Source organism: Bidens hawaiensis, unplaced genomic scaffold (genome assembly GCF_021521415.1).
Source record: "Bidens hawaiensis isolate Kalapana, Puna unplaced genomic scaffold, B.hawaiensis_p1.1 tig00027557_1, whole genome shotgun sequence".
In the NCBI taxonomy this organism is placed as follows: domain Eukaryota; kingdom Viridiplantae; phylum Streptophyta; class Magnoliopsida; order Asterales; family Asteraceae; genus Bidens; species Bidens hawaiensis.
The window spans coordinates 5,085-149,263 of record NW_027505099.1 but is presented as its reverse complement, the minus strand read 5'-3'; the positions used below and the strand labels follow the sequence as shown (position 1 = coordinate 149,263).

At 36.7% G+C, this 144,179-nt stretch overlaps 14 protein-coding genes, 2 non-coding genes and 4 pseudogenes across 18 annotated transcripts; 7 read left to right on the top strand and 13 right to left on the bottom strand.

Moving 5' to 3' along the window:
- Positions 1 to 8,253: 8,253 nt before the first annotated feature.
- On the bottom strand, positions 8,254 to 9,159 carry LOC143610706 (uncharacterized). Its single transcript, XM_077085108.1, has 3 exons — positions 8,664 to 9,159; positions 8,430 to 8,581; positions 8,254 to 8,364 (listed from the first exon to the last, which is right to left on the bottom strand). The coding sequence occupies exons 1-3, from the start codon at positions 9,157 to 9,159 to the stop codon at positions 8,254 to 8,256; spliced, it is 759 nt and encodes a 252-aa protein (XP_076941223.1).
- A 16,569-nt stretch (positions 9,160 to 25,728) lies between these two features.
- Positions 25,729 to 27,149, bottom strand: LOC143610701 (F-box/kelch-repeat protein At3g23880-like; annotated as a pseudogene).
- Positions 27,150 to 32,941: 5,792 nt separating this feature from the next.
- On the bottom strand, positions 32,942 to 36,182 carry LOC143610705 (uncharacterized). The gene is made up of 2 exons (XM_077085107.1): positions 35,649 to 36,182; positions 32,942 to 33,106 (listed from the first exon to the last, which is right to left on the bottom strand). Exons 1-2 carry the CDS (start codon positions 36,180 to 36,182, stop codon positions 32,942 to 32,944), a joined length of 699 nt encoding a protein of 232 aa, XP_076941222.1.
- Positions 36,183 to 38,736: 2,554 nt separating this feature from the next.
- On the bottom strand, positions 38,737 to 41,345 carry LOC143610683 (glutathione S-transferase DHAR2-like). The gene is made up of 6 exons (XM_077085090.1): positions 41,146 to 41,345; positions 40,975 to 41,065; positions 40,731 to 40,874; positions 39,248 to 39,365; positions 39,034 to 39,174; positions 38,737 to 38,951 (listed from the first exon to the last, which is right to left on the bottom strand). The coding sequence occupies exons 1-6, from the start codon at positions 41,201 to 41,203 to the stop codon at positions 38,859 to 38,861; spliced, it is 645 nt and encodes a 214-aa protein (XP_076941205.1). The 5' UTR covers positions 41,204 to 41,345; the 3' UTR covers positions 38,737 to 38,858.
- Positions 41,346 to 45,554: 4,209 nt separating this feature from the next.
- LOC143610690 (G-type lectin S-receptor-like serine/threonine-protein kinase At4g27290) lies at positions 45,555 to 48,615 on the bottom strand (annotated as a pseudogene). The gene is made up of 7 exons (XR_013149635.1): positions 47,308 to 48,615; positions 47,073 to 47,222; positions 46,825 to 46,979; positions 46,524 to 46,734; positions 46,203 to 46,437; positions 45,942 to 46,095; positions 45,555 to 45,858 (listed from the first exon to the last, which is right to left on the bottom strand). The product of XR_013149635.1 is annotated as a G-type lectin S-receptor-like serine/threonine-protein kinase At4g27290 (transcript).
- A 1,785-nt stretch (positions 48,616 to 50,400) lies between these two features.
- On the bottom strand, positions 50,401 to 51,186 carry LOC143610704 (uncharacterized). Its single transcript, XM_077085106.1, has one exon. It carries the CDS (start codon positions 51,184 to 51,186, stop codon positions 50,401 to 50,403), a length of 786 nt encoding a protein of 261 aa, XP_076941221.1.
- Positions 51,187 to 52,104: 918 nt separating this feature from the next.
- LOC143610703 (uncharacterized) lies at positions 52,105 to 52,890 on the bottom strand. Its single transcript, XM_077085105.1, has one exon. The coding sequence runs from the start codon at positions 52,888 to 52,890 to the stop codon at positions 52,105 to 52,107; it is 786 nt and encodes a 261-aa protein (XP_076941220.1).
- Positions 52,891 to 53,808: 918 nt separating this feature from the next.
- On the bottom strand, positions 53,809 to 54,702 carry LOC143610702 (uncharacterized). Its single transcript, XM_077085104.1, has one exon. It carries the CDS (start codon positions 54,700 to 54,702, stop codon positions 53,809 to 53,811), a length of 894 nt encoding a protein of 297 aa, XP_076941219.1.
- A 1,845-nt stretch (positions 54,703 to 56,547) lies between these two features.
- On the bottom strand, positions 56,548 to 60,637 carry LOC143610691 (G-type lectin S-receptor-like serine/threonine-protein kinase At4g27290; annotated as a pseudogene). Its single transcript, XR_013149636.1, has 7 exons — positions 59,398 to 60,637; positions 59,168 to 59,311; positions 58,920 to 59,074; positions 57,552 to 57,762; positions 57,228 to 57,465; positions 56,970 to 57,120; positions 56,548 to 56,892 (listed from the first exon to the last, which is right to left on the bottom strand). The product of XR_013149636.1 is annotated as a G-type lectin S-receptor-like serine/threonine-protein kinase At4g27290 (transcript).
- A 5,672-nt stretch (positions 60,638 to 66,309) lies between these two features.
- LOC143610689 (G-type lectin S-receptor-like serine/threonine-protein kinase At4g27290) lies at positions 66,310 to 69,489 on the bottom strand. Its single transcript, XM_077085096.1, has 7 exons — positions 68,205 to 69,489; positions 67,974 to 68,117; positions 67,730 to 67,884; positions 67,432 to 67,642; positions 67,115 to 67,352; positions 66,866 to 67,016; positions 66,310 to 66,784 (listed from the first exon to the last, which is right to left on the bottom strand). Exons 1-7 carry the CDS (start codon positions 69,487 to 69,489, stop codon positions 66,497 to 66,499), a joined length of 2,472 nt encoding a protein of 823 aa, XP_076941211.1. The 3' UTR covers positions 66,310 to 66,496.
- Positions 69,490 to 81,462: 11,973 nt separating this feature from the next.
- On the top strand, positions 81,463 to 84,902 carry LOC143610699 (G-type lectin S-receptor-like serine/threonine-protein kinase At4g27290). The gene is made up of 7 exons (XM_077085102.1): positions 81,463 to 82,926; positions 83,049 to 83,192; positions 83,264 to 83,418; positions 83,488 to 83,698; positions 83,784 to 84,021; positions 84,335 to 84,485; positions 84,571 to 84,902. Exons 1-7 carry the CDS (start codon positions 81,642 to 81,644, stop codon positions 84,859 to 84,861), a joined length of 2,475 nt encoding a protein of 824 aa, XP_076941217.1. The 5' UTR covers positions 81,463 to 81,641; the 3' UTR covers positions 84,862 to 84,902.
- A 145-nt stretch (positions 84,903 to 85,047) lies between these two features.
- LOC143610698 (actin-depolymerizing factor 1-like) lies at positions 85,048 to 87,304 on the bottom strand. Its single transcript, XM_077085101.1, has 3 exons — positions 87,186 to 87,304; positions 85,478 to 85,743; positions 85,048 to 85,385 (listed from the first exon to the last, which is right to left on the bottom strand). Exons 1-3 carry the CDS (start codon positions 87,186 to 87,188, stop codon positions 85,235 to 85,237), a joined length of 420 nt encoding a protein of 139 aa, XP_076941216.1. The 5' UTR covers positions 87,189 to 87,304; the 3' UTR covers positions 85,048 to 85,234.
- Positions 87,305 to 90,015: 2,711 nt separating this feature from the next.
- On the top strand, positions 90,016 to 90,087 carry TRNAC-GCA (transfer RNA cysteine (anticodon GCA)). Its single transcript has one exon. It is a non-coding gene; the product is annotated as a tRNA-Cys (tRNA).
- A 9,502-nt stretch (positions 90,088 to 99,589) lies between these two features.
- On the top strand, positions 99,590 to 100,241 carry LOC143610688 (uncharacterized; annotated as a pseudogene).
- Positions 100,242 to 102,254: 2,013 nt separating this feature from the next.
- LOC143610697 (histone H4) lies at positions 102,255 to 102,714 on the top strand. The gene is made up of 2 exons (XM_077085100.1): positions 102,255 to 102,634; positions 102,671 to 102,714. Exon 1 carries the CDS (start codon positions 102,301 to 102,303, stop codon positions 102,610 to 102,612), a length of 312 nt encoding a protein of 103 aa, XP_076941215.1. The 5' UTR covers positions 102,255 to 102,300; the 3' UTR covers positions 102,613 to 102,634; positions 102,671 to 102,714.
- Positions 102,715 to 111,941: 9,227 nt separating this feature from the next.
- Positions 111,942 to 112,549, top strand: LOC143610693 (histone H4). The gene has a single exon (XM_077085098.1). It carries the CDS (start codon positions 112,204 to 112,206, stop codon positions 112,513 to 112,515), a length of 312 nt encoding a protein of 103 aa, XP_076941213.1. The 5' UTR covers positions 111,942 to 112,203; the 3' UTR covers positions 112,516 to 112,549.
- Positions 112,550 to 118,446: 5,897 nt separating this feature from the next.
- On the top strand, positions 118,447 to 118,519 carry TRNAR-CCG (transfer RNA arginine (anticodon CCG)). The gene has a single exon. It is a non-coding gene; the product is annotated as a tRNA-Arg (tRNA).
- A 3,385-nt stretch (positions 118,520 to 121,904) lies between these two features.
- On the bottom strand, positions 121,905 to 125,355 carry LOC143610684 (ubiquitin-conjugating enzyme E2 7-like). The gene is made up of 6 exons (XM_077085092.1): positions 125,175 to 125,355; positions 124,980 to 125,082; positions 123,583 to 123,680; positions 123,379 to 123,479; positions 122,362 to 122,439; positions 121,905 to 122,151 (listed from the first exon to the last, which is right to left on the bottom strand). Exons 1-6 carry the CDS (start codon positions 125,221 to 125,223, stop codon positions 122,074 to 122,076), a joined length of 507 nt encoding a protein of 168 aa, XP_076941207.1. The 5' UTR covers positions 125,224 to 125,355; the 3' UTR covers positions 121,905 to 122,073.
- Positions 125,356 to 127,436: 2,081 nt separating this feature from the next.
- Positions 127,437 to 127,868, bottom strand: LOC143610694 (histone H4). Its single transcript, XM_077085099.1, has one exon. It carries the CDS (start codon positions 127,777 to 127,779, stop codon positions 127,468 to 127,470), a length of 312 nt encoding a protein of 103 aa, XP_076941214.1. The 5' UTR covers positions 127,780 to 127,868; the 3' UTR covers positions 127,437 to 127,467.
- Positions 127,869 to 129,818: 1,950 nt separating this feature from the next.
- On the top strand, positions 129,819 to 130,325 carry LOC143610692 (RING-H2 finger protein ATL52-like). The gene has a single exon (XM_077085097.1). The coding sequence runs from the start codon at positions 129,819 to 129,821 to the stop codon at positions 130,323 to 130,325; it is 507 nt and encodes a 168-aa protein (XP_076941212.1).
- The last annotated feature ends 13,854 nt before the right edge of the window (positions 130,326 to 144,179 follow it).

Sequence of the window (144,179 nt, the reverse complement as noted above, 5' to 3'; positions counted from 1 at the left end):
TAAAACCGATTTAATCATGGTATGTCGGCCCCCGATTGAGAGAGAGAGAGTTATCTTTCCACGTCGAAAGCCTTTTTTCGAACATCTTCACTACAACATTCCAATTGTTAATAATATTAGCATCATCATCATCATCGTACTCAGTATATCTCACCAATAGCAATGCTATGGTAGGGTCTGAGGAGGGTAAGATGTAGACAACCTTACCTCTACCCCATAGGGATAGAGAGGCTGCTTCCGATGAGACCCCCGGCTCGATAGTAGTTTTGCATCAAGCCTTGGACATAAGGCACATAGCACTCAATCATCGGGACACCGGCTGATTGGTGCATGTGCCCTTGTCTTTCGGCTATCAACGCCACCACATGATGCCTGAATAACCTTCCCCCACTTTTAACGTTATTTTCACGAGATTAGTAAAATAACGTCAAAATTAGTGCAATTTTACTTTTGCCCACCCGAGAGTTCACACATATATACATTATATGCGTGCACCGCCAGCAGGGCAATTGTTAATAATATTAGCGTCGAATGGAATTCCGAGATGGATGAAAGGAAAAGAACCATGATAACATCCTAATTCCTTAGCCATATCAGAGACCTCTGATCCTCGAACCCCACAACCGAAGAGGTTCGACTTGTTTAAATTTATTTTAAGCCCGGAACAAAGATGGAAGCATCTAAGGATTCTGGCCAAGTTTTTAAGACCGAAACCTGACCATTCACCGATTAGCTTAGCGTCGTCCGAATATAGGAGATTAGAGATCTTCAACCCTTTAGTAAGGCCTAACTCACACACTCTATTAATCATGTTAAAGAGAGCCTCCATCACAATTGAAAAGAGAAAAGGAGATAACGGATCTCCCTGTCTCATGCCTTTTGAACATTGAAACTCAAAGGTAAGGGACCCGTTAACCAAAACCGAGGACCTTGCCGACTCTAAAATACCCCGAACCCATTTGCGCCAAACGAAAGGAAAAACCATTTGATCTAAAACGGAGACCAAGAAATCCCAATTAACATTGTCGTCAGGCGCGACCAATAGGGTAGGCGGGGTGGGCAACAACCCAAGGCCCAATATCTTTTTGGGCCCATTAATATTTTTTACATCTTTTATATAAAATACAAACAAACCAATTTAAGTTTATAAACTGAATTTTGTTCAACAAGTTGGATGATTCTCTATCACATTGCCAGTTCAAGTTTGATGCTTCCATCTGGCGGGTTTTTTGAATTTATTTGTTGGGAAGCACAAGCCTCACTAAAATTTGGGGTCTTAATTATGAAGGCTTGATAGTTAATTTAATATGCCTCATTTTTATCAAGTCATTGTGTCTTATGTTTTGTTAATGTTTTTTTTATCATATTATTTTATTTTTTTGTAAAAAAAGACCAAAATGACTTTTCATATAAAATAAAAACCGTTAGAAGAGACTCACGATTTGTTTAAGTACACAAAATATAATTACGATAACTTTATTTTGTTAATTGTTATCATAATTATCGTTGCAATATTGACCATTTATATACTTATTAAGTTTTTCTTTTCAAACAAAAATGACTTTTCATTTAAAATAAAAAAAACGTTAAAAAGTTTCACGATTTGTTTAAGTATACAAGTTATAATTAGATCATCGTTACAATAACTTTATTTTGTTAATTTTATCATAATTATCGTTGTAATATTGACCTTCTATATACAAGTTACTAAGTTTTTATTTCCAGGGCCCATTTTTTCGTTTGCCCCGAGCTATTGAATTCTTAAGGATTTTCGGGAATAGCCCTGATTAAGCTTTCTCGAAATCAATATTTAAAAAGAAAGATTTAATGTTTTTCTTATTAGCCCAACCCAATAATTCGTTAACAATGAGGGCCCGTCGAGTATGTTATTGATTAATACCAATTGAGACTACAAGATATAGACCGACATATATATTTGTACTTGGGTCCTATGAAATTCAAACAACTAAAAATAGTGACCCCAGTATAAAAAAATTCCTAGATTCGTTATTTGTTCAAACCTATTACTTGTTCGATCTAGGTAAAAAATGACTATATATAATTATAACCGTATTTGGTGACTGGTCAATTTAGGTAAATACCGATCATAACTGTACTTGGCCAAACTACGTCAACACTCATCATTAAGTTAGTGACTAAACTAACAAAAACAGATTCTAGGAAAACAAATAGTTGGTTAAAACATTTGTCGTCTTCCTCTTGTGGTGTGAAAGGGAGATCTCTTTTTTGATTTAAAGCTTTGAAAAATGTCATAACTTGAGTGAGATGTAAATGTAGATCATCATTTTGGTCAAAATACCAAATCGACGTTTTCTATCATACGGTCTAGGTGTGGTCATCCACTATAGTTGTGGGTTTTTTCATCACAAAATTTATAAGACAAATTCACCTAAATTCATGACAAAATTTCAGATTCAAATAATACAAAATCATATTCATGACCAAAGTTGAGATTTAGATAACAAAAAAAAACCCGTTGAAGACAAAAGTGGAGTTCTGAAGACATTTTGTCTCAACAACCAAAAGCAAAACTAAGAAGACTTGGTTTTGAACAACTTCACAACCATCACTTTACCTTTCAGTTTTACACCTTTTTGTAGGATTCCCATTTATAACAACCACATCAGGAAGGAAGACATCTGTCAGCACCGTCTTTGAACTCAATGAATGCTTCAATATTTCCAAGCCTTACATCATTTGAAGACCGTTTCCAATACACATGTAAGTTATGAATATTGATATAAATGTCTCTAAAGACCTTTGGGTCTTTATTTGATGATATCAATCAAGCAAATAAAATTCTCTTTTATCACAAATTTATATAACTTTTAGGCTTAATTTCAACAAGAGCATTATGATTTTATATACCGTTACCTTTTCTGTAATAATTAACAAAAGTTTATTTTCTTAGAGATGCAAGTGACTTAAAACGTCCAAGTGAGTATGTGACACAAAACCACAACACATATTTTGGTAAACCACAATGGCACAACCAACGTAGACATCACACCATTGTAGACCCTAAATTGATGAAACTATTCTCAAGTTTCAACTCTATATAGAAAAGGGTCCTGGTTTTCATGCACTTTAAAGGAAAAAGAAAAAAAATTACTAGAAAATTGCCGTTTACTAATGTGTAAACCGTAGTTTATTGTAAAAAGAGGTTGCATGATTATTAATATTGTGTATGAAAAACGGACCGTATAGGAAAACACTTATACTAAATTAGGTCAAACGATGGATGATGATATTGAATAATAATTACCTCATTCAAGCCGACATCAACAACTTTCTCTTCTAACGAACCCAAATCCTTGATGTCGAACTTGCTGAGCAAAGTGATGTTAGAGATTAATGTAGACAAAGGTGACACCGACACGGCAAGGTCATCCATCACCACATACGTCACCAATCCCTTCACGAATCCTTGTTCCAATTTTGCATCCACTGAATGTTAATTTTACAACAAGGCACACACAACAGAAGTTAAAATCAAACGAATATGAATCGAAATTTGGACTTCTTCACATGCAAATAAGACTCGAACAAAGTTAATTACCTTTGGTGGTTTGTTGAGAATTCGACACTGAAGACTTCATATAGTATCTACTATCTAAAGTGTTCATTCGGTATATGTTACAAGTCGGACAAAGAGTATAATAAGGACCTAGAAGCAAGTTCACACAACGCTCGCATTTGTAAAGATTTCCTGGAGAGTACGTGGAAGGCGATGGCGATGGAGATGCTTGAATAGACAGCAGTAGGGTGTTATTAGACACGAACGGAGGTGAATATTTAGGGTTTAAAAGGACATCCTTATTCTGTTTAGGCAGTATGTAGTCAATGCTAAGATCTGAGAGACTTTTGTAAACCACAGACAAGCCACCTATCATATTGTCTTGTTTCTCTAAGAGTTTGATGACTCTGCTGACTGGTAAAGCCAGGAGACTAAACAGAAAATCAACGAAATCCTTACCGGCTTCTGCAAACAACACTCGTTGTCCCTTCTTGTCTATTAGAAGCTTCAAACTTAACTTCTTCGAGTCGTCAGCCATTCCAAAGAAGATTTAACAGATATATTGACGCAGCAGCGAACTAGGGTCTCGATATATAATGATATTGGGATTTATATAAGATGAGTCACCTCAATTATTAACCGGACGGGCCAAGAATGGGCCAACATGGGGCTTAAAAGGTAGTATTCGGACTACCCAGATTCTACAATCAACATGATGTTTCGTTAATTTGAAAGAAAGCAATCTTGGGCGGGGGGTATCCTATGAAATTGGTGTGGACGCATATGAGTGGCCTTTTGCTAATAGATGTACCTGATGATCGGGCTTTGTTAGTTACTTAAAGAAAAAAAAAAGGAAAATAGAAAATGAAAGCAATCTATTTTATTAGTCTAGTAGTCTGCCATTAATTTATAGACATTCTACGCTTATTAAAATAGTGTTCATTGGCCAGGGATGTGTATGAAATCGAACTCGAAGGATAAACTTGAAACATGAGATATTCGTTCAGGTAATGAGACAAGTATTTGGTATGGACTAGTTTTAAAAGTTCTCTTGAATATGTTATTAGGTGATATACAACCCGATTATTGTAAGAGTAATCAAAAGTTACGGGTATGGTACATGTACTCACACATGTATATACTTACACACACATGTAAACCTTCTTTTAATTTTTAACTTTTAGGGGGTGTTTGGGTAAGCTTATAAAACTTGCTTATTTACTTTTTGAAAAACAAAAACACTTTTGAAATCTTTAATTTGAAACTTCCGGAGGAGTTTGCCAAATACCTATTGCTTTTCAAAAAAACAAATAAGCAAATAAACAAATTTTAAAAGCTCGTCCAAACACCCTTTAATTTTTTCTTAATTAAACATTAATCAACTAGTTCCTTAATTGTTGTGTATTTGATATTCTTAGGGGTAATTAAATTATATAAACATTAAAATAGCAAGAAACGACAAGAAAATCTCTAACAGTTAGTTTTTAACAAATTAATGAGTATATCTAAGCTTGACAAACCTGTGGGGTCGACATATTCGAGTTAATATTGTTTTCGAACATAATAAGTGTGAACAATGGTGTTTTAAAGAAGGCATTATTTAGTATCCGGTTAAAAAGACATCCGACAAAAATGAAGTTAGTACAAAATAAGTAATTTTATAACAATAAAAGGGTACCAAAGTACGTTAACTTGTTATATTTATATGGTGGATAGTAACGGTAGTGGAGGTGGTGCTAACTAGGGGTGTGCATTGATCAAGTTTTGGCTCATAATGGAAATTTTATTTTTGAAAGTATTTGATTTGTACAGTTTTTTTTTTATTTTTTTATTGGGCCTAAAGTTTTGTGGGAAAGAAATTGGCTCAATTATATGAACTTGTGTCTAAAACTTAGTCTATATATATTTTTTAGTTAATAATTAATTATTTGTACAGATTACGATTTTGGAGAAATTACATTCTTACAAATTGAATTATTTAACAAGCAGTGTATAAGGGTAGTTTAATTAATTTGGAATTGAAAGTTAGAGTTTGTAATTGGTATCAAATTAGTAATCCTTTTACTAATTGTTGGACGTAATTTCCGTTGGGCTAACTCATTAAGCCTATGATGCGTTGATGTTTTGTTTATCAAGTTGAGCACGTAACTTGGTTTACATGAAATAAATTACTTGGTGAACAAGTCGAGCCAATGACTTGGACAACAAGGAATTTATTTATTAATTATTGTTTAAATATGTTTTTATTAATTAGTATTTGAGTATGATAAGGAGTTTGTATTCTAGTGTAATTATGTTTTCATGCTTAAACTAGTATATATACCCAAGCTGCTGGGTTATATCATTAACTTAAGAGAGTTTAAGTATTGTAATTTTCGAGCTAATAAGAATTACAAGATCGAGCTTATAATCTACACTTTCGTTTCATGCTTATCAATCCTGATCACCAAACTTCACTAATATAGTCAAAATAAGCATTTGAAGAGGCTGTTGTTGATTAAAACCAACTGAGACTACAACAAGTTAATATATGCTTAGATGAGCATATATTGTAGGGTCTTGTCTTGTTCCGAACTTATTCGAACCATTGAACAAAGCCATAATTTTTTATCTAGTTTTATGAAGTTTGAACATCTAAAACATAATGACACTAATGGAAAGAATTTCCAAGGTTCGTCATTATTAAAAAACTATTACTTGCTTGATCTAGGTAATAAAAATGACGATTTATAATTACAAGTTATAACCATGCTTGGTCAATTTAGGTCAATACCAATCACACTGAATTGATGGTCAACACTCATCAATCACAACGATATTGTCAAGTTAGTTCAATCATAACCGTACTTGTCAATCTAGGTCAACACTCGTCATTAAGTTGTTATAAGTGACTTAACTAACAAAAGCAAATTCTAGAAAAAAACAAGATTTGTTGTCTTCCACTTGTGTTGTAAAAGAGGGATTATTATTATTATTATTATTATTATTATTATTATTATTTAAAGGTTGGAAAAATGTCACAAGTGTTGTTATTATAAATTTGAATACCGTAAAGATATCAAGGTCATGAGTTAGATGTAAATGTAGTTAACGGTTAAACCTGTCATCATTATGGTCAAAATACCAAATAGTCATTTTCTATATATGGTCTAGTTGTGGTCAACCATTAGTTGTTTTTCTCACAAAATCTAGAAGACAAATTCACGTAAATTCATGACAAGTTTCAGATTCAAATAATACAAAATCATATTCTTGACCAAAGTTGAGAGTTAAATACAAAAAACCATTGAAGACAAAAGTGGAGTTCTGGATGAAAGTACATACCAAAAGTTGAATTCTGAAGATATTTTGTCTTCAAACAACCAAAAGCAAAACCCATAGGATATGGTTTTAAACAAGTTCACAACCATCCTTACCTTCACTTTTACACCTTTTTCTAGGATCCATATTTTTAACCACCACGCAGCCAAGGAAGACATCTGTTAGCACGGTCTTAGAACTCAGTGAATGCTTTAATAGTTCCAAGCCCTACATCATTTGAAGATCGTTTCCAATACACATGTAAGTTATATACGAGCAATTTATAACAATTTCTATATACAAGTTAGTATAATAATGAATCAGAGTTCTGATTATAAAGAGTAGAATGGAACATTTATATTTATTTTAAAAGAGATTTGGGTTTTTATTTAATGATTAAGATATGCTGTAATAAATGTCATTTGATGATATCAATCAAGCAAATAAAAATTTTCTTTTATCATATATCTTTATAACTTTTAGGGTTTAATTCACCAAGTATATTATGATTTTATCAACTGTTACTTTTTCTGTAATAATTAACAAAATTTTATTTTCTTAGGCATACGCCCTGCTTGCGGTGCGTGCATATAATGTATATATGTGTGAACCCTCGGGTGGGCAAAAGTAAAATTGCACTAATATTGACGTTATTTTACTAATCTCGTGAAAATAACGTTAAAAGTGGCGGAAGGTTAATCAGGCATCATGTGGTGGCGTTGATAGCCGAAAGACAAGGGCACATGCACCAATCAGCCGGTGTCCCGATGATTGAGTGCTATGCGCCTTATGTCCAAGGCTTGATGCAAAACTACTATCGAGCCGGGGGTCTCATCGGAAGCAGCCTTTCTATCCCTATGAGATAGAGGTAAGGCTGTTTACATCTTACCCTCCTCAGACCCTACCATAACATTGCTATTGGTGGGATATACTGAGTACGATGATGATTATTTTCTTAGGCATATATGCAAGTTACTTAAAACGTTCAAAGAGAACAGATGTTTTATGTGACCTATGTTCGATTCATGCTCCCATCATCTACTTTCGACGGCACCGGGCGATGATGGTAGACTAGGCGAGTAAGTGGCCTACGGGCAAGTGTCTACAAGCCTTATGTAAAGATTTTTTCCCAAATGAAAAGACGAGTGTATCCCTATGTGGTGAATTTATCCAATAGTCCATTTGAAAGATTCAACTGACAGTAAAAAAATAAAGTACGTGACACAACCACATCATATATTTTGGTAACCCGCAACCAAAGTAGACACCACACCCTTGTAAACCCGAAATTGATGAAAGTGTTTTCAAGTTTTAACACGACAAAGGAAAACACTCAAAGCAAGGAAAACTTATTCAAAATTTGCACCTTCTCATGATCTTTTTTTCTGATTCTCTCACACATTCATGATTCATCATTATTCAAAAGAATGTATTTTCATTTTGAGATATCCACAATCCCCAAGTGAGCCCTCTTGAGTCAGGTTTTGTATCCGTAACCATAAAGATCCAAGCCTCAAAAGAGTGTACTAATTGTGCATGTAATGTGGTTGAAATAGTAAACAAATGAACGATGATATCGAAACAAAATTACCTCATTCATGCCGATATGAACAACTTTCTCTTCTAATGAACCCAAATCCTTGATGTTGAACTTGTTGAGCAAAGTGATGTTAGAGATTGTAGACAAAGGTGATACGGCAAGGTCATCCATCACCATGTACGTCACCAATCCCTTCACGAACCCTTCTCTTGCATCCACGAAATCATGTTAAGTTTACAAGTGATAAACTTAAGCCACACACAAATATATAAGACTCAAAGTTACCTTTGGTGGGGTGTTGAGCATTCAACACTGAAGACTTCAAAACATATCTATCATCATGAGTGGTCATTGGAATTTTACAAGTCGGACAAAAAGTAGCATAAGAAGCTAGAAGTAAGATCGAGCAATGGCCACATCTGTAAAGCTTGGCTGGAGAGTGCGGGGTTGGCGTTGGTGATGAAGATGCTTGAGTAGACAGCAGAGGGGTTTGAATATTATTAGAGAAGTAAGGAAGTGAAGATTTAGGGTTTAAGAGAACATCCTTAGTCTTATTAGACTGTAAGTAGTCATTGTTGAGATCTGAGATGCTTTTGTAAACATTAGACAAACCACCTATCATGTCTTGTTTCTCTAAGAGTTTGATGACACTGCTGACTGGTAAAGCCAGGAGACTAAACAGAAAATCAACGAAATCCTTACCGGCTTCTGCAAACAACACTCGTTGTCCCTTCTTGTCTATTAGAAGCTTCAAACTTAACTTCTTCGAGTCGTCAGCCATTGATGTGTATCAAAACTAGTGATGGGAGTATGGAATGCTAGAGGCGAATTAATAAGATGATCAATGAGATGAATAAGACATTTGTTATAGGGTTTTCTGTTTGAATATTTATAATGAATATATCCTCAAATGATTTAAAATTTAAACATATATGTAGGTATTCGATCATAAATTAAGAAAAGATTATGCTGTTTTGAATAATAATAACAAAAAGAAGTTCCACGATTGAAATTATATATAAATCTTGACATTCTCAACAAAGATATTAAATATATGAACAATTTGTGAAGATTTACAAAAAATATTTTACATATTTATATTACTGTTTTTAAGATTTGGTCTATGTTAGGTGCATATATAGGAAGACAATAAATTTGGATGGCGATTTTAATCACATTATTAGATCAACTACGTATATATATGTTAACACATATAGTTGCCAACTTATGTTTTAAGAAAAAATAAAACTTGACATGACATTTCTAAATTTTTCCAAGTTACTCTTTAGAATTTTTTTGTCAATAACTAATAAAAAAAGGCAATGGTTATTCATACATCCTTTTTGGTTATTCACACACCCTTTTAACACACAACATATCTATATATACACCCTATAAAGGGTGTATGAATAACACATCCCTAAAAAACTGTTATTATCATTATTCTTTATTTATTACTAGGTTAGGAACCCGTGTATTACACAGGTTGGACAATGAAAACGGCATAATTGTTAAATCTTTAAACACGTTATATGATTAAAACTACGTATTACATATAATATTGAAAAATGAAAAGCTCATAAATCTCTAAATTACAAATAAGTTGCAAGTTTTATATATACAAATAAATTGCTACAGTTTTACCGAAATATTAACAAATCATACGTTGCATAGCAACAAAGCATATACAATTTTTTTATTTGAACTAATTGCTAGTTTCTTTAACCATTGATGAGACCATCTGATGTCCAATTATTGTTTCTACTATTACCTGCAATTCACAATAAAAAAATAACCAAACCAACCATGATTTAGTACCCAACACTTGTCTCATTCAATCAGTTTGATTTGTACATTCATAACCAGTAAATAGATCGAAAGAGAGAGAAAAAAAATGAAAGAAAGATTGGCTAAATTCATTTCAGCTCGATTTCAAAATAATAAGGCTTTTGTATTCATATGTGACACCCATATTGCTAATCAAAATAACGGATAAGGAGTGTTCCGGTTCCAACTGGTCCATATGAAATTAGTCACTTTGACCTTCTACCCAACCCACTTATGTTTTTGATCTTGTAAATAAGGTTTTTGGTCAAACTAACCTAGAATAATTTGATCAATTAGTTTCTAGCCAACTCGCTAATGTTTCTGATCATGTTTTTATCATAGTAACATCCAAATTTGTCATTGACAAATGGGATCCATTGCACGCAACTTGAAACTAAATATAAACCAAGAGTCAATATACTTCAAGTTTGCAATAAGAGTAATAAGTCATTTGGGCAATCATAATCAATAAAAGAGATGGTGCAATGAACATGATTTTGTAATATGAATCAAACTCTCTTAGTTGTAATCCATAATAAGGCTAGATAAGGAATGGATTGGATAATGATAAGGTTAAATAAAAAATGTTTTAAATCTTAATTAAATTTTAGTTTTAAATTAATAAATTTAATTAGAAATTATAGGTTAATACATGAGAGTGCCACTTGGCAAACTATTAGGCCAACTAAGGAGTTTGTGGTCTAACCAACATTTTTGTTTATTATAATAGTAGATTTTACATATTTTAGAGAGCATAGTTTTGAAGTTGAGTTAAATAAAACTCTAAGTGAAAAAAATGAACAAGTTTCTTTATAAAATGCTTATTAAACTTGGTGATAAATTCTGAACTACCTAAATTTTGATCTATAAATAGTGGGTTTCTTTTGTTTTTCTTAGACCGATGGATTATTTGTGTTTTTTAAGGCCAGTGCTCTCCTTAAATTTGGAGAGCCCTGTGACAACCCCAAATATAGGGCTAAATTTTTTTTTTATTGTTAGATACTGAACATAGTGCTGGTCAAAGCGAACCGTATGTCGATAGGCTTGGCCCAAAAAGAAAATGTAACGAACCGAAATTCGTTTAACACAAATGAACTCGAGTCCGATAACTCGAAAATTTTAAGAAACAATCCAACAATTATTTAATCTTACCGGGTATCCAAAACATAAAACTCAACCGACAAACACTTCTCAAATCAGCACTCGAACACCGAACTAAACAAGCAAAAACTGAAACATGAGATTTGAGACACATCATAAACTACCATGACCTATGTTGTTATAATAATAAAAACTCTTTTACTTTAACTAATTATATATATAAACAAAAAAATAATAATAATACATAACAAAATATAATATATCTTCAAAATTCTGATCAGACCTTTTGCACCAATGAAGACCCTGAACACCTTCTTCTTTGTCCTCCATTCACGTTTCCTCTGCAGCACCAATAAGAGTCATTGCATGGCTTCACAAACCAAGAAATCCTCTGCCCCAAATCTCTATCTCAGTCTTTATAATCAATATCAAACTTCACTTCTTGCAACCCCCATAACTCCCTGTTCTCTCTTTGACTCTCTGCTGAAGATTCTGAACGAGCCAAGCAGCATCCATAATCTGGTAATCCAGTGTTCTATTATTATTCTATCCCGATTCTGAACCCTATTCGATTGTTGCTAACATTCTGGTCGCTCACAGAAGCCATATTCTTCCGCGTGTCTCTCTGTCCTGCTCGTGGAACCAGTCCAAAAACAAGGAATCACGCTGCTCGTGAACCCCTAACGTACATCAGGTGCCACAGTCCACATTCGTTTTCTGTTCGCATATTATTCTAAGTTTTGGCTCCGTGTTAAACCCTGAACGAATAAGTAAATTTGCATAAGAATTATCTAAACATATTAATAAATCTGATTTAGAGCATTAGTAAACTAACTTTCTGAATAAATTCGAAATTGTACACAAAAACTAAGGTTTCAAACTAACAAACCGGGCCAAAAGCTGAACAGTAAAACCTCGTTTAAATAACCAGAATCCGCAGAACATAATACTGATATGGAACCTTAAAAATCACATGTCATGTAGTCCCAAAACCGTGGCTAAAATAATGGCCATTCGGTTATTCGTTTAATAGATAAACTAGTTTGAAAACCGCACCAACACGTGACCATTTTAACTTCTGAAATTTTAACATAATTTCCAGAAGTTTAAAAACAGTAAAAATAAGCCCAATAAGCTGCACAAGTTCAACCCCAAAAAGTAACATCAACCGTATATTAAAAACCGTTATAAAACCCGTATTTTATAACCCGTTTAACTTAGAAATAAGCCCGTAAACCTATATAAGATTATGACATTATTGTACAGCTTTAAAAATGATATTTTGAAAAATAATAAGCTGACCCAAAACTGTTTTCGCGAAAACTCGCATTAAAAACCGAACTAGAAGCCAAACGGACTGAAACCGAGTTCGTTAGCATTAATACAGCCAATAGTATGTTTTTAAAACCCATGGAATGTAAAAACAACTTATTTTTATGTAACATAACTGGTCTTAAGTGGTCTGGTGACCAAAATTGGGTTTTTGTTTAAAAAGGGTATTTTTGGAACAAGGTATCAAGTTAAACATTAACTTCCGAATATTATAAAACCGGACCTTTAAAACAGAAGCTTATATTTTTAAAAAGATAAATATAAGCTATGAAATGTTTAAGGGAAGTTGGATTTACAAAACAGGCCCGTTTACAAACTTTAAAGTGTTGTTTCGTTTAAAACCGAACGGGCAAATTTAAAAATACAAAGATATGAACATTCTGATTTTTTTTAACAGTAAGTATGTTTTAATAAAGTTATAATTTTAGCGTTACTTATTTTCCTAAAATTCAACCAAGTCTTAAACCCGGTTTTCACCAAAGCGAATGATAAACGAAAAATACGGGAACTAAGTCCTTACATCACCAAACTTTCTGAAATCTCAGATCTGAAAATAATATGTTTTCGTATACCTTAATATTCTGGAAATTTGGAATTTTAATTACAAGGGAATTTGTTTACGAAAACCATATTTTAAAGGCTTGTCGTTAAAAACCGACAACATCGATAACTACCTGTATTGTTAACTCTTGAAAACCCAAGGGCTGATGTTTCCAACCAGAAATGATCATGCTAATGATGTGAACAAATTATATAGTTCTTATGGTCATACGGTAACCCGCAACCGAACATAAGGCCCTATCTTTCTAAATATAGAAACTTTATTAAAACGTGGTCAAGTAAAACGAGGTTATTAACATAATTAGTAGTTGAACTAAATACTTAAACACACATCATCAACATTATAACTTATATAAGTGTAAACTTTCCATAAAAGGAAACTTTATCCACCGGGAACTTAACACTTGGGCCAACGCTTAGAATTAAATACTCGTTTCACCATTGGATCTTTATTGAGGTTAAAACTAGTTGAGTTAAGTATTTATAATTCGTTATTCATCATAGGAACCACTACTTTCGGGAAGTCAGTCGTTGATTTACTTGGAGCATTCGGTGAGTTTCGTGTTGCCCTTTTTACATAAACTTTTTGGGCTGGGTACATGCTGGTTTTACTTATGGTGTGATGTTTATCAAGAAGTGTTTTACTGCTAAATTTTGTCCCAACTTGTACACAATCATTAGCTCAAGGGAATGGGCCGGAGGCTTGTATGGGTAGTACTATTTGGGAGACCCCACGCACAGTGACCCTATGTTGGGTAAACCACACTGAGATCTGCGGATCGTTGCGGCATATAACCTACGTGTTTGATTATTGCTTTAGCAGGGCAATAGTCTGGGACGGTATAACTTCTAGTATGAGTTGGGGGATACTTATGCTAGTTGCAGGTTTGATTGTGGACTTGATATGTGATATACCATGATGTGTCAACTTTATTATTATGTGTCTTAAACTCACGAGCTCACCAACATTTTGTTGACGTATTTTAGTATGTACTTTTCAGGTAACTTAGCCATTGGGGAAGGGAATGAGGTTATGCCTTAGTCGCCTTAGTGAACCGTAGAAGCCTTGGTTTTCAAGAATAAAATAATGTAGTCATGGAAGACTACTTGATAAATAAAGATGTAATCGTTAGATGACATCCTAGACTAATTAATGGTGCTATGCATCTAAGACAATTTATGGGTCATGGTTGACTCGTTTGCTGTAGTTGTATCTTTGAATTTGCAAACTCTTAGCATATTATGAATTTCCTTTTAAGTTTATTTATTTTCCGCTGCTCATGGTTGATACCAGTCGGTCACGACTAGCCCCCCTGGGTCGGGTGTGACAAGCCCCGTTGCCAAACTTTGGTCAGACTATATTATCTTAACCGGTTCACACTTGCTTTGAAGTTTTGCTTGGACGTTTCTACAGGAAACCATACCGCCCGCTGCCAACCTGCCACTTGGCAATGTTGAGCCACCACAAGAGCACAACTTTCTAACATAACATACGGTGAAATTAAACCTAGGTGGGATCAGGATTCAAACTGACAAATTTCCACAAGGCTTAGTTCAAAGTCTTCATTGCCACTATCAAAAGTGACATAAATAAGGGTCGAATTTGGGATCCAAACCTCTTACCACTAGGCTATAAGCAGTGGATAGTGGCTTTCTTTCTAAAAAATATGAACTTTCATATATTATTGTTTCAAACAAAATATGTAAAATTAGAACGTTGTTAATTTTATGATTTTGGTGACGGGAAACACTGGTGGCCGTTCGGAAATGGGTTGATTTGGGTTGGGTACTTGGGTGCAATCTCAAACGAGTGACATGAGTTAAGCTCAAACAACGGGTCAACTGCTAATTGGATAAAGAGTTTGATAAAAAGTCAAAACTTTTTTTCACTTCCTATGTTAAACATCCCCTACTTCTTTGAAATTCTTGTTTCCAATTCATCTGTGCTTTGATTTGTATCAATGTAAATTCTACACTAGATGCATCTAATTATGAAAGATAACCTCGAAAAGGTGTTCTAGAGTGGTTATTCAGTAAAGTTGTATTGTTTTCAACACAAAAGCTAAGATTCTGGTTTCAAGAAAGAAAAAGAATAACGAAAATAACCTGGAAAATGTGGCCATCCAATATAAGTTGAAATTTGTTCATCACAAGATATAGATAATTCAAACTCACATTCATGACAAACCTTTAGATTCAGATAAAACAAACTCATATTCATGACCAAAGTTGAGATTAAGATAAACCAAGAAAAAATCCATTAATGACAGTTAAATTCTGAAGACTGAAGATATAGTTGTCTTATAACAACCAAAAGCAAAACTCATAAAACTTGGTTTTAAACAACTTCACAACCATGATCAGTTACCTTCGGTTTTACACCTTTTTGTACGTAGGATTCTCATCTTGAACAACCACACCACAAAGGAATACATCCGTCAGCACAGTCTTCGAACTCAACGAATGCTTCAATATTTCCAAGGCCTACATACATCATTTAAATACAGTTTCAAACACTCATGAAAGTTATGGTGAATTAATTTATTTTCAGAGAGATTACGGTATTTTCCGATACTATATTATGTTTTACATATGATCATACGTCTTGATAAATTATCCGTTAACACATTTGGGTTCTTATTTTGGCCAAACAAACTTAATTCCCTTTTATTAAATCTTATTCTTAATGTACTATATATTTCACCAAGTGTAATATTATGATTATACATATTGTTACCTATTCTGTATTAACAAAATTTATTTTCTTAACCATGCGAGTGACCTAAAACGTCAACGCGCTTACCACACCCTAAACTGAGAAAAACATATTAATCCTAAACCCTAAATCTAGGCGTCATCTGACGAGCATTTAAGTAAGAAAACTAACAGCATTGATAATAAGAATGAACAAATTCAAGAACGGAAGACGTACTAACAACATCAAAACGGTGTACTAATATATATCTCGATGAAACATAAATGAAATGAATCGATATACCTCATTGGTGCCGATATGAACAACTTTCTCCCCCAACGAACCCAAATCCTTGATGTTGAACTTTTTAAGCAAAGTGATGTTAGAGACTGTAGACGTAGGCATAGGTGACCCAACAAGGTCATCCATGACCATGTAAGTCATCGGTCCCTTTACGAATCCTTCTCGGTTCTTCGCTAAAGACTTCAAATCATAGGGCTATTCAATAACATTCGCTGCACCAGAAAGCTGTTTACTACGCCTGGGGGAACGGCTGCTTTCGGCAACAACAACAACGGGCGATGGGGATGCAAATGCTTCTTTAGGCAGAGGGACTTTGCTAGAAAAGGGAAGTGAAGATTCGGGTTTTAAGAGGGCATCCTTAATCTTCTTAGTCTGTAAGTAGTCAATGTTGAGATTTGAGATGCTTTTGTAAAGCTTAGACAAACCACCTGTGGTTTCTCTATTGTCCAAGATTTGGAAGACAGTGGCGACTGGTAACACCAGGTGACAACATAGAAAATCAACGAAATCCTTACCGGCTTCGGCAAACAACAGTTGTCCATTCTTGTCCATTAACAGTTTCAAGCTTACCCTTGAAGAAGAAGCCATTGATGAGGAAAGAAGAATATGGTATGGAACCTTAGAGATGAATATTGATGAAATAGAGAGAAGCCATATACCATATGTAATCACCTTTTTTGTCTTTGTTTCCTTCATAACGGACCCAGTTTCCAATACATTTCTAAGTAGGGGTGAGATCGGGATCGTACCTAAATTCAGTAAATCTTGGTACCCATACCTGAATTTTATGGTACGAGTACGGATACATGTACTTTGGGTACATTACTCGTTTTGATGCCCTTTTGTTCATTTAAAAAAAAAGCTCCACTAAACTAGGTATCGGTATCCGTAGCAGTACGGCATCGCTAATCAATTATCTATAATACCAAAACTGTAATTCCACAACCAAAACTGTAATCCCGTACCTATAATCAGTAAATTTTGGTAATCCATACACGTACCCAATAGACACGTACGGGTACTGAACATGTACATGTATAGGTATTCGGGAAAAATCTCATCCCGATTTCTAAGGTCCATGGGTATACCTTAACGCTCAGAGCGTTAAAGCTGAGTTGACAAAGGTTAACGAGTGACATATCACTCCCTTCATGGGTTAAGAGGTGTTAAATGCAAGGTAAGTTAAAATGTTAACGGAATTTAAAATCTTCTATCACAATAGTTTAAGAATCAATTTACATTAAATAAAGAGAGGTGAAGGAAGGTTAAAACAATTTCCTTAAGGTGACATGGCCTGAAATGGGGTAAAGTATATGATGTGGTACCTACGTGTAGTTAGTGTGAATGCATACCCTATTGCCTAACCAAATCAAAATTGAGGGAATAGGGATTTTTAACCAAACACAAAATTCAAGAGATCAGCAAATGGATTTGCTGATTCATATAGATACCCACAGCCATCACATAACTGATCGGCCAGAATTACTCCTCGGCTAGCAAGGGCTTCTTTTGAGGCAATCCTATCTATATCCGCTCGCCAAACAAAATAATTCACTTTGAATGGTGCACAATTGTTCCATCGAAACTGTCACACGTCTAGTGTACCTCAACCATAACCATTTATCTTTCGAAATCATAAAATTATATTTACAATCTCAGTCGTAATTGATCCAACCTCTCTCCATTCTTAGTTCGTCCATAAGAAAATGATCAACCACACACATAGTCTATTACAAGAAGACATATAAATACAAGAACTGAAAGTTCATTCTAAGAAATATATTTAATTACAAATGTATGGAATGCTATAAGGTGAGAGACAATCACTCAAATGATTTTTACTCATTAATGTGTTGGACTTGATTTTTTCTCTTTGATCATCTCGAATTATTCGACCATATGATAAATCCAATATGCATGGATAAAAGTGGATGATTGCTGTATTTAAAAAAGTGAAGAAGTTGACAAAATTGAAAGATGTAAAGGGAGATGAAACAAAAGAAAATATATTGTGTTTTTTTAGAGGGTGAATGAAGCAGATGATAAAATATCAAAGGTAGAGTTAACCGAAAAATGATAGTTTGCAGTGATGATAAGATTGTAGGTTTTACAAAACTTAACTGATATAGACGGAGTAGTTGCGTTTGAAGAAATAACCATGTGTAATGATGACGTAGGTGGAGAATTTTTTTTTTTATTTTAGTTTTTTTAGAAGGCTGGAAAATTGATTGTGGTGGTGGTATTTGAAGGAGTAATATTGTAGTAGTAATGGATATTAGTGGAATGGAGAAAAAAGAATGGAGATTTTGTAAGGAATATTATTGGAATAATGACCTTTGGTAAAGCAATATTGACATTTACCAAAGAAGGGTCTGGATGTTGAAGTATGAATGGAGGAGAAGCCATTGCTAATATAGTAGACATGTTTAGGAGTGTTAGTCAAAGAAATAATGGTTGTGGGACTGAGTTTCTCGTTGAAGATAAGAGTTCTGATACCATATAAGAAAATAATCAACCACACTTGGTCTATTACAATAAGACATATAAATTTAAGAACTGAAGGCTAATTCTAAGAAATACAATTAATTACATATGCAAGCCTATAAGGTGGGACAATCGCTCAAACGGTTTTTGACTGATTAATGTGATGGACTTGATTTTCTCTCTTTGATCATCTTGCATTATACACTTTTCCTTACAACGTCCCAAAAAGCCTCCTTTATTTCTTTCAAGCTTATCGGTCATATCAACAACTTCACAACCATGATCACTTACCTTCGGTTTTACACCTTTTTGTAGGATTCTCATCTTTAACCACACCACGAAGGAAGACATCTGTCAGCACGGTCTTAGAGCTTAACGAATGCTTCAGTACTTCCAAGGCCTGCATCATTTGAAGATCATTTCAAACACCCAGGAAAGTTATAATCTAAAATAACAACATTCGGGTAAGAGTAATTAAGACATGGTGCATCTATAATAAGAGAGATTACAGAATTTATAACTCTACACAGTCTTGAATCTTTATCTTATGTGTTTTAAATATGATCTGTTTTAGTAAATTAACTTCTCCTTTATCACATATCTTTATTCTTTATGTACTATTTCACCAAGTGTAATATTATGATTATATATACGAATACATTTTCTGTATATTAACGAAATTTTATTTTCTTACCCATGCAGGTAACCTAAAATGTCAGCGCCACAAGACCAGAACATACAGTTTGTTAACCTACCGTAAAATGATAAAAGTAATTTTAATCCTAAACCCGAATTGCCATCCAATCAACACACATAAGCATAAGAAAACGCGCAAACAGGGGAAATCATCATACTTTAATTATACTTCTAAATTTAAACACTATGTACGCACTTTTATACAGTCAAGCTACAAGCCCTTTTGTTACACCTTATCTATTTTCACTCACAGTTATAATAAGGATGGACAAATTCAAGACAGTGTACTAGCTAATAGTATTGTGTGCATATATAACATATTTGAAATACCTATTAATGAATAGAAATACCTCATTTATGCCGATATGAACAGCTTTCTCCTCTACTGAATCCAAGTCCTTGATGTTAAACTTGTTGAACAAATTCATGTTAGCGACTGTAGACGTAGGCATCGGTGACACAGCAAGGTCATCCATCACCATGTACGTCGCAGGTGCCTTTACGAATCCTCCATTTGCATTCACTAATGGCTTCAAAGCATAGGGATTCTCCACAAAGCACGTTGGACCGCAACAAAATTTACAAACATCAGAACGAGTATAAAAAGTGTCATGCTTGCAACGCGTACACTTGTAGAGATCAACAGTTGGGTAAGGCGTGGCAGGGGATGCAAAATGCTTCAGAAGGCAGTATGGGACTTGAGGGGAGAAGCGTGGAAGCAATGATCTAGGTTGTAAGACGATATTCTTAACCTGATTAGACTGTAAGTAGTCATTATTGAGATCTGAGATGCTTTTGTAAAGCTGAGACAAACCGCCTATCATGTCTCGTTTCTCTAAGAGTCTCATGACAGTGCCGACAGGTAAAACCAACAGACTAAATAAAAAATCCACGAATTCCTTACTAGCTTCTGCAAACAGCAATCGTTGATCCTTTCTGTGGATTAAAAGTTTCAAAGTTACCTTCGAATCAGCCATTGATATGTTAACCTTTGAATCAGCCATTGAAGTACTGTATAACTTATCCAAATAAATAAATATAAACTTTAAACAACTGTCAATTATAAAAAGATTAAATATGCCACATATCTATCTATGACCACAATATGTAATAACAATAATAAGTTATACTATTAAAGTCATATAGCTTTAGATTTAAGTTGTATATATGTTTGACTTATATATGTATTACGTAGGGGTGTTGTTCAGGACTTCAGGTTGGTCGAGTTTCAGGTAGTTCGGGTTGGGTATGGGTTGGAATGGTAATGGACTTTGAACTGTAATGGGCCATTTAATAAAACAAGATTCATGCTAATTAGTTGCTAACTGATCAATATACAGTATTACCATTTTACATAACACAACACAATCATGATATGATAAATTATAACATCTAAGATATACAGGGCGGGGCCACTTCCTATGAGAAGTAAACGAAAAGGACATGAAACACACATAAAGTTAAACAAGCATACATGAATACATAGTTGGAAGTCTTAGATTTACTCATTGATTACATATATGAGTTCATGTCCGTTCGTTTAATTAAATGAACAAGATATTTTGTTCATGTTCATTTAATTTAAGTGAATCAACAGGTAGGTAGTATACATGCGGTTAATGATTATCCAAACAATCTAAAACAAAATCACTAAGTTTCCTGTTTAAACTTTATTTGTGAATTTGCAATCAGTAACCAGAAACCTAAAAGTGATACAAAAGTAAAACCAAAGGTGAACACGTATCAAGTCTTCTAGATAGTGCTGTAAACGAACCAAACGTTCAACAAACAGTTCGTGAACCGTTCGGCAGGAAGTTCGTTTAATATATGAACAAACATGAACAATAAATTTCGTCCGATTAGTTAAAGAAACGAACGTGAACAGAGCCCCGTTCGTTCATGTTCATTTGTATATGTTGTTCATGAAAGTTTTTTTGTTTTGTACATTGAATATTCTTTAGTTTTTTGTTCCCATTTCCTTTCTTATTATTCACACTGATAAATGCATCGATCGCAACAAGGCCTTATTCGTGTTCGTTCGGTTCGTTCCCTACTTCTAGGGTTTGATGTTAGCAAAATTCAGTTGATACTAATTAAATTAAATTAATTAGAAATGGATTTGTATACTCAATTGCAAGTTTTATTATAACAAAACCGTAGGAATAAGTTAATAAAGTTAATAAGATGAAAGCCGCTCACCAGCTAGCCTCAATTGCTAACGACAGAAGACGCCGGAGAAGGTGGTGGTAGTAACGGCGGCTCCGCGACGGAGTTCTGGTGTGGGGTTTGAAGGATGATTTAGGGCATTTAATAATCAGCGAGGAATTCGCAGCGGGAGTCTCTGCTTAATTGAATTTTTAATATTAAAAAGAAAAAAAAACAAAATGATGGGATGGCTCGCGAATTGATGAATTTAGTGGGCGTGACCGACAAGAGTTGAAGGGTTGAGTCTAGTCAGCGCCACGTGACACAACATGATTGGAAGAATTCAGAGGCTGACTATAATGACAATACATTGTCTGATAGAAGCTGATTCGAGATGACTAATCTCCCAAGATAGTAACCCTTTGAGCTAGTGAGACTCCAAAGAAATAATAGAGAAAATGAGACATTTTTTATCAATTTTCTTCCTCTTTTCATTCATCAAAAGGGTGTTTAAATACAATTCATGCATGCTAAAATAAAGGGAAACATGGGATGGATGTAAACTACCAATTATACGTGGGAAGATGGAAACATTAATAAACAATGCAAGTATGCAACTAACTAAATTGAACGTGGGAATTGGGACATGAGTGAAGATATGGCTACGTGATACGTATCATTGTCTTAGTACGTCTTCCACCGACTCCCACGCATCTTCCAACCCAAAGACACTCTGACATGAAACTCGATTCGATCCAAATAAATTCCGACCGCAAAATTTGTTCCCGCCGAAAACCCGTTTTAACAAATTTCCACATTTCAAAGATTTTCTAAACATTCCTTGAATATGTAAAAGGATTGTGAATTCTATTGATCAAAGATCATAAGGATGAAATTTAAATTCTAGTTCCTATGAAATCCCGAAATTCCTTGCCAACCAAATAAGCCCTTAGGGCGCGTTCGTTTCACAGAATTCATGGGAATTCAAAGGAATTGGAATTAAAATCCCATGACATGGCGTGTTCGTTTTGTTGGAATTGGAATCTTAATTCCATTTTTGTGTGTTCGGTTGACAAGGAATTGGAATTCAATTCCTTCAAATTCCTTTAAACAAAGGGATTTTAAATCCTTCCATCATGTGAAGGAATTCAAGTAAATTTGATGGAATCTTCAATCAGGCGACTAACAAGGTCGCGTTCGGGTCGACATTTCGGGTGTGTTCACATTCAGGTCGACGCTCCGAGTCGGGTCGCGTTTGGGTAAACGCCCCGGGTCAGCTCGCATTCGGTTCGGCGCCCCGTGTCAGTTTGTGTTCGGTTTGACGCCAGGGTCAGTTCGGCTCAACCCGACCTGGTCCGCCGACACCTGAAACGAACTTGAACCAAACAGAAACCGAAAATAACGAACCAAAAAAACGAAACGGGCCGAAACCCAAAAAACTGAACAAAATAAGCAAAAAAAAAACAAACTTGAACCAAACCAAAACCGAAAAAAACAACATAAACGAACCAAAAAAACCGAAACGAACCGAAACCCAAGAAACTGAACAAGATAAGCAAAAAAAATGAACTTGAACCAAACACAAAACGAAAAAACTGAACAAAATAAGCAAAAAAAAAGTGCTTGAACCAAACAGAAATTGAAAAAAAAAACGACTTAAACGAACCAAAAAAACCGAAGCGGGCCGAAACCCAAAAATCTGAAAAAAAAAACAAACTCGAAGAAAACAGAAAACGAAAAACAACCTAAACGAACCAAAAAAATTGAAACCGAGCTAGAACAAAACCCAATAAACTAACCAATTGAAGCAAAAAAACAAAATGAACCGGAATGAAACTGAAAAAAATAACGAAACAAAAAAAACGAAAGCGGATCGGGTCGGGTGGAAGCGGTTCGGATCATCAGCGGGTCGGATCTTCCAAAAACGTTGTGGGTCGTCGGTTGAGTGGGTCGAAGTGATTGCCTCCGATTCATTGGCCAACCAAACACGTTAGATGGAATTGGGAAATTCCATTCCTGTGGGAATGTTTAAATTCCAATTCCAATTCCAATTCCTTTAAATTCCAATTCCTATGCAAATTCCAATTCCAATTCCGTTCCATTCCGTGTGAAACGAACGCGCCCTTAGGCTTTTTATATTTTTATTTTTATTTTCTTTTAATTTTTTTGGCAATCAAATCAATGAAAACCAGGGATGAGCAAATGGTATTAAGTATAGATAAAGAAACATGCGCCATTAGTACCGAAACAAGCATCATTGGTATCGATTTGGTATCAATGATTTCATGTTTCAGGATCAGTATGGTACCAATATCTATCGAACTTTTGTCTATCGTACCGTACTGGTACCAAATCAAGCATTACCAGTTTGGGTGCCAAGTTTTTCAGAAAATCAGGATCAGGAAATTTGGGGTCCGTGACGGTGTTGGTATGGTACCTAGCTCATCCCTAATGAAAACAACAATTAATATATGAACACAACAAGCTTGAAAAATTCTAATGGTTACGATACAATTTAGTAATCAAGCATGAAACCGATAAAAAAAAATACATTAAAAAAAGAAGTAATCTCATATTCATCAATACCTAATATAATTAGGGGTATCGTTTTTATCTACAACCCGAATAACTATTAATAGGAACCTGCAAGTACCCATACTCATGAAATCCGAACCCGAATCTAACAAACCCGAGTACAACCCGAACTAATACGAGTCGAGTATCAAGTACTTTTTAATGGGTTTGAGGTAAACCCAAATAATCCGTTTAACCAAGTCTTATATTGAATTATTATATATCCTACCTTAGCATATTCAATGAACCGTTGCCTATCCAAATTATATGTCGTGATAGGTAAAAATTGTAAATATAAAAAAAGAAATTATGTTAGTTTTTAAATATCACATGGGTCATGGAGAAAATTTTCATATTACATCATGCTCAATTTACCTTATATATGAAAAGGAAATAGGTCAAATACAAGAAACCTGATTAACCCGTAATCAAGAATCAATCGTTAAAAAAAACGTATAATTTATTGCTCCTTAACGCCTTCAGGTTGCAACTTGTGCTACAACTCAAGAGTCAAGAGCTAATTCCAACTTAAAATTGGTCCACATTACTCAAAAGTGAGACTTTCAAGAAGAAATGGACCAGTAGCAAGATGAAGCGAACACCACGAGGGGTGGGTTTTTTAACCACACCAGAATACCGAACCCAAGACCCATTTAAGCCACACCCGAAAGACCTAGCTATTTTAACTTTTAAGCACTTAGCCCGTACTTGAGCTCAGTCGATTGGATTAATATCAACACAACTCTTTGATATTAATGTTAATATCAAACGATTACCCCTAATCTGCGACAATCATCATATAATTTATAATAGTTTTTTTTTTCCTTAGAACAATAGCATAATTCATAAACAACTAATCAAAAGATTCTTTCATTAGCTTGATTCGGACCACTTATAACAACAAATTTGGATTAGTTTATCAATTATAACATCATATGAATTATTAATGTTACTCAAGGATTATAGATAAAATTAATACCTTGAATCAAACTTGGAATGAACAAACACAGTGGAATCGAACTTGGAATCGAATGCTATGGAAAAGTAACTTTTCGGAATCGAATACGATGATTTGATCAAGAGGTCAGAGGCTGCTGTAATTGAAATATAACATAGATCGAATCAAGTACTCACCATTTGTGAATTACCTTAGTTGGGTTCACCCGATGCTTGGATAACCAAATCGATAACCAACCCAATCTACCGAGCACAAAAGACAAGGAAAATGAAAATTTTCTTGTTGAACTCATTATACCATGTTGTCTAGCATTAGAATAAATAATGGCTTTCATACATAATGCAGGATTGTATCAAAACAGAAAGCCAACACACATTCCTTCCATATGCAACGCAATTTACAAGTAGACATATTTCATCTACATGTGTTATAACATCATAAATAACAAAACAAGCTAGATTCATGGAGAGTTTCGTTTGGGGTAGATAGATATTATAGTTCCTCAAAATTTGAAATTAAACCTAGGATAACTAAAACTCAGTTTCTGAAACATGTGATGATTAAAGGACATACCAAATATAAGAGATATATATTATGAAACCACATCATCTTGACAATTGAAGTTCACCTTGTATTGCATAACTAGAGCACCAAAAGTGTTTCCATGCGCTACTGGTTCATGCCTTGCATGTTGCTGCAAAAGACTTCTATTCGAAGTCCACCACTTCCCAAATGTGGCCTTTACCTTCGTCATAAACCGTAAATTCTGGCTGATCAAGCAGAAGTAATGTTTCCTTATAGGAAAACACTTGATATGGACCTACTCTATCAAATCCAAACTTGCTAATGCATTTTGAGCTGGGTTCATAAACAACAAGCGGTCCTGAAGTTTCCCATGGGTCTTCACGATTATACATATATTCTGGCACTTCATACACTCCTCCTAAATCCCATTACGCCAGATATTGTTTCACCCTCTGTGCAACTAGTGAATACCCTTGTAAACGAATTTGGTACACCATCCTCCATCCTCCAAACAACATAAACCCAATCACTCTCACTCTCATTGGGTTCAACGCCAAACACAACAAGAGACTCCCTTATATTAGAGATGTACGTGCTATTGTATACTAAATTATCTGGGAGGTTTATTTCTCTAAATTTTTCACTTGTCATATCAAATGAAATGATGAGATTGTAAGACTCGAATTGATCACCATCTGCTATAACACTCCTATCTGTAGCAAGCCAATAAAAAACCCCATCCATGTCATGTCCACAATCGAGTTCAATTGATTTACGAGGAAGATTGTTGTATAAACTTCTCCAAGCCCTTGTGCTTAACGTAAAAACCTCAACTTGATAAGGGATGCAAGTTACACTTTCCATATCCTCCCAATTCTTAATCTGTGTAATCTTGACAATCTTAGGATCATTAGTCTCACGACACACCCCAAAACCTAGAACGGTTGCACACATCTCTTCTTTGTCGTATGCCTCATTAGGCACAACAACAGCCACAGCTTTTCTAATGGAAATATTCCAAACAACAGCCACTTTTGTTCTCTCATCACCCTCACGATAAATACCATACTCACACACCAAGCCATGAGAGATGCCGATTATGACAGGACATATAAGCATGCTAACTAATAATGGGGGTTGAGTATGTTCAACCTGCTCATTGGGGAAGGTAGCATCATCAAGAATTGAATAATATGATGGCTCATGCATGTAATAATCACACTTCACAAGTAGATGATGTTGCAGCTGTGTGTTCTTGGCGTTATAATCATTAATGAAACGAGAGCTATCGATGAGAGACTTCCATGCTTTGGATACCAATCGGAATTGAATCACTGATTTGAAAGACAGCCTTTTGATGATATCCTCTTGGATTTCAATAGGCAAGTTGCCTGACATGTTAATTCTAGGGTTTTTTTGAGGGTGTGGAAGTGGTGATTTCTGCACCGTATTGTAACATGAAATTTAGGTTAAGTACTGAAACTCGGACCGTGTTATTGGGCTGTGTTAAATGATAAAGCTTTATTACTTTTTCGGTTTATAAATACTAAGGTTGCACCAAACATTAACCCATATTATAGTTTGTAGGTTTCATATATAAGTACTAAGGTTGCACCAAACATTAACCCATATTATAGTTTGTAGGTTTTATATTTATCATGTTTAATAATATTTTTTAACGAGTTGTAATCTACTCGCAAGGGGTGGACCTAAGTGGCTTTTATGGGGTCGTCCTTACGTCATGAATTTTCTTTGTTTTTTAATATATAAACGATCTTATCTTGACCTGAATTCAAGGTTTTCTCGATACACATATGTAAAGTTTAGGTGAAGAGAGAAAATGGAAAAGAAAAACAAACGGAAGTTTTTCTAGTAAAGAAAATTGTCCGGTTTATTTTAGAAGAAAGAAGAGAATGAAAAGAAGATGATGTTTTTTATTAAATAATTTAATTCTTGTGCCACCGATACTCTTCATTAAGTAAACTCCTACCGGTCCCGATCGCACCGCGAACCGCCAAATCCGGCAGGGTTTTTAGAAAACAATTAAGTGTTGTGAACCAAATCAGAATGCCTACAGGTTCCCAAGCAAACCGAACCAGATCGGAATGCCTACCGGTTCCCGGTCGAACCGGCCGGTCCGGTCCGGGTTTCAAAACATTGGTTTTGCCTAGTTCTCATCCTCCACAGACCCTATGATAGCTTTCGTGTTATTTGTGGGATATATTGGGTATAGTCATCATTGTTGTTGTCAATTTTTAAGTTCCAACACAACTCAACGTGCTATGCTTTCGATCATGTTCGAATCTATATAGCATTTATGAACTCAGAGTTTCTACGTTGTCTCATATTCCTATAGTTGCATCTCAAGGAATTAATGTAGTTTAGTACATTAAAGATGGTTTAAATAAGATTTGGTTAGTTTTCATAGCTCGTGGAAACTTCAGGGGGTAAACGAGTAAAGACTGAAACTTGGTTGTTGAGAACATGGGTGTTCGTTATAAAGCTTCTAGTGTTTCTATGGCTTGTCATTAATTCTCGTTCTTTAATACTTTGTTTTTGTAGTTGATCAGTTCCTTGTAATAATTTCTTGTTCGTGTATCAAAACCCTAATACAATTTCTGTTTTCGATTTGAATCTGGCGCGTTCTAGCTCGATCGATAAATGAAAGTCAAAATGCATAAACGAAAGTCAAAACCCATAAAGGAGGTCGAAACGCATAAACGAAGGTCAAAACGCATAAACGGACGTCCAAATCCATAAACGGATGTCAAAACGCATAAACGGAGGTCAAAACACATAAACTGTGGTCAAAACACATAAACGGAGGTCAAAACGCATAAACAAAGGTCAAAACGCATAAAGGAGGTGAAACACATAAACGAACGTCAATCGCATAGACGTTAGAAAGCATAAAGGAGGTCAAAATGCTTTAATGAAGGTCAAACCCCATAAAGGAGTTTAAAACACATAAACGTAGGTCAAAACGAATAAAGGAGATTAAAACAAATAAACGGACGTCAACACGCATAAACGAAGGTCGAAACGCATAAACAAAGATTAAACAACAACATAGCATAAGTTTAAGTTTAAATATGTTAGAGTAGCACCATGACATGCTATTATGTATCATATGCATCAATTATGCATATTATGAGAACTGAATGCTCATTAAATGCATCACGTGTTGGTCATTATATTTTTTCGTCGAATCCATAAGGAATAAATGGAAAATGGTTATTAAGTTTAATGTTTTTTTAATTAATAATACTAGGGTGGACAAATGATGTCAAGCACATTTTATAATGATTTGGTTGTAAACAATTTGAGAAAAGTAACCAAACTCCATATTAATCCCATTTGGAAAACTCGTTTGATTACACCTATAATCAAAAGACTATATATTTGATTTTACTGATTGACAAAAATTAATCTGAACCATTGGTTTGGATGAATAATACAACCTAATTGATTACCAGTTTTAAGGTTTAGTAAATGTAAGTGATTTAATAACTAAAGATAAACTGGTCAATGACTCTAAGAACTTAATCCTAAAAGTTGATGAACAAATCAATAAACTGATAAAATCCCAAATCATTCAATTACGAAAAACTGTTGAATGCATAAAAAACATAAAAGGCTAATCAACCGAATGATTGATCATCTCCCTGGTTCTAATGTAAAGATTCAAATATAAAAAGTCTTGATTACAAACACAACCCTACTCCTGGAGATGGTCACATAAGATTTAGCCTAGCATAAGCATATTGGAAATCTTGATTCTTGGTTGAGATGATGAGAACATGAATGGTGATTGGTAGGTGTTAGATTGGTGTATGGCGGCCCCAAAATCGCCCAAAGATGATAGGGTATGAAGAATAATCGTTCTAGGGTTTTAACCGACTTAAATATGGAAGAAATCATTCAAAACCGCATTTTCTCATCAGCCAGACTGTTCCTATTCTCCGCTTTACGTCACTGACTCCACCTTAAGCTATGGTGGCTACACTACCAACATATTATTTTCTTCATAAAATCTTCATTCCAACTCTGTTTTCTTCCCCGTTTGCGACCACGTCTTCGTATTTCAGTTATCTATCATATCATATATCATTACTTTCATTTAGACTCCATACTAAATGCTGCAGCTAGTTTCTTTAAGCTCCGATCACCTACAATCCTAAAACCAATCAAATTACTCGTGTTTGATACATATAAACAAGTAAAACACACGATATTAAACACTATAAACACGTTCTTTTACCCACACATCATTGGTCATTGTATTTTGTCAATAGTTTGTCAATTTTGATAGTTGTTAAACAAGAAAAAAAAAACTTTAAGGAAAGTTAAATATATATTTTTTTAATCTGAAATCCACAAATTAAGGAACAAATATATTATTAGACTATGATTGTCTGCTTAGTTTACAAGTTTTTTTTAATTAAACAATAAATCAATTAGACTTCACGAAAAGTTAAATATATATATTTATTTTTTTTAATTTAAATGATAATTGAATGGATGTGTACATTGTTTCTCTTGGTATTAGAAATGTTACACACACTGAAAAAGTTTTGGCGGAAGCATACATGTACTTTGATTAAAATTATGTGCTAAATTTTTATTTAGAGTTATATGTTACACGACATCGATATTTACAATTGTACATGAGAAATTAATCTTTGTTAATATTTTTTAATCAGGGTACTAAAAAAGAAGGGAGATTTCTTTGTCGTGAATTCAGCCTTATAGAGAGTCCAACTTTCAAGTAGTGTAAGTACTTTCAAAATAAATGCCAAAGTTTACAACTCATTTTAAGTTTGCTTCAAGCCAAAGAAAAAATAATGGACATATTTTGAATTTTAAAAAATGCATCATGTTGATGTTTTGAAATCAAAATGTGACCTTTTAAAGTCAAAAGTTAGATTTTTTAATTTAAAGGCAGATTTTTTTCAAGATGGTAATTTACTATGTATGTATTTTTCCCGATTTTGACATTCGTTAAAAATAATTCGAATTTGTAGCAGCCAAGCAGATCCAAGAGATTCACAATACAAGGTTGATTATTCGTTTCAAAGTTCATATTGTTTGGATAAAGGAGGCGAATATTGTAGATTATCTTATTACTTGTAATTGGACCATATTGTCATTTTGTATTATTATATTAAATATAAATATGTATCGGTATATTGTTAGTTTAAATACTAGCCAGAATTATGGATTTGAAGCTTTGACCTATGTTTGAAAATATTATCTTCTTTTACAAATTCTTATGTAATTGTTTTATATTTTCAATCGTATTTAACACGGGATCTAACCTAGTTATACGTATGAAAGCATATAACTAAGTATATATGATATTTTATGTCATCTCTTCTTATTTCATTTCATGTAATAAACACATCATGTCTAGTATTTCTATTTTTGTCATCTAAATAAGAGCACCATCAACGCTTCATGTTCACAAACCTTCATATTATTGCCATACCGCCATAACATATATCAAACTTTTTAAAAAAACTTCATTTTCTTTCAAAACATCAAACCTCCACAAATTCCATTAGAAATATTACATAGTATATATGTGTAGGTGAGTGGGGTGGCCCACCTCTTCATCGGCCATAAAGTATGCATAACTAGACTTGTTTACCGGACATGGGCGCATAACGCTGAAGTTCCCTTATCTTCGTCCATCCCTTGTCACATGTATCCGAACCTTACCCACCATGTTATGGGTACTCGAAGACACTTAGTCAATTTAATTCAATTGTGTGTGAGTGTATGAGATATAAGATAAAGAGATGGACAACACAAAATTGTGATCAAGATTACTCACGTTGTTACTTGGGGTATTATTTTTTTTTAATCTCACTCTTGTCGACTTTGTAAATTCTGTTTGGAAATATTAACAAAGCTATAAATCTTTGTTTTTAGGGAAAATACCAAAATATATTGTGTTGACAAAATTTTATGATTGTTCCTTTTTATTCCAATAATAAATAGCCACGGCTAAGGCAATTAAGTCTTAGCCGACACTTTAGGACACTAAAATTCATAAAAAGTCAACAAGACCCCATTTGAAAAAATCGAGAAATGACATGTTTTAGGATCAAGCTAGCCTAAGTTAGCCCATAACTATGGTTCTTAGCTAGCTTGATTCACCTCTCTTTTAGTCAACTCCAACCCGGCTCGATGACTAAAAGTGATTTTAGTCAACTCTCTCTCTCTTGCCTCTTATCTGACAAGATTTAGCCGTCATAATTAATTTTTTTTATCAACCAAAATGTTTTTACCTTCCACCCTTTTAATTTTTTTACGCTGCTAGTTTTTGTAAGGGTGGAAGATAAAAATATTAAATTCGCAAGGTAAAAAAATTAATATGACATGTAAAACATCCTGGCTAAGAGAAGAAAAGGAGCCAGCTAAAAAACTTTAACTTCGGTAGGTAAAGAAAATTAATTATATTGACAGCTATGCCTATGGTAGGTAAAGAAAATTAATTATATTGACAGCTAAAAGGAAATGAGCCAACTATATAACTTTCAACCTACGGGGTGGGTTGGAGCACACCAAGAGGGAATGGAATGGAGCTTGCTAAGAGAATAGAACACATATGTCGAAGATGGCCAAACGCCAAATATTAGACAAGTCAAGTCGGCTTCTCAAAATTTAGCATACATCTTCACCAAAGTTTTATGCTTGGTTCTGATACGTGTGTCATCTCCTGGTTGGCTTAAAGGGGTTCCTACTGACCTTTTATGATGGCCCGCTAACCTTTTACGAATTTCAATACCAAAAAAGGGTCGGCTAAAACTTAGCCAACCCTTTTAACGTTGTTATTTCTTACTAGATATAAAAATGAATTATAATAAAGTTGTAGGCTAAATGAAGATTTTTTTAGAAAATTTTTTTTGTCAACCTATTCTATTTATGTACTTTTCCCTTAATTTTATTTTTAACATTGTATTTGAACGCATACCAAATTGATTAATAGTTCTCTAAAGGTGTTCTAGAAAATGTTTTGTTACACATTAATATATGCAGCCGAAATTATGATATTTGATATTAACATCAAATTCATTGGTTTTGTTAGTTCGATTGTACGTAACTGGGTTACGAGCAGAATGAAGAACATAAATAAGCAAATTATAATGATATGATGGTATATTAATAAAAGTGAGTTCGATCGTAATAAAGGTGGTCATCTAATAAAGTTGACATTTGTTCATCACAAAGGCATATATAAACTCACGACAAATTTTTGATTCAGATAAAAACAAACTCATATTCATGACCAAAGTTGAGATTTAATTAAAAAAAACATTGATGACAAAGATATTTTTGTCTCATAACAACCAAAACTCATAAGATCGACATGGTTTTAAACAAGTTCACAACCATGATCATGCACTTAACATTCAGATTTACACCTTTTTTAGGATTCTCATTTATAACAGCGACACCACGAAGAAAGACATCTGTCAGCACTGTCTTAGAACTCAATGAATGCTTCAATATTTCCAAGCCCTACATCATTTAAAGACGGGTTCAAACACTTAGGAAAAAGCTATAATCTAGAATAACAATATTTTGTTAAGATTGAGTAATTAAGAGAGAGATGTGTTTTAATAAATCGTCCCTCAACACATTTGGGGTTTATTTAAAGATATCAATAGATAATTAAACTTTTCCTTTATGTACTACTAGTTTGAGGCCCGTGTATTACACGGGTAATTGTGGAAAATTTTGTACATTAAGTGAAATATAATTAACAAAATGATCATATATTTTATACAGTTACAATTTACATTAAAATTACAGAAATTACATAAATAAGATTACACAAATATGTTACAAATAAGTAAAACAGTTCCTGGTTGGTATATATTGTTTATCACAAATCAAATCTTTAGTACATGCATGCTTATAACTTTTGATAAGGTAACATACAAGTAAGTTTATAACTCTTGATATAGCCACGTATAATTGTCCGTGTGATAAATAAGATTCTTTAAATACATATCAACCTTAGATAAATGATAATATATCCATGAAACTAACAAAAAAAATATTCTTACAAATAAAATATCATGCTTGTTAATCAATTAATATATATAATGTCATTTGAGATCATGTACTCATGTTTATCCAAAACATGATTATCCAAAAAAACCGGATTACCTTAACTTTGATGATATAGTCATTCTTATAATTTTTAGAATTTGAAATTGATTGATCATGATAAATTGGGTGTCATTAATATTCTATGTATGACAAATATTTACTTGATTTTATACTTTACAATTAACAATTGTATAATTAAGCAACATATAAAATCGGAAATTAAAATGTAACAAAATGATTTTTTTCATTTCATATTAATGGAAAATGACAAAGACATATTAACCTTAAAGTCATGATCAAACAAAAGTGATTATTCTGAGTTAGTAGAATAATATAATATTTAAAGTTGCATGAAGGTAGTGATTCCTATTTATAATAGTTGAAAGTATTGGATAAGAAATGTTTAAATTTTGAATACTAATCCCCTGTCATTTGTTAATATTATGGGAGTTGTTGAAATATTTAATTAATCGATATATATATTTTAAAAACTTATAGGAAAAAAAAGCAAAGATTTCGGATTTGTTGGAAGCATGGTAAATAACTTTTAACCGGATTAACTATTTTTTATAAATTAATGTGAAAATATATGTTCTGAAGCATTTTGTCTTAATTATAAAAGAAAATATTGAAAACTAAATATTGATTTCTTATTGCTAAAACTCTTTATACTATAAAAAAATCATATAAATAAATAACTTATACTTCATATAGTAAATCGGTATACATATAGATTATAAATATATAATTCAACTTCAATAATTTAATGCTAAACACCAAGATATATAATAGGTAGTCTCTATGTTTGCAATACCTATACAAAGCGTTTGGAGAAAATTAAGAAAATACACATTTTCCCGAGTTTAAATGCATATGAGAAAATTTTAAATGCAAATTTGAAACCAATCTTATATAAAAAATTATGCATTGTTGCTCGAATCCCAGTTTAAAAAACAATTTGTAGTTTACCATACAAATCCAAATTCTTCGACAATAATGCACCTTTATTTGCTTTAATTTGCAATCACCTGTGACTTTAAAATTATATTCTAACAAAACGTCAATTTTAATATTTTCTTATTTCACCATTAATGTTAATGAATGAATCGATTAGGATTTACATTAATAAAAACAAACTTAAATTCATATATTGACATAACTTAAAAGATAGGGATCATTTATTAAAATAAGTGAAAAAAATATGAGGAAAACTATGAGGATGACAAATGACAAAAATAAGTAGTCTTTTATTAGAATAGATAGATATATATCTCAATTTTCACCACGTGTAATTGATAAAAGTACTTTCAACCCTAAATCCGAATTGTCATTCGAGCAACACATAATAAACATTACAAAACACTCAAGCAAGGAAAACTTATTCTAAATGGGCCGTTCATGCTTGAGAACAATCTCATATACGTTATACGTTATGAGTGTACTAATAAAAGTACTTTTATACGTTAAAACAAGGATGGACAAATTCAAGAACTGGAGACTAATTAACAACATCAAATTAAAAGAGTGTACTAATCATGTGTGCATAATATATACTTAAAACCATGGTCGTCAAACTCGCTAGGCTTTAGTCAAGCGGTGGGAAATGGACTAGCAATCAATAAAAATTAATAGGTGTTAATCGAACTGATATTATTATACGTAATTTTTCAAAATTATATATATTGTGTTCACATATATAGTATAGTTCTAACATAAAATATTAAACGTAAATATAAACCAAGGTTAAATTGCCTTCGAAAAATCAAAACTTTTAAAAAAGTTTAAAAAAAAGAATCCGATTTGGTTAAATTTTTGGGCCGACTACGATATGTGACTGATTAGCTAAGAATTCATCGGCCTAGGGTTGGTGGGGGGGCTAACAATTAATCCCCGTCTAGACGTAATTTTTACAACACCGCTTGAAACAATAACAAAATAGAAATACCTCATTCGGGCCTATACGAACAATTCTCTCCTCTACCGAATCCAAATCCTTGATGTTGAACTTATTGAACAAATTCATGCTAGCGACTGTAGACGCAGGCATAGGTGACACAACAAGATCATCCGTCACCATGTACGTCACCGGTCCCTTCACGAATCCTCCTCCATTTGCATTCACTATAGGCTTCAAATCATAGGGATTCTTAGTAGCGCTTATTTCAGTCCTACAGTATGCACATTTACCGTTACTGGAGGCGGTGGCACGAACATACATAGTTCCTCCATTGCAACCGTTTATACAAGTATAGACAACGGGTGGGTACGTCGATTCTGATTCAAATGCTTCATTAGGCAATGGGAGTTTATCAGAAAACAATGGAAGCATGGATTTAGGCTTCAAGAGGACATCCTTAATATCATTAGAATGTAAGTAGTCAATGTTGAGATCTGTAATGCTTTTGTAAACCTTGGACAAACCACCTATGGTTTCTCGTTTGTCTAGGATTCCCATCACAGTGCCGACAGGTAAAACCATGAGACTAAATAGAAAGTCAACGAACTCCTTACTGTCTTCTGCAAACAACAAATGTTCGTCCTTTTTGTCGATTAAGAGTTTCAAAGTTAAAGTCACCTTCGAGTCACAGCCATTGGTGTGTTTCGAAACATGATGTATGTATGAAACCCTATAGATGAGTGAATAAGATGATCAATGAGATGAAAATTGTGAGATTTGTATGAATAAACTTATGTTGAATATATATATCCACTAGATTTTTTAAAATTTGAAAAGATTCTTTTGATTTGAATAAATCTGCCCCATATTTAGAACTACGCACAAGATATAATTAATAACAATAATAATAAGTTACCAGGTTAGTAACCCGTGATAAAGTATATAACATCAATAAAAAAGATGTTTATATATATACGTGGTATAATTTAGGAAAGTATAAAAATTTATCATATATGAAATTAAATATTACATTATATATAAATTTAAAAAAGATTAAATATAAAAATTATTCATAAACCTTCAAATATCTCATTGTACATAACATATGTGGTTTTACCATATTAATTATTCAAGGTACGAAAGGATAACTTTAATGTTTTAAAATGGTAAAATAAATCAGGAGTCAAGCCAAGTTTAACTAAATTTTCAAATAAGACAAATTCTGGGTATTTAGATGTACACACACTCGAAAAGTGACTTTTACACACACTCGATAAATTAATACTCGATTATTTAATAAACTTTCTAAGATAATATTTTTTGCCGGTCCCGACTCGGGGATAGGGTGCTAAATTAATAATTCGCTAAAATTATAAGATAATACATTTTTGATAATTTCTTTAGACTCCATATAAAATATAAATTAATAATTCCTTGTATATAGCATATTACATGAATGATTTATGAATGTTTCTTGAAAAATGACTCAATTGTCTTTTGTTTTTTGTTGAAATCAATTTCCCCGTGATACATTGAACACAAGAAGCATAATAAGGTAGAAGATTGAAGGTTTCTTTCAAATTGGGTCGTTCATTTGATATACATGCATTGTATACAATAATTAAGTGGGAGCTTGAAAGGTGTTTGTAAACTAAGTGTTCTACTATAAATTAATAAAATATTAATTAATATATAAATTAATAATTATTAATTTATCAATTAATTAATAACTTTTTTAATTAATAAATTTTGATGGTCCTAAAAGTGTATTATTTTATAGAGTTTCTACTGTATGTTAGTTGTTTTACGCACATCAAAGGGATCTATATAATAATAATATTTTGAAATAAAGTATTTAAAAAAGCAACTTAAAAGACGTAATAAATAAATAAACATTAAACGTTATTATATTTATGGAAATCACATTAAATGAAAGTTAATGAAAATTTAATTTAGTTATTTTCAAAATAATAATAAATGTAGCAAATTAATTTAATAGATTTAAATTAGGTTTAATTTTGAAAATAGCTTATGTGTCATTCTATGTGGACACTTTAAAAATATGCTATGTGTCCACATTGTTTTGCTTTAATATAGTAGTAAGATATGATGCGACGAGTTAATGTATAAAAATGTTATGGCTACTTAAAATTCCTAAAAGAAGTTGATTTAAGATAGAAATTAAAAAAAACTTATATAAATAAAGAAAAGCTATCATAGATTAGCAAAGTAACACGAAACCTCTTGAAGATGCCATAAACTCTCGTTCAAGATTTACGTCATACCAAGCTAAGGCAATGCTAAAGCTATAGGCTAGGTGCAACTAAGGTTTCAATGCAAAGTTGGTAACACTAAGATTTCAAGGCAAACTAAGGTGCAACTAAGGTCTAAAGACAAATACACAACTAAAAAAGCACTACGCTAAAAGTCAATAACTTTTATCCTACGTTTTAGAACTCATATCCTTGGACATCTTCTCTCTCTCCAACTACCACTATTACGATTTATATTGTTCTGTCTAAGGCCGAGTGCTATAAGTGTTAGCCCCACTACACATTATCACCTTTTAGTCATTTACATGCCAAACCGCTACGCCTATTGAAAAGGAGGGCCCCAAAGGCTCATCAACCCCTTTGGACGCCAGTGCAATGGCGAGATGGAGGAACATAGAGAGGTGAGCCACATGTTTTCCAACCAATCACATTAACCCATCTATTTTTTTATATTATAAAAACGATAAATAATAATTGTGTTAACTAAATTATTACGTGTGTTTAATTATTAATGACTTAGTTAATGCCCCTACGACAGTGACGTGGCGGTTATTAACACCCCATCCAAAACGCTTGGTCTAAAGCCGTCATTTGTTTCTCTTCAAATGACCAAACCATCTCAACCTCCATAACTTTACACGGAAAACTTCATTTCTTATCCGATCCAAAGTTATGAATCGGAACCCACCTTCTATCTCTAACTTTTTCTCGTCTTCTTTGACCCTAAGTTTAGTCTATAGAAAGGAGAACTTAAAACAACCACGACTAAAACGAAACATGGGCCAATAAATATGGTCATAAAGTTTTGATTTGAAAATAAAGCAACTAAAAAGACTCCAAATCCTTCAAACATTTGCACCATCACAATGTTTATACTACACCTAGACCGATAACATATTATTTAACAACCTGCAGCCCCAGTTATTAAGCATTCTAAAAACATAGGGAGGCATGACACAACGATAAATTATAGTTTGGGACGAATTCATGCATTATTAACCTTCGGCGCCCATCCAGCAATCACATATTCTTCTTTCACAGATTTGGTTTTCTCAAACGACTCCCTTGAAAAAAGCAACTGCATCGACGAAAAATAAATATTAAAATAACTTAAAATACATGTTATAATTGTAGCAACCAAGGATAATAATGCAAAGTACCTTCATGTAGTTATGAACATGAGTCAGACTTTCGGGAACAGTCCACTTCTTAAAATGACCAAGAGCCACCTTAACGTGGTACAGCTTCGGTGCCAAACTCAAATCCACGGCTGTGATCGTTTCTCCATTAACATAAGGCCCCTAATATGTTATCATACAGATTAGTTAATATTATTCAAAGAGAGCGTAAAAAATTCATTTTGATAAAGCTTACATGACTCTTGAGGTGTTCATCTAATGCCTTCAATTCATCAAGCAAAGCTTGTTCGCTCCCATCATTAGCATCCTTGCTCTTTAGAAATGCCACAAACTTTGGGAAAATCTTTGACCCCCTATAATTTCACAATTAAATATAACGTAACTATCAAATGAAATCAGCAAGTTGGAAATATCTAAACTTCTAATTATGAATCAAATCAAAAGTCATCAATGTATGTATAATTTAGGGGTGTTAAATGGGCCGTGTTTGCAGATCAGCGCCTTGGCGGGTCAAACCGACATCAACATGAACCCGAAAATTCGACAGGAGCCCAATTATGACACAGTTTTCTGGGTTGACATAATAATGTTTAACCCAACATTTTTGTTTATTTTATATTTTTGCACACTGGTACCTGAAATTAAAAATTACAGCCCAACATACAAATACAGATAATATAATTACGTTTAAACTATAAACGTATATTCATATTTCTTTCATTTTTTAAACTTTGGCATAAAACGCCCGATCAGTTATGACGATACATATTTTTTTTACAATTTATAAAAACAAATAAGTTAACTGAACCAACATGCAACCCAAACATGACCCGTTTGGCTTAACTTGTTCACAGGTTTGACCAGAAACTAAACCTGGCCCATTTAAATTGAACTCAGTCTCAAACTCACAGATTTCATGTGAGTTCTGTATCGTGATTTTGTGTTGGCAGCGAAATTACAAATTACAACCGTATATACAAATATATATAATAATCAAGTTTAAACTATAAACGTGTGTTCATTTTTCTTTTATCTTTCAAACTTTGGAATAAAATACATGATCAGTTACAAAATAAAGCATACATGATTTAAAAAAGAAAATCATAAAAATTTAAGAGTCAAACGGGTCAACCCGTGAACAGACATAATAATCCAAACACGACTCGTTCAGCTAAACGTGTTTGTGCCACTGACCTGAAACTGACCCAAGTCCATTTAAACTTAAACTCAGTATCAAACCCCCAAATTTCATGTTAGATCCGTCGTATCATGATTTTGTGTTGGCAGCGAAATTACAAATTACAATCAAAAAATAAAAATATAGATAAAATAATCAAATTTTAAGTTTAAGCATGTGTTCATTTTTCTTTAATCTATCATATTTTGGCATAAAATACACAATCAGTTATTACATAAAACAGATTTTAAAAAATCATAAAAATAGAAGAGCTAAACGGGTCAACCCGTAAACATACATAACAATTCAAACACGACCCGTTTAGCAAACATGTTCGTGTATTTAAACCAAAACTAACCCGGGTCCATTTAAACTTAAACTCAACTCTCAAACACACTAATTTCATATTAGATCTATCTCTATGTCACATTTCCATGTAAAAAATTCATTCCCCTGTATGCATATAGAGACAGAGCATGTGTGTATAGAACTATAGATATGCATATGTATATATATATATATATAAAGACAGAGAGCATACACAGAGGCAAATTCAGGGGGAGTAGTAAGTGAAGGCTCAGGGTACTTGTCTTCAATAATACCCACAATAACATCAGAATCAGAAATCCACTTCTCATCAAACTTAATAGAAGGCACTTTCCCTTCTGGGTTCACTTCAAGAAACCTAAACACACATAAAAATCCAAACTTTAATAAAAAAAAAACCCAAAAAACACATGTAAATTCAAGATTCTTGATCAATAATAATAATAAAAAAAACTCACCATTCTGGTTTGCTGTCCAGATTAATAAGATGGGTTTTGTAAGGAATCTTCTTCTCTTCCAGAGTCAAAAGAATCCTTTGTGAAAATGGACCTGAAATCAAACAAAAGCCCTAAAATTAAAAAATCAAGAAATGCTGAATGTTGATAAAGGTGGAAGCTTTGGTGTATTACAGTCGCCAAGAACCTCAGGGGCACCAGTAGCAGCTTTGACACAGACCTCAATCGCCATTAAAATGAGGGGTTTTGATTTTTTTGATGATTCTTGTAATAGTGAGATTTAAGTAACTGTTGAGATGATCAGCGGCGTAACGGAAGATGGTGACACAGAAAAAGGTATTAATAAAGTGGACTAGTGTCTGTGTGTCTCTGGAATTTAAAGTGGCCCAATTATATTTGTATGATGTTAAGAGTAGGTAATGTTCTAGAGGAAACATGAGTTACGTGTATGTGTTTTTTTTAAAGAGCATATCACTCGTATATGTTCATAATACTCGTATAGGTGATAATCTCTGTCTGTTAATCAGTTTATACGATATTTGCTATATGACTCAGCTCAATACAAGTAGTATTAGGCATACGAGATCTATTTAAATTATACGAGTCGGGTCCTTATTAATGGTATTGGGCCATACAAGATCTACATGTAAGTTATACGAGTCGGGTCTATACTTGTAATATTGGGCTAGAGATCCATTTGAATTTGTTTTTTAAGACATTTCGCATCAGGGTCATCCATGACTTATTTGGAGAAGATTTGTAAGAATGATGGAAAAGTCAAGTATTGTGAAGGCTGAGGTGAAGGCCATCAATCATTAAATATTTTTTCTCATGGATGGTAAAGAATGGTGGTTGGTGGGTCCATAATATTGGTGATGTGGAAATTATGAGGTTGTTTGTGGGAAAAATTAATATGTTATTGTTGTAGGTAAAAAGTGTTTTTGGAAAAATTGATTGGAAAGCTAATGTGACATGATTATATGTTGTTTCTGAAAAAATTGCCTTAAACTGATGCATGCGATCTAAGATATTAAGTCATCCTAGTAGTATGGGTCCATACGAGATCCATTTCACAAACACATTTTTGATGGTCGTCATCATAAAACATCTCTAACTACTACTTTTTTTAATTATTATTATTAAGTTTCAATTTCACACTATAAATACTTCAGTTAACTAAAGACAATGATAATTTAATGAATAAAATGAGTAAACTATTGTCCTACATATATTTGTTTCGTTATAATATTTTATCGTGTCACGTAATTAGAGGGGAAATCTTTTTTCGTGTCAAATAATTTATGAATTTTATATCGTATCAAGTAATTGATGGAATATTGTATCGTGTCAAATAATTTCCGCCACGCGAACCCGTGAAAATATCGGTACGGATCAAATAGTTGCTTTGTTAGTATGAGTCGTATGACTGCATACTACTTGTGTATACAACTCGTATAGTATTACTCGTATACGAGTATGGTCAACGAGAGTTATGAAAAGATGATACGGTGTCAGTGTGCGGAATACAGATACAAATAGTATAGGCTATATGGGTAGTATAAAGAGTGTCTGAAAATTTGAAGAGGGCGTCTTATTAGCAAGACCTTTCATAATTAAATAACCCCTTTTAAAAAATATGCTTCTATCGTTTTTTGTATCGCAAATCAATCAAACATTCAGCTTATTGTTCGACTGAAAGTGCATTTATCGAAAAGATTGATTTTAACTGGTCTTTTATTCAAATTCAAAAAGAAATTTTAATTACTTTAATAATAGAAAAATATTCACAAGAAATTTTATTCGATTAAGTTAATTACATGTAATGGTCCATGTATTTTGAGCAAATAGCAATTCAAAGTAACAACTCGAAGGGTTTAAGGTTTAATTACATTTGCAATTTAAATATTGTAACATGAATGGGGTCTACAACTAACTTCAGTTAACTTTTGACAAATAACCAAAATACCTTTTGACTTTTTGAAAGAAGAAATCTGCATTTTGTCTCCCTGGTTTATATCGTCGCACGATGGGTTAATCCCTGAAAAAGATTTTGCGAACTTTGGGTCACTATGTTTCTCCGGCGGGTCAGTCTATGCTCCAGCCATCAGTTGACCGACAAAAAAAGGTTGAAATGACCATTTTACCCATGAGCTTATAACTAAATCAAAAATTTCTTTCAAATGGTGTAGCGGTCGGGGTTCAAACCCTTGACCTTTGGGTTAACAACAAGCAAAACTTACCGTTTGAACTAAAAAAGTGTTTGTTTATAATTATATTATATGAAATATATATTCTTTATTTTCATTAAAGAGTTTCTCATCCTCATCATCTTCTCCATATATCCATTTTTCCATATCTTTATCCTCATATTCATCATATATATCATCATATCTATATAATCAAAATCATCATATTTTTAAACTTTTCACCCGAAACGAACCGTTTTTTACTAAACTTTTCGTCCGAAAATAACCAAACGAGTCGTTTTTTTAGTAAACTTTTCACCCGAAAACAACCAAACGACCCGATTTTTAGTAAGCTTTATGCCCGAAAACAACCAAACGAGCCGTTTTTTAGTAAACTTTTCGCCCGAAAACAACCAAACGGACCGTTTTTTAGTAAACTTTTCGCCCGAAAACAACCAAACGGGCCGTTTTTTAGTAAACTTTTCGCCCGAAAACAACTAAACGCGCCGGTTTTTAGTAAACTTTTTCGCCCGAAAACAACCAAACGAACCATATTTTAGTAAACTTTTCACATGACAACAATCGAACGAACCATTTTTTAGAAACTTTTCACCCGAAATTAACCAAACGAGTCGTTTTTTTAGTAAACTTTTCACCCGAAAATAACGAAACGCGTCATTTTTTAGTAAACTTTTCGCCCGAGAAAACCAAACGCGCCGTTTTTTAGTATACTTTTCGCCCGAAAACAACCAAACGCGCCGTTTTTTAGTAAACTTTTAGCCCGAAAACAACCAAACGAACCATATTTTAGTAAACTTTTCACATGAAAACAACCGAACGGACCATTTTTAGAAACTTTTCACCCGAAATTAACCAAACGAGTCATTTTTTTAGTACAACGAAACGCGCCGTTTTTTAGTAAAATTTTCACCCGAAAACAATCAAACGCGCCGTTTTTTAGAAAACTTTTTGCCCGAAAACAACCAAACGCGCCGTTTTTTAGTAAACTTTTGCCCGAAAACAACCAAACGAACCATATTTTAGTAAACTTTTCACAAGAAAACAACCGAACGAACCATTTTTTGTAAACTTTTCACCCGAAATGACCCCGAAAACAACCAAAACGACCCGTTTTTTAGTAAACTTTTTACCCGAAAACAACCAAACAAACCATATTTTTATAAACTTTTCACTTGAACCAAACGATGACCGGAAAAACGAGATGGCCGTAATCCATGGCGGCGGGGTGATGGCCAGAAAAACGAGATGATCGGAAAAACATGATGGCCGGAATCCATGGAGACGGGGTGATGGCCGGAAAAACGAGATGGTCGGAAAAACGTGATGGCCGGAATCCATGGCGACGGTTTTGATCGGAATGATTTATGGGTGCGGTGGTTGAATTATTGAAGCGATTGGTGGTGAGATTTGAGAGATTTGAGGGTTTGAGTGATGAAATCTAGAGTTTGAGGAACAAGTATGTTTGAGGTTGATGATGATGATGATGAAGATGAGCTGATGATGAAGATGATGATGATCTGCTGTTGTTGTTAGCTGGTGATGTAGATGAGTATTATTATTATTAATATTATTATATTATTATTAGTACTATTATTATTATATTTATAACTTATTAGAAGAAGATTACTAAAATACCCTTAATATGTTGGTATTATTACTAAAATACCAACAGTCAACTGATGGCAGGAGTCAGAAGAACCCGTCGGAAAAACACAGTGGCGCAAAGTTCGCAAAATCTTTTCAGGGGTTAACCCATCGCGCAACGATATAAAGCAGGGAGGCAAATTGCAGATTTCTCTTTTAAAAAGGATCATCTATGTGATTAAACTAAAATCTAAATCTAAGGACTTTTCATGTGAAATTCAAAATATTATAGAACCAAATGGTCATGTTCTATGTAACTCAAACACATAAAAAAACCATTAATTAATTTCTATGTTTTTTTTAATTTCTCTATTTTTGAATTATGCCTTTTGATCTAATAGTGACACATCAATCTTCCAGGTTGGGAGGGGCTATATTCTAAGCGGTGTTAAATTAACATTGATTATATATCTGGACCGGAGTTTAACCAACCAGATTAGCAAACAGAGCAATCTCTGTCTATAGACTATACACAACAAGAAATTTTCTTAAAGAATAACTTAAAATTTTCACACAACAATTGGTATGCATTTCTGTCATATATATTATTTTTTTTCCCAGTTTAAAGCCATAAAATATACATGGTCAAAAATCCAACTGAAGGGTTGCATCTCAATTTGACAAACTATTTGATATTTACAAAAGGGTGATTCCTTATACACAAAACCGTCGAAAGGAGAAAATGATGAAGAATTGAAGATACTAGAGGTATATATTAAGATATATTCGTGGAATACACATGTGCTTTCTATCGAGCATATGGCAGTGTTATCGTGCATTCATCAACTGATGGAAGAGATTCATGTTCATGGCTATTGTCTCCATTGAAAAAGGCTGGTTGTTTAGGTTCAGGCAATGCTCCCTCACTAACCAGCATCAAAACCACTGACAACATAGTTGGCCTATATTCTGCATTATGCTGCACACATAACAGTGCAACATGTATTGATCTTAGTATTTCAGAGACAACACATGAGGCTTGTAAAGATCCACTTATTAGTTCGATGGACCTTCCTTCTTTATAGAGTCTCCATGCCTACATCAAATCAAAAGACATGTGCAAACATATAAGTTGTTTTGGTCAAACATATTGAGATTTGGTCACACAACTTAACTTACATGACCAAGAAGGTTGTCACTGTGGTCTTCATGAGAGAACTCTCTATTTTTCTTCCCACAAATTATCTCCAACACGAGAACACCAAAACTAAATACATCAGATTTTATAGAGAAACGCCCGTGTACAGCATACTCCGGAGAAATGTGGTTCACTAGACATGGTAAATTTTTTTTACAGATTAGTGTTAAGAGTTTGTTGTCTCATCTTCTTTCTTTTATATATGCAGAAAAGGAATAAAAGTAAAGGTCGATTCTTACTATGTTCCTACCACTTTCTTTGTCTTAGCAGTAGTATCATGTCCTACAAACTTTCTAGCAAGGCCGAAGTCAGATATTTTTGGATTCATGTCTCCATCCAGGAGAATATTCCCTGCCTTTAGATCTCTGTGGATAATCTGAAGTCGGGAATCTTGATGAAGATAGAGAATACCTCGAGCTATCCTACGTATTATATTGAATCGGTGAGGCCAGTTAAGCAACAAACTTCTTGTTTCATCTGCCAAAAAAGCGACTATTAAGTCATGTGTTATTATACAAAGTTTTAAAGTAAGCTACAAGTGAAATCATGGAGCGTGAGCAAACCAAAGAGAAACCAGTCCAAGCTTTTGTTAGTCATATACTCATAAATCAAAATCAATTCATTTTGATGAACGCAACATCCAAGAAGCTTCACAAGATTCCGATGCTGAAGTTTTGCAATACAAATGACCTCATTCTTGAACTCATCAAGCCCTTGTTGTGATGTTTCTGAGAGCCGCTTCACAGCTATTTCTCTTCCATCTCCCAACACACCCTAAAAGGTTATGATTATGATGATAACTTATAAATCTGTAGATTTTAAACTTTCGATTCATGACAGGAATAAGCAATGCATTCTTTTTACCTTGTAAACGGGACCAAAGCCGCCTTCTCCAATCTTATTGGAGCCACTAAAGTTACCTGTAGCCGTGGCTATTTCATGTAGGGTGAAGAACTGTAAATCATCAAGCTGTTCCATTTGCAGATTTGTATTCTTTTCAGCATGCGCATTCCACTTTCCTACAAAATGATATCACAACATGGTTTTATTAGATTGCATATCCTTCAAACATGCAAAAGTGTCAACATTACTAACTAGCTCCTTTCTGTTACCTCGTTTTTTCACGTGAGGTGTTTTCGTTTTCTTTTTCTTTCTACATGCATACGCTAACGCAAAGAGAAGGGGAACAACTGATGAAGTTAAAAGCACCACTAAAAGTGTTCTCTTCATTTTGTTGAAATGAGACTATTAGTCCAGAAGACCTTTCATTAAGACGTCATGATAACAGTTTAGCACATAATTAAGCTAAAAACAACATTATTGTATTTTTAGAAGAAACTTGTGTACCTTCTAACTCAGAGGCTGCCATTCTTATGTAAATATCTTGATTTACATCAAATTCTCTAGTGTCCAAAAGCTCATCAAGCCATAGCAAACATCCACTTCCTCCATTTCTGATATCTAAACTTGCATAACCTGTACAAGAGCAGTTCCTTTTGCAGGTCATCTGACATTCTTGTAAGGTCATGCTTACGTTATACCATGACCGCCGTGTGTCTGGTACCTTGACTTGTGCAATTTTCCAAAAACCATCCTCATCGCCATTCCTGTTACCACAATTCAAAGGCTTTTTGCATATACACCCACTCACCCAATCAGATGCCTTCCATTCTTCTGGATTTATTGGTTCAAAACCTTGCATACAAGTACAAGGTGGATGCTTGTTAATGCTACAAATTCCATAAGGACCACAGAGTGAAAACCGATCACAACTATCTACTTCAGTATTTGCATATACAATCCAGTCTTTGATTCGCTCAATCCATTGCAAAATCAGTGTCTTGCCATCCCATGTCAAAACCACCCGTTGAACAACTGAACCTTCAAGTGCATATATAAGATATATTTCCTTCTCATTCATGACAAACTCTGTAGTGTATATCTGATTCTCTTTTTCAATAGGAAAACCGCTAAAGCCTAGACCATTCCACGGTCCAAGTCTTCCTATTAAAACATCACCCTGCCACCTTAAAGTTTGTGAATATCCATTTGTGTCGTGTATAATATAATACTCACCTATAGTAGGATCATCAGGACTCTTCCAAGATGTCAAGAACCTGTCTAACCTGTTACCAAGTCCTTCCCGAATTTCATTCCTGGTAGAAATGTGTCACCAGGATAGTCAAAACTTTGCCAAATTATATTATTTTCATTCCACACAACAAGATTTCCAGTATCTAGAAGCTGCATCACTGGATTATTACTTGGCACAGTTACTGTAGAATTGGATGACCAAACCATGGTGTTACCGCCACTGCGAATCACCAGGTTTCCCTGTCTGGTAAGTTTGAGCATACCGGACGTATCTGTAATTGGTGTCTCCCTGTTAGCCACCATACAACAGTACCATATGATGTCTTCTTGTACCATATCCCCAGGTATCGGTTCTTGGACTTCCCGGGACTAAAGAAGCCCAATTCGAACATTTTCCCTTCAGAAACAAGGGTGGCTTTACCATCGTGTATTTCTTGATTAGCTGATAAGGTATCTAGTGCAGCACAATCTGATGACAGCAAGACGAAAGCAACAAATAATAATATATGGTTCTCCATTTGATGATCTAAAATATCAAAGGAATGACAATATTTTAGTCATCAATTGGTTTAATATTACACCATCAACAGTCAAGTCAGCTGAATGAGGTCTTCTTTACGTATGTGACTAAAAGTCCTCCAGAACACCTTTTTTGAAAAAAATAAAAGAAAATAACAAGGTTCATTATTATACTTATTTGACAATCTAAAGTGAGGTGACCATCTGAAGTTAGGTGAACTGAACATACTAGAAAACCAGGCGATTGCGACCAAAATATAAGGGTGGCAAAATTAACAACCAATGCGTTGCAAAACAGTTGCAACTATGAGAAAAATAAATCGCACACTTTATGACTGAAAAGCCGGTAGAAAAACTATATTTAAAACAAATGACAAAATAGCTGCTGCACACCATGTCTCCGGCCATCATTTTAAACAAATCGCTCCTCTTCTGGCGTTATCCGCCTCTCTGTTACGTACCAAAACGGGTAATCGAGCTAAAGATGAAAAATAAGGAGATTAACTCTCAAATCAACAGCTACCAGCCCTTTCATTCATAGACTGGTTGTTTTAACTACAATCAATACAAATGACTAATCACACCTATAGCCCCCATGTTATGCTATTATTACAACTGACCCCCTATACTATTTAATAAGTAAACTCACAATGGGTCACATTCACCGGCACCCAATTCTCTCGAAAACTCAATTAGGATTTGTGACGGAACACTAGGTTCAAATGGTGACACAAAAAAGGTATTAATAAAGTGGAGTAGCTCATGTGTGTCTCTAGAATATGGAGTGGCCCAATTGTATTTTTTATTTTTTATGATGTAAAGAGTAGGTAATGTTCTAGAGGAAAGAGGAGTTCTGTTTTCATTAGGCTTTGCCTTATACGATTATACGACTATACTAGGTTCATACAACTCGTATAGATGATACTTTGTGAAAAAAATTTTGTTAGGTTCAACATTCGCTATACGACTCGATCTAGTTTGAGTAGTATTGGGCCATACGAGATTCATTAAAATTATACGAGCCGAGTCCATACTAGTAGTATATTGGGCCACTGAATTTGATTTTTCAAGAGATTAGGTCATACCACTAGTATGGGTTCATACGAGATCCATTTCACCAACAAATTCGTGGTAGTCATCGTCAAAAGCGACATTTGTAACTCACATTTTTTTTAGATTTTAATTTAATCCTATAAATACTTTAGTTAACAAGAGAAAATACAATTTTATTAATAAAATGAACAATAATATAGTCCTATATATATTTGCTTCGTCAGAGTATTATATCATGTCAAATTTAGCCATAGAATGTTGTTTCTGTTGGATATCAAGCCAAGATAGAAACAAGAAGCAAACACAAAGAAACAAAGTTTTGTTGTACGATCTGTGTGAATAAGAAAGAAGCAAACTAAATATGTTAAAGTAGAAGAGAAAGACTCTAAAACCCAATACTTTTATTGATAAATCCAAGGCTATTTATAGCCTTTACAAAAGACACGTGAAAAGTAGCAACCAAAGAAAAAAACTGAACTCTCCTAAGGAACCGGTACAACTACTGACCCACTCTTCTAACTTTCCACTTACCAACGTTTACATCCTTGAAATCCGGTCAACTAGAATACCAATTCGAACTAGCTAATAAACAATAAAATAAGACATAATATTAAATAAATGCATAGTCTTCAAGATTCCTTCCATGCAAACTCAACTTGAATCCTTGAAGCTTTTGCTTATTCCATGCACACTAAATAAAACACTAACTGATGACCCGGTAAATAAACGATTAACCAACAATCACCCCCTTAATCGTTTATTCACTGCACTTGTTTAACCGAACATTGCTTCTTCCTCAGCTAGATTAGCTTCTTGATCTTTCCTCCACTTTGGACACTCGGATATGTAATGCCCCAACTCATTACACTTGTAGCACTTCACGTGACTCTTGTCCCGTTGTACTCGACCATCTCCTCGACCTCTCCCGGACCCCCGACCTCCACCTCGGCCACGCCCATAGTCTTCACGATTCGAGTTTCCACAACAACAATGCTCACACCTATGCTCTTTTTCTTTTGCTTTCTCATCTGAATTTGCAAACAAAAGTTGATTTTGCTCAGTTAGACTATCCTCATCCTTGATCCTTTCTTCATAAGCTTTAAGCCGGCCCACAACATCATCATAGCCGATGGTCTTCAAGTCTACAACATGTTCTATGGAAGCCACCATATGAATAAAACGTTTAGGCAACCTGTTAAGAAATTTCTTAACCAATTTTGTTTCTTCTATAACTGAGCCAAGTGAGGCGGCTCGAGAGGCATACTCTGACAACTTGTTAGCAAAGTCATCAATTACACCTTGGTCCTTCATCTTCAAAGATTCAAACTCTCCCATAAGAGTCTGAAGTCTTGCCTCCCGGATCCGATCTGCCCCCAAATGACGGGTTTTAAGAGCATCCCACATCTCCTTTGCAGTTTGCAAATTCCCTATTTGCATAACTTGATCTTCGGGTACAGATTGGAACAAGAGAGCTATTGCCAAATTATTCTTCTTGACATCGACACTTGTTCCTGGTTCAATGATGCTCCACACCCCATGAACATTGAAAATAACCCGCATCTTCAAGGCCTATACCGTGTAATTTGTGGATGACAACACTGGCATTTGAAGAGACACGGTGTTGTTCTCCTTAACGGTAGCCAGAGCTTGATTTTCGGGAATAGCCATAGCAAAAAAAAATATATGCTCTAACAAAGGTTAATAATCAATTAAAACACTGAAAGTATTACCCGCAAACACCTTTTGCTACCTTTCTCCCGCTGTTTCACAACCTTTGATTATTACCTACTCTTCTATGTTCTTCGATCAAAGCTGGGTTAACAAGCCCGCTGATTTGGCCTGAATCAGGACTTGTCTTTGCTACCCTTTTGACCTGCTAGAACCAAAATGTCCAGACACAGAAACCTGCGATCACATCAACTTACGAACGCTGCTGCCCCCTTGATTCCTTCTCCGCTCTGATACCAAATGTTGGATATCAAGCCAAGATAGAAACAAGAAGCAAACACAAAGAAACAAAGTTTTGTTGTATGATCTGTGTGAATAAGAAAGAAGCAAACTAAATATGTTAAAGTAGAAGAGAAAGACTCTAAAACCCAATACTTTTATTGATAAATCCAAGGCTATTTATAGCCTTTACAAAAGACACGTGAAAAGTAACAACCAAAGAAAAAGACTGAACTCTCCTAAGGAACCGGTACAACTACTGACCCACTCTTCTAACTTTCCACTTACCAACGTTTACATCCTTGAAATCCGGTCAACTAGAATACCAATTCGAACTAGCTAATAAACAATAAAATAAGACATAATATTAAATAAATGCATAGTCTTCAAGATTCCTTCCATGCAAACTCAACTTGAATCCTTGAAGCTTTTGCTTATTCCATGCACACTAAATAAAACACTAACTGATGACCCGGTAAATAAACGATTAACCAACAATCACCCCCTTAATCGTTTATTCACTGCACTTGTTTAACCGAACATTGCTTCTTCCTCAGCTAGATTAGCTTCTTGATCTTTCCTCCACTTTGGACACTCGGATATGTAATGCCCCAACTCATTACACTTGTAGCACTTCACGTGACTCTTGTCCCGTTGTACTCGACCATCTCCTCGACCTCTCCCGGACCCCCGACCTCCACCTCGGCCACGCCCATAGTCTTCACGATTCGAGTTTCCACAACAACAATGCTCACACCTATGCTCTTTTTCTTTTGCTTTCTCATCTGAATTTGCAAACAAAAGTTGATTTTGCTCAGTTAGACTATCCTCATCCTTGATCCTTTCTTCATAAGCTTTAAGCCGGCCCACAACATCATCATAGCCGATGGTCTTCAAGTCTACAACATGTTCTATGGAAGCCACCATATGAATAAAACGTTTAGGCAACCTGTTAAGAAATTTCTTAACCAATTTTGTTTCTTCTATAACTGAGCCAAGTGAGGCGGCTCGAGAGGCATACTCTGACAACTTGTTAGCAAAGTCATCAATTACACCTTGGTCCTTCATCTTCAAAGATTCAAACTCTCCCATAAGAGTCTGAAGTCTTGCCTCCCGGATCCGATCTGCCCCCAAATGACGGGTTTTAAGAGCATCCCACATCTCCTTTGCAGTTTGCAAATTCCCTATTTGCATAACTTGATCTTCGGGTACAGATTGGAACAAGAGAGCTATTGCCAAATTATTCTTCTTGACATCGACACTTGTTCCTGGTTCAATGATGCTCCACACCCCATGAACATTGAAAATAACCCGCATCTTCAAGGCCTATACCGTGTAATTTGTGGATGACAACACTGGCATTTGAAGAGACACGGTGTTGTTCTCCTTAACGGTAGCCAGAGCTTGATTTTCGGGAATAGCCATAGCAAAAAAAAATATATGCTCTAACAAAGGTTAATAATCAATTAAAACACTGAAAGTATTACCCGCAAACACCTTTTGCTACCTTTCTCCCGCTGTTTCACAACCTTTGATTATTACCTACTCTTCTATGTTCTTCGATCAAAGCTGGGTTAACAAGCCCGCTGATTTGGCCTGAATCAGGACTTGTCTTTGCTACCCTTTTGACCTGCTAGAACCAAAATGTCCAGACACAGAAACCTGCGATCACATCAACTTACGAACGCTGCTGCCCCCTTGATTCCTTCTCCGCTCTGATACCAAATGTTGGATATCAAGCCAAGATAGAAACAAGAAGCAAACACAAAGAAACAAAGTTTTGTTGTATGATCTGTGTGAATAAGAAAGAAGCAAACTAAATATGTTAAAGTAGAAGAGAAAGACTCTAAAACCCAATACTTTTATTGATAAATCCAAGGCTATTTATAGCCTTTACAAAAGACACGTGAAAAGTAACAACCAAAGAAAAAGACTGAACTCTCCTAAGGAACCGGTACAACTACTGACCCACTCTTCTAACTTTCCACTTACCAACGTTTACATCCTTGAAATCCGGTCAACTAGAATACCAATTCGAACTAGCTAATAAACAATAAAATAAGACATAATATTAAATAAATGCATAGTCTTCAAGATTCCTTCCATGCAAACTCAACTTGAATCCTTGAAGCTTTTGCTTATTCCATGCACACTAAATAAAACACTAACTGATGACCCGGTAAATAAACGATTAACCAACAATCACCCCCTTAATCGTTTATTCACTGCACTTGTTTAACCGAACATTGCTTCTTCCTCAGCTAGATTAGCTTCTTGATCTTTCCTCCACTTTGGACACTCGGATATGTAATGCCCCAACTCATTACACTTGTAGCACTTCACGTGACTCTTGTCCCGTTGTACTCGACCATCTCCTCGACCTCTCCCGGACCCCCGACCTCCACCTCGGCCACGCCCATAGTCTTCACGATTCGAGTTTCCACAACAACAATGCTCACACCTATGCTCTTTTTCTTTTGCTTTCTCATCTGAATTTGCAAACAAAAGTTGATTTTGCTCAGTTAGACTATCCTCATCCTTGATCCTTTCTTCATAAGCTTTAAGCCGGCCCACAACATCATCATAGCCGATGGTCTTCAAGTCTACAACATGTTCTATGGAAGCCACCATATGAATAAAACGTTTAGGCAACCTGTTAAGAAATTTCTTAACCAATTTTGTTTCTTCTATAACTGAGCCAAGTGAGGCGGCTCGAGAGGCATACTCTGACAACTTGTTAGCAAAGTCATCAATTACACCTTGGTCCTTCATCTTCAAAGATTCAAACTCTCCCATAAGAGTCTGAAGTCTTGCCTCCCGGATCCGATCTGCCCCCAAATGACGGGTTTTAAGAGCATCCCACATCTCCTTTGCAGTTTGCAAATTCCCTATTTGCATAACTTGATCTTCGGGTACCGATTGGAACAAGAGAGCTATTGCCAAATTATTCTTCTTGACATCGACACTTGTTCCTGGTTCAATGATGCTCCACACCCCATGAACATTGAAAATAACCCGCATCTTCATGGCCCATACCGTGTAATTTGTGGATGACAACACTGGCATTTGAAGAGACACGGTTTTGTTCTCCTTAACGGTAGCCAAAGCTTGATTTTCGGGAATAGCCATAGCAAAAAAAAATATCTGCTCTAACAAAGGTTAATAATCAATTAAAACACTGAAAGTATTACCCGCAAACACCTTTTGCTACCTTTCTCCCGCTGTTTCACAACCTTTGATTATTACCTACTCTTCTATGTTCTTCGATCAAAGCTGGGTTAACAAGCCCGCTGATTTGGCCTGAATCAGGACTTGTCTTTGCTACCCTTTTGACCTGCTAGAACCAAAATGTCCAGACACAGAAACCTGCGATCACATCAACTTACGAACGCTGCTGCCCCCTTGATTCCTTCTCCGCTCTGATACCAAATGTTGGATATCAAGCCAAGATAGAAACAAGAAGCAAACACAAAGAAACAAAGTTTTGTTGTATGATCTGTGTGAATAAAAAAGAAGCAAACTAAATATGTTAAAGTAGAAGAGAAAGACTCTAAAACCCAATACTTTTATTGATAAATCCAAGGCTATTTATAGCCTTTACAAAAGACACGTGAAAAGTAACAACCAAAGAAAAAAACTGAACTCTCCTAAGGAACCGGTACAACTACTGACCCACTCTTCTAACTTTCCACTTACCAACGTTTACATCCTTGAAATCCGGTCAACTAGAATACCAATTCGAACTAGCTAATAAACAATAAAATAAGACATAATATTAAATAAAGCATAGTCTTCAAGATTCCTTCCATGCAAACTCAACTAGAATCCTTGAAGCTTTTGCTTATTCCATGCACACTAAATAAAACACTAACTGATGACCCGATAAATAAACGATTAACCAACAGTTTCGTGTCAAATAATTTACGGAATCTTATATCGTGTCAAATAATTTCTACTTCGTGAATCCGTGAGAATCTCAGTACGTATCAAATAATTACCCTCGTATGACTCCATATTACTCGTATAAACAACTAAACAAGTCGTATAGTACTACTCGTATACAAGTCTCGTCAACGAGATTTCTGTAAAGCTGGTACAGTGTTAGTTTAACACCAATAAAAATATACATGGTACGGTGTTACTTTGACAATTGATTTTAAAATTAAACATATCGCTAGTTTCTAGTTTCGATCTGGTCATAATTAGGATTTGGTCTTACAACTTGACTTACATGTCTAAGAAGGTTGTCACTGTGGTGTTTTTCTTCGTACAAATTATCTCCAACAAAAGAACTTCTTAAACTAAATACATCTTACTTTCTAGAGAAATGCCCATGTACCACATACTTACTCTGGGGAAATGTAACCATGTAACCACTAAAGATAGGGTAATAAAAAAAATTCAATTTACAGATTAGTGTTGGCGTATCACTTTCATTATCATTTATATGTATATCTAAGGAATTTTCATGTTAAATTGAAAAAATATCATAGAACCAAAATGGTCATATTGATATCTATGTATTACCATGAAAACCCATTAACTTCTATTAATTATCTATAATTTCTATCTTTTTGAAATTATTCCTTTTGATCTAATTGTAACAGGCTATATCCTAAGCTGTGTTAAATTAACAATGATTATTTTTGTGATTATATATCTGGATCTGAGTTTGATTAGATTAGCAAACAGAAGTACAAAAGAGTCTGTCTATACACAGCAAGAAATTTTCTTAACGAGAAAATTAAAGCAATCAGATAAGTCTTCTGCAAAAATATATCACACGACACTTGGTACGCATTTTTGACATATATATTATTTCTTTTACAAGTTTAATGCCAAAATATATACATGATATTAATAAACGGAAGTAGTTCACTTCCGAGAAGCAGCAGGTCCTAGCCTTCAGTTTAACGCCAAAAGATATACATGGTTAGTGAAGGGTGATTCCTTAACCACAAACAATCGAATGGAGAAAATGATGACGATATTACAGGTATTTGAAAATCTTCCAGGCATAACATGTACTTTCTATCGGGCATTCAGTATCGTTATCGTGAACTCATCAGCTGATAGAAGAGAGTCATGTTTATGGCTGCTCTCTACATTGAAAAAGGCTGGCTGTTTAGGTTCAGACAATGCTCCCTCACTAGCCAGCATCAAAACCACCGACAACATAGTTGGTCTATCTTCTGCATTGTGTTGCACACATAACAGTGCAACATGTACTGATATTAGTACTTCAGAGACCACACATGAGCCTTGTAAAGATCCGCTCAATAGTTCGATGGTCCTTCCTTCTTTATAGAGTCTCCATGCCTACATCAGACCAAAAACATATAAAAAAAAATAGTTTCTGGTAAGATATTGGGATTTGGTCTTACAACTTGACTTACATGTCCAAGAAGGTTGTCACTTTGGTCTTCATGAGAGAACTCTCTATTCTTCTTCCCACAAATTATCTCCAACACGAGAACACCAAAACTAAATACATCAGATTTTATAGAGAAACGCCCGTGTACAGCATACTCCGGAGAAATGTATCCGCTACAAACATGGTAAGATAATAGTTTTACAGGTTATGGTTAAGAATTTGTCATCTCATCTTCCTTCTTTTATGCAGAAAAGGAATAAAAGTAAAGGTCGATTCTTACTATGTTCCTACCACTTTCTTTGTCATAGCAGTCGTATCATTTCCTACAAACTTTCTAGCAAGGCCAGAGTCAGATATTTTTGGATTCATGTCTCCATCCAGCAGAATATTCCCTGCCTTTAGATCTCTGTGGATGATCTGAAGGCACGAATCTTGATGAAGATAGAGAATACCTCGAGCTATCCCACGTATTATATTGAATCGGTGAGGCCAGTTAAGCAAGATGCTTCTTGTTTCATCTGCCAAAAAGTGACTAATATGTCATGTGTTATTATATAAAGTTTTGAAGTAAGATACTAAGTGAAATCATAAAGAGTGGGCGAACCAAAGAGAAACCAGTCCAAACTTCTGTTAGTCATGTATTCATAAATCAAAATCATTTCATTTTGATGAACACAATATCCAAGAAGCTTCACAAGATTCCGATGTTGAAGTTTTGCAATACATATGACCTCATTCTTGAATTCATCAAGCCCTTGTTGGGATGTTTCTGAGAGCCTCTTCACAGCTATTTCTTTTCCATCTCCCAACACACCCTAAAAGATTACGGTTATGACTATGATTATTAAGACCTTATGATGACTTATGAATCTGTATATTTTTAACATACGATTTATGATAGGAATAAGTGGTGCATTCTATTTAAGATACACTAGAAGAGTGCCCGCGCGATGCAGCGGGAAACTGGAAACACGTACTTTGATAATCATGTAACAAATTTTTGGGTGTTCATTATTTTGTTTGAAACTACGAGACGGTTCACCAGTTTGGTTTCACGGTTGAAACCGGAGCTGACCGTACATATTGAAATGCTAATTATTTACTTATTTAGTATGAGATATAATATATATTAGACATAGTTAAAATATAGTTAACCAAAGTTTTATTTAATACGAGCAAACTCGTCTATTACAACTTTAATTTAATCAAATTTCCAGTATGTTTTTTATAATATTTGTTCTTGTTATGATTTCGCATTCTATTTATTCTAATAAGGTTATTATTTATATGACCAAAGTTATATTTGTTCATAGTATGATTCTCTTAATAATGTATTAGTTGATGATTAGTTTGAAGTGAAGATATATGCAGATTATAATTCTTGTTTTAAATTTTTAAACTTAATTTTTTTTATAAAAGTACAAACTAAATCAGAACCTAATCATTGGTAATGGTTCGGTTTAGTTGGGTTTTATTTAGAAACAGTTTAGTTTTGGTTTTTGACGACAAAAAAAACATGTAAAGTGGACTCATTGTTTAATTAAAAAACTATCAAAAGCAAACCGGACACACTTTTGCATAATTTTTTTTACTTCGAAAACTATAGCAATATGATAATCAAATTAAAGATAATAAAATGCTCGTTTTTATGATGCCATTTATTTTAAAAAATATTAACGTACGAAAAAGTTATGATCGTTTAAAAACCGTGGGGGTAGTTGGGTTAAAAATGAAAATAAAATAATATATATGTAAAAGACCATGGACCAATTGTGTAATTTTAAGGGATGAAACTTGTAATTATTTTGAAGACATTGCAAATACACGTGAGATTTGATGTTATAATGACATTTATGCCCCTTATTAATGTTGTATCTCATGCATATTTGGTTGTAAATCCCTTAATCTAAGGGTCTTAATTTACCCTTCATTAGTGCATTATATATAGTATTGATATTGATAAAAAGGTTACCTTGAAAACAGGACCAAAGCCTCCTTCTCCAATCTTATTGGAATGGCTGAAGTTACCTGTGGCCCTGGCTACTTCATAAAGGCTAAAGAATGGTAAATCATCAAGCTCTTCCATCTGCAGATTTGTATTCTTTTCATCATAAACATTCCACTTTCCTACAAAATGATATCATGGCATGGTTTAATAGGATTACGTATCCTATTAATATGCGAAAGTGTCAACATCACAAGCTAGCTCCTTTCTGTTACCTCGTTTTTTCATGTGAGTCGTTTTATTTTTCTTTCTATATGCATACACTACTGCGAAGAGAAGGGGCACAACCGATGAAGTTAAAAGCATCACGAAAAGTATTCTTTTCTGTTTGTTGAAATGAGACTGAGAGTCCAGAAGACCTTTCATTGAGAAATAATAACAGTTTAGCAGTTAGCACATAAGCTAAAAAACAAATTTAGTGTAATTTTAAAAGAAACTCGTGTACCTTCTAACTCAGAGGCTGCCATTCTTATGTAAATATCTTGATACGTATCAAATTCTCTAGTGTCCAAAAGCTCATCAAGCCATAGCAAACATCCACTTCCTCCATTTCTGATATCTAAAGTTGCATAAGCTGTACAAGAGCAGTTCCTTTTGCAAGTCATCTCACATTCTCAGAGGGTCATGGTTACATTATACCATGACCGTCGTGTGTCTGGTACCTTCACTCCCGTAATTTTCCAAAAACCATCTTCGTCTCCACTCCCATTTCCGCAATGCAAAGGCTTTTTGCGAATACACCCACTCACCCAATCAGATGCCTTCCATGCTTCTGGATTTCTTGGTTCAAAACCCTGCATACAAGTACAAGGTGGATGCTTGTTAATGCTACAAACTCCATATTTGCATACACAATCCAGTCTTTGATTCGCTCAATCCATTGTAAAATCTGTGTCTTGCCATCCCAAGTCAAAGTTATCCTTTGTACAACTGAACTTATAAGTGCATATCTATGATAGATTTCCTTCTCATTCATGACAAACTCAGTGGAGTAAATCAGATTTTCTATTTCAATAGGAAAGCCACTAAAGCCGAGACCATTCCACGGTCCAAGTCTTGCTACTATATCATCACCCTGCCACACCAACATTTGCGGATATCCATTCGTGTCATGTATAATACTATACTCACCTGGAGGAAGGGTCATCAGGACTCTTCCAAGATATGAAGAACCTTTGTAACCCCGTTACCAGATCTTTCCCGAACTTCATTCCTGGTAGAAATGTGTCACTAGGATAGTCAAAACTTTGCCAAATTATTTTATTTTTATTCCACACAACAAGATTACCAGTATCTAGAAGCTGCATCACTGGATTATTACTTGGCACAGTTACGGTTGAATTGGATGACCAGACCGTGGTGTTACCGCCACTGCGAATCACCAGGTTTCCCTGTCCGCTGAGTTTGAGCAAACCTGATCTATCTTTAATTGGTGTCTCCCTGTTAGCAACCCATACAACAGTACCGTATGATATCTTCTTGTACCATATCCCCAAGTATCGGTTCTTGGACTTCCCGGGACTAAAAAATCCCAACTCGAACATTTCATCTTGAGAAATAAGAGTGGCTTTACCATCTTTGATTTCTTGATTTGCATATATGGTATCTAGTGCAGTGCAATCTGAAAGAAGCACTATCAAAGCAATAACGTAGAATATATGTGTGGATTGGTCCTCCATTGATGTTCCAAATTGTTAAAGCAAGTAAAATTCCACCGTCTACAGTCAACTCAAGTTGAGCAATTAGACTTTTATATTCTTAACCCACCATCGTTTTTCCATGCATATATTACTCAGTCATATTGTCATTGACTTGGCTAAATATTTAAAAAAAGATACATGACAATACTTGAATATATACTCTCAAAAAATGACAAGAACTCGGCCTGCCATTTTGTCCAGTGGACGGTGGACCGAATATGGACATTATTATAAATATTATTACTGACATCGATCCCCAAATAATTGTAATAGTTTATAAAGAATAAAACGTTATAATTTGTCACTAAATCTAATAAATACAAATCTTATAGTTGACTACTATTAAAATTACTTAACTTTAATATTTTCTTCTTTAACCAAATTTGTGATGGCCTAATTTTATTCTAAAATACAACAATTGTATCTTAATTGTGTTACCAACCATGTTTACAATTTTTAAATATGGAAAAGTAACATAATATCTATAAATTATAAAAATATAATTTGAAAATATGTAACAATTTTTAAACAAGTTTACATATAAGCATATTTTTTTATATATAAAAATAAATTTAAAAATATGTAACAAATTTTAAAAAAAGTTTACGTTTTTTTAAATATGTATAATTATTCTAACTTTAAAACATATATTTATATTGGTCAATGCAAGCATATTTTTAAAATGTTTTGTCTCAAGTTCATACGTTCAAGTAAAATTAAAAGTTCTTAGTTCAAGTAAATTTATTAAAAACAATAAAGTAATATAAAAATCAATTTAAACAATATAACAAACTCCGAATAATTTTTTTAAAAAAAATTCAAAAAATAATGATGAATACAATATTTTTATTGTTTATATATTATGGGTGGGTTAACGTACAATAATTGCTTAACGTACATTAGGTACGAGAAATACGTTGGGGGTTAAAAACCAAAAACGTTCAAGCCAAAGTCTCAACCCTAAAATGTTCAATGTTAAACCTTAAAACGTTCAGGCTTAAATCATTATACTTTCAAGGTTAAAACCCATCACTAAAGTTAAAAATTGATTGACTGAAGTTTCAAATTGATGACTAATTGGATCAATTTCAAGGTTAATTAATTTCAATTAGTCAATTTGATCAAATGACCTGTGAACAACGATCGATAGTCGTAAGTCATGACGGAAGAGGGCGGTGCTCGCAACGGTGGACAGTGGACTCTGACGGGATAGCAGAGGCGGTGAACGAAGAACAGATCGCGTAGTTAGCGTGTTTTTAAAATCAAGGGTTAAGGGTGTCGCGTACGTAATGTACGATAACGGATTATTGTATTGGATCATTTATATATATATATATATATATATATATATATATAAGGTGTTAAACGTGAGAATCAAGTACAGTAATTATATATACAAGTAGAGTAATTATGTATGCTATTACATAATTACTATGCTTGCATATATAATTACTCTATTTGAATTTCACGTTTAGCACGTTAGTTTCATTTGTATTTGATCCAAACTCATATATATATATATATATATATATATATATATATATGGTAAGGATCCTAAGAGAACCCTTTGCAAATTGAGAACTTTAAGAACCATTTTGGACCACTAAAAACACCTTTAAAAAATATTTAACAAAAAATAATAAAAATTTTAAAAAAGTAAAAAAACCAAAATTCTTATATTTCATTCCGGTTTCATTAAAAAAAATAAAAAAATAAAAAAAACAAGAAAAACGTCGTATTATACACATATGTATAATTTTATATAATCTTTAGTTACGTAATATACACATATGTATAGTATCATTTATCTTAAATTATACACATGTGTAAAAAAACATGTAAATGTACATATATGTATATATTATACATATGTGTATATAATTTAGCTAAACCGAGTTTTTTTTATGAAGCTGGTATGATAAAATAAGAATTTTGGTTTTTTTACTTTTTTGATTTTTGTGTTTTTTTTTATTTTATGATTTTTTTTATTTTTGGGTTTTTTGTTGTCTAAAATGGTTCTTATAATTCTCAGTTTAAAAAAAGTTATCTTATGATCCTGATCATATATATATATATATATATATATATATATATATATATATATATATATATATATATATATAATACATGGGAAATATAGATGGTACATAAAAGTTGTGTCATCTTTTAATTGCAAAATTTTGTTACTCGAGATTAGCGGAACTGACAACTCATACGTGAGTTTTTTTTTCAAAACATGTGCAAACAAAGTCTAAGTGGATAAGTTGAAAACCCCATTCTCATTTGTGCCACCCACATTTTCCATGGTTGATGATCAAAGATAGCCCAAAACATTTACCTCATCACCTCATCAAGGATTTTAGTTTATGGTATGTGTGTCATTAAATTAAGACCGCCTTGCGCGCTCCATATATATACACCAAAGAGAGACTCGTTGAATGGCAGGGTGAACATCATCCAATTTATTACGAGATGATGATAGAGAAATAGTCGGTTGAAGGAATTTGCCAAGGGTTGTAAAGGAGGTTAAAGGAAGCGTGCAAAAAAAATAAGTTGGGACCAAACCGTAGAACCAATGCCAAAATTCATAAGTAAAATGGCCGGCCAGTTCGTGGTATAAACCACATGACGAGCAAAGAGAAGAAGGTAAAGTGATACCTCTTCTAGCCAAGGTCTCTTAAAGAAGAAGGTTTAGGGTTCAAGTCCGGGAAGTAAACGAAACTTGCTTTAAAAAACATTTTTACCTTGAATTAAATACTAATATATAATTGAATTAAATACCAATTAATATTTGATTTATAGTAATTGTATAATTTTTATTATATTATGAAATATTAAATTTATGTTGTATATTTTCTAATTAAATAATATATATTAATAAAGAAATAGAAAAAGAAGAATAATGGAGAATGATGAGAATGACCCATACCAGGGGTTAAAAGGTGGGGTTGAAGGGTGAGGTTGAATGATTGACGAAAAAATGAGTTGACACTTAGGTGAAGCATACGTGACGAACGAAAGGAAATAATAGGAATGAACCATAGCTAGTCTTTAGCCTTAAACAAACTTGATTCTTACCCATTGTGTTATTTAATTTACTTTCTTGCTAGTCTACTAAAAGAAAGAGCAAATATGAGCTTAGTATTTGTTAATGGGCTAAACGCAAGAAGCAAATGGGTTGTACTTAAATGGTGTCCTAATAACTTAATCCAAGTTGGGCTATTGTTATTCTATTCGTATTGACTAAATATCTTGTGGGCCCAATGATGAGCTGAGCTGCTAAATAAAGAGATTCGGTTTGTAAGGAGTTAAAAATCCATGAGAGTGTTTCACATGGAGAGAAATTTGTATTTTCAAACCTTGAGATAAAAGTAAGAGATAGGATAATAAAAGAAGAGAAAAGAGGAGAGAGAGGAGAAAAGTGGTGAGATGGGATGATGTGTGAGTGTTTTGAATTAAAAACACCTTTATCATTGGGATGCTCGATCTAATAACATTCAAAAAAATATCTTCTTCTTTTCATTCTCATTAGCGACTAGTTTCTTTCCAGTGATCACGACAGGACTAAGCTTTATTTGTTTTATGATTAACTTTGATGACTATGCATTTGTTAGCTCTACCATAAGCTAGCTTAGTTGAAGAAAAGACAAGTTGTAGGAATTTCCATAGTATGTGCCCGATCAAGTTTGGGAATTGTAATCCCACTTAGTTGAGTGATATTCATGTTTAAGCATTTGAACGTGCGCTAATCATACACATGATTTATATTCGTTTGTTGTGATTGACTCATGCGTAGATTACACTCGATCGTGCCATGTGCACCCTGTTATAGTTTCGTTAAGGATCAGGCAGTTGGTGTGTAACTACATGAATCGTGCTCAAGGTCAGTGATAGGATTCAAGATAAGTTATGCCAATGCAATTAATTAAACATTTTTATTGTCAGTTAAGTGTTTCAACTAAGTAGCCAAATTTGAAATCTAAAGATATTGCTCGCTCTCTTGCATTTTGTGCGTTCTTGCTTCGTAATCTATTTATAAAATAGTTCAGCTTAAACTAAATTAAAACATCAATCAATCTCTTTCACATTTATTTTTATAACCGAATAAAACATATAATAGTAACCAAACGCTCCCCATGGATACGATAATACCTTAACTACCCTATACCTAGTTTATTTACGATTTTGCATGACTAAAACGACAATTATCGAATTGTCAGCCATTTAGCCATTTGAAGGTGTCTAAGTGTATCATATATGGTTGATACCACCTCAAGGAAAAAGGTAATTGGATAGTAAGTCAGAACTATGCACTTTATTGGCTATTTCATTTAAAGGCTCTAAAACCGAAAAACAAAAATGTCAAACAAGAAGATGTGAGGCTTACATTGAAGATTCAAAGTGGGAGAGGCAAGATAAGAACAATACACAACACTGATTTCATTTACCAATTGCTCTATTATCAAGTCTATCTATTACTTCAAATGTGCATATTGTTGCTAAAAATGTTAGATCTCTTCATGATATGAATATTCTACTTTTCAAATTTCTCTTAACATAGCCTATCCTACTACTTATATTGAAGTTGCAATAATGAGAGAGTGGCATGAGGCTATGGTTGATGAACTAAAGGTCAGTGAAAAGAATGAGACTTAGGAATTAATTGGTAAGTCTCTCACCGATAAAAAGTTTAATTAGCTGTTTTGAAATGATTGTACAACACTAAAGTTGGGCCAAATGGAAAAGGCGCAAAGCAAGAGTTGTAGCTTGCTAAATGGATAGATCTTATTAGCGTCCATGAATGATAAAATCATATATCGAACCGCCAAATCGGAAAAATTGGGGGTGATCTTATAGTTTTGTATCGGCTAAGTTCACGAGTTTGAGATAAGCAGACTCAAATCCCCCCTCGCTTTTCTATTGAATAATAAAATGTATATTTTGACTAAAAAAACCAAAAAGTATGGCAAATGGAACCATTAACTTCCATGTTCGTAGACAAAGCATATTTTGAATTATCTTTCATTCCAAGGCCTAACTTGTATCCACGCACTTCATATCCTCCCGGAGTTCACTCCTAGAAATATAACCATCCGTGCTTCTCACGTTAATTCCATGAGCCTCTTATCCATTCTCATTCAATCAGGCGGGGTAGCAAATCAAAATTAAGAACTCACATTGGGTTTAGGGATAATTAGGCTCGAACTAATGACTTCCACCACTTCAAGGTGACACTCTACCACTAACTCGCTAAGTTACATCCCTTCCCTATCCCCATCGAGAAATAGAACTTACTAATCCTAAGACAAATAGTCGAGAAACTCAACAACACTATCTTGAACATCTTGGGGCCGAGCCTACTTTTCGCACTATTAAGGATACTAGCAAAAATAAGGAATTGACTACCAAGAAATGTGTGCACCAGCTTCTCGGTTTGATACCATAACGGTTGTGTTGGTTATCGCAGCAATCAAGTCTTCATTGCTGGATATGGAGCTAACAAAGGAGATTTGTGTTTAGCACCTAGAAGAGTTTAAGTTATTAGAAGGTAATAAAGAAAAGATTTATAAATTAAAGAAAGCCTTATATGAACTAAAACCGACTCCAAGAGCCTAGCATTATAAGATTGATGGGTTCTTAGATCGTTCATCAATCATGGATACAATGTCAACTAAAGGGTTTAGGGATTATTGGGGACAACCTTGGAACACTATAAGTTAACTAAAGGGTTGCATCACAACTTGACAAACTGATTGATACATACTAAAGGGTGATACCTTTAACCACAAACGATGGAAAAGATAACATTTGTGTTCAAAATGACAAAGATACCTTAAACTATCTCTATCGAGCATACAATAAAGTTATTGTAGATTCATCAACTGATGGAAGAGTTTCATGTTCATGGCCGCTCTCTCCATTGAAAAAAGCTGGTTGTTTAGGTTCAGACAATGCTCCCTCACTAACCAGCATCAAAACCACCGATAACATAGTTGGTCTATCTTCTGCATTGTGTTGCACACATAACAGTGCAACATGTACTGATCTTAGTACTTCAGAGACCACACATGAGCCTTGTAAAGTACCACTCAATAGTTCAATGGACCTTCCTTCTTTATAGAGTCTCCATGCCTACATCAGACCAAAAACATATTAAAAAAAAAACTAGTTTCTGGTCAAGATATTAGGATTTGGTCTTACAACTTGACTCACATGTCCAAGAAGGTTGTCATTGTGGTCTTCATGAGAGAACTCTCTATTTTTCTTCCCACAAATTATCTCCAACACGAGAACACCAAAACTAAATACATCTGACTTTATAGAGAAACGCCCGTGTACTGCATACTCCGGAGAAATGTAACCACTACATATATGGTAAAAAAATATTACAGATTAGTGTTGGTGTTTCTCTTCAATATCATCTTATGGAGTATAAGAATTAAACTTAATGAGGATTCTTACTATGTTCCGACCACTTTATTTGTCTTAGCAATTGTATCATGTCCTAAGAACATTCTAGCAAGGCCGAAGTCGGATATTTTTGGATTCATGTCACCGTCCAGCAAAATATTACTTGCCTTAAGATCTCTATGGATAATATGAAGGCGGGAATCTTGATGTAGATAGAGAATACCTCTAGCTATCCCATGTATTATATTGAATCGTTGAGGCCAGTTAAGCTTCAAACTTCTTGTTTCATCTACCAAAAGGGTGTCATGTGTTATTATATAAAGTTTGAAAGTAAGATACCAAGTGATATCATAGAGAGTGAGTCATACCAAAAAGAAACCAGTCCAAGCTTTTGTTAGTCATGTATTCATAAATCAAAATCAATTCATTTTGATGAACACAGTATCCAAGAAGCTTCACAAGATTCCGATGCTGAAGTTTTGCAATACAAACGACCTCATTCTTGAACTCATCAAGACCTTGCTGGGATGTTTCGGACAGTCGCTTCACAGCTATTTCTCGTCCATCTTCCAACACACCCTTAAAGATTATAATTATAATCAGTATTTAAGGATAACTTCAAATTCTGTAGATTTTAAAGTAAACGATTCATGATAGTGAAATTACCTTGTAAACGGGACCAAAGCCTCCTTCTCCAATCTTATTGGAGACACTGAAGTTGTTTGTGGCCCTGGCGACTTCATATAGGCTGAAAAATTGCAAGTCTTCAAAATGGTCCATCTGCAGACTTGTATTTTCTTCATCACACACATGCCTCTGTCCTACAAAACGGTATGGTTGCATTATTTTTTCAAATTTCATCTCCGATAAACATGCAAAATTATCAACATTACTTCCTCCTCTTTGTTACCTCGTCTTTTCATGTGGGCTGTTTTCTTTATCTTTCCGCAGGCACATGCCACTGCAAAGAGAAGTGGCACAGCTGATGAAGTTAAAAGCGCTACTATAAGTATTGTTTTCATTTCGTTCCGATCAGACTGGGAGTTCACAAGACCTTTCATTAAGAAATAATAATAGTTAGATGTTACCACTGATGCTAAAAACACAAAAATAGTCCAATTTTAAGAAGAAAATTGTGTACCTTCTAACTCAGAGGCTGCCATTCTTATGTAGATATCTTGATCTACATCATACTCTCTAGTATCCAAAAGCTCATCAAGCCATAGCAAACATCCACTTCCTCCATTTCTGATAACTAAACTTGCATAACCAGTACAAGAGCAGTTCCGTTTGCAGGCCATCTCACATTCTTGTAAGGTCATGCGTACGTTATACCATGACCGTCGTGTGTCTGGTACCTTGACTCGTGCAATTTTCCAAAAACCGTCCTCATCCCTATTGCTATTAGCATTCCCATTTCCACAATTCAAAGGCTTTTTGCGTAAACACCCACTCGCCCAATCAGATGCCTCCCATTCTTCTGGATTTCTTGGTTCAAAACCCTGCATACAAGCACAAGGTGGATGCTTGTTAATGCTACAGATTCCATAAGGACCGCAGAGCGAAAACCGATCACAACTATCTACTATTGTATTTGCATACACAATCCAGTTCTTGGTTCGCTCAATCCATTGCAAAATTTGTGTCTTGCCATCCCATGCCAAAAACACCCGTGTAACAACTGAGCCTTCAAGTGTATACATGTGATAGATTTCCTTCTCATTCATGACAAATTTGCTGGAGTAAATCTGATTTTCTACTTCAATTGGAAAGCCACTAAAGCCGAGACCATTCCACGGTCCAAGTCTTGCTATTATATGATCATCCTGCCACCCAAAAGTTTGTGGATATCCATTTGTGTCGTGTGTATTCCTATACGCGCCTATAGAAGGATCCTCAGGACTCTTCCAAGATATGAAGGACCTTTGTAACCCTGTTACCAAATCCTTCCCGAATTTCATTTCTGGAAGAAATGTGTCACCAGGATAGTCAAAACTTTGCCAAATTATATCATTTTCATTCCGCACAACAAGATTTCCATTATCTAGAAGCTGCGCAGCCACCACATGATTATTACTCCTCGCAGACACTGTTGTGTTGGATGACCAAACCGTGGTGTTGCCGCCACTGAGAATCACCAGGTCCCCCTGTCGGCTAAGTTTGAGCATGCCTGATGTATCTGTAATTGGTATCTCCCTGTTAGCAACCCATACAACAGTACCGTATGATATCTTGTTGTACCATATCCCCAAGTATCGATTCTTGGACTTCCCGGGACTAAAGAAGCCCAATTCGAACATTTCTCCTTGAGAAACAAGAGTGTCTTTACCATCTTTGATTTCTTGATTTGCAGATATGGTTTCTAGTGCAGCACATTTTAATGATAGCAAGGACAAAGCAATAAAGAATAATATATGGTTCTCCATTGTTCATCCAACATAAAGGCAATACGGAATATTATATGGTCCTCAACTGGTTTAAAATCCTCAAGAAAACTAGATCAACAATTTTATATAAATAATCGAAGTTTAAAATTCAACTTTCTAAAGTAAAGTCAAGTCAACCGATGAATTGGCGGTCTTTTATAACTATCTTACCGTTTCAACACATAGGCTTATTTTCACAACTTTACCTTAATTTAACTCCTTTTGATAAAACCTATTAGAACATGATTAGACTTGGATGTATACATTAAACCTTATAAAATTCCTACCTTTTTTACATAAAGTTCCTGCTAAAAACCTTCTTTGAGTTTAACCTATTTATGTCATGTGAGTGACTTTCTGAAATCAAATAAACTAATCAACTCCTTAGTCACAATAAGACCTTGGGACTAAATCCAGATTTTATAAAAATGTTTAAAGACAGCTAATGTAAATATTGTTTTATTATAATGTATTATAATATCAAAGAGTTCAGCGGGTCGTGCGCAGTAACTCAACGACGCTGAAGAACGATAACTTTGTTTTCAGTAGAATCAGTTTTGTCATTCAAAAGGGTGGAGTCGCAGCTTGTCTGCTTACATGTCTCTCTATTGTAATTGGATCCTATTAATGTTAATCAAGATGGTTTTTTTTAAAATACATATATATACAAATGAAATTAGCATATAAATGAAATTAACGTGCTAAACGTGAGAATCAAGTAGAGTAATTACATATACAAGTAGAGTAATTATGTAATTACATCATCGAGTAATTAATTTGTAATTATATATACAAGTAGAGTAATTATGTAATTACTCTATAATAATTACTCTATGATATAATTACATAATTACTCTACTTGTATATATAAGGACTCTACTTGATTCTCACGTTTAGCACATTAATTTTATTTGTATTTGATCCAAACCTTGTATATATATATATATATATATATATAATAGGAGACAAAGGCAAATTAAGACATTTGATTTTAAGTAATTTACAACCAATAATACACAATGTGCATATATAAAAAAGGACAAACTTGTCTTTTAAACACATAATTCATACGGTTTGTTTTAACTCTTTAAAATATTTACATGTTTGCACCCCCAACTTTAGTCAACTTTTGTCCGATGAAAGAATAATTACATGTTTATTCCTTCGTCTTTAGCCATATATTAACTTAAATTTCAATTTTAAACCAACTTTTTAAATGACCATAACTTTTTCGTACATTAATATTTTTCTTAAAAAGTTACACCATAAAGACGAACATTTTATTCATTTTAATTTGATTATAATATTGCTATAGTTTTATAAATTAAATAAATTACCACATTTGGTGTTCACAATCGGTTTTGACGGTCCTATGTTAACCCGTGAGTCCAACAGTTAGTAACATCTTTTTGACGTCGAAAACCAAACACTGAAACCACACCAATGACCGGTTTTAGGGGTTTAGACCAAATCATGAATACCAAATACCCAGCCGCATCGTGCGGGCGCCCATCTATTGTGTGTGTGTGTGTCAAAGGTGTTTAAGCCCCTGCTTATCAGTAAATATTGTATTCAACTCTTGGGTTGTTTAATTATTTTAAATAAAGAAAAATGTTTTTCCATGCGCAAATCATAAAAAAAATCAAAAGGTATGCCGACTCTTGGTCATACTTACACGAGTCTCATTTTAATAAAACATTTCAAGCCTGCATAGACCTAGTCCAGGAGCCTATGAACTTAAACTGGATTGGCGTTTTCGGATCCTAGTTTCTGAACAAGGGTCTATAGATCACTTCCTAGGATAACACCCTCCGAACTGAACACATCTTCAAAAACATAAGGCCATCTGAAGAAACACTAATGGACCCCGGGCAGATTACGGATAATCTGGGGGTTAAATAGATGTTTCCCACGAGGGGTTAGACCCGGCAAGATGGTTCTTCTGATAACCTGCAAAACAGACACCGTGAGCTCGTCACTGAGAAGGGGGGGTACCTCCTTGTGACCACCCTCCGGCGTGAGAATCAGACTAGATTGCTCTTGAATATAAATGTATATTAAGAGATTGCTAGAGCAGATATCAGGTATAAGATGTAAGATACAAGATAATATATATGATAAGATGAGATGATCATACCATTTGGGGTATTTATAGCCGAAGGTAGGTTTCCAAGAAGGTGTAGCCGGCTGAATAGTATTCCTGTTCTACCAACTGTGGCCTACGCACGTGCCCTGCTGGTAGTTGGTGGATAGGCAGCGGCTGACAGTGACCAGGCCTGCTGTGTACTATTCCTTTTCCACCAACTGCCGGCTATGCACGTGGTATGACAGGAGTTGGTGAGTAGGCAGCGGCTAATAGTGACATACAGTACAAGAGCATGCTGCTCGCCATACTGTTGTCAATGGGCTGTCGTATCTTTGGTCAGATCTTTTGCCCATACCTCGTCAGGTACAGTACAAAAGATCTTCCAGTATCGTACGGACTGGCTCATTTGGGCGGGAGTATTCCCCCTCCCGCCTTTGTGCGGGATTGTTCCCGGCTTTGCTCATTCCTTCTTCAGGTGACTACTGAATTATCATGAGAGTTAAGCCTTGTGCGTGTAGCCTTGCTGCGCGGGTAGCCTTCCCTGATGGCTGGTATCCGTAACTGCGGGAACAGGCGGAGTACTTGGAAACCATTGGGAGGCGTTTTCTGCGGGAACAGCTAGCGTACTGCGCGTAAGGACGTCACGTCTCTGAGCATGGTGGGTCCTGCCGATCCAGTTGGTTTCTGCGCAGACGTCTCTCTTTGAGGTGAGTCTTGCGAGTTTGGTCTTTGCGCAGACGTCCCTCTTTGAGGTGAGTCTTGCGGGTCCAACTGCGCAGACGTCTCTCTTTGAGGTGAGTCTTACGGGTCCAACTGGGCTCTGCTTGGACCTACCTCTTCAAGTCCCCCCAGTCCAATGTTCTTCTCATGAATGTTTAATAAAGTGAGGTGAACTTTTGGACTTAAGCAAAGGGTTTTTGAAAAGGTTTTAGTTTCAAGGTTTTCCATGGGGATTTTTCCCGCGGAAGTCCTAATGTCACTTGCAGAAATTCCCGACTTTCCTGCTTGATCTTTGGGTATGATGCGGGTAGGTCTGTAACCTCCTCGCAAGTCAGGAGCGTTGAGTCCTAGTTGTGTGGATTCTCCATGAGGTTTTGGTAGTTTTGAACATAGTGATCAATTATGTTAAAACCACCAATTCCATCTTGAAGCTTCAAACAATCTAGTTTTCGACGTTCCTGCTATGCGGGGATGTTATTCCCGTTTCCGCAAGCATGGCCCGGAAGATCCTTCTTGGTTTCATTTCCCTGCGGAGTGCTAGGTATGTGAAGGGTTTTGCCTTGACACTGTACCCGCACTCGTCTTATAGTTACTTTACTTCCAAGGTATTCCTGGCGTCAATTCCCTGCAGGTGCTAGGTATGTGAAGGGTTTTGCCTTGACACTGTACCCGTACCCGTCTTATAGTTACTTGGTTGCCGAGGTATTTTTGGCTTCAATTCCCTGCAGGTGCTAAGTATGTGAAGGGTTTTGCCTTAACACTGTACTCGCACCCGTCTTATAGTTACTTGGTTGCCAAGGTAAGGGGTATTTTCCCGCTTACTTTTGAATCTTTGGGACTTGCGTTATAAACGTTACATGACTTGCGCATGCATATTTTAGTTTATTTTAGCAATTTTCCCAGTGTTTTGGATAAGTTAACCGTTCGACGCGCGTTTGTCAATAGGTTCGGTTTCCTCTCATGATTTGTGCGGTTAGGACCGGCACTTTCATTTAGTGGGATGACCAAAGTTTACCTATGACTGACCTGCGTGAAGGTTTGCCGTTTTTTGGGTTTATGCGGGTTTTACCGCCTTTCCCACGCAACGGCTTTCTTTCACACTTATGTATGCGGTGAAGACCGGCATATCCGTGTGGAAAGTTAAAAGTATAAATGTAAAATCATCAGCGTCGATGTTCTAAGGAGAATCATTTCCATTAGAAGTGGCTCTGGGCCTTTTCTTTACAAATTTGGAATTGATCTACATGTAACATTTGCGTAATTGAGCTCCGTTCCATGTTCGTGGGACGGGAGTGCCATCGAGCCTTTCGAGCCGGTATGCGCCCTTTCCCAGTACTTGTTTGATAACGTACGGACCTTCCCAGACAGGGGTCAGCTTTCCTGGGCGCTCTTGGTTCGAAGCCTCGTTGTTACGCAATATGTAGTCTCCTACATTGAAGTTGCAGAGTTTTACCCGCGTGTTGTAGTACTTTTGCATTTGTCGTTTGTAGTTCTCTTCACGCATTGCGGCTAAGTCTCTGCGTTCCTCGGTTAGCATAAGGTCTAACCGTCTTTCCGCATCATTGTCCTCTGGTTGAATCATGACCCTTGGTGAGGGTAAACCAATTTCGACCGGGACCATGGCTTCAGTGCCATAAGTGAGGCTGAACGGGGTTTCTCCCGTACTTGCCTTTTTCATCGTTCTGTGTGCCCAAAGTACGTGTGGAACTTCGTCCACCCAGCCGGATCTGTGTTCCAATAGTCTTCTCTTTATGCCGTCGACGATGCTCCTATTTGCTCTTTCCACCTCACCATTACCCTGCGGGTGCGCCACCGAGGTAAAGGTGTGGGTGATTTGAAGTTCTTTAAGCCACTGTTGTAGCTTCTTGTCAGCAAAGTTGGTGCCGTTATCGCTCACCAAATTCTGTGGAAGCCCGAAACGACAAATAATAAATTCCCAAATGAATTTTTTAATATATTTTGCAGTCGTTTGGGCTAAGGGTTTTGCCTCTATCCACTTGGTGAAGTAGTCGATGGCGACCACTAGAAACTGGACGTTCCCTGCTGCTGTGGGAAATGGGCCTGTCACGTCGATGGCCCACTTCTGAAATGGCCATGCAGAGGTGACTGGAACAAGTTCATTCTTTGGGCGATGCGTGTTGGGTGCGTAGAGCTGACAAGACCTGCACTTTCTGATGTACGCCAGCGCATCCGTATGCATCCCCGGCCAAAAGTATCCCGCGTTGTTTAGCTTAGCTACAACTGCGCGTGGACCTGCATGTATCCTACAGATGCCTTCGTGTACTTCCCTTAGGAGGTAGTTGGCATCTTGGTCGTCAACGCATCTGAGGAGGGGGGCAAGAAAGTTACATCTGTAAAGGATGTCATCGATGAGTTGATAGTTCAGTGCTTTACAGCGTAGTTTTCTTGCCTGTGTTTTTGACTCTGGTAGTATACCCGCCGCAAGGTAATTTATTATTGGTGTCATCCACGTTTCTGTGCCGGTTTGGATGACAAAGACTTCCTTGTGTGGGACTGATGGTGCTCCAAGGAGTTCAATGCGGATGTCCTTTCCCAAGTGGGTGAAAGCTAATGACGCAAGCTTGCTTAACGCATCCGCAGATTTGTTTTCGCTACGCTTGACGTGTATGACTTTACAATCATTAAAATCGCGCATGAGGGTTTTTGCTTGAGCGAGGTACAGGGCCATTGTGTCGTTCACGGCCGTGTACGTCCCGTTTATTTGATTGGCAACTAACATGGAATCCACATGGGCTTCCAAGTTCTTTACTCCCATTTTACGCGCAATCCTCAACCCGGCCAAGAATGCTTCATACTCAGCTTCGTTATTCGTACTTGGAAAGTCTAGTCGAATAGCGTAAGTGTATTCTTGGCCTGCTGGGTTGGTAAGTTTTAACCCTGCGCCTAAGCCCTCGCTGCTGGCCGCTCCATCAATGTAAAGTCGCCAGACATCATCGATGTCATGTGCTGGAGAGGGTTGAGCCTCGTCCTGGCACTCTTTCTCCCGCGATGCGGGGACTTCGGCAATAAAGTCGGCCAAGACCTGGCCTTTTATAGCTGGCCTTGGCTTGTACTTTATCGCGTATTCTCCCAATTCTATTGCCCATTTGGCTAGGCGTCCCGAAAGTTCGGGTTTGCCTAAAACGTTTGCAAGTTTGAAGTTGGTGAGAATAGTGATTGGGTGACCTTGGAAATATCGTCTTAGCCTGCGTGAAGCCTGTACAAGTGCTAAGACTAATTTTTCCAGGGTAGAGTACCGAGTTTCGACGTCTGTTAGGAGACGGCTAACATAGTAGATTGGCATCTGGATGCCTTTTCGCTCGACTAACAGGACGGCCCCGGTTGCTCTATCTGTGGCGGAGAGGTATAGGATTAATTCCTCTCCCGCTTCTGGTGCTGTGAGCGTTGGGAGTTCGATCAAACGTGACCGAATTTCCTGAAAAGCTGCTTCCGCTTCTGGTGTCCAGCAGTGCGTTTTCTTTAGACAGTTTCTCAGCGTCGACACGAATGGGAACGACCTATCCGCATGATTTGCCAAGAAGCGGTTAAGTGCGACTAGGCGTCCGTTCAGTGTCTGAGCTTGCTTGATGGTAGTAGGTGATTCCATTTTGATAATGGCTTCGACCTTTTCAGGGTTCGCTCTGAAGCCATCTTTTGTAACAATGACTCCTAAGAACTTCCATTCTTCCATCCCAAAGGAACACTTGCTCGGGTTGAGCTTCATGTTTATCCTTCTGAGTGTGTTAAATGTTTCTTCGATGTCTTTCAACATCGCTTCTGGGTCAAGGCTTTTGATGACCAGGTCATCCATGTATACTTCCAAGTTCCTCCCAATTTGGGCCTGAAACTCTTTGCCCATCAGGCGTTGATATGTGGACCCAGCATTCTTAAGTCCGAATGGCATCATTTGATAACAGAATGTGCCATCGGGCGTCCGAAATGCAGTTTTGTCCTGATCGTCAACGGCCATGTGGATTTGATGGTACCCTTTATACGCATCAAGGAAGCATTTAAGGCGAAACGGTGCTAACGAATCTACCTTAAGATCAATTTCGGGTAACGGGTAACAATCTTTGGGGCATGCTTTGTTCAAGTCTTTGAAATCTATGCACATGCACCATTGCTTGTTAGACTTCGGTACCATAACGGGATTTGCAACCCAAGTTTGATATCTGCTAACGCGTACGATGCCCGCGTCAAGGAGTTCCTTGACTTGGGTTCTACACGCGTTAGCTTGTTCCGCCCCCATTACTCTACGCTTTTGTATGACCGGCGTAAAAGCCGGGTCACACTTGAGCTTATGCTCTGCTTTACTTCGAGGTACACCAGTCATGTCTGCTGGTTTCCATGCGAAGATGTCAGCGTTTTTCTGCAGTAAGCGTTTGAGTAATGTGCGTGTAGGATCAGTGATTGTTGGGCCAATGGTAACAGCCTGGTCAGGGTATTTGCCATTGAGGGCCCATTTTTCTGGTTCGGTGATGGTTGGTTTAGCCATATTTGGTTTGGGTTTAGATGAGACAGATGCGATGCATACCTGGGGGATACCGGTGATCATCGCTACACCCTCAGCAGTTGGCCATCCCATCATGCCGTGGACTGAAGATACCACGGCGTTGAATCTTGCCATCCCGTCTCTCCCGAAGAGAATATCGTATGTGTGGTGTGGCTTCCTCATTACGACGAAGTCCACGTCTTCTGTGCGGGAGTATTTCCCGTCCGTAAGAATGACGGGGAAAGATAGGATACCCAGGGGGGTGTTTGTGCTGCCGTCGAACCCTTCCATTGAGGCGTAGACCGTTTCCAGGCGTTCCTTGTCTTCGTCGTCTAGCTTGTCGAAGAACTGCCTGTACATAACCGTTGACGAGGCGCCGTTGTCAACAAGAGTGCGAGAAGTGATGTAGTGCCCCAGCTGGCTTTTGATGACGATAGGGCCTTCTTTGCTGGGTCCTCCTGGCACTCGCGGGAAGCGAACCTCAGCTTCTTTCCATGCGCATGGTTCTGTCGTCCGTCTTTTTCTTCCTCTGATGTTACCACGAACCATGTGAATGCTGATGTCAACGGGCTTTCGTCCGTTGCTTTTGTATCGGTTGTCATTCTTCCCTCCATTCCTGATTGATGCCACCAGGTGTGTAAGTTTGCCCTCCTTGACGAATGTTTTGATAATATCCCTCAAGGAGGAACACTTCTCAGTGGTGTGACCCTTTGTGCCGTGGAAGTCACAGTATTTGCTCTGATCTGCGTCGGGTCGTTGCCGGACCGTTGGAGCTTTTGGCCATGGGAGTTTCTCAGTGGCAAATATCTCCGTGACGCTTTTGGTGAGCGGCGTCCACCTGGGGTGTCGGCTTGATGGGTGTGTATTACCCCTTCCGCCTACTAGGGAGCGAGAGCTGGATGAGGTGTCAAAGTTTACCCTTGACTGCCACATGCTTAGCTTCCTCATTTTGTTTTGCCGGGCGGTCTGGACGTTGTTTTCTCTTGTCCTCTGCGTATAGAAGTTTGTAGTCTGGGGCAGATTCCCACCCAGTTGCTTCTCTGTTTCGGCAAAGCGCTTGGCTGCCGTCATGATGGCATCCCATGTGGATGGCATGCCATCTTTACCCGTCAACGTGCGGATAAGCTCTGGGTATTCGGCGCCTTGGATGAAAGCGGCGCGAACAAGGTCCTCGCTTATAACGCCCAGACTCAGCTTTTTCGAGTTAAAGCGAGTGATGAACTCTAGTAAAGGTTCATCCTTATCTCTAACGCAGTTGAGGATCGTCCACTGTTCTTTAATATATTTCCTCTGTTGACTGAAGTGTTGGCTGAACTTGTGTTGGAAGTCCGCCCAATCATAGATGTGGTGGACCGGTAAACGGTCAAACCACGCTCTAGCCGCTCCAACCAGTGTCATCTGGAACATATAACACCATGTGGTTCCATCCAGTTGCTGACGGTTGCCCCCGCTATGAATCTGTTCAGGTGATCATCTGGGTCGGATATACCATCATAAGTGCCGATGTTGGGCATCTGCTTGGCACTTTTCGGGGCGATTGCTTCCGCAATGTCCCTTGCAAACTTGGATGTTCCCGCGTTTGCAGCAGTTGGTCTGAAGGTTTTGGAGAAGTCACGTGGGTTTCCCCCCGTGTTCCTTTGTTTGAAGGTTTCTCCGAAATTCCTTCTCGTTTGGAAGTCCGTTTCCTTACGCTTCCCTTTCGCCCTAAGGCGAGGGTTTGCGTCGGTGTCGGATTCCTCCCGATCATCGTCCGAGGACTCGTACTCACTGCTCATGTTAAGCTGTTGTCGAGTGCTTCCAAATTCGTCAGCCTGTTGGATGGAACGCAAGCGTTCGTCCAACTTGGCTTGGAATTCCTTCTGACGTGCCTCCGCCCACGCTTTAACTTGTTCAAGTGTTTGGCGAGGGAGTCTCGTCTGTTGTCCTTCCGCCTGGGTATCGGTGAATCCCAGTGAGCGATTATTTACTGCACTTGCCCCAGCATGGGTAACTGGGGTAGTGTTCGTAAAATTTACTGCACTTGCCCCGGCTTGGGTAACCGGGGTAGTGTTCGTAAAAACTGTGTAGTCGCCGGTATTCCCCTCAATAGCTGGGGTTGTGGTTACCGGAGTTTCTTTAACCATCTTTCCAGAAGTTTGAAAAAACTGAAAAGAAATGAAGTTATAGCTTTTATGCACGGATGGCGCCAATGAAGAAACACTAATGGACCCGGGGCAGATTACGGATAATCTGGGGCTTAAATAGATGTTTCCCACGAGGGGTTAGACCCGGCAAGATGGTTCTTCTGATAACCTGCAAAACAGACACCGTGAGCTCGTCACTGAGAAGGGGGGGTACCTCCTTGTGACCACCCTCCGGCGTGAGAATCAGACTAGATTGCTCTTGAATATAAATGTATATTAAGAGATTGCTAGAGCAGATATCAGGTATAAGATGTAAGATACAAGATAATATATATGATAAGATGAGATGATCATACCATTTGGGGTATTTATAGCCGAAGGTAAGTTTCCAAGAAGGTGTAGCCGGCTGAATAGTATTCCTGTTCTACCAACTGTGGCCTACGCACGTGCCCTGCTGGTAGTTGGTGGGTAGGCAGCGGCTGACAGGGACCAGGCCTGCTGTGTACTATTCCTTTTCCACCAACTGCCGGCTATGCACGTGGTATGACAGGAGTTGGTGAGTAGGCAGCGGCTAATAGTGACATACAGTACAAGAGCATGCTGCTCGCCATACTGTTGTCAATGGGCTGTCGTATCTTTGGTCAGATCTTTTGCCCATACCTCGTCAGGTACAATACAAAAGATCTTCCAGTATCGTACGGACTGGCTCATTTGGGCGGGAGTATTCCCCCTCCCGCCTTTGTGCGGGATTGTTCCCGGCTTTGCTCATTCCTTCTTCAGGTGACTACTGAATTATCATGAGAGTTAAGCCTTGTGCGTGTAGCCTTGCTGCGCGGGTAGCCTTCCCTGATGGCTGGTATCCGTAACTGCGGGAACAGGCGGAGTACTTGGAAACCATTGGGAGGCGTTTTCTGCGGGAACAGCTAGCGTACTGCGCGTAAGGACGTCACGTCTCTGAGCATGGTGGGTCCTGCCGATCCAGTTGGTTTCTGCGCAGACGTCTCTCTTTGAGGTGAGTCTTGCGAGTTTGGCTTTGCGCAGACGTCCCTCTTTGAGGTGAGTCTTGCGGGTCCAACTGCGCAGACGTCTCTCTTTGAGGTGAGTCTTACGGGTCCAACTGGGCTCTGCTGGGACCTACCTCTTCACCATCTCTAAAGTGATTGGCAAAGTGCAAAGTGTACGTACCACATTGGGCATACCCATCGCCTATGAGAGTCATGGTATTGCGCACTCTTAGGTCCCCACGGGTTTCTTTATTAAAGGAAGGAATATTAAGGAGCTAGTACTCCTCATGGTGTGTTTGTAGGGGCCCGTTTTGTATTTTAGTCTTTTGTATTTGTTTAATCTATTTACGATGTATTTTGTTAGTTTGTTAATTTGTTTGTTATATGTTTAGGTCTGAGGTCATGTAAGCCCATTTGGGCCGTTTATAATACAAAGAGACATGACATGCTTCTCCTATAAATAGGAAAGCATGTTTATGCACTCACTAACCTTTTTGAAAATACTCAACCTTATCTCTTCATCAACTCTCTCCCTACTCCCTCTTTCTTTCTATTTTCGGGTAATAACAAACACCAACAAGATCCGAGATCTCAGTTGCTTACTAGTGATTTTCCGCTAGCTAGTAAGTGAGATTGATTCAAGAACTTTGTTGTTTGATTGATCCGCTCTTAGGACCTACAGTGTTTATCCTCTTATGTGGGACAAGTTCCCCCTCTTTTTCTTTCCACTTTGCGCAGCTTCCACAGCTTCAGACACACAAATTTAATCTTCAATATCTCATTTGTCTTAGCTCTGTTTTGACATGTTTTGGTTCATTTTGAAACTCTTACACGGTAGAAAACAAAACCAGCAAGTAGAAAATGTATTAATCACAGCTAAAATTAATTAGTTTTATCCAAAGTTAGTAAAACTAAATTTTTTCACATTTTTTTCCGACAACAAACATCGCCATTCATAACTTATGAAAAGACTAAATGGCTAAAAGTTCAAAAGGAGAAAACGAGGAATAAACTACACATAGTTGAACATCTTCCTAGCATAAACATGTCATTGCTATCGATCGTACAATAGTGTTCTCGTGCATTCATTAGCAGATGGAAGAGATTTATGTTCACAGAAGCTCTCTCCGTTGAAATAAGCATGTTGTTTTGGTTCAGGCAAGGATCCCTCACCAACCAGCATCAGAACCACCGACAACATCATTGGTCTATCTTTCCCAAACTATCCACACCCAAAACATGGTCGTTTAGCTCGGATTATAATCATCACCCACTGGATTTTTTAATTCAGCCTATAAAATGCCACGTGTCAAGATTTTTCAAAAATCCATTCGAATGTACAATTCAGTCGCTTTCAACTAGATTTTATGGTTGGATTAAAATTCGGTCGAGTTATGATTATAATCCGGACTAATCAACTGATTTGGGTGTGAATAATTTAAGAAAACACATTTCAAGTAGACAAAATATTAACTTTTAAAAGTGAAATTGACATTTTGAATTTTTTCTCCCTATAATCTAGTACATGCAATATTCAATATACACCATTTGTGCAATGAGCTCACCAAAAAAGAAAATTTAACTTATGACCACAACTCTGTCCCCACCAAAGTTACTATTTGTAGAAAAAATTGTCACATACCTAACAAAGACCACCATCCAGTTGACTCCAAGAACGTTGAATTTTAACAAACTACCATTGCTTCCTCTCAAGCATTGGATCATCAATGAAAAACCACTCCATTAATATATTCTTCTTCATTGCTTTGATCTTCATTCCATTCACATATTATTCTTCTGCACTTGATACCATATATCCAGATCAAGAACTCAAGGATGGCAATTCCCTTGTTTCCGAAGGCGAAATGTTCGAATTGGGATTTTTTAGCCCCGGGAAATCCAAAAACCGATATATCGGGATATGGTACAAGAAGATATCATACGGTACCGTTGTATGGGTTGCTAATAGAGACAAACCAATTAGAGATAATTCAGGAATTATCAAACTTACCATAAATGGAAACTTACTAATTCTCAGTAGCCGCAGCCGGGTGGTCTGGTCATCAAATTCGAAGGTATCTTCACGGAGTAATATGGTGACAATGCAGCTTCTAGATATGGGAAATCTAGTTGTCTGGAATAAAAATAAAAGTGAAATAGTTTGGCAAAGTTTTGATTATCCTAGTGACACACAACTACCCGGAATGAAATTTGGTAACGATTTGGTAACCGGGTTACAAAGGTTTTTGACATCTTGGAAGAGTCCGGATGATCCTGGTATAGGCGCGTATAGGAATACACATGACACGAATGGGTACCCGCAAACTTTAGGGTGGCAAGGTGATGTTTTGTTAAGAAGGCGTGGACCGTGGAACGGGCTTGGGTTTAGTGGTTTCCCTATTGAAAAGGAAAACCCGATTTACTCGAGCGAGTTTGTGATGAATGAGAGGGAGATCTATCATAGATATGCGCTTAAAGGTTCGGTGGTGCAAAGGTTAGTTTTGTCGTGGGATGGGAAGACAGAGTTTTTGCAATGGATTGAGCGGATACAAGATTGGATTGTGTATGCAACCGGGAAGGTAGATAGTTGTGATCGGTATTTACTTTGTGGTGCTTATGGGATTTGTAGTATTAACAAGCATCCACCTTGTACTTGTATGCACGGGTTTGAACCACGAAATCCTGAAGAATGGGCGGCGTCTGATTGGGTGAGCGGGTGTAAGCACAAAAAGGCATTGAATTGTGGGCATGGGAGTGAGAGTGATGATGTTTTTTGGAGAGTTGCACGAGTGAAAGTGCCAGACACACGACGGTCATGGTATAATGTGAGTATGACACTCGGAGAATGTGAGATTGTTTGCAAAAGGAACTGCTCTTGTACCGGTTATATGAGTTTGGATATTAGAAATGGAGGAAGTGGATGTTTGCTATGGCTTGATGAGCTTTCGGACACTAGAGAGTATGATGTAAATCAAGATATTTATATAAGAATTGCAGCCTCTGAGTTAGAAGGTACACAAGCTATTTCTCACTTGTATATAGTAAGGGTTAATTTCCTTCTATTCTAGTTAAGATTCAGTTAAAATTTTAGTCACTTTTACATGAGCTAAATTATCATTATTTCTTGATAAAAGGTCTTGTGAACTCGCGGTCCGATCCCAACGAAAGGAAAAGGATACATATACTAGTGCTTTTAACTTCATTAGCGGTGTCACTTCTCTTAGCAATGGTGTATGCGTGTAGAAAAATTAACAAAACGCCTCACATGAAAATACGAGGTAATGTTTACACGTTTTCTTGTTTATAGGATACGAAATTTAACAAAACCATGTAATATGTCATTTTGTAGGAAAGTGGAATGTTCACAATGAAAAAAATACAAGTTTGCTGATGGAACATCTTGATGATTTGCAATTTTTAAGCCTATATGAAGTAGCCAAGGCCACATGCAACTTCAGTGTCTCCAATAAGATAGGAGAAGGCGGCTTTGGTCCCGTTTACAAGGTAACTTCTTTATACTTCTTTATAAATTGTCATAAATTGTTATTCATAATCATAAACCTAATCTTTTAGGGTGTGCTGGGAAATGGAAGAGAAATAGCCGTGAAGCGGCTCTCAGAAACATCTAAACAAGGACTTGATGAGTTTAAGAATGAAGTCATATGTCATGCAAAGCTTCAGCATCGGAATCTTGTGCAGCTTTTTGGATATTGCATTCATAAACACGAACTGATTTTGATTTATGAATACATGACTAACAAAAGCTTGGATTCGTTTCTTTTCGGTTTGACTCACTCTCCATTATGTCATAGTATCATACTTTCAAACTTTATATAATAACACATGACATAGTACTCACCTTTTGGCAGATGAAGCCAGAAGTTTGATGCTCAATTGGCCTCAACGATTCAACATAATACATGGGATAGCTCGAGGTATTCTCTATCTCCATCAAGATTCCCGTCTCCAAATTATCCACAGAGATCTAAAGGCAAGTAATATTTTGCTGGACGGTGACATGAATCCAAAAATATCAGACTTCGGCCTTGCTAGAAAGTTTGTAGGGCACGAGACTAGTGCTAAGACAAAGAAAGTGGTCGGAACATAGTAAGAATCCTCAACTATATATAATACATTGTTTCCTAGAAAAACAGGGTGTGCAAGGGTTGGTTTGGTTTGATTTGGTTTTGGGCTCCAACCAAACCAAAAACTGAAAGTTCAGCACTTCAGCTTTTGGGTTTTTGAAAACCATCCGGTTTCAGTTTTTCAATATTATCATTTGGGCTTGAAAATTTTGAGTTTATAGAAATAGCCTATAATAATGACTGTGTATTAAACTTTGGCCTTGAACTTTTTTGTTGATAATAAATGATTTTGTTCAACTAATCTACGAATTTTATTTTGTTTAACTTGTTCATAGCGGTTACATTTCTCCAGAGTACGCGGTACACGGGCGTTTCTCAACAAAATCAGACGTATTTAGTTTTGGTGTTCTTGTGTTGGAGATAGTTTGTGGAAAGAGAAACAAAGAGTTCTCTCATGGGGACCACAATGATAACCTTCTTGGACATGTAAGCTAAGTTGTAAGACCACATCCCAATATCTTGACCAGATACTAAACTATTGATTATTTTGATGTGTTTGGTTTTGATGTAGGCATGGAGACTATATAAAGAAGGAAGGTCCATTGAACTAATGAGTGCATCTTTACATGGCTCATGTGTGGTGGTATCTGAAGTACTAAGATCAATACATGTCGGGTTGTTATGCGTGCAGCATCATCCAGATGATAGACCAACTATGTGGTCGGTGGTTCTGATGTTGGTTAGCGATGGAGCACTGCCCGAACCCAAACAACCTGCTTTCTTCACTGATGAGAGCCGTGGTAAACTTGAATCTCTTCCATCGGTTGATGAAAGCACAATAACGCTTGTGTATGCTCGATAGCAAGCGCATGTTGAGGGTCATTGTTCCAATTACAAAATGTTGCACTTGTTATTTCATCACGGATGTTTGCCCGTTAATCAGAGTCAAACTTCATCCGACGGCATGCCTTATCTTCACTGAGATCTCACTATGATTCTAGCTTTCAGTTTATAGTAATATATTTGAGCAAGTTTTGTATTTAGAGTATGAATAAAACATAGCAACCATCCATTAAAGAGATGAAATCAAATGAAAATACAGTACAAATTCATATAACTTTGTTGGATCACACAAGCATCACACAAATCCTTTTTTTAAACCTTAAACCACACTAGTTCTTGTTGAAAACATAACATCCCCAGTACGCCTCTCGTTAATCTACATACCAACACCATCAGTTTGCTCGGCTTTGAATAACATCAAGCCCCATCTCACTAGGATCTGTCGCCTGCAACTCAACCTGAATACCATCAAGTTCCCTCTTGAACCTGTCCTTTGAGCTTGCATAGATCATCTTGTTCCTCACACGTGCAGTATCAGGAGACCTTCAGAAACACCAAATTACATCAATCGTCAAAACAGTTTACATGACCTTTAATTAACTTTTATGGCTAAGTGTTGTTATTGTTATTGTTACCATGCAATGAAGAAAATCCTGCTCTTTTGGACACCTTCTGGGGTCAAAAAATCATAATCGAAGACAGCATATCGGCATTCGTTCTCAGGAAGGCAAGCTGCGAACTCATCATAAGTTTGTGCTGGTTCTCCAACTTTTTCCACCATCACTTGCTTCTGTTTCTCTTCGATCTTGTAGATGATGAAACGGTGGGTCCGTTTTGCCTTCAAGTCCATGAACTTTAGCTTGCACTCATCGTGCACAGCCATACCTGATGCTGCATTGGCCTACAAGTTTGATCAAATCAAATATCAGTGTGATAGTCATACTATAAGGAGTGCAACCAACATGTGACAAGTGCAAAGTCCTATAGTGTACCAAACATATAAGCAACAGTTCACATTTTAACAAACCATTCTTAGAAGTTAACATAACTACATAAGAATCATGATAATTCACCAAACCATGATATCTAACTGACAGTAACTTAGAAGATGATAAGAATCATGATAATTCACCAAACCATTCTTAAACCGCAAGCGTAACCAATAGTGATTTGACTACATATTACCTAACCAGCATTTTGTTACAAGCAATCAACTAACTTAAGTTTCGGTATCAAATTACTGGTAAATCAAGGGTTTAAAAATCCTAGAAACAACATATGATTTGACTGTATATACCAATAATTACCATTAGTAAAAAATAATTAACATCCCCAAGAAATCAGAGCAAAATCTCCACAAGAATCAATTTATTACAGCAATAGGTGCAAGCGAGCGAGCTACTCAAACTGATCAATAAAAAACCCTGAAATGAGCCAAGCTTTTTCGAGCTCGAGCAGCCCGAGACTCAAATAATGCTCGTTTAGTTTTCGAACTCAACCCTTGTATGGAAAGCTCGTCGAGCCCCAACAAGCCTTTGTACTTTTAACTTTTACCTCTTTTGAACTTATATTTAAATTAATTTTATTTTAATTTTATATTGCACAGTCAAGCTCGAGCCTTAGAAAGAACCTTGTTATTACAACTACGGGTGCAAACGAGCGAGCTACTCGAGCTCTGATCAATAAAAACCCCCGAAATGAGCCAAGCTTTTTCGAGCTCGAGCCAAGCCCAAACTCATTTAGTTTTCGAGCTCAAACCTTGTATCAGAAGCTCATTTAGGCTCGTCAAGCCCCAACGAACCTTTGTAGTTTTAACTTTTACCTCTTTTGAACATATATATATATATATATTATTTTAATTTTATATCACACAGTCAAGCTCGAGCTTTAGAAAGGAGCTCGAAACGAGCCAAGCTCGAGCTATCGTGGCTTGTTTACACCCCTATTTACAACAAAATACTCAAATCATATTCATATACAAAAACAAATATCACATAAAAAGCTATCAACAAACATGAGATCAAGCACTTAGCATCACAATTAACACATAAATTGCAATTTATTCTTCAAATCTAAAAATCTCCACACAATCAAACAATTGTGAGTATATTACACACGCATCTAACAAATAAAACCTCCGATCTAGCTCAATAATATAAAATGAATCATCAGAAACAAAGATCGAGAGCATCGTCATCAACATATGTCACAAAATGAGTAAGGTGGATACAGATCGTGGTAATTAATATTATATCTCAAATCAAGTAAAGTTATAACTTAGAACAAAGCTATAATAATAATAATGATAATAATATGTGAGTAAAGAGAGTATTATGAGGTAACCATGGTTTCCGGCGGAGGAGAGTGGTGGATACAGTACTCCGATTGAGCGGTGAAATGACAAGACGTGTTTTTCTGCCTTTGCTTTTGCTTTTAATTTGGGGGTTTTCCGACCATTTTAATAGGCTGAACAGACCTTGATGTTTTGTGAGTTTTTTTGTTTTGGACCTTGGAGTAATATATGTGGTACGTTTGATATGTCAATTTAGATATTTCTTCTTGTTTTACTTTTTCTTTTTTATAAAATGATAGCAAGAACCGTCATTTGGATCATTGATTGACTCATCTGATTATCTTCATTTCAGCTTCAAGTGTAAACCTATCATAGGTAAGAAAACTTACGGATCCAACATGGAACCCCGGTGTTTTGTTACGGTTGTGACTTGAATACAAGAACTCCTTATTTTTAATATGAAGTTTTTTTGTGTCTCATCTTAACCACTTAGGTTAAGGATCATTGTCAAATGATAGCATCAAAGCAATGAACAATATAGATAGCCCTAGTCATTTAGTTTGTTGTTTATGAATGAATGGAATTTATAATAAGTTAAATCAAGTTTTATTTAATTTTTTTTATGTGTGCGTAAAAGGTTTTGATAAAAAAAATATTTTTCATTGAAGTTCGAAATAAGATGAGAAGACGTTAAGAAAATAGCGCATGGTTATCTACTATGTTAATGTTAACGAATTACAAGTTTCGTTGGCATTCTAATTGTTAGCTATGTGCGCTTTAGTGGAACGCCTAGCCAAACTCGGATGTCAAGCGTGGGCCCGGTTAAGACAACATAGTCTTGGCCCGAGTGGGGCGGTTGGAGCTCTCTCTAAGAGCTGTGGTTGATTATTCAACCACTATGAAAGTCACCGTTCAAAAAAAAAAGCTATGTGCACTTTAGCATTTTAGTAAATAAGTATTTTCAGTCATCTTAGTCACTAAATTTCTCAATTACGTTTCCTAGCATTTTCATCTTTTTTAAGTTATTTTCTACTAATTTTGGTTTTATAAAAATGCAAGGAAATTTATGATTTTCCTACACAAAATTTGATTATAAAAAAATACAAATTGTAACTGAAAGTTACAATTTCATTTCAAAATTTGATTATAAAAAAATACAAATTGTAACTGAAAGTTACAATTTCATTTCATGGTAGAAACATAGATATTACATCAACATAGCAAGTAGGCGGGCAACAAGCTGCGCCGCCACCCCTTTCTGAATTGCTTATTTGTAGATATACGGGTTTCTTAATGATAAGGTGAATAAAAGTTCATAGTTACCATAAAAGTGTGCTATTCAACAACAAAGGGACTGATTTGAGAGTTTTAAAAAAACTAGGTCCAAATTTGACTAAAGTTGCAGTTAGATGATTTTTCTGAATATTCGTTAAACTGGAAGGGCTTTTTTGTAAATTTTCATTCTACTTTTTCCTCTTCGCCACCTACAGTATTCATTCCTGCGTTGGATGCCCGCAAGCTAATAAAAGTAAATCACAGCCAATGGTAATGGGCCACGTGTCTTCTATCTTGTTTGATTTATTGCCAAGAGATTGGAATAAGGCTATGATAAGAGTGTACAAACGCTTAAAGGCAATAGTACAACCAAGTGGAGCTTCTTCGTCACCCCAACCTAGAGATGGCAATTTGGGATCGGTTTACCTAATCGCTGACTTATTTCGGATTATAAAAGCATGTTTTATGCTCGGTCAAAAACTCGTTGGATATCCATTGAGTAATTACCCATCGGGGTATCAAGCATACACGCATGTTTTGGGTATACGCATTAACAGTATTTTAAAAATATCAGTAAGTGACGAAGTGAGTGACAAAGTCGGTAATTAATACATTGATTTTGATTTTTTTAGTTTTATAATAATCAACTAACTTTATAATTATTGTTGAAAACTAGACGGGTGAATACGTTTCCAAAATGTTGGATTGATTAAAGGTGTGCTAATTGACTTTGTTAGTTAAACTATTTTCACAACTTATTGATCATGTATGCAATAAATAAATAGTTTAAAGAGATAGATGTGGCACAACCAGTTCACGAAGGTTTAAGGGAATGTTAACTAATCTACTATAGCCATCTCCCTAATCCTTCGATCGAGAGTTTATTTCACAAGTTGTTTCCACTAAACGATAGGAATCACCATTACATGTCTCCCTAAGCAAAGTTGGTAATCACCTTTTTTAATGTACTATATAAAGATATTGTGTATTCAGATGTCATTAAATATTCACTATGTTAAGACAGCAAAACCTCACAACATTATTTCAAGATGATGTTACTAACCCAAATCCACAGTACAATACTAGAATAAGACAACGTTTCCTCTCAAATCATCAACAAAATGATGAACAAATTACATAACAAATCACTAGAAGAAACTACAATGATGTTCCCTCAATATTACAATGTACGAAATAAATTAGAAAACTTATTCTATTAAGAAAACGACACAAATTGGAATTTGAATCGGTTAGTTGTACAATGGCAGCACTAATTCAAGAAATAAATTATTAAACGATGAAAAAGAAAGTTTTAAAATAAACAGCATATCTTATTTAAAAAGTAAATAATATATTTTAAAATAATTTAACATTATCACATCACGTCACATAAACCAATCAGATTTGTGTACTCTAAAGTTCAATACCATGTCTTTTAACCTTATATATAAATTTGTTGTTAATGTGTCATGAATTTTTTATCAAGATGTAACAATTGCACTAATAACAAACTTTAGGATTTAAATGAACTAGCTTTGTATAGGTTTTTTATGTACTAATGCAGAGTTCTTTCTATTAGGCGAACTTAGAATCAGGAAAGCATCGGGGTCCATAGCTCAGTGGTAGAGCATTTGACTGCATATCAAGAGGTCACCGGTTCGAACCCCGTTTGGCCCTTTTGTTTATATGTTTTATAAACAATTTTGTCGCCACCATAGCTTAATCACTTGAATGATTGAACGAATTACAAGCTAGCCCCAAAAAATTAACTTTTACATTTTCAGCAAATTATTTCTCTTTTTCATTTTTCACAATTGGTTTGGGTTATGTTCTTCCTTGGGATCATATAACTTTATATTGCCTTATTCTTAAAACTATGTCCATGTGAAAAGTCATGTACCTAGCTTCACTTGTTGAGCTAGAAGTAAAATGTCTACAATTTGTATTACTAATCAGACCCGGTTGTTATGCTTTATTGATTTTAAGCTGAGATGCATGAGAAGATTGATATATCGTTAGAAGATGTAATTAGTGAAAGTACATGTGTTGTTTGTCATACTCCTTTTACTTGATGTGGGTTAAAATATTTGGGAGAACTTGTTTTGTCGTTCAACCTACAACTAAGTTGTCAATGTGGTTGTAGATTTTCATGCCCCATAAGCTCCTTATTAAAATGTCATATATTTATATGTTACGTTAAGGGGTGGATGGGCACCCCACTTGCAAGTTTAGCGTGTAGCCGGAATACACCACCCCAAGTAAGCCTAGCCACCCGACTAGGGGAAGCAAGTTAGTTGTGCAACGGTACAAACCTAGCCGTCGAGCTTTTTATTAAAAAAAACTTTTAATTTAAAAAAAAATATCCTAAAACTTTTTCAAGGCATAATGACTTAATAAAAATGATATTTCATAAGTATTGTTATTTTAAGGTTGATTTTGATATCTCAATTTCAATTTCACGACATATTTATTTTGCAGCCTTCTTCAACCTTGATCATGATGTATTTCTTGGATGCTTGTTCCTAAGATGAAAAACACATGATGTATAATTGATAACCATTGTGGCTTAAGATAATTCAATTAGGTAGTGTTTGGTATGATGAAATAAAAGATGTAATGAAATGAATCATTTCAAGAGAATGAATTAAAGCATGTTTGGTTGTCATGTGTTAATGAAATAGGTTATTTCTTAAGGAATAAAACTCTTTCCATCTATAAAATTTTCATTCTTTTAACGAATAGTGTTTTTTTTTTCATTCCTTCAAAGAATAGAATGAACCAATAATAATAATAATCTCTATTATTTTTATTATATCAATATTATATTATAATTATTTATTTATATTATAGTTATTGTATATTATCAATATTATTATAATAATATATTAATATATATATTAATTTACAACTTCTTTAACCAAAAGTGTGCTTTAGAGGTTGTATTTGTTGCTTTAAAGGTTGTAACAACTGCTTAAAAAGTCGTATGTCCAGCATTGTGTATTGTACCTATTCGTTCGGCTTACACGTATCTCTTACTTTACACGTATCTCTACCACCACTACAAAAAAATTGACCTAAGGCAACCTTTATTTCACAAAAAAAAAAACTGCATTAGGTGAAGTTGCATTAAATCTGGTGCAACCTTTTTCTTAGATAACGCAACTGTTTTCTTCAAATGCAACACTTACACAACTGTTTTCTTCAACCTTTTTCTTAGATAACGCAACTGTTTTCTTCAAATGCAACACTTTTTAAGTGTTGCATTTGAAGAAAACAGTTGTGTAAGTGTTGCATTTGAAGAAAACAGTTGTGTTATCTAAGAAAAAGGTTGCACCAGATCTAATGCAACTTTTTTTTTTATGAAATAAAAGTACCAATTTTTTGTAGTGCACCATTTGATTCAAAAAGTTGTCTTGATATACCAATGCTCTCTCTCTCTCTCTCTCTCTCTCCTAGACTTCACAGGCACCGAAACCCCTGCCACTATCGTCATCGTAGGTACCACGGTGTTGAACAACCGCCTTCGTTACCACCATCAATATTAGTGTCGGTTCCACCCTCTTCAACAGCCGCCGCCGTAACCACCATTGCCATCGTGTTCACCGTCTTCAACCACCATCTGGAAACCCTAAGTGGTGTGATGAAGGTGGGGTCTGGTGGTTGGTTGTGTGTAGGCGGTGTTTCTACTGTTGTCGGGTGGGCGAGTTGGCTATCCTACTGTTGCCGGGTTTCTATTGGAAACTCTAGGTGACGGTGGTTGGTAGCGGCGGTGTTCCCTTATGTTTTCTTATCAATGTGTTGTTCCATCTAAACCTAAGTGGCAGCGGTGGCCGTGGAAACCCTAATTGCAGAAACCCTAGAACTGATGTGGTTGTTTTCTATCTGATTTTCTGAACTGATGCGATTAGCCCTAATGCCCTGATCTTGAGTTTTTTTTTAAAGGTGAGAAAGGAAAAGAAAACTAAAGGCAGTTAAAAAATGTATGTTTTTAGATGGAAAGAAAATGAGCGGTAGGAGTTAGGAAGGATTAAATTAATGTATTTTCTCAATAAGTTATCCTGGATAACTATTTTTTAACATCGTTATCATTTTCTTTCCTCTAATTTCCTTTCAACTCAACTAATTAAATAAAATTCCTTCCCTTTCTTATCCTTCCTCTCCTTTCATTTTCTTTCCTTACTTAAAAAACTCAAGAATAAGGCATAAATGTGGAATGCTTAATGCACGATGCCTTATAACTATAAGTTACTGTCTGTGATGTTTGTTTGGTATTTTATGAGGCTGATCGTTGTGTTTTGTGCTTGGCTCTGTTGTTTCTTCCAGTTATCTATTTTCCATTTGTGGCCTCAATGTGGTAACCACCGAAGCGATGACAGTAACGTGAGCTTCGGCACATATAGCTATTTTTTTCCTTTTTATGTGTGTTTGTCCTTTCTTTAAACATCTTGGTTTGGAGGTATGCACACGTTTAGCACCTGTTGGGTTTTGGGCGATGATGACTGACTCTTGGTGCGGTTACAATGGTGCTTGGAAGCAAGCAACTACAATTGTATGATCTGAGAGGTTGTTGACTTTTGTGACCACTATCTTAACATCATCAAAGTCAGTGACGTGCTTAAACCTTGGCATCTCTAGAGGAAAGAGTGGACTAGAAGAAGCCAAGGTTGAGCTTCTAACTACATATGCCTAAATTAAGCTGATTCGATTAATGATTTTTATCATGAAGTTCAATTCTTTCATGCTTAATTAATATCAGGAAAAAGGAAAGGCCAATATGCATGGTTTTCAAGTTTTGGTTTAGACTTGCTTACTGTAAATTATGTATATCCAATAATAAATGAGGAGGAATTTTTTTATGGAGTTTATGAGAAAATTCCAATCATTTTGGAATTTGAATCTCTTAAATTACAGTGAATTATTTTGGAATTTGGATCTCTTAAATTACAGTGATGGTGTTTGTGTGGCTTTTTTTACATGTTAGAGGGGAGGGGGCACTCATGGGTAGTACTCATGCACCGACCATTCATACACAGTTATTTCATTTATACCTTTAAATACCCACAAACCATAAAATAACCGGAAACACATACCCACAAGTACCCTAAAACTTTTTTTGTTTAAATTTAAAAATAAATAAACAATTAAATGTAATTAAAATTAAAATTTCATTGAAAATTAATGAGTATTTAATTTTTTAAAAACCTCCAATGGGTTTGCCATGTGGTAAACCTTTGCCACAAATTGTAATTTGACAAACTACCCATATAGTTAGGGGTGGGTTTGCCATGTGGTAAACAACTCATAAACCTTACCCATACTAATGCCCCTTCCCCTCTTATGGTTTCATATGGTGTTGAACATACTTTTCTGCACTGTTTTTATTTCTATGTTTGACTTAAGTTTAGCTAATGATTAATATGTGCAGGTTTGACAAGGTGCCCACGGTTATGTGGCTTTACAAGCTTTAAGTATTACGGACATGTATAGCGTGTATGTATTTGATAAATTAATTACAAATGAGTTGGTATTTTTACTAATTTAGCAAATCCGTATCACAAGCTTCTAACAATGCATGAAATAACTTAACGGTCGTGCCACATTATTTGTTTTGCAAAGTTTAGACCATTTTAGAGCTTGTATACAAGTTTTAGTTGAGAAAGTTATTACTAGCTTCTTTTAAGGTAAATAATATTGGTACACATTGGTGAGAGCTACAAGTCCCTATCTCTTTGTGTTTTCGAGTTCTTTTTTTTCCTCCCAACTTTACACTAGTCACTACCCGTCGCAACGCGGCGGGTGTAAATACTAGTTATTATTAGTTTGCATGTTATAATATAACTATTATTATATTACAATTACTATTATATTTAAATTTTGAGAAGTTAACATTTCACAATGTACATGTGTGATTCAACGTTTTTACGAGTATGCTTATTTGGTTAAATAATCTCGTTGTAAAGCGTGGGTCTTAAAAACTAGTTATTATGAATAATAATATTATTAATTATTATTATTCAACCTTTTTACGAGTATGTTTATTAGTATTATTTACTAATAATAATAATTATTATCATTGGGGAATAATAATAATAATAATAATAATAATAATAATAAAGTGAAGAATAATTTCATTCATATATGGTAACCAAACATGACAATGGAGGAGTAATAATTCATTTCATTCATTTGCTCATTTCATTACCACGTTCATTACATTCATTCATTCATTCATTCCATTACCTCATACCAAACAGACCCTAAATGTGTATCGACATATATGTTGTATATAATAATATATTCATCCTTAATAACTAAATAACAGTTGTATTCCCGATTTTACTTAACGAGAGAAAGGAAAGGAAAAGAAAGTTTATTTTCCCTTTCATCTCCTTTCTCTTTTTTTATCATTGCTTTTCAATTCTTTCCATTTTAGAAAAAAAGTTTTCCACCCACTTTTCTTCTTTATTTCACCCTTTTTCCTTTTATTTATTTCCATTAATGAAACTTGAGAACACACCATTTTAATCTTTCTTTTCCTTTCTCTCCTAAAAAAACTATAACACACCAATTCTTTACTTTCCATTCAATTCTTTTCCTTTCTCTTCAATATTGATCATTATTAGAGAAGAAAGGATTAATTAAACTTATAAGCATTGTTATCCCAACACACCGCTCAAGCCCCTAAAAGCTATTGTGCAAGGCCCCGTCGCCAGTGTCCTACATTTCGACGTTGGATTTACTCATTAACATAGTTCTAAACATCATAGTTAATAAAAACATTCGCGGAATATTAAAACATTACACGTTAATCCATAAACTTATCTTAACAATCATTTTGTCTTTCAAAATCTAAAACATAAATTAATAAACGTCTTGAGTCTTCGGATGCCAGACTCTTATTCTTCTGCCATGTGTCCTCATCAAGCGAGCTGCCTCATTCTACTCACCTGCATGCATACTAAAAGTCAGCTACGCTGAGTGAGTTCTAGTTAATCAGGTAACATTCAATACGTTCATTACTTCATACTATCGTACATACTTTATATCCTCTTACTTCGTACATTGTATATATTCTTACCTTCATACTTTATTCTAAATTCCACTTAACGTTATTCTATTCTGCCTCGAATATTATTAGGGTACGGTTCCTTTTTCTGCCTTGAGTATTATTAGGGCTCAGTCCCTTTTCTGCCTCGAGATTATAAAGGGCTCGGTCCCTTTTCTACCTTGAGTATTATTAGGGCTCAGTCCCTTTTCTTCTGTACCTGGCTACCTCTTACATTCATTCATAACATACATACATATCATTCATACATTATACATAACAATCATAATTATAGGTATAACTTGACAGTGCGTGCAATATCCTAAGATCGTTCACGTACCGACAAGCAACCATTTGTACTTTTCACAAAATCACTTATGGCATACACTTATCACTTAGGATAAATGTATTGACAATTCAATCGAGTATGCGCACAGCCCCGAAAACATAAACAAGGAATGGGGCTAGAACTCACCTGAATGCGGTTACGTTCACCGTTAATAGTTATTCCCTTCTTGAGCTGTGTACGGCTAACTGTATAATATTTACATGTATCAATTAACTATTACTACTCATATCACATTTCTATCTTTATATAACCCACAACGAACGGGGTTCGGGGGCAGCGCCCCTAGCAGCGGGGTCTTGGGGCGGCAGCCCCTAGCAAGGTCCAAGGGGCAGAGCCCCTGGATGGGGTCGAGCTGCCAGGACAGCTTGGAAAAATTTTATTTCTATAAACTGTCGTAACACATTTTCCATTAGGATTTTAGATCATTATTTAATTCGCTAACTTGAAAGTTCAGAGGCTTCTTTGTAATTAATTCAATCTTTTTCTAAGTCCAGGGACTGTTCTTTTCATTATGTTAAACTTCTGATTCGTTACTGGTTCATAACGAATTGGCTTATCTTAGCGAACTGGTTCCTATAACGAATTTGGTCCCTTTAACGAACTGGACTTCTTAACGAATCAGTTCCATAGCGAACCAGTCCATATAACGAATTGGTCCATCTAATTCGTTTTCTCTTTTAACGAACTGGTCATAACGAATCAAAGGTAATTCGTTACTCTTTTCCCCTAACGAATAAGAGACGAACTAGAGCTAGTTTGTCGTGCTCCCTTATGCGAATCAACTAACGAATCACCTTCCAATTCGTTAAGTTCCCATAACAAAGAGATAGGGACTTGAATACTATTATCCCCATTTATCACCAATCTCTTTGCAATGTATCATCAATTAATTATAACATACTCTGCCACTCATCCTATCATTCTCATTAGAACATTAATAAACAAACGAACAACATATATATCTCTTGGGTCATTCTAAAAGCACGTCTTGAATTCATGCTATAATATCATTCAGGTTCCAACAACTAACATACAAAACTAGAAGAGACAACCAAAGGTTAGGTTAATTACATTGAAAGTTTCTCCACCTTGAAGCTCCACTAACTTTCCCAATCTATCTTTAATTTTTATTTATATGAGTAACCTAAAAAAACGACGTTGCTTTTATTCCCCCCGCCATTTTAGACATTAATAGAGGTGTGTTGTTAAAAGTAATGTCGTTTCTTGTCTTTCAAATCACCCTTTTCACATTCAAAGATCATCGAGGATGTGAAGTCCTTGGGTTTCCTATGGATAAAGTGTCGGTCAAAGGAACCGGATATCACCTGGAACGCCTGGAGAAGGTTTGATGTCTTTAATTAAGGAATGTATGTAACGTATGGTTAGTAATTATACATCACTTGATGTTTCATGTATGTAATGTTTAGCCACTGGCTAATTGATGAATAAAATTTCTGTTGGCCGTTCAAAAAAAAATAAACATCCAACACTGCGTGGAGCAATTCAATTTTTTTCCATTTGTGAAGCTGTGTTTATTTGGTGATTCCAACAGCTCTCGTGTCGATGAGAACTCCATTGGGCCCGACAACTTGATCCATTATGATATTACAACCCAAAATATATATTTGAAAGTGACAAAATGTTTTTAAATCTATTATAATTTCATACTCTATATAAAATCATTCGATTCATAAGTAAAGTCACAACTCCGATCTAACCAGTGATGATTCTTACAAAATGTAAGTTGGACATTTACATGACAACTTATAAAAATTCTAATTATTTTCATTTTAATTGGTTTGATAGTTAATTGTTTTTTTTTGGTAAAGCCCATGATATTTAATCTTAATTAAGATATGATGGATGTCAGATATGGAATGATCTCTCGATCGATCGTATAGAGAACAAAATGATAATTGTCATTCTGTTCTTGAGAGCATTCACATCAACATACAAATCCACGTTCTTATTATCGGGTTAAAATGAGTTGACAAATTTAAATATATGGTTCGACGTGGGTTAGTGCCTTAAGGAAAAGTGTCAGGTTCGGGTTAAAACGAGTTTTGGATTGGAACGAGATCGGTGTAGGTTTAGGCTCAGATTAGGTTTCGTGCCGACACGAGTTTTCACGAAGGACTGGTCGATTTCGGTTTTTTGTTTCGCTTTTGTTCGGCTTCAGTTTTGTAGTTTCGTTTTGATCTTTTTTCGGTTTCTATCAACTCGGTTCAGTTTCCGTTTTTTGTTTCGTTTTCGTAGACTTTTCGGTTTCGATTAATTTTCGGGATCTCTTTTTTGGATGAACAAGGACAACGGAGGAAACATTTTTTTTTTTTTACTTTTTTGGTTTTTTATTTATATTTTGAGTTATGATTTTTTTAATTGTTTTTTTAAGTTAATTTTTGATGGTTTTTTTTTATCTTAATAAACCCTTAAAAAATAAATAATAATAATAAAATCATAACTCAAAATAAACAAAAACAAAAAAAGTAAAAAAACTAAAACGTTTCGTCTGTTGTCTTCGTTAAAAAAAACCTCGACCTAATTCCAACCTGGACCCATTCTGACCAAGACGCATTCTGACCCGAACTTGTTGACCCTAACCCGTTATGACCCGAACCCAAACAACCTTTTTTAAACTTACCCATTCCGACTCGTGACTCGTTTGGACACAACCCAACCCATTTGCCACCACTACTTAAAACTATTGGTCTAGTCATATCTAAGTTGAACTGGGTCAAACAAGCCTTGTATATATAAATACTCTTGAACCTCTTCAATCTCTCGTCACAAAAACCAAGGGTTTCGTCTCCACTACTTCATCACAGTTGGATCTCAAATCAGCGTCTTATTATTGCCGATACTGGTATGTTTATGTTTAACCTAATTTAATGTTAATATCATCTCCATGTTAATATTATCTCTTCCAATTCAATTCAAATCGAATTTATTAATTCAATAACCAAAGTAAACCATTAAATGTTATAAATTCTGTAAATTGTAAATTCAAACGAGTATTGAATCGAATTTGAAGCTTTGTAGCGTTTTATGGATCTAAAATACATGGATTACTTGTTTATTAGCTGAATTGGATTCTAGGGTTTGTAAATAATTTGTAATTGAAGTTTTATATGTAGCTTTAATATTATGAAACTGATTTTGCCCAAATTTTGTTGTTGGTTATTTAAAGGAAGTAGTCTAATATGTAATTTAAAGTGACTCGGGTTAACTTGTGTTAGTTAAATGATCGAACGTGAACGTAACTAAGCTAAGACCAATTAAAAGTAAATGTGAATGCCAATGTGTTGAGCCTAAAAGGTTATTTAAACTAGACTAAATTGTAATGGGCCTAAAAGATTTGTATAAGTATGTTAATGAACGTAAAGGAATGAACTTAAACAAACTTAAAGTAACAAACATAAATGAATTTACATGAATGAAAATAAACGAACAAACGTAAACGAATGTTCATGTACATAGATCAGTGAACGAGACATGTGCTAATGTTTGTTGACTTGCTCGGTTGTTTATCAAATACACGAACATAAATTAACTTATCACCAAACCGTTTATTAACGGTTCAATAAACGTAAACGAACAAACGTAAGCGAACGTCACCAACGTAAATGAACAAGTGAGACACGTCACACGTGTTCATGTCCATTTGTTTAACTACATGAACACAAACTTTTGTTGGTGTTATGTTCATTAAATAAATGAACTTCCTACTGAATATATCAATGAACATTCGGTTCGATTACTCGCCTAACATGGTTTCTGTTTAATAGATGGATAAAGGAAAAGCGGCGATGAGAAGCTGAAAATGGGCGGTTGAATTCACCGACGCTTCATCCACACTATCCACACGTGACATCCCCGACCCACCTGGGTTCACGCGGGTCCCACATGATCAAGACGATTCCACCCTAAGTTGTCAGCATAAAGAAGCCGAAGCAAATTGGAAGTCACAAAAAGCATGGGAAGTAGCTCAAGGCCCGTTCAAGAATCTACTTATGATGGGGTTTATGATGTGGATGGCAGGAAGCACAGTTCATTTGTTTAGCATTGGAATAACGATTTCGGCTCTTTGGCAACCCTTAAGTGCCCTTCAAGGGGTCGGGAAGGTTTTTGAGCCGTATAAACATAGTAAGGTGGACTTACTTGCACCTAAGTTGTTTATTGCCCTAAATTTGGGGGGCATGTTTCTTGGTGTGTGGAAGTTAAACTCTTTGGGGCTTTTTCCGACTCATGCGTCTGATTGGGTCTCGTCTTTGCCGCCTGCCCGTGAGGTTGAATATTCGGGTGGAGGTTTTGCTTTGTTTTGAGACAATAGATGCCTTTGTTAGCTTTTGGCTCGTGTTAACGTTTCTGATGGTTTAAGAATCGGTTCGATGTTTTTTTATTTGTAATAATTTAGTATCTTACACAATGTTAAAAAAATATTTTTATATAATGTTTGAAGTTTGATTTTGGGAAAATTATATTAATGTGAGATTAAGAATCCCTTGTGTAGAATTTGCATCATTTTCTGCGGTGCATTCATATTAGTTTGGCTGATGTGTACTTGACTGTTATGACCGGAAGTAATGATGTGTAAGGCAGAGTGTAACACCGTCCCCCGACGATAATTGTGGCGATGGAGAGGGGGACATGTATTTGTCGCGTGTGTGTTGTATGTATGTTAAAAATAATAAAATAATAATAAAAAGGAGGCTCCGAAGGGTACAACACCCCCCACACCCCGAAAATGAAAATTGTTTTCTGCTGACGTGGTGTGCCCTCATTTTGTAGCCCTCCACTACACATAGTCTAACATATTTATATTAGCGATTGAAATTTTAGTTACAGTAGTGGCAAGTAACAACATAGGTATAGGCGTGTTTTGGTTTAACCTAAAAACATTTGTTCTTTTTTTTTTCATCTGAAAAACACTTACAGGCTGCTGAAACTAATCAAATTGTTAAAATCGAAGAAAGTATGCATGTTATAAACATAGAATATTCGAGTTATAGTTTAGGTTTACTGGTTTATGGTTTTTTTACGATTTGTAAACTTGGAACCAGCTGTATAATTTTATTTTATTTTGTTTTGTTTTTTTATTCTGTGTTTTGTATATATGTTGTATTTGTGAACAATTCTTATAATATTTAAATTTTAATACAAATAATGTTTTTGAAACCTTTTTTTTTTTTACAACATTGTTCAAATCGAATCGTCAACCCGAAAAACCATGAAAACCCACCAAATTGGTCAACCCAACCAACCTGGCTTGTTTAACTGTAGTTAGCACTTAGCGGTTTGGTTCAAAATTTTTGTCAAAATTGAAACGCTACACTAGAAGTTGAAACCTTACATTTTTGGAATTGCTAATATTGTAAATGGGTGCTGGTGACTTGAATCAAGCTCGAGTCTGACTAGGATCAAAGTTAATCAAGCTCGATCTTTTTCAATTGTGTGATATTGAAAATTCCGCTAGACCGTTGAGTTGGCCAATGCTAACTTATAGCAGCAGGATGTATCTTCTATCGATTAGCCTCGAGACATCACCTCACTATAAAACATCAACATGAACTTCTCATTTTTTGTGATAAATGTGCCCTCATTGGTACCCTTCCACATTATTTCATATGACAAGGTTATCAACATAATCATCAAAGTCTATAGTGTCTGATTTTGTGATACTTTATACAACCTAATGTCTATGTAGTCCTACCATTTCATGTCATCCAGACATCCACTTATGGACACCCGCTCTACTTCGAAACTAAGATACGTGCCACCAAATATATATTAAGACATACACTTAGAAACTCTACTGATTTCTTAATAAATCCATTTACATCAAATGATGCCCAAACAAAAAAGTTCAATCTCTTACTTAAAAACTTACTATGTCACATAAAAACGAAACAAAAAAAACCTCATTATGCACTAATCTTTTACTCAATAATTTAGTTTGACTATAATATGACAAAACCATTTAAAAAACTTAATTTATCTTGTCTTATCTCTCACATCAGAACTCATGAGTTTAATTTACCTCACATGTTTAAATATAAGATTGTTTATTCCTATGAGGTAAATATAAGATTGTCTACATTATTACTCTGCTAAGATGGTTTCGCAAATATAAAAAGTAAAAAACAGATGGAAAAAAATATATATGTCATAAATATTTTATACGGAGTAAAAGCTTTCATAAAAAAATGATGATAAACCAAAATAAGAATATGGAATTTTCCCGAGATTAAACATTAAGAATCATAATAATTCCACGTCATCGATCCACCACTCTGGGAATCAACGGCTCATATCAGTCTAAACCTCATGACACGGATCCACTACCCACACCATCCAATCTATAAAACATCCCGCCAAAATCGACCAACCGTTCAAAATTCAAAACCCCCAAATTTCAATCTCTTTATAAACCCCACTTAACAATCCCAAATACATCACACAAACCCTAGAAATCAAAACTCATTCAATCAATTTCAAAATGTCTGGGCGTGGTAAGGGCGGTAAGGGGTTGGGCAAAGGTGGAGCAAAGCGACACAGGAAGGTGTTGAGAGATAACATTCAGGGTATCACCAAGCCCGCCATCAGGAGGCTGGCCAGAAGAGGCGGAGTCAAGAGGATCAGTGGTCTGATATACGAGGAGACGCGTGGGGTGTTGAAGATATTCTTGGAGAATGTCATTCGTGACGCGGTGACGTACACGGAGCATGCCAGGAGGAAGACCGTCACGGCCATGGATGTCGTCTATGCCTTGAAGAGGCAAGGCAGGACTCTCTACGGATTTGGAGGTTAATTAGGTTTTGTTTAGATGGTTTGTAATGAATTATGTTATCTTATGACAATTTGGTGAGTAATCAATGAAAGTTAGTTGGTTTATGTTGAATGAAGGTGAATTGTTCACATGTTTAGTTTTTTAATCAGTGTTTAAATTTGTGTTTACTCTGTTGAATGAAGGTGAACTGTTCAATGTATATCTCAAACTTTTACATCAAATCATATAGTGCTCGGATGTTATGGAGTTTTTAGTCAAAATGGGGAAGTGGGAAAAATTATTTAACAAAATGGGTGATTTGAAAAGTTTTTATGAAAATGAGTTTTTTCTACAAACTTGTCTATTTCCCCCCTACTCTTATTAAGCAAAGTTATTTCTTGTAAAATTTTATATTAAAAAACTTATATAAAAAGGAAGAAATAAAAATAATAAAGTTTTTATTATTTTTCACCTCGTCGAAATCATAATTATTCCAATAAATTGATTTTGGAAACTGTTTTTTACATATACGTATAACTATTAAAGCTTATGATATCATATAAGTTTATTTTGAATAAAATTTGTTTGAACAACATTTATACCGAATTGTCGGAAAAAATTAAACACAACAACAAAAACAATAAAAAAAATGTTGGTGCCGGTTTCAAATTATACATATACCAGTACTAATGTTGTTTATTCATAATCGGTTTGGTTTAGACAGTAGGTTATTTTTCGCGTAAACCATTAATAGCATAATGATGAAAATGGTATTTTAAAGAAAAAAATAATACTACCTCCGTCCCAATTTAAATGTCCTAGTTTGACTTTTAGAGTCTTTTTTTTACAACTTTAACCGTAAATATTTTTGTTCGTGTCATATAATACTTGATGAAAATTATATCAATGTAAAATACATTTAAAACCCAGTCCATTCATATATTTTACATCAAGTATTATGTAACACAAACAAAAATATTGTGATAATCGTCAATTTCAGGTTAACTCCGTTAACTCAACTCCGTCAATTCAAACTTAAAGATCACTGAATCTATAACGCACACCTCATTACATTTAAACTAGGGTTTAAATGACGCTTGACACTTACTACATGTGTAGTCTTTCGGGATTTGCACCGAAACGCAAACGAGTTGACGCAAACGATTGGTGAATAAACGAAAAACGCCAAAACAATAATTATGTGATAATTATGTGTTAGGCTTATGTGTTATGTGATAACATTGTTATAAACGTTAACTAAATGTGCTAGAACTAGTTAATTAAGCTAGAAAAGTAACATTTGAAAGTGGAGGGACCTAGATGTAACATGATTGTTATTAAATAATATTAAACTAAAACCCTAGCCTTTCTTTCTCTCCCTCATAACCGACGGCCAGCCCCCCCCCCCCTTTGTCTCCCTTGCGATCGGCTCACATACACACACATATCCTTTGATTTTTGATCTTGTCTTTCACAATTGAAGCATCCTACATCAATTTCTAGCCATCTTCTACCTTCCTCTTGCTTGTATTGGTGTTTTTGAAGGTATAATTACAAACCCTAGGTCCGATTTTCATATGTATATGTGTTCATATGTTTTATCTTGATTGATGATGGATTGATTGTGATATGATAACTAGAATTGGTATTATTACATGTTAATCGTTGTGTTCTTGATTTGGAATTCAAATAAAACCCTAACCATGGATGTAATGTGTAATTGATGTGCATGGATAGTGATTATGGTGTCTAGGATGTTATATGAAGGAATTATGGTTTATAAATGGCTAATATGTTGAGTTTTGTTGCAAACAGTTTCTGGACAGATTGTGTTGTTGATGTTCAATTGACTGTATCGGGGTGTAAATGTGAAAATTGGTTGAGATTATTGATACTACAGTAAACTGGGTTGAGTCTAGTTTCTAAAGAATATAAATTTGCAATTTTTGGACGTGTAAAAGTTAACCTTTATGATTTTACAAAAACGTTGTGCAAAGCTGAGTTTTTAGACCTGCTGTTAGGTTGTTTTGTAAATATTATATCTCATGAACTACAAGGCCAAATGGGTTGGTTCCACTTCTGGAAGTTAACTTGTTGAGTTAAGAACCAAACCCAATTGGTCTTGCATTTGTTGGATTTTTCATTTAACGGGAATTTCAAATAGCATTCTGTTGCGCATGAATTTGATTGTTATGAGTTTGCTTTAATGTTTTGATCATTGTGAGAAACACATGTGGAATAAAAATAAAATAAAATATGTTCTGGAAACCTAATACATGTATGCTTTTGTGATGATTTTTGATGAATTAATTGAGATGCTATGATCGGTGGTATAGTATAATCTTTCAAGTAGAATTTCTGTCTCGGTGAAACTAGCTGCTGAATTTTGTGAAAATGCATGAAACATGATAATTGCTAGTTAATTGTTATGTTTTAACCAAATTGCCCCTGCGGGGAATACTTGCTAAATAATTGTGGTGTTTTGACCAAATTGCCCCTGTGGGGAATAGTTGCTAGTGATGTACATTATTAATACATGACACGTAAATAATTGTTCACACATGTATCGTATCACAAATGTATTTGTTAAGTCACACACGATTCACAAACGAAATACGAAACGTGATATTTGCATAGGTACTACGTGCCGGGTCTAGAGACTCGTTAATAGTTCCGACACTTAGAAAATCTCTTTGTTGTTTTAGAACGCTAGAGAGAGTTTTCTGTGACGCGCATCACTTGGTGATTTATTTTTGGGAATTCTTCGCAAACAGTGAGTTCACTTACCCCTCTAAACTATTTTCAAACGCTTTTCACTTGGGGAGATAACATACTCCGAAAACGCATTTAAGATTTTGTTAATATAAATTATATATCATTTGTAAAGACTAAGTGGCAAACGCAATAACTAAAGTCATTCATTCACATCGAACCGTTTAGTATTGGATAATAGCGAGTCATTGTTGAGTAGTACTACTGGGTTTGACAAACCCCACCCAACGCTAAACTCGACTGGAGGTCGAGTGGGTGTAATCTTGGCTAAACACATACCATGGTCGGGATAGACCTGGTGGCAAGGCAAATGATAAACAGTCAGCTTCGGTGTCGAACACTTAGTAATACTTGTTTTATAGGCTAGCTACCTATAGATATATAATTGACATAACACTATCTGGTAACGCAAAACGCTGAACGCAAAACGCTAAACGCAAAACGCTGAACGCAAACGCTAAACGCTTTATTTTATATAAACTTGTGAACTCACCAACCTCGTGTTGACACTTTTAGTATGTTATTCTCAGGTAGCCGAGGCGGGCGCGCGGTATAGGATCATGCATTGTTGAAAACGCTTTTGTTTATGCAAACTGATTTTAAACTGTTGTCATCGGATTTTAAGTCGTCCTGCGTGACGCAACTTTTGTCTTTTGGTTTTTGCGCTTCCGCACTTATTTTCATTTAAACGTTTTTATGGTTTGATTATAACTAATGATTCCGATCCTGTTAGTTCACACCCTCTGACGGTAAAACTCCGTTAGTGGATTTTGAGGGTGTGACAGATTGGTATCAGAGCCATTGGTTATAGCGAACTAGAAATTGCATGCATACTAGACTATAACCGCGACGACCCATTAGTTATAATGATACGCACTGCATAAGTTTGTGTAGTCTTTGTTATCTTATCTCTTTACCTCTTTCACTCATACGCGCGCGCATACACGGCTTACCTGTATGGATGTCGACGCCACCACCATTATCATCATCCGATCAGATGACTCATGCTCATGGGAAGGAGCCGCAGTTACCCACCTCATCGCTACCTCGTGTAGTCCCGGAACTCGAAGCTCCTGCACCGAAGAGGTATCGCTTATCCGGAGGCATGTACGAAAACGAAGTTAGCTGGGATTGGTACCCTAATATGATCAGACGTATGGTCTACCGTGAACAAGTTCCCCCGCTACCTCACCCGAGCCATCCTGCTTACCCCAACACCCTACCACCCATAACCGAACCTGTAGAGCGTGTGCTCGCAGCTGTTGTTTCTTGTTTGGAGCGTGACGTGGGTTACATGCGCTATACGAGAGCGAACGTTTCCGGACTGTTAAAAGATGGAACCGAAACTAAGGAGGAAATTTCCCGCATGACAGCGGCCATGAAGGAGATGCAAGAGGCTAGCGACCAACAGATGAAAATTATGAGAAGGATGCAAGCCGAGATGATAGACTTGCAAGAGCAACTCCAAGTAGCAAGGACCCGAACAGAAATAGCACTAGCAACGTTTTCTTATCATTCAGCCGCTTCATGATCCATACCAACCGGCGGTCACCATCATCCACCCGGTCAAGCAGTCATTGTTTCAAGATATAGGAGATATCTAGGATTATGTTCTCTTTCTACTAGGTGGATGCTACTGTTTTACATGGTGTACGACTCCAAAGGCTAGTGAAGATGCTACCGATGGACTAGACTACTTTCATAAAATCTTATACACATGCAAGGTTGCAAAGATCGGTAAGCGAATCCTAGGCGACCGACAGAGGAGTTGAGTGTACTTGGAGCAGCCGGAAAGTACTCGGACAAGGAAATGGCAGGAAGAAACGCTGGACACGGACGTGGTGACATCAACTTGACTGCAGCAGAACTCCAAACTCTGCTAAACGACCATGCGGCGGCCGCTCTAGCCGCACATGTACAGAACCAAGCTGGAGGTCCAATTGGAACGTGTACCTTTAAGAATTACCTTGACTGCAAGTCCAGTACGTTTAAGGGCACTGAGGGAGCTATAGGCTTCCTGTGTTGGGCTGAGAAGGCCGAATCGGCGTTTGAAATGTGTAATTGTCCCCCTGCCAGTGGGGTCAAATTTGCTGCTGGAACACTTGAAGATTCTGCCATCACTTGGTGGAATTCAAACGTGCAGATTCTTGGATTGGAACTGGCTAACGCTATGAACTGGGAGGAGTTCAAAAACATGATGCGAGAAGAGTACTGTCCGAGAGAGGAGATTGCAAAGTTGGAATCCGAGTTTTGGTCATTGAAGATGGTGGGTTCAGAAATCGAAGCCTACACCACCCGTTCTCACGAGTTAGCTGTGATGTGTCCACGGATGGTAGACCCGCCGAGTAAGAGAATTGAGATGTTTATTGATGGGTTAGCACCTCAAATTCAGGGCATGGTGACGTCTTCCAGACCAGCCACGATTCAACAAGCGATCCGGTTAGCTCACAAACTGACGGATCAAGCAGTGACCCAAGGTGCGCTACCACCTAGGGGTTCAACCACTAAAGCCCGTGACAACCCGAGTACAAACAACAACAGCAACAACAACCCGAGCAATGGAAAGAGAAAGCTTGACAATACCAGATCCTCATCCTCGAACCCCCAATAGCAACAACACTACCGTAAGCCCGAACTCACTCGGGGCTTCAACAATCAGGGTCACAATAACAATAACAACGGTGGCGGGCAGGGTTCGAGCGGATATGCTGGGAAATATCCGAAGTGCAACAGGTGCAACTATCATCGTGCTGGCCCGTGTGACCGTGTCAAGTGTCTGAGATGCGGAAAGATGGGTCACCAGGCAAAGGAATGTAGAGGAGACCTTGCGGCAAAGGGTGCTCCTAAACCACCTATGACGACTAAGGGATGTTTCGAATGTGGTCAGGAGGGTCATTTCAGGAAAAATTGCCCCAAGCTGAAACAGAACGAGAACAATGGAAGTAATGGAAGTGGCAGTGGTGGTGGAAACAATGGTAAAGGAAGAGCTTTTGTTATTGGGTCGGGTCAAGCCCGCAATGATCCGTACGTGGTGACTGGTAAGTTTCCTGTGAACGATTGTTTTGCTTCTGTATTGTTTGACACTGGAGCTGATAGGAGTTTTGTGTCGAAAGCCTTTAGTCAACTCTTAGACCTAACTCCAACCCCGTTAGATGCTAAATTTCCTGTTGAATTAGCTGACGGTAAGACTATAGTAACGACTCATGTACTTGCGGGATGTAAGTTAAAACTGTCAGGTCATGTTTTTGATATTGACCTTATTCCTTTTACTCTTGGAAGTTTCGATGTCGTTGTCGGCATGGACTGGTTATTCGAGAACCGAGCAGAGATTATATGTCACGACAAGATAGTCCACATTACTACCCCTTCCGGCGAGATCATTTCGATCCGGGGCGAGAGAAACGGCATGACCACCAGCGTCATTACCCTCATGAAGGCGCAGAAGTATCTACGAAAGGGTCATCCGGCAATTTTGGCGCAGATTGTTGAGAAACCCGCGGAGAAGAAGCGAATTGAAGATATACCGATTGTGCGAGATCTTCCGGAAGTTTTCCCGGAGGATTTGCCTGGACTCCCTCCTATACGACAAGTCGAATTCCAAATAGAGTTGACACCCGGTGCAGCACCCATAGCACGAGCCCCGTATCGGCTCGCACCGGCGGAGCTTCAGGAACTGTCCACTCAGTTGCAAGATTTGTTGGATAAGGGTTTTATCCGACCTAGCTCATCGCCATGGGGAGCCCCTGTCTTATTTATCAGAAAGAAGGACGGGACTTTCCGCATGTGTATCGACTACAGAGAACTGAATAAGGTGACGATTAAGAACCGTTATCCCTTACCTCGAATTGATGATCTGTTTGACCAGCTTCAAGGATCGAGTTACTACTCGAAGATCGATCTGAGATCTGGTTACCATCAGCTTAGAGTGCGCGAGGAAGATATTTCAAAGACGGCTTTCAGAACACGGTATGGTCACTACGAGTTTTCGGTTATGCCTTTTGGCTTAACTAACGCACCAGCCGTATTTATGGATCTCATGAATCGAGTATGCAAGGCGTACCTCGACAAATTTGTGATTGTGTTCATTGACGATATCCTGGTCTATTCCAAGGACAAGGCAGACCACGAGGAACATTTAAGGGTAATTCTGGAATTATTGAAGAAGGAACAACTGTACGCAAAAAATGCGTAAAAAAGAACAAGGCGTAAAAAAATGCTCAAGAACAAGGCGTAAAAAAATGCTCAAAGAAAAAAAAATTAAAGTAAAAAAAGAAAGTAATGAAAAACTAAAACAAATAAATGATATGAATACGTAAAAAAGAGTTTCAAAAACATTAATAGAATAAGTTTGATTTAGACGAAATGAAATAAATATAAAAGCTTGATTATTTTTAATTAATTTTTATATATGTTTTTTAAATATAAAGTTTTACAAGAAAATTATTTTACTTAATAAGAGTAGGAGTGAAAAATAGACAAGTTTATAGAAACAACCAATTTTGGTACATAATTTTCAGATCACCCATTTTAATAAATAATTTTTCCTACTTTTTCCATTTTGGTAAAAAAACTTGATGTTATGAGGTGAATTTAGATATAATAAAAATTCATTTATTAAATCATCCATACATGCACAATTGATTTGGTAGGTGTTTGGTTGAATGGTCTCACAAAGAAGATTAGGATAAGATCGAGGAATAATATGTTGAATCAACACAGGTTTAAAATGACTTAACATAAATGTTCAAAACATTTTGCAAAATGATTTTCTAGTGTAAATAGGATGCAACCTCAAACCTTCCATTACAAATGACTGAACATGACATAAAGATAGGCTTAAATATGGATTACAACAAAGCAAAATAAAACCTTACAAAAGACTAGATTGCATGTAGTTGATGCAGCCAAAATACCTTGTAAAAGAAACACCATTGATAATCTTATTTTGTTACTCAATTTTTAATCCTTTTCACCTTCTCATTAGACAAAAATCTCCACCCTTAGCAATTGTGATACTTCGTTTATTACCAGTGGATATCACCTCAGCGGAAACATTCAGAATACCATTTGTATCCATGTTAAAGCAAACCCTAACCTTTTCTACACCGCTAGGGGCAGCTGGGATGCCATGAAGAGTAAACGTATCAAGAAAAGTATTTTCTTTGGCATATGCCCTCACCTTGATACACATCTAATGTCACATCTTCTTGGTAGTCGAAGAGTAAAAACTTGCTCCTTGATGGTGGGTATGGGTGTGTTCCTCGAGATCACAACACTCATTAAGTTATCTTTTAGATTCGGTTGTTTAGTCCTGATGCCAAGAGAAAGAGGGGTCAATTCTTATAGTACCAAATCCCGCAAACTTTTTTCTCTTCAGGACAGTTTACATCAGCAGACTTGTCAAGAGCGTAGGCGATTGCTGCTGATGTTGGCTCATTAATCAAGCGCATAACATTAAGGCCCGCCAAAACACCGGCATCCATCGTTGCCTGGTGTTGCTTGTCATTAAAATACACAGGAAAAGCTATCACCGCATCTGTAACTGTTGTTCCAAGGTATGCTTCAGCAGCTTCTTTCAAGTTTCTTAGTATCATTAAAGATATTTCTTCAAGTGAAAACTTATTTTCAATGGACTCGTGTTCAAATACCACGATTGGCTTCTCACCGGATCCTTCAATTACCTTAAAGGTCTAGTATCAATTTCCTTCTTTACCACACCATCATTGAATCTACTCCCCATTAAACGTTCCACATCTATACATTATTTGAGAAAAAACACAATTTCAGAATGTCATCTCAAATATAAAACTTAACCTATCTTGTTCCAACATTTAGCGTAGGGGTGTGCAAGTAACCGAAAAACCAAAAAAATCCGATCCGAAAAAACCAAACCGAATTAGAAACCGGCGGTTCGGTTTTGAACTTTAGCAAAAACCAAAATATTGGTTTTTGTTCGGTTTTGTGTTTTGTTATGAACCGGAAAAACACAACCGAAATAACCAAATAATAATAATAATTGAACCTACCGATAACTATTTGTTTAGTTGTAACATATGGTTAATAACTAATATGTTTGGTTTCTATATACAGTTGATAACTAATAATATTGATACTTTTAGTTTCAATTTTGAGTGTATCTTTCATTAGATTTTAATATTTTAGATCAAAATATTTAATACTCTATTAATAATTAGCTTAAACCGAAAAAACCGCATCAAACCGAACCCAAAAACCAAGAAAACCAAAACCAAACGCTTTTAAAAAATCAAAAACCGAAAGTTTGGTTTTCTGGTTGGTTTAACCCATATGTTTTTTACTAAATTTTTATTATATTGCTTTTTATTTAAATAAAAATTATAAAAATTTAATATTGTGAAATTCTTATTTAAAATAAATGTAAATGTAAGTAATGATGTGGAAATATAAATATGGCTGAGAATCGTATTGTTTGAGTAATTTTTTTTTTGTTGATGTCTATGTCGTTTTAGTTAATTGCGATTAAATTTTACTTTTAGAGCGTGTGAGAGTCATTTGGAGCTAACATGAAATTTTCGTAAAACTACCTCCAGAATCCACATGCCATGTCATCGATCCACGACTACACCCAACAAAACTTTCATCCGTCGATCACACCCCATCAACGTCCAACAACAATTTAAACCCCATAACCCAGATCTTCAATCTCCACCGTAGGATCATATCCACAAATCCAACGGAAACCCATTACCCGCATACATTTCAAAATCCCCAATTCCACAATCAACCCCTTATATAAACCCTAACCCACAATCCATTTTCAATCATCAATTAATCACAAACCCATAAATATTTTATTGTTCAAATCAAAACCCTTGTTTCAAAATGTCTGGGCGTGGTAAGGGCGGTAAGGGGTTGGGCAAAGGTGGAGCAAAGCGACACAGGAAGGTGTTGAGAGATAACATTCAGGGTATCACCAAGCCCGCCATCAGGAGGCTGGCCAGAAGAGGCGGAGTCAAGAGGATCAGTGGTCTGATATACGAGGAGACGCGTGGGGTGTTGAAGATATTCTTGGAGAATGTCATTCGTGACGCGGTGACGTACACGGAGCATGCCAGGAGGAAGACCGTCACGGCCATGGATGTCGTCTATGCCTTGAAGAGGCAAGGCAGGACTCTCTATGGATTTGGAGGTTAATTAGGTTTTGTTTAGATGGTTTGTTATGTGTTTGGTTCATGTGGTGTTATAGTATTTGTGTTTGTTTCTGGGGATATGTATTTTGATGAAGTGGTTATGGTATTAATGAAATCAAAACTTTGTTATGGTATTGTTTTTGATCGTCTCATTGCGCATTTTGTGTTCAACTTTTGAATCTCATAATTATGATTACGTGAACTCTTTAATATAAACTTTTGAATCTGGTCAAAGATGTTCTGAAAAGCTGGTATGTGTTGGTGTTTGAAATTGCTAAACGATTCATATATTCCATGATGTTCATATGATGGGTGTATGAAATTCCAAAATGATTCGTATAGGCCATTATAGTTGTCTAGAGGGTGTTTGAGAGTAGTATACAAGTTGTATGACTCTATACCACTTCTTGTTTAACAATCTGGTCAAACGTTATTTCTGAAAAGCTGGTGTGTTTTCAAATTATAAAAGGCTATACGAGTCTTATGAATGGTGTTTGAGAATTTGAGCTGGGCACCTTATTTTCATGCCAATTCTATATTATGTTCATTTGCTTTATGCGGTTGTTCTGTGATTAGTATTAGTGGAAGTATTAGTATTCACTCTTGCAGATGAATCATTTGCTTCAACACACTTATATTGTGTGCTTATGTTTGTTGTTCATGTTTTCAATTGTATCTGATCATTGCTGTTAGATATGTAAATCCTTGCTTTTGCAGTACCGTGTGCCGGATGTTCACCTGACCAGATTAGGTAATTAGGGTCTAGATAGATTGCTTTACTCACTCCCTTTGAGGCAACCCAAGGGCATCCAGTTAGGAATACGTGAACTGTAACGGTGTATGTTCTGATAGAGATGAGATCTTCTTTTACTAACAGTTCTTTGACTATGTAAAGGTGACAAGTTAGGGTGAGGTGTTACAACAATTTAAGATTTGGTTACAAGGAGTAAAGGTGCGGGATATCCCGCTCAGTTTGAAGGTTCTGGGTTGTGTAAAAGCTGGTATGGTGTTCCTGCAAGTACTGTCACGGCACATCACTCTTCCATTCCACTTAAGCTTCCTTTAAATTCTGCATCTTTTTTGTTGCTTCTTTAGATAGGCAATTAGGCACCGTCGTTTTGCTTCGACCATGAAAATCTTCTCTATCTGCAACCTCCCCGTGTCTCACTGTTACATCACCCACCCTGCACTACCTTCCCGGCCTGAGTCACATGCACACCCACCACCCTTAACGATGAATTAAATGGTCTAAAGCTAACAATTAGTGCCTAAATATTACCATCATTCGTTGAGGCCTTCTTGGTGATGATAACATGGCTAGCTGGCTAGGAAGACGTGCCCGAGAACTTCAAATGCTAAAACAATCTATGCTGTGAACAACTTTAACCACACCTATAGGGACATACCTGTTAAGGCTCAATTGGGGTCTAGTGATTCAAGACTTTTTCCGCACATTTCACAATATATATGTTACGTATACTAACAATATTTGATTGATCTATCATTGACTCTATATAAATAGTTTGAATCTACAAAGTATTGGAATGGATAATCTAGTCTAATTTTCTCTTAATTTAAGGCTAGGTGTTCTTGTCTTCTCATTGAGATTCTTACCACCCAAAACGGTTTAAATTAATTACAACTCAAACCAACTTCTATGAGGGCAGAGGAGGTTGTTTATGTTAGAGAATATCGTAGAAGAATATATTATTAAAGTTTTAGTATAATAGTGTTACCTTAATTAGGAGATTGTATTTGATTATGTTTCATTGTATTTATCTCATTGTAACTATATATATAGTTGATCAATAATACATTACACCTTACGGGGTTTTCTTTATTTTACAGTTTACTCGAAGCGTCCCGGTATGGGTACCCCCTCTGGGTAGTCGAGTACTATGGGGAAACCACCCTGGACAAGACGGGGGCCGAGTACTCTTGGTCGAGTTATACTAGCGTGGTGTAGGTTGTGAGCATTAAAAAATAAAGTCAATTTTTTTTATTCATGTATGTAATACATAAACCATTTCAACCAAATCATTTTTTATACAATCATTTCTTCCATATACAACCCTAAATCATTTAATCCACATTATACTAGGAAACGAGCTGCTACAGTACCAGGGCATTTCGTAATTTCCGATGTGTACCATGGCATTTTCGTAATGGTATTTTTTTAAATTCACGTGTAAGGCATTCAACGGCCTGACAAACCACACATGTACCGGTTGAATTGAACCTACCTGGGAGCGGCTGGTGACATCTCCGGCAACGGTTTCGTTACCTTTCACTGGCGACGGTTGCGATGATTTGACGGCGTCGCGAAACCGGTTAGTTTTTCTCCAGCTAATTGTTTCACTACGCATTCACCATTGATACACATGTAATTGATAGTTACTTCTTCATGTATAACGGTGCTTTTGTACCGGATGGTATGGAGGAATTACTTTGATTGAAAAATTACAAGTTGTTGTAGGTATACAAAAAAATATTTATAGGATAAAACATTTGTGTACATGTTAAATGCTTGATATGATCATAAACCATTGCCTCATGTAGGTTGGGGTTTCTTCACCAAATCCCATTTTCCCCAAATTGAAATTGTTTTAGGGTTTGTTGATTCGTTGATGTAATTTGCAATTGAATAGCTAGAAGGGTAGCATGATTGTTTTGAAATTGTCGATTATTTTTATTTTTTATTTTTATGTTTCATGTATGGTTAAACTCTTATTAGCCTCCATTCTTGCGATCGTTGATGTGGGTTTTAAAGAAATCTGCAATATTTAATGTAGCTTCGTGCGCATCTGATTGTTAATTTATAATTCTATTCTTCGATTGTTGTTTGATTGAGTGAGATTTTCGTGTTTTCTTTTTCTCCTTTTGTTCTATTGGGTGGCGTTTGTGTTTCTACAAGTAATTTGGGTGTTTCGTTTACGTTCGATTTCCATTATTTTGTATCATAGCCTGCCTTTCTCTGTATTTCTAATTGTCATTTCGTGTATCGCCAGTGTTTCATTTACCTTCATTTTCCATGACCGTGTACAGTAATGCCAGATTTTGCTTAACGTTTGTGTTTATTTGGTGTAGTTTAAGAAATATTTTACAACATATAGGTTACCTGCAACATGTATAAATGTTTTATTTTTATTTTAGATATAAAATATGAAGGCAACACTTCTATTTCCTACCCATTTATGTTTTGTTTTGTTTGGTGTAGCATTCAGTCTCTCCTGCACTGTATTGATTTGTTTTGTTTGTTTAGAATGCATGCTTTGCTTTTTGATTAGCTAGATTAGTGTTTCAATGCAAGTCTTTTGTTGACTTTGACAACATAGGTCAGTCAAATATGCGTTGTTGACCGGAGACAGTTATTCGCCTCGCGACCAACCAACACACCACCAACAGAGACACTCACAATCACGAAAGCAGGCACGCACAAAACATGACTAAACTTTAAATATAAAGGTATACAAACCAAATACATACATGATGCAACTGTAGCAACCTGCGGTAGCCAGGGGTATTTTGGCCATTTCATAGCATGGCTGTTTTGGTAACGTAAGTAACACTTTCTCCCACATCCATCTATGGTCGTTGCAGATTGACGGCGTACATCGCGGATGGTGGTCCGAAATCGTAAAGTAATCAGAAATTTAAGTCGCTCTTAGGGATTGTTCAGAATGAATCTTTGTGGTTGTGGTGTATTGTGGTTCAGAATTAAACTATACTTTTTTAGCATTTGTTTTAAAAAGTAATAGATTGGCTAGGAAAAAAATATGTTATGAACAAAGTAAATTATCAATGTATTGCAATGAATGAGTACATGTAAGAATGGAGTAATACATATGCAGATGCATTATGTTACTAGCAATTCATAATAATGTACTATGTTACTAGACTAAGATAATAGCCCTGCTTGCGGTGCGCACATATGATGTATATATGTGTGAACCCTCGGGTGGGCAAAAGTGAAATTGCACTAATTTTGACGTTATTTTACTAATCTCGTGAAAATAACGTTAAAAGTGACGGACGGTTAATCAGGCATCATGTAGTGGCGTTGATAGCTGAAAGATAAGGGTACATGCACCGATCAGCCGGTGTCCCGATGATTGAGTGCTATGTGCCTTATGTCCAAGGCTTGATGCAAAACTACTATCGAGCCGGGGGTCTCTCCGGAAGCAGCCTCTCTATCCCTATGGGGTAGAGGTAAGGCTGCCTACATCTTACCCTCCTCAGACCCTACCATAGCTTTGCTATTGGTGGGATATACTGAGTACGATGATGATGATGATATTACTAGACTAAGATAAGAACTAATTTTTAGGAATGCGAGCAGCTCTACCGGATGTGTTGACCTAGAAGTCTAAAACGCATATAGTTCAGTGGCGAGAGCCTCTCAGTTGCAGCCAACTGTTATGATCAGCGTACTAGGCCGTCATACTGTTTGCAAACTTTGATAAGGACATACTTCTATAAGCCGTTATGAGTTGTGTTGATGATGTATATAAGGAATGAGTTGTAAACCATAAAGTTTGCTAATTATGATTAATTACTATATGAGGAGCAACGGGAGCATATGATGTGGATACATTCATAATTTGGGGACCAACTACTTTCACACATTCCCAGTATGTATGGATCATAATTTCTGAACCAACTTGAACCTTTTCGTTTTTAGGAAATCATGTTTCTTTTTTCCCTGTTTCATTTTTTTGTTTTTCTAAATTTAGTTGTTCGATTTTTTAATTAATGATGGTATACTTGAAATGTTAAATAAGATAACTTTAGTTTTAGATTTCATGTTTCTTTTTACTTCGAGCCCCGTTTTTCGGAAACAGTTTTGGTTTTCTTTACGCTCATGACTCATCGGTTGCTACAGCGAATGCGGCTGTCATAACAAACCGAATCGATACTAACCGAATTTCATTCACGCCTCAGCGGACTAGTTTCTCTACCTTGCCAAGTTCCTCGCGCAACGCGCGTGGGGAATTTACTAGTTATTACTTTAAAAAAAATGGAAAGCTCATAAAAAAAAGATAGTTGACTAAGAAATATAGATCAAAGGTTGGGCCGAATTGATTCTGACCCAACAGTTTGTTAGCCATTTTAAGTTTTACTTTTTATTCTTTATATTGTTTTATTATAGTATTTTGCCTTTTTTTATTTAAATGAAACTATGTTTTTAATTTAAACAATTTGTATAGTTTAATAGAAAATTAGAAAATAAATGAGTAGTTTGGAGAAGTTTGAGGTGACACTATGTTATTGGTTGGTTAATACCGCTACGTGAGTAAACGAACCCCCCCTCCCCCGAGTTACGGAGGTGTTTGGGATTCCTTATTTTAATCCGTGAAACTTAAGCCAAAAACATTCTCTTCTCAAAACCAGGTATTTAAAATCTTTTATTCTATTGTATCTAAATTTTTAACAAATATATAAAACTAAACTAACAATTCAACTAATATGTTTTGTTGTATTAAATATTATGGACATAAGCTCACGAGAGACTAAAAAAAAGAGTAAAACCAAAACCAACTCCCAAAAAAGAGTCTTTTGAGTACGATTTAGAACTTGTAAGAAGGCGTGAATTGATGGGTTCATTTGCTGTTGATATTTAGCTTCTCTTCGATTAGCAGATCAAGCTTTCATATCGATTAGCAGGTATGTCAGTTTGCTTTCATATCGATTGCTTCTTCTTAATCTTAAAACGATTCCAGATCTAGCTTTACTTTAAGGCTAAATCCATTGAGATCGCGGTTAAAAACAGAATGTTGCATATCTGATTATTATTATTATTATTATTATCAAGATCCGAATCAATTCAGTTTCGTGATCTTCAATACCTAATTTGTGCTTGAAGTTGATCTCGTTTTCGTCAGTTTGTGTAGCGTCAACGTTTCTGTGTCGTTTATATCTAGAGTCAGTTACAAATGGCCGCATAGCGAAGTGGATATCGCGTTAGATTCCGAATCTAAAGGTCGTGGGTTCGAATCCCACTGTGATCACTACACTACTCCTTTTTTTAATCCATTCTTCCAATTTATGTAAGTTTGGTTTTTCCGGTTTCAAGTCAGTTTTTTCGGTTTCCTGCACACCATTGATGTATTATCTTCCTTGTATCTAGCTTCTATGTAGGGACGCACACGGTTTGGTTTGGGTCGGTTTTGCGCTAAGCCAAACCAAAAACCAAAACTTTGGTTTTTGGATTTTTGATTTTTTGAAACCGTTCTGTTTATGTTTTGCTTTTGGTTACGGTTTTTGTCATTTGAGCTTGAAAATTTTATGCCGAAAATAATGAATTTAGTTATAAATATTTTTGTTAATAATTACTAATTGATTATTATGCATTTGGACATAGATATTTAAGTTACATATTTATTAACTTATCATACATTACTATTGATGGCGGTTATTGAATGCTTACAAGGTCCTCATGCCCAAGATTTTCTGACCGTTATCTCTATTGATGGCTTGGGCCAAAGCATGTCTGCGGTCGAGTATAGGGCCATTCTTAAGTACCGTTTGATGGTCCCAATGTACCCAGAAGACGAAACATGTCCGATCTGCTGTAAGGCTTGCCTGGATAAATTCGGAGAGCATGCGGTTCATTGCAAGGAGATGCCTGGGTTCAAATACCGACATGATTGGGTGCGGGACGTTCTTTGGGACATCTTAAGGCGAGCTGGGATATCAGCTAAAAAGGAAGCCCCGGTAAACATCCTTACAGTCCCCACGGAAGGGAGATCCACTCTACGACTGGCAGATTTGCTCGTCTTTGGTTGGGCAGGGGGAAAACACGCTTGTGTTGACCTTACAGGGGTATCTCCTTTAGCTGGTTTGAGGGATAATGGGTTTGTAGCTGGGCAAGCAATGAAAAGGGCTGAAACGAATAAGGTGAAGAAACATGCTAAAGCCTGCGAAGAGAACCAACATGTTTTTGTCCCTCTGGCTTTTGATACCTTTGGCTCCTTGGCACCGGAAGCTATCCGTTTCCTAACCAGGGTCCAACGGGTTGTGCATAGCAATGTGTCGACTCCAAAGGGGCAGGGGTATGTTTTTAGCAGGTTCGGGTTTGCAATTCAGAAAGGGGTGGCGGCGCAGCTTGTTGCCCGCCTACCTGCTATGTTGATGTAATATCTATGTTTCTATTTGATATATTATTATTATACATTACTTAAAATATAAATATAGAAATTCGATTTGGTTCGATTTTTACAAAAAAAACTTAAAACCAAACCGTCGTTTTTCGGATTCTTGCACACCCAAACAAGCTTCTGATTTCCGCTATTTAGATGTTTGTGTCCACCAGCATTGGAAATTTAGAACACTGAACACTGAGTCCAAGTTCCAGAACTGATCTGACTGGTTCTCTCGAGTTTCATTCACTAAACCATGGAACTGAACTTCTAGAGCAGAGCATGCTTCTAACAGATCTCCTGATTGATGTACTATGTTATTTTGGCGTCACTTCGGTTTGAAGAAGATTACCATGATGCATAATGGGTTCCAGATACATAAGGATTCGAAGAAAAGAAAACAAGTAGAACCAAATATTGTAATTTGTAAGCTTCTAACTTGTAAGAAGTAACTAAATTATCTTGCAACAATCAAAGCGCATAGAAAAATAACCGATCATAAGATGATAAGATACACATTATCGGGTCGTATATATTAGCTGATGCTGGTGCTGATGCAATCTGGGCAGATGGGATACGTTGCCGACTTTGATGATGTTCACAAGTAAGGGCAAAGGTTAGTGAGGACTCACCCCACCTATTTTTTTGCTCAGCAGTGTAAATTTACCCATTTTCATCTGAAAATTTTGAGCCCCCCCCAACGGCGTCCAGGGTTTATGAAAATTTTCATTTATTAACTCAAAACTTATAATTTATACTTGTTTTAATAATTTTGAATAATACTATAAACTTTATTTAATGATAATTTCTCTGTGTTTAAATTTTGGTATGACCTCTGTTCAATAAGCTTGTTTTAATCTTCTAATATGTTGCTAATAATAATGATAAGTTTCTTAAATTAGTGATTTTGAATAGAAGTTATTATTCCGCTGGTACCACCCAGGTTTAAGTTCCCAGGCGAAGACTTTGACACAAGATTTAACGATTTGACAATGGAAAGTTTCAAGGAGTCGGCCGCATTACCATAATCACCTGGGAAGCAATAAAGTGAAGATAAGACATGAAGTATATCAAAATGAAGAAGAGCTAACTAAAGGAGGAAGATAAAAGAGGAAGGAAATCGGTCTTTAGGTAACCCGAAGCGAGTGTTTAAAACTTCATGCATTAAATAAGAATATTGTGTTTTTCACTTGTTGCCTTTATTTCATTTGTTTGCCAGCGTTCATAATAAAGTTTTAAGTTTGCAGGTATGGGAACTCCAGATTTTGGTTTTATATGAGCTGTAAAGACTCATCTATCTTTTTGTCGGTTTATACATTAAATCATAAGATTATAAAATCGTATTCAAATAAGATTTATAAAAATCTTAATCTTTAGATGTTTGAATCTCTTTTGGATAATCAATACTCGTATTATCCTTTTGTTTAGAACATGCTGGACATACATGATACATTCTTTTGATGCTTTCTAAATAAGAAAATCATGTATTAAGCCGGTGGACTCAGATACTATTATACCTTTATCCAAAGATTGGATTTTGTCTTTCAGATATTAGTTTCAACTGTTGGAGTTTTTCTTGATAGATAAGATATATATACGATTTTGTAAGTGTTTATATTCTCTTGTTGTCAAAGATGTTGATGTCACTAATGCAACGGAAGAAAACCATGCTAACTATTCATTATGAAAGCATAAAGGACGCATAGGTTTGAGACCACTGGAACCGTTTCTAAAGTTTTGCGTCCAAGATGTGCACTATTTCACGCAAATGAACAATCACACTTACCTGGAAGCCCATGCGCGATGTAAAGGACGGTGACAACATCTTGGTCTGCCTTTGTCAAAATTTAGAGAAGAATGGAAGATGAAGAAAAACATTTTTGTTTATGATAACAACGCTACACATCATCTTAAACTTCATTTACTATACTCGTAAGTCGTAACATATTATACTCGTAATAAACAGAGTATATGTTCGACCAGTAAACCTGTAGAGGCCGGTTGGGTTGCAGGTCCGGTTTTGAAAACATTGCAAAACTATATTCATTCTATGAAGTTATAGAATTAAATGTTTCTGTTCATGTGTTGACAGTTCTAAACAGTATACATATACGAACCCAAAAATCATGTGAGACCTTCGTGTTTGCAGATTTTAATCAATATGAATTACATCATAATAATTCAGCTTTGATTATCATTGGTCATTTGTCTTATTATTCATTTAACTATTATCCATACATAAATGAAACAAAAATAATAAAAAATAAGATAATAAATCACAACAATAAGACCAAAAAAGAAGACATGGTGAAAGTCTGTTCCATGATTAGGTAAAACAAAACAAGAGTATAACATTATAGAAAGGAATATATAAAATAGAATAAGAAACTTAACATGGCGATTTCAGATCAGCCATATTGGTTTCACATAACTTCTTGCGATTTTCTCACACATCGACCAACTTTCTTCCTGAACTCCTCCTTTCTCTCTCTCCATTCTTTCTGAAAATCACATATATCAAGTATTAAAATCATGATGATATTATCAACCGCACAAAGAGCGATTAAAATTAGAGGTGGCAAAAATGGCCTGGCTGAATAACGGGTTGACTTATATTCAACTCATTTGACCTGTTAGATAAAGAAACTTCCGACCCGTTTATTTACAAAATTGCCACTTCTAGTAAACAAAAGAGAGAATGTATTAATTACCGCGGCTTCCACATTAGCAGGTGATTCATCATTAGGACTAGAAAGCATGGAGATAATACTTAAGACTATGCTTTCTACCTGCAAATACAATATTTTCAACCATTTAGAAAAAGTTAAAAACAAAAAAACAACAAAGAAAATAACTGTTAGGTGTAATCAAGTAGAATAATACTTTTTAGTCCATTTTTTAGCTTTATAAATAATTAACAATTTATAAATATGATTACAAAAACTATTATTTATAAAAAATCTTTTGTAAACAATTCTTAGTTCTATAAATAACTTACATGCTATGAATGATTACAATTACCATAAATAAATAAAAAATCTTTTGTACATCGTTAACATCTTAATATATCTTATAATATATCGACTGCAAATGAGAAATGCTATACAACCTTGACAGCTTGATGGTTCAAACTTTTATGTGGCGGATGCAAGGAGCATAATAAATCTTTTGACTAAACAAAGATCTCGAAATTTGCATTAAATAGTTTCAAAATGAAATCTTTTGATAACTTACTGTTTAAACATGATTTGAAGTTTCATAATAAGAATTATTGACCAATAATTGAGAAATATGTTTCTTGATCAGGGAATATGATATTTTGGTAATGTACTCATGACTGCAAATGTTTTCTTAACGTAAATCAGCTTTATAAATGTCGACCAAGTTTTTAAAATACATTTTAATATACGGTTGAATAAGTTTGCAAACGTTTTCTTAACGTGAAATACTACAGTGAGTGAGAATACAGGTTGTGGAATTATACTAGGTATGGCTTTCAAGGATTAAAAAAAAGTCAATATTATCTACAACTAGTCTATAAATATCATAAATTCATATGAATCATACAGTAGTTCACTTAATCTCTTCAATTGATTAAATTTCAAACATGTTTAGTTACCTGTGTTAAGAGATTTGTGGCATTCATAAAAAAAATGCATAATGACTTAATAACACACTCGTAACTCATAAAAACACATTTACACAACCTATACCAATCAATAACATACCGTATGAACTGGTGTCCACCGCTCACTTGCAAGCTCATACCCGTTAGGATCATCACCAGGTGGATGAAGAATTGAAATACAAACCTTGCCATCAGGGTAAACTGAAAAATAACAACAAAAACATAACATTTTTAAAAAATATTCTACAAAATCCTTCCTTTGTATTTAAAAAATAAGAAAAATTCAAAATATATGTGCACTAACCGTTCGGATGCCAAACCTCTGACGTAAATCTTACGGTTGGAGGGCTATTTGGGTAATTTAATGGGAAGGTCATTATAGCATTAAAAAACCCTCCATCACTGAAACAAAGTATTTAAAAACCAAAAATCAGAAACATATTATTCATAAAATAATCTTAAAAGCTTCTAGAAACCAAGATCAAAACCAAGCTTCAATCTTTATGATAACTAAATAAAATCCGTAAGCATCAAACAAAAACCCCAAATTTACACCAAAAAGTCCGACAAACCCTAATCAACCAAAATCGACAAACTCAAGTTCCTAAATGGAAACGAAACAGCACACGTATTCAACACTATATCGGCTAAAATCCTAAATAGACGCCAAACAATTCAACAAACCCTAATAAACCAAAATCCACGAACTCAATATGGATGGCTGAAACAAAGCATTTAAAAACCAATAATTAAATGCATATTATTTATAAAATGATATCAAAAGCTTCGAAACCAAGATCAACACCAAGCTTCAAACTTTGAACATAATGCACATATAATAGAACAATAAGCTACCAAATTTTACATAATTGCATGCATAAAAAAACCCTAATTAACCCAAACCCCCAACATAAAGCTCCTAATTATAAACAACACAGCACACAAATTAAACACTGTATCAGCAAAACTACAAAATTTACACCAAACAATTCAACAAACCGTAATTAACCTAAATCCCCAAAATCGATCCCTAATTTGAGAAAAATAACATACTATAATGTATTCGACCGTCCAATTATGGTGACACTCCAATCAAATTATTAGTCACGGGATGATCTTAAAGTTTCTACATCAAAACCAAAGCTTCAATCTTTCAGCAGAATGCACACATAATTAACCCAAAAAACTAGTGAAATTTGCATAATTGCATACATAACAGCTCAACAAATCCTAATTAACCTAAATTCCCAAACTTAAGCTCCTAATTGTAAACAAAACAGCAAACAGATTCAACACTGTATAAACTAAAACCCTAAATTTACAACAAAAATAAATATCAAAAACTAAATATATGTTCTTCATATAATTATCTTTTGGAAGCTTTTAGAAACCAAGATTCAATCTTTAAAAATAATTCACACATAATTGAACAAAATACTAGTGAAATTTGCATAACTACATGCATAACAATAAAAACCCCCTAATTTGAAGCCTAAATGAACCAAAACCCTAATTAACACAAATCCACAGAATCAAGCTCCTAATTGTATAAACCAAAACCCTAATTAAACAACAAACAATTCAACAAACCCTAATTAACCCAAACCCCCAAAATCAAGCACCTAATTGTATAAACTAAAACCCTAATTTCACACCAAACAATTGAGCAAACCTTAATTAGGGATTTAAAAAAAAACATACTATAATGTATCAGGCGGTCCGATAACGGTGACACTCCATTCAAAGAGATTGGTTTCATCAACGAGGCCAGCGGAGAATCCATCAACAGGGTTTTTACAGAGATCTATCAAAACAAACCACAAATCATAACATAATCGAATAATAATAATAATGAAATTAAATAGGGGTAATTGAAATTGAAGCGGTGAATTGAACCTTTAAGTTGTTTCTGAAGAAGGAGACTCGCTTGAGATGGAGAGGCCATGGATGAATGGAGGCCGATGTGTTATTATTATTATTATTATTAGGGCAGCAAGTGAAGAAGAACAAAAGGGATTTTGGAATATGGAGTTTGATCGATTTTATAACACCAATAAAGTGTTTTTTGGAATAAAAGAAGAATATTGTTTTTTAACTTTCAAAAGTTAAAAAGATTATTAGTATTTGATAGAAGATAATTAAGGATGGTTAAAGTTTTATGATATCTCCTTATCTAGTTATTTAAAATCTCATGGAGTGATGGAGGTCTCGGACCCGGTTTATTTAGAGATCTAAATTTGTTTGCTGGTAAAATGGTGGTGGGGATTTAAAACGGAACTGGATAGACTTTGGTATAGAGTGATTAGTGGAATACGTTAGAATAAATGAGGTATTAAATAAATCCCATCTATATCAATTATTTCCTGTATTTAGTAAGAAATGCATTTATTGCAGATTCAGTTAAAGGAATTGCGGGTACTAGTAGGAAAAACCTATTTTGGCTTGATAAATGGATTGGATAAATTTCTCTATGTAAATAGTTTCCCTTGATGTTTAACTTGGAATGAAACAAAAGGTGTTTGATTAGTGGCAAAACCGTGACGGGCTCTTCAATTGAGGGTTGAATTGGACTTGGGTGGTAGAACCTTCTACTTATTCAGAAGTATAAGAGCTATGGGTTTGTCTTGATATGTTGTCGGGTAGAGTTATGAAGGAAACGGGAATATAAGTGGTAAAAGGAGGACATTAACACAAAATTAGTTCGACTTAAATTTCGGGGTTTAGTCTTTGTTTTGGATTTGAATAAATGTGTCTCACAAAAGGTTAATATCTTTGGAAGAAGAGAGGAGATGGTAAAATCGCGACAACATATGCTCTCTTCATCAGGAACGTTGTGGATGAAATAAAGCAGCGCCCGTTATGCGACGGTGAAAGGGAATCGGCGGATCATACACTAACGTCTCCTAGATACATCTCGATTGTGGATATAGTAAGATAAAACAAAAGACATCAGTCGGTAAACCCTTATGACATACTGTTGTATTGGAAAGCAATAAACAAGGCCCTTTTTGATAATAAACAAGTTTCGGTTAATATAATCAAGTAAGATATCAAAAGGTCTGGCTTTGGGTGAAGAATATGGGAAAACTTGTGAGATGGATTGGGATACTTGACGTGCTTATTCGTATTGATATACTTGTATTGTAATAGGATGAGATTATAATCAGGTGTAATGATGCATCTAGTCTAGTCTCTTGCTAACGTAGATATGTTTTTTTCAATACATTTTGTTGTTCAAATATAAATCTAATTATCTAAAATCCATATAAAATCTTGAAAATTTTTGAGAAATTAAGAATCTTTTATTTACAAATTTGTTTTATAGAAGAAAAGTAAAAGCTCATAAAAGAAATACAGTATTTTTTTTTAACTTTTTCAAAACCTTACGATTATATTTTTTACTTTTTAGATGTTTGCAATAGGATGGGATTGTAATATCCCATGTGGTTTCATTTATTTGTATGGAGTGATCTACAATTGTCTTGATTCCTGTTCTTTTTGTTGTAGTGTCTTTATCATTACAATGATATAACATTTGCAACTCATGTGTTACTTGTGTTTGTTAGATCTGATCTACTCACACATTTCCATCATCCTTCATTTACATTAAAGGGTTGGTTAGTTAGTCACCAAAGGTCGTTTGTAATATTGATAGGTTTTATTTAGAGGTTGTGTTGTACTAGTATTTTTATGACTCGATAAAGAGTTTAATTGTGGAAAATTGCCTTAAATGTCACCATTCGAGTTCCTAAACACAAATCTTGATTCATAAATAATGTATAAAGAATTTTTAAACCATCAATTAAATAACTTTATTTTCTTCTGAATTCCACTCTAATTTTCTGTCCCGAATCTGAAACATATCACCTGTCCAAGGTAAAAAACTATCAAAACATCATGGAATATATGAATCGTTTAGCAATTTCAAACACCAACACATACCAGCTTTTCAGAACATCTTTGACCAGATTCAAAAGTTTATATTAAAGAGTTCACGTAATCATAATTATCAGATTCAAAAGTTGAACACAAAATGCGCAATGGGACGATCAAAAACAATACCATAACAAAGTTTTGATTTCATTAATACCATAACCACTTCATCAAAATACATATCCCCAGAAACAAACACAAATACTATAACACCACATGAACCAAACACATAACAAACCATCTAAACAAAACCTAATTAACCTCCAAATCCATAGAGAGTCCTGCCTTGCCTCTTCAAGGCATAGACGACATCCATGGCCGTGACGGTCTTCCTCCTGGCATGCTCCGTGTACGTCACCGCGTCACGAATGACATTCTCCAAGAATATCTTCAACACCCCACGCGTCTCCTCGTATATCAGACCACTGATCCTCTTGACTCCGCCTCTTCTGGCCAGCCTCCTGATGGCGGGCTTGGTGATACCCTGAATGTTATCTCTCAACACCTTCCTGTGTCGCTTTGCTCCACCTTTGCCCAACCCCTTACCGCCCTTACCACGCCCAGACATTTTGAAACAAGGGTTTTGATTTGAACAATAAAATATTTATGGGTTTGTGATTAATTGATGATTGAAAATGGATTGTGGGTTAGGGTTTATATAAGGATTGTGGAATTGGGGGTTTTGAATTTTGGGCGGTAAGTGAAATGAAATGAAATATACGCGGGGTGTTGAAAGAGTGGATTTGGATAGATGTGAGCCGTTGATGGAAGTGTTATCGATGGACGAGAGTAAGAAGAAGTGATGGATCGATGACATGGCAGGTTGATGCTTGGTAGTATTTGGTAATTTCATTTTACTACTCTAAATATGGATCATGCATATATAACCCCCTGTTACACATTTTTCTTAAAATTCTCTATAGAGTTTGTTTAACCTTTTTTTAACTTAACACGTTTATTAAAATTTTTGTTTTAATATCCACTTTTTTAAGATTTTTTGTATAGTTATACTTATATAATTTGTGTTATATAAATAAAATAAGTTGCATATATGAAGCACTTTGCATTCGTGATAACAGGCTTATGAATCTTGTAGCAGCCATAACAACAACCTTTTACAAGCCGCGACATAAACTCCATATCAGATTTTAAATTTTCTTAAAAACACAATAAAAAAATATATAGCATATAAATTGTATGAGCATTCTCATAAAAACTCTTATTTATGTGAATGGTGTTTTTATAATTTAGAGAGTGATTTATGGTCTTGTGAATGAAAAGTTTTTATATTGTAGAAAACGCGATGATTTTCCTGTATATTTGGTTGTGAGTGAAGAAAAGTGAAATGATAATGATAAATGTATAAAAAAATATTATTTAATTGAAAATAAGAGAGAAAATTTAGTGTGTTTAGTGTAATTTTGAATTTAGAAATAGTGAATCAGATGAGAATGCTCTAAGTGTGCATGTCAGAAAGGGAACACACATCGTTGGTCTGTTGAAAGCTTTTTAATTTTTAGTTCCAAACGAAACGGTAGGCGAGAGAGAAGCAATAGTGATTTTTTTGTAGGACGTGTTGTGGGTGCTCTTAGAGACCATGTCAACAAAATGATCAATGATGTTTCCATGTAATCAACAAAACACACATAGGCATATAAGGTTAGCATCAAGTAACTAGTAAGTCTTCGGTATTCAAAGCTGATTATCACATTCTTAGTAAATAGTAATGATTATTATGTCTCGTAATTTGTACTGGTCAGTGTTCAAAGATGGTTAAACATTTAGGCCGGTAAACATTTAAATGGTTATCCTTTATGGTATTTTTATATACAACTCAGAAATTATCTATACTATATATAATGCATGGGTGAAGGATCTCTTAAAATTTAAGAGGTACAATACTATTGCTTAAAGTATAATCGCTAATGCAATCAATTTTGAAAATCTATGGGTAATATAGTATTTGTTTACTATTGTCGTTAAAGGTTAAAAGTTTTAACAATTTAGTTTGAAACATACTTACAATTATGGTCCTTAAACTTAAGGGTAAATTTTGTTAACATTATTAAATAGTTACATATAACTTTTTTACATGTTAATTTTTTTTTTTTTAAATTATACCATAAAAACGAGCATTTATTCTATTTAATTTGAGTATGGTATTGCTATACTTTTAAGAATTTAAAAAATAACATGTTGCGTGGCATGCAATTAGGGCAGCAACGGGTCTGGTGGGCTTGGGTCATGTTTCAGACTGAGTTACCCATTCACCGATGAATGGTTACGCGTCCGACGCCGCATTACATGCATACTATGGTCAGGCTATGTACGTGCGTACTATAGTGAGGTCACCGCTTATGTGTTCGATGTCGTGTTTGAGTGTGTACCTCGCTGCATCGTGCGGGCACCAAGCTAGTTTTTTTTTAAAAAAAATAGTAATTGCAACTACTTAGTTTACTATTAAAAATTCATGATGCACACAAGAAAATTTTGGCTCCTCTTGGACTAATCGTCCCGTTCCATATATTCCTAGCCTTGTTTTTTCTTACCAAAATTTAAGTCTATTTCCTACATTCCATTTTTCCCGTGACCCCTCATCCCAATCTAATGGCAGGCGACAATAACAGGTTTTTAACCAAGTTATATATTATGCTTCTTATTATCGCGTGTGGATCCTTACTAATTGCGTTATACCAATGTGCCTCGATGCTTTTTTGGGATCTACATCATCGTGGGCGACAACAAGGCCCCATAGAGAGACAATTACAAGAAAATGATGTGAGCAATGAGAATTCAATGGTTGGGCTCATCCCGTCACACAAGCACAAGGTCACGGACTCAGAGGATGGTGAGCCCATGTGTGCGGTGTGTCTAAGTGAGTTTGAGGAAGGAGATGAGCTACGCACTTTGCCTGAGTGTATGCACTCTTTTCATGTCCCTTGCATTGACATGTGGTTATATTCACATCGTAGTTGTCCCATTTGTCGAGTAGATGCGACAATTGTAGCTCCGTCTTCAGTTGAGGTTATATGTGTAGTTGGGCCACAACCACAACAAGAAGAAGAGGTAACAAGACCACAATATTCGGATGTGCCACAAGATGTAGTCAGTTAGTCATACAAAATAGGGTCGTGTAAAGGTAAGAAAATGCTTTAGGATAGTCAATGTGACTAGGTAGTTACTCTTTTGGGGATTGTTTTGGTTTTGAGTATGTTTTGTGCAATACGGATCTTTTGCATATATTTCTAGCTTCCAACCCGATAACCCGTCAATAGGGATTCATCTCGAGGCTAGAACTTTTCATGCCAAATTATTCGAGTAAACAAGCGGGTCTCTTGCGTGAGACATATTTCGCGATTTGGTATGAGTTCTTCATATAATGGATGGTTTAATTTGTATATGTATCACCATTCTTGGTAGAGAATCTTAAATGTAAAAGTAATAGTTTATTATAACAAATAATTTGGTGGCTATGAAAATTACATGTTAAGTTAATGATAATGTTGAAAATGCAAGGTTGTTTGTAAAATAGATACACTACTTAAAATAAGTTTTTAATTTACCAAGTGTCAAAATCGGAGTATGCATACACTCATAAACTCCACAATACATTTCAAATTGGAGGAGGCGTACAATCGTCGAATGGAGAAGTTTTGAACGTGAAAGAAAGCTTTGAAGCATGCTTCGTCTCCCTCATCCGATCAAACAAAGTTCACACCACTTGTTAATCAGTTGCGGACTCAAGTAATTTTTTTCATGAATGTGGCTAATTTTAGGTGTTCGGGTGCCTAAAACTTGGTTACAAATAAAGCTTGGACACTATATCGGAGAGGATGTCAAAGTTAAACGATCTCCAAACGGAAAATATCGAGATTAAGTGTTATAATGAAAAGAGAGCAGGTATAGAATTACTTTGGCTAACGTTGACAATCGTGAATCCATCTAGAGGACGACTCAAGATATTCGGGAGAAAACAACATTTTGCGCGTTGTATGATTTCATTTGGTGCTTTTTATTATTATTTAATGCTAAAAATGTAAATTAATATTCATGTTTTTTTTAAGAATTAGAATAGATAAAGTTAACTATATAAAAAATGGTTAATGAGATGTATTAAAAAGTTAATTTAAATGCAAGACCATCTTTCACTTAATCGTTATATATGTTTAATAAGTGTGTGGAAACCCTTCTCACCTACGTGACATATTTGTTTTCACCTTTCACCTGGCATTTGCATACGGCCTCACCCTCAATCCCTCATGCATCATTTTCTTACTCCCCCTCGTATTTAAGTGCACGACAATCACTTGTTAGACAACGTTAAATATGAAAAGCAAAGAAAGCAATTTAGTTGGCTTGTAGTCAAATTTGCGCTGAAGATTAACGAAATTTATACTTTATAGTAACAACATAATTAGAAATACAAAATAAAATTTTGAAGAATTGAAGTCAAATTTACGCTGAGGATTAACAAAGTTTATACTATATCGTGTCTTGATAAAGCCCGAATAATATAAATACCAATGAAATATTTAAGACCCTAATTTTTGAACGTTTTAAATGATCTTATATGGTATCTATACACAACCTTAATTTTGGAACAATATTGAAAAACATAGTAACTACAACTTCTTAATATCCTAGTAAAAATTCATAGTCACACAAGAAACTAAGAAAATGTTGGCTATCTTGGACTAATCGCCACTTTCCATATATCCCTAGACTTGTTTCTTGTAACCAACACTAAGCCTATTTGTTACATTCCATTTTTACCTCCCGATCCACTCCTTTCAACTAATGGCAAATGACATTAACCATAAAGGACCTTTATCAGAATTATGTTTTGCGATTCTTATTATCGTGGGTGGAGTTTTACCGTTTGTGTTATACTTTTGTTGCCCGATCCTTTTGTGGGCTATAAGTCTTCGTAGGCGGGAACAAGTGCCTGAGGAGATACAGTTGGAAGCAATTTATGTGAGCAATAAGAATTCAGTGTCGGGACTCATCCCGTCCCATAAACACAAGAAGGTCATGGGCTCAGTGGATGGTGAGCCCATGTGTGCGGTGTGTCTAAGTGAATTTGAGGATGGAGAAGAGTTACGCACTATGCCTGAGTGTATGCATTCCTTTTCATGCCCCTTGCATCAACATGTGGTTGTACTCCCATCGTAGCTGTCCCATTTGTCGACTAGATGCAACCAGCATTGCTCCGCCTTCAGTTGATGTTATATGTGTAAATGGTCCACAACCACCACGAGAAGAGGTGACGAGACCATAATATTTCAATGTGCCACCGGATTTAGTACGAAGTGAGGATAACTAAACGGTGATTTGATTAGTTTTAGATCAATTAGATTCACAAACTTGTCTAACCAAGAAAATGTGGTCCATTGATGGCTTAAAATATAGATCGAATCATTTCTTTTCGTGCGACTTAAGTTTGTATATCTTGTATGTGTTCAAAGTCTTCAACAAAGCCACACTTTGTGACACCATTTATAAGGTTTGTTCGTTAACATGTCGGTATCATCACAATACTAGAAATTTTCATGCCAAATGATTCGAACACACAAGCGGGTGTTTAAGTACGAAAGTAACGAAATATATAGTCAACTAGTTCATATTATTTCGGCTTCATCAATAAGAGATATGGTGTGAGTTCTTCATAATGGTTGGTTTAATCCGTGTCTCCATGCTCACTTTTCAAATATTTAAATGTAATAGTTTAATCATATTGAAGAAACACTAAATGACCCCGGCAGATTACGGATAATCTTAGGGTTAAGTAGATGCTTCCCACGAGGGTTAGGTCCGGCAAAGATGATTATTCTTCTCGACCTGCAAAACAGACACCGTGAGCTCGTCACTGAGAAGGGGGGGGTTCCTCCTTGTGACAACCCTCCGGCGAGAGAATCAGACTAGATTGCTCTGAATATAAGTGTATATTGAGAGAAATAGCTAGAGAGAAGATAAGATGATCCTACCGTTCCAAGGTGTTGGAGTATTTATAGCCGAATGTAGGTTTCCAATCAGGTACTGCCAGCTGTATATAGTATTCCTTTTCCACCAACTACAGGCTACGTACGTGCCACGATGGGAGTTGGTGGGTAGGCAGCGGCTGATAGTGACATTTTGTACTGGAGCGTGCTCCTCCTCGTACTATTGTCGGTGAGCTGTCACCCTGTGATTGGTTCATGGGCTGATTTTGTCAGATCTTGTCTATTTTGTCCATACCTTGGCAGGTATAGTACAAAAGATCTTCCAGAAGCGTACGGACTGGCTCTTTTGGGCGGGAATATTCCCGCCTTGCTCATTCTTTCCTCAGATGATATTGCTGAAGTATGAGTTAGTGCCTTATGCGTGTAGCCTTACTGTTAGTGCGGGTAGCCTTCCTTCTTGGCTTGTACCCACAGCTGCGGGAACAGGTAGGGTACTGTACCAAGGGAGGCTTTCCTGCGGGAACAGCTGGCTTATTGCGTGTAAGGTCTTCATCTCTGAGCATGGTGGGTCCTGCGGAACCAGCTGGTCTTTGCGTAGACGTACCTCTTCAAGGTGTGTCTTGCGGGTCCAACTGGGCTTTGCGGGGACCTACCTCTTCAAGTCCCCCCAGTCCATTGTTCTTCTCATGAATTGTTAATGAGGTGAACTTTTGGACTTTAAGCAAGGGGTTTTAAAGAGGGGTTTTTGTTTTTTTTTTGTTTTTTTTTAAGGTTTTCCGTGGGGATTCTTCCCGCAGTTTTCCTAATGTCACTTGCAGAAATTCCCGACTTTTCTGCCTGATCTTTGGTTATGATGCGGGTAGGTGTTTAATCTCTTCGCAAGTCGGGAGCGTTGAGTTTCACTTGTATAGATTCTTCACGAGGTTTTGGTAGTTTTGGACATAGTGATCAGTTATGTTAAACCACCAATTCCACCTTGAAGCTTCAAACAATCTAGTTCTCAACGTTCCCGCCATGCGGAGGTGTTATTTCTCTTTCCGCAAGCATGGCCCATAAGATCCTTCTTGGGTTCAATTCCCTGCAAGTGCTGAGTATGTGAAGGGTTTCGCCTTGACACTGTACCCGCACTTGTCTTACGGTTCCTTGTTTTCCAAGGTATCTTGGCTTCAATTCCCTGCAAGTGCTAAATACGTGAAGGGTTTCGCCTTGACACTGTACCCGCACTTGTCTTATGGTTTCTTGCTTTCCAAGGGGTATATTCCCTCTTATTTTTGAATCTTTTTGAATCTTTCTGAAATTCGAAGAGTTGGTGAAAGGATAAGGACAGTCCAAACGGCTGAAGGGACGTTGGCGTCTTCTGACGGTTTCAGGACGTGCAGGAAGTTATGACAACGTGACAGCATGTGGTCAATCAGGACGCTTTTTCAGGCGCGTGGGCGCGAGTTTCACGTCACGCGCCATTCTGACACCTGTTGCCAGCTTGCTTTATCCACACGTGTCGCCGTTTCATTGCACCTGCGCTCTCTCTCTCTCCTCCGCATTAAATTCATCGCATTCATTGCGATGAGTATATAAGGGGGTAGAGGGTGCATCTCATCCCATACCTTCACATCACTCTTCTTCTTCTAAGCGATTTCCGGCGAATACTCTTACTTTTCTGTCGAGCATTCTCCTGAAATCGCTCTCTTTAACATCTAAAAAATGTCTTCTACACATGATCCCGAGGTTAACGTCGAGGAGTCCGATGTATACCTCGAGAACCCGACGTCCACGTCTGATAAGGACGATAAGAGTACTGCTGGCGAGTGCCAGTGTACTCTTTCTGTCGATTTATACCACTATATCGTCAAGAAGTTCATGCTCGATCCTTACGAGCCTGAGTTTCCGGAGCCCCACCAGACGGTGTATGATGCCCCTAAGAGCAAAATAGGGGTTTATGCCTCATTCTTCATATATGGGAATCTCATATTACCATTAACGAAGTTCGTATACCGTGTTTTGGAGAAACACGGTGTGCATTTGACGGAGGTGCACCCGATGGCGATTGCTAAGGTTCTCCATTTTGAATGGGTGTGCTGCATTCTGGGCATCGAGCCCCGCGTCGACCGCCTGATGACCTTATACTCCTGGAGGTGCATCCAGGGTTGGTATACCCTGGTCACTCGGATCAAGGAGTTGAAGATCTGCGCTACCGAGCGCAGTCTTCGGTCTTGGAAGCGGGAGTTTTTCTACATCTCCGCTCGCGTCGTCCCCATCGCGATGACGTTCAAGAACGGGAGGGCGCTCCCTAACCTTCACGCCTCCAATTACCAGGAGGCGGAATGGTTCGCCAAGATCTCCCAGATCCAGACTCCGGTTTATCGCTTCGCGGAGTCTGGGATGGTGATGCTCGGGATGAGCCGCGTGTGGAAGGATGCTAGGTCTGGGAATCCGCAAATACCCACCGTTCTTGAATACGGTTTGAGCTCTATTCCTTACGGTATGCTCCATTTTTTGTGTTGGTTTAGGGTTTTTCTTCTAACATTGTTATCTTTTTTATTTCAGAGGGGAACGACTTACAATCGTTCCTGCATCCGCGGGAGACTGGTGGCCCTGCACGGTTGGGTACTCGTGATCTCGATGAGAACGAGTTGCCCATTCTGGAGCAAACGGCGGATAGATTCGTAGAAGTCTACCCGCCGGGTCATGAAATTTTGAGTGCCACCCGGCCAGGTAAGGAGTTTTTTAATCCTCGTCCTCTTCATGCTCAAACTTCTGCTGGAATTCCTCTGATTTTGTCATCTTCTGATGAGGAATCCGCAGATGGGCCTTTCTTTGTGAGGAAGAAGAAGGCTGCTGGCGGGAAGGGCAAGGCGAAGGTTACCTCCGTCGTCGACCTGGGAAATCAGTCTGATTCCGAGACTGAAAGCGAGGAGGCGGCGGGGAACCTTGGTGGTGGTGAGACCATTGCCTCGGAGGTTGAGACGACTGTCACCTCCGAGCAACCAAGCGTTACGGCGGTGACTGGCGTGAAGAGGCCAGTTCCATCGGGCTCGTCTCCGCCCGTCAGGTCTTTCAAGATTAAGAAAACCCGTAAGTATATTTTGTGTACCCTTTCCGCATTTCTTTCCGCCATTGTTTTTAATGTTTCGTTCTTTATGCAGGAGTGGACGTATCCGCTTTCCAGAGCGGTGCGGGAGGAAGCAGTTCCGGACCCACGACGATAGGTTTGGTCAACCTATCCGAGGCGATGACCCAGGCGCCTGAGCCTGTTTCCGGTGCTGGTTCAGTTGCTCATACTGTTGAGTCAACTGTTCTGGTTATGACTTCATCTCCGCCGGTCGTCAGTTCTATCTTTACCACATCCTTCACTGGGCCGGCGGTGACTTTTTCTGCAAGCTCATCCGCAGCGGCGACCACGGTTGTGAGTTCATCTCCAATGAGTTCACCTCCGATGATCTCTACCACGGTGGCTTCTACCATGCCCCCTCCGGTGTCAGCGACTACCTCGTCCATGGCCGGTTCTTCAGGTATGTTTGGGGTTGGGACCTCTAGCCAATCTTTGCCTCCTTCCCATCTCCTTGACCTCTTGGATGGATATCCCTTAGGTTCGGGTGACGGGTTCGGCGGCTACCGGCCTGTTATCGACCCTACAGGTGCGTGGGGTTATTTGGGCCTATTATCCATTTTTGTCATTTTTTTCCTAACTGTTATTTCTTTTTGCAGTTTCGGATTCCAATGAGGTGTACGCTCCACGGTGGAATATCCGCCGGGGAACGACCCTCCTGACGGCTACGGACTTCGTCGACTGGGCGCGCCATGCCGCCCCAAACGGTGCGTTGGGGGAGGCAATGGCCAGCTACCAGGAGAGTAGGCTGTCCAACGAGCTCCGAATCCTCCTTGCCCGGATCCAGCCGCGCGTCGAGCTACTTTGTCGTGAAAACGACAAGTTAAAGACTGCGCGTAGCCTGGAAGTGGCTCAGGCGCGAGCATTGCGGGAGGAGAACAAGAGGCTTGCTGCCGCCGTCGCGGAGAAGGAGAAGGCCTTCAAGGACCTTGAGGTCGAGATTCAAGCCAGGCATGAGGCTCGTTCCAAGGCTACCCAAGCTGTTAACGAACAGCTTAGGTTGGCCAAGGAAACTGCGCGTAATGCGACCGAGAGGGCCACCAAAGCTGAAGCCGTTGCTGAGCCTCTGCGCACTGAGAACGAAGAGCTCAAAGCCAAACTAGAGAAGCTTCAGCAGGCTCATGATGCTTTGGCTTTAGAAGATGCCAAGAAGCTCCAAGAGCTTCTTGATCAGAAGGGTATGCTTGATCGCACTGAGCGCAAGCTCAAGGGCGTTGAAGAGGCTGCTGCTAAGGATGTGTTGCTTGCCAACCTCAACAAGAATGAAGCCGAACGCGCCCGCGATCAAGCTCAAGCTACCCTCCAAGAAGCTCTGATCACTAAGTAATGGCTTCTACGAGAAGCGTTGCCGCAGGTACGCGTAGCTCCATAATTTCTTTACGCTTTTCTTTATACTTAGAAAAGTTCCTTTATATATACTTTTTTTTTGTAGGTTGTGCATCGGATTTTCGCGAACACCTCTTATGACGATGCCATGAGTGCAGCCCTCAACGCTTCTCATGAGGATGGGGAGAAAGTTGGTTTCCTGCTTGGTCTAGGATTTGCAGAGAAGGGCATCCCGCATTCCAACTTTCCTTTACATGATGTAGACACTGAAGCTGCCTACGACCAAGCTGTGAACCAGTATGCTGCCTTCCCGCATCCGGTTGTGGAGAAGGTGAACGAAATTGCAGCTGCTGATGACGGGCTAGCTGTTCTCAAGGCTTTCCTCGAACCGACGCAGACAACTGATGGTGCGGGTTCGAGTGGGTTTGGAGGGAGTGGTCCTGAAGCTTGAACCTTGAGATCCCTTCCAACCGTTAGGATAGATTTGTATTTTTGTAGGCGGGTAAATACCTAGCCATTCTTGTAATGTTTGAATTTTTATTGTAAATATAAATATTTTGTTAACGCCTTGCCTTGTAAACGTTATATGAATTGCTCATGCATATTTTAGCTTAACTTAGCAATTTTCTAAGTGTTTTGAATAAGTTAACCTTTCGACGTGTGTTGGATAATAGGTTACTGTTCTGTTTCATCTATCATGATTGTGCGGGTAGAACCGTCACTTTCACTTAGTAGGATGACCAAACTTTACCTATATCTGACCTGCGTGAAGGTTTTCCTCATCTTCCTCTTAGAAATATTTACTGTTTTTGTGTTTATGCGGGTTGTGCCGCTTTCTACACGCAACGACATACTTCCTCCCACACTTATTTATGCGGTGAATACCGGCATATCAGTGTGGTCAGTTCATAAGTATAAAGGTAAGGCTATCAACACAATGTGAAAGGAGAATCATTTCCATTAGAAGTGGCTCTAGGCCTTTTCTTTACAAGTTTGGTATTGATCTACATGTAACATTTGCGTAATTGAGCTCCATTCCATGTTCTTGGGATGGGGGTGCCATCGAGCCTTTCGAGCCGGTATGCGCCATTTCCCAAAACTTCTTTAATGATGTATAGCCCTTCCCAGACCGGGGCCAGCTTTCCTGGGCGTTCTTGGTTCGAAGCCTCGTTGTTACGCAGTATATAGTCTCCGACATTGAAGTTGCAGAGTTTTACCCGCGTGTTGTAGTACTTTTGCATTTGTCGCTTGTAGTTCTCTTCACGCGCTACGGCTAAGTCTCTGCGTTCTTCGGTCAGCAAAAGGTCTAACCGTCTTTCCGCATCATTGTCTTCTGGTTGAGTTATGACTCTTGGTGAGGGTAGATCAATTTCGACCGGGACCATGGCTTCAGTGCCATAGGTGAGGCTGAACGGGGTTTCGCCCGTGCTTGCCTTTTTTAGCGTTCTGTTCGCCCAAAGGCCATGTGGAACTTCGTCCACCAGCCCGATCTATGTTCCAAGAGTCTTTCTTTATGCCGTCGACGATGCTCTTGTTTGCTCTTTCCACCTCACCATTACCCTGCGGGTGTGCCACTGAGGTAAAGGTGTGGGTGATTTGAAGTTCTTTCAGCCACTTTTGTAGCTTCTGGTCAGCAAAGTTGGTGTCGTTATCGCTCACCAAATTCTGTGGAAGTCCAAAACGACAAATAATAAATTCCCAAATAAATTTTTTGATATGTTTTGCGGTTGTTTGGGCTAAGGGTTTTGCTTCTATCCACTAAGTGAAGTAGTCGATGGCTACCACTAGGAACTGAATGTTCCCTGTTGCTGTGGGAAATGGGCCTGTCACATCGATGGCCCACTTCTGAAATGGCCATGAAGAAGTGACTGGAACAAGTTCGTTCTTCGGGCGATGCGTGTTGGGTGCGTAGAGCTGGAAGGATCTACATTTTCTGATGTAGGCCAGCGCATCCGTGTGCATCCCCGGCCAAAAGTATCCCGCGTTGTTTAGCTTAGCTACAACTGCGCGTGGACCTGCGTGTACTCCACAGATGTCTTCGTGTACTTCCCTTAGGAGGTAGTCGGCATCTTGGTCGTCCACGCATCTGAGGAGTGGGCCAAGAAAGTTACGCCTGTAAAGTATGTCATCAACAAGTTGATAGTTCAGTGATTTACAGCGTATCTTTCTTGCATGTGTCTTCGACTCTGGTAGTATACCCGCTGCAAGGTAATTTATGATTGGTGTCATCCATGTTTCCGTGCCGGTTTGGATGACACGGATATCCTTGTGCGGGACTGATGGTGCTCCAAGAAGTTCAACGCGGATGTCCTTTCCCAAGTGGGTGAAGGCTAACGATGCAAGCTTGCTTAACGCATCCGCAGATTTGTTTTCGCTTCGCTTGATGTGCATAACTTTGCAATCGTTAAAATCGCACATAAGGGTTTTGCTTGTGCGAGGTACAGGGCCATTGTGTCGTTCACGGCCGTGTACGTCCCGTTTATCTGGTTGGCTACTAACATGGAATCCACGTGGGCTTCCAAGTTTTTCACCCCCATCTTACGCGCAATTCTTAATCCGGCCAAGAATGCTTCATACTCTGCTTCGTTATTCGTACTTGGGAAATCCAGCCGAATAGCGTAAGTGTACTCTTGGCCTGCTGGGTTAGTTAGTTTCAACCCTGCGCCTGAACCCTCGTTGTTGGCTGCTCCATCAGTATAGAGTCGCCAGCATCATCAATGTCCTGTGCTGGAGAGGGTTGAGCCTCTTCCTGGCACTCTTTTTCCCGCGAAGCGGGGACTTCTGCAATAAAGTCGGCCAAGACCTGGCCATTTATGGCCGGTCTTGGCTTGTACTTTATCGCGTATTCTCCCAATTCAATTTCCCATTTGGCTAGGCGCCCTGATAACTCGGGTTTGCCTAGAACGTTTGCAAGTTTGAAGTTGGTGAGAATGGTGATTGGGTGTCCTTGGAAATATCGTCTTAGCCTGCGTGAAGCCTGTACAAGCGCTAAGACTAATTTTTCTAGGGTAGAGTACCGGGTTTCCACGTCCGTTAAGACGCGGCTTATATAGTAGATGGGCATCTGAATGCCTTTTCGTTCTACTAGTAAGACTGCCCCGGTTGCTCTGTCTGTGGCGGAGAGGTAGAGAATTAATTCCTCCCCCGCTTCTGGTGCTGTGAGCGTTGGGAGTTCGATCAAGCGTGACCGAATCTCCTGAAAAGCTGCTTCCGCTTCTGGTGTCCAGCGGAAGTGCGTTTTCTTCAAGCAATTTCTCAATGTTGACACGAATGGGAACGACCTATCTGCATGGTTTGCCAAAAAGCGGTTAAGTGCGACTAGTCGTCCATTCAGTGTCTGAGCCTGTTTGATGGTAGTAGGTGATTCCATTTTCATAATGGCTTCAACCTTTTCAAGGTTCGCTCTGAAGCCATCTTTAGTAACGATGACTCCCAAGAACTTCCCTTCTTCCATTCCAAAAGAACACTTGCTCGGGTTGAGCTTCATGTTTATCCGTCTGAGCGTGTTGAAAGTTTCTTCGATGTCTTTCAACATCGCTTCTGGCCCATGGCTTTTGATGACCAAGTCATCCATATAAACTTCCAAGTTCCTCCCGATTTGGGCATGGAACTCTTTGTCCATCAGGTGTTGGTATGTGGACCCGGCATTCTTAAGTCCGAATGGCATCATTTGATAACAAAATGTGCCATCGAGCGTCCGAAATGCGGTTTTGTCCTGATCGTCAACGGCCATGTGGATTTGATGGTATCCTTTATACGCATCAAGGAAGCATTTAAGGCGAAACGGTGCTAACGAATCTACCTTAAGGTCAATTTCGGGTAACGGGTAACAATCCTTGGGGCATGCTTTGTTTAGGTCTTTGAAGTCTATGCACATGCGCCATTGTTTGTTGGATTTCGGTACCATGACGGGATTTGCAACCCATGTTTGATATTTACTAACGCGTACGATGTCTGCGTCAAGGAGTTCCTTGACTTGGGTTCTACACGCGTTAGCCTGTTCCGTACCCATTACGCGACGCTTTTGTATGACTGGCGGAAAAGCCGGGTCACATTTGAGCTTATGCTCCGCCTTACTTCGGGGTACACCAGTCATGTCAGCTGGTGTCCACGCAAAGATGTCAGCATTTTTTTTGCAATAAGCGTTTGAGTAAGGTGCGTGTGGGATCAGTGATTGTTGGGCCAATGGTAACGGCCTGGTCAGGGTATTTGCCATTGAAGGCCCATTATTCTGGCTCGGTAATGGTTGGTTTAGCCATCTTTGGTTTGGGTTTAGATGAGACAGATGCGATACATACCTGGGGAATACCCGTGATCATCGCAACACCCTCAGCTGTTGGCCATCCCATCATGCCATGGACCGAAGACACCACGACATTAAATCTTGCCATCCCATCTCTCCCGAAGAGAATGTCGTATGTGTGGTGTGGCTTCCTCATTACGACGAAGTCCACGTCTTCTGTGCGGGAGTGCTTCCCGTCCGTGAGAGTGACGGGGAAAGATAGGATACCCAAGGGGATGTTTGTGCTGCCATCGAACCCTTCCATTGAGGCGTAGACCGTTTCTAGGCGTTCTTTGTCTTCGTCGTCTAGCTTGTCGAAGAACTGCCTATACATGACCGTTGACGACGCGCCGTTATCAGCTAGAGTGCGGGAAGTGATGTAGTGCCCCAGCTGGCTTTTGATCACTATGGGGCCTTCTTTGTTGGGCCCTCCTGGCACACGCGGGAAGCGCACTTCAGCTTCTTTCCACGCACTTGGCTCTGTCGTTCGTCGTTTTCTTCATCTGACGTTGCCATGAACCATGTGGATGCTGATGTCGACGGGCTTTCGTCCATTGCCCTTGTACCGATTGTCGTTCCTCCCTCCGTTCTTGATTGACGCCACGAGGTGTGTGAGTTTCCCATCTTTGACGAATGTTTCGACGATATCCTTCAAAGATGTGCATTCCTCAGTGGTGTGGCCTTTGGTGCCGTGGAAGTCACAGGATTTGCTCTGATCAGCGTTATGACGCTGTCGGATTATTGGAGCCTTTGGCCATGGGAGTTTCTCGGTGACGCTTTTGGTGAGCGGCGTCCATCTGGGATTCCTGTTTGATGAGTGCGTGTTGTCCCTTCCGCCTAAGAGAGGGCGAGAGCTGGATGAGGTGTCAAAGTTTATCCTTGACTGCCAAATACCAAGCTTCCTCTTCTTATTTTGTCGGGCGGTACGAACGTTATTTTCTCTGGTCTTCTGCGTGTAGAGATTTGTGTTCTGGGGAAGATTTCAACCCAGTTGCTTCTCCGTCTCGGCAAAGCGTTTAGCTGCCGTCATGATGGCATCCCACGTGGATGGAATGCCATCTTTACCCGTCAACGTGCGGATAAGCTCTGGGTACTTAGCGCCCTGGATGAAAGCGGCGCGAACAAGATCTTCACTGATGGTGCCCAGACTTAGTTTCTTTGAGTTGAAGCGAGTGATGAAGTCTAGCAAAGATTAGTCTTCCTCTTTGACGCAGTTGAGGATCGTCCACTGCTCTTCAGTATATTTTCTTTGTTGACTGAAGTGCTGGCTGAACTTGTGCTGGAAGTCTGCCCAATCATAGATGTGGTGGACCGGTAGACGATCAAACCACGCTCTGGCTGCCCCGACGAGCGTCATCTGGAACATGCAGCACCATGTGGGTTCCGTCCAATTGCTGACGGTTGCCCCCGCTATAAATCTGTTCAAGTGATCGTCCGGGTCAGATACGCCATCGTAAGTACCTATGTTGGACATCTGTTTGGCACTCTTTGGAGCGATTGCTTCCGCAATGTCTCTTGCAAACTTGGACGTTCCCGCGTTTGCAACAGTCGGTCTGAAAGTTTTGGAGAAGTCGCGTGGGTTTCCCCCCGCGCTCTTTGGCTTGAAAGTTTCTCTAAAACTTCTTTTCGAGCGAAAGTCTGCTTCTTTACGCTTCCCTTTCGCCTTATGACGAGGGTTTGCGTCACTGTCAGATTTTTCCCACTCATCATCCGAATACTCGCAATCATTGCTCATGTTGAGCTGTTGTCGAGTGCTTCCGAATTCGTCATTAGCCTGTTGGAGTGAGCGTAAACGTTCATCCAACTCAGCTTGGAATTCTTTCTGATGTGCTTCCGCCCAAGCTTTAACTTGATCCAGTGTTTGGCGGGGAAGCCACGTCTGTTGCTTCTCTACCTGGGTATCAGTGAATCCTAGGGGAGGGTTGTTTACTGCACTTGCCCCCGCTTGGGTAACCGGGGTAGCGTTCGTAAAAATTGTGTATTCACCGGTGTTCCCCCCAGTAGCTGGGGTTGTGGTTACCGGAGTTTCTTGGTCACTTGGTGGCCTTGGCATCAGAGTAACCTTAACCATCTTTCCAGAAGTTTTGAAAAAACTGAAAGAATTAGTTCTAGCTTAATGCACGGATGGCGCCAATGAAGAAACACTAAATGACCCCGGCAGATTACGGATAATCTTAGGGTTAAGTAGATGCTTCCCACGAGGGTTAGGTCCGGCAAAGATGGTTATTCTTCTCGACCTGCAAAACAGACACCGTGAGCTCGTCACTGAGAAGGGGGGGTTCCTCCTTGTGACCACCCTCCGGCATGAGAACCAG

Bases quoted from the DNA above. Each gene is read 5' to 3' on its own strand.
- LOC143610706 (XM_077085108.1), bottom strand. From the start codon at position 9,159: ATGGCTGACGACTCGAAGAAGTTAAGTTTGAAGCTTCTAATAGACAAG. The intron at 8,582-8,663 runs GTAACTTTGAGT...ATGCAAGAGAAG, and splicing joins TGCTCAACACCCCACCAAAG to GGTTCGTGAAGGGATTGGTG. The intron at 8,365-8,429 runs GTAATTTTGTTT...ATGCACAATTAG, and splicing joins TTCATATCGGCATGAATGAG to TACACTCTTTTGAGGCTTGG.
- LOC143610705 (XM_077085107.1), bottom strand. From the start codon at position 36,182: ATGGTTTTACCTGTCGGCACTGTGATGGGAATCCTAGACAAACGAGAA. The intron at 33,107-35,648 runs GTATTTCTATTT...TAAATGATGTAG, and splicing joins TTCGTATAGGCCCGAATGAG to GGCTTGGAAATATTGAAGCA.
- LOC143610683 (XM_077085090.1), bottom strand. From the start codon at position 41,203: ATGGCGATTGAGGTCTGTGTCAAAGCTGCTACTGGTGCCCCTGAGGTT. The intron at 41,066-41,145 runs GTAATACACCAA...GTTTGATTTCAG, and splicing joins CCCTGAGGTTCTTGGCGACT to GTCCATTTTCACAAAGGATT. The intron at 38,952-39,033 runs GTACTTTGCATT...TCGTCGATGCAG, and splicing joins ATGTTCATAACTACATGAAG to TTGCTTTTTTCAAGGGAGTC.
- LOC143610704 (XM_077085106.1), bottom strand. From the start codon at position 51,186: ATGCGGGTTATTTTCAATGTTCATGGGGTGTGGAGCATCATTGAACCA.
- LOC143610703 (XM_077085105.1), bottom strand. From the start codon at position 52,890: ATGCGGGTTATTTTCAATGTTCATGGGGTGTGGAGCATCATTGAACCA.
- LOC143610702 (XM_077085104.1), bottom strand. From the start codon at position 54,702: ATGGCTATTCCCGAAAATCAAGCTTTGGCTACCGTTAAGGAGAACAAA.
- LOC143610689 (XM_077085096.1), bottom strand. From the start codon at position 69,489: ATGGAGAACCATATATTATTCTTTATTGCTTTGTCCTTGCTATCATTA. The intron at 67,353-67,431 runs GTATGACTCACT...CCCTTTTGGTAG, and splicing joins CTTGGACTGGTTTCTTTTTG to ATGAAACAAGAAGTTTGAAG. The intron at 67,017-67,114 runs GTAAGAATCCTC...CCATATATGTAG, and splicing joins AATAAAGTGGTCGGAACATA to TGGTTACATTTCTCCGGAGT.
- LOC143610699 (XM_077085102.1), top strand. From the start codon at position 81,642: ATGAAAAACCACTCCATTAATATATTCTTCTTCATTGCTTTGATCTTC. The intron at 82,927-83,048 runs GTACACAAGCTA...TCTTGATAAAAG, and splicing joins TGCAGCCTCTGAGTTAGAAG to GTCTTGTGAACTCGCGGTCC. The intron at 83,419-83,487 runs GTAACTTCTTTA...CTAATCTTTTAG, and splicing joins GCTTTGGTCCCGTTTACAAG to GGTGTGCTGGGAAATGGAAG.
- LOC143610698 (XM_077085101.1), bottom strand. The intron at 85,386-85,477 runs GTAACAATAACA...GTGTTTCTGAAG, and splicing joins AGGATTTTCTTCATTGCATG to GTCTCCTGATACTGCACGTG.
- LOC143610697 (XM_077085100.1), top strand. From the start codon at position 102,301: ATGTCTGGGCGTGGTAAGGGCGGTAAGGGGTTGGGCAAAGGTGGAGCA.
- LOC143610693 (XM_077085098.1), top strand. From the start codon at position 112,204: ATGTCTGGGCGTGGTAAGGGCGGTAAGGGGTTGGGCAAAGGTGGAGCA.
- LOC143610684 (XM_077085092.1), bottom strand. From the start codon at position 125,223: ATGGCCTCTCCATCTCAAGCGAGTCTCCTTCTTCAGAAACAACTTAAA. The intron at 125,083-125,174 runs GTTCAATTCACC...TTGTTTTGATAG, and splicing joins TCTTCAGAAACAACTTAAAG to ATCTCTGTAAAAACCCTGTT. The intron at 123,480-123,582 runs GTTAGTGCACAT...GTTATTTTTCAG, and splicing joins AGAGGTTTGGCATCCGAACG to TTTACCCTGATGGCAAGGTT.
- LOC143610694 (XM_077085099.1), bottom strand. From the start codon at position 127,779: ATGTCTGGGCGTGGTAAGGGCGGTAAGGGGTTGGGCAAAGGTGGAGCA.
- LOC143610692 (XM_077085097.1), top strand. From the start codon at position 129,819: ATGGCAGGCGACAATAACAGGTTTTTAACCAAGTTATATATTATGCTT.